The sequence below is a fragment of the Astyanax mexicanus genome, chromosome 10 (genome assembly GCF_023375975.1).
Source record: "Astyanax mexicanus isolate ESR-SI-001 chromosome 10, AstMex3_surface, whole genome shotgun sequence".
NCBI classification, from domain to species: domain Eukaryota; kingdom Metazoa; phylum Chordata; class Actinopteri; order Characiformes; family Acestrorhamphidae; genus Astyanax; species Astyanax mexicanus.
Window position 1 is genome coordinate 39227778 of NC_064417.1, and position 126249 is coordinate 39354026.

General features: G+C 37.5%; 3 protein-coding genes and 1 long non-coding RNA gene across 4 annotated transcripts; 1 reads left to right on the forward strand and 3 right to left on the reverse strand.

Annotated features, from left to right (window-relative positions):
• Nucleotides 1-3292: 3292 nt before the first annotated feature.
• LOC111195790 (uncharacterized) lies at nt 3293-9509 on the reverse strand. Its single transcript, XR_002651813.2, has 3 exons — nt 9046-9509; nt 8265-8382; nt 3293-5845 (listed from the first exon to the last, which is right to left on the reverse strand). It is a non-coding gene; the product is annotated as an uncharacterized LOC111195790 (long non-coding RNA).
• Nucleotides 9510-17832: 8323 nt separating this feature from the next.
• Nucleotides 17833-20897, reverse strand: atox1 (antioxidant 1 copper chaperone). The gene is made up of 4 exons (XM_007246437.4): nt 20750-20897; nt 20477-20549; nt 18300-18459; nt 17833-18150 (listed from the first exon to the last, which is right to left on the reverse strand). Exons 1-3 carry the CDS (start codon nt 20753-20755, stop codon nt 18335-18337), a joined length of 204 nt encoding a protein of 67 aa, XP_007246499.1. The 5' UTR covers nt 20756-20897; the 3' UTR covers nt 17833-18150; nt 18300-18334.
• Nucleotides 20898-21805: 908 nt separating this feature from the next.
• Nucleotides 21806-89414, forward strand: slc36a1 (solute carrier family 36 member 1). The gene is made up of 12 exons (XM_007246438.4): nt 21806-22017; nt 24669-24763; nt 25746-25857; nt 25947-26037; nt 26954-27042; nt 28102-28191; nt 29772-29856; nt 34108-34326; nt 37222-37320; nt 37787-37953; nt 43569-43738; nt 87484-89414. Exons 2-12 carry the CDS (start codon nt 24736-24738, stop codon nt 87750-87752), a joined length of 1419 nt encoding a protein of 472 aa, XP_007246500.3. The 5' UTR covers nt 21806-22017; nt 24669-24735; the 3' UTR covers nt 87753-89414.
• A 12721-nt stretch (nt 89415-102135) lies between these two features.
• Nucleotides 102136-117589, reverse strand: mtnr1al (melatonin receptor type 1A like). The gene is made up of 2 exons (XM_007246439.4): nt 116618-117589; nt 102136-103688 (listed from the first exon to the last, which is right to left on the reverse strand). Exons 1-2 carry the CDS (start codon nt 116886-116888, stop codon nt 102919-102921), a joined length of 1041 nt encoding a protein of 346 aa, XP_007246501.1. The 5' UTR covers nt 116889-117589; the 3' UTR covers nt 102136-102918.
• Nucleotides 117590-126249: the final 8660 nt, after the last annotated feature.

Genomic DNA, 126249 nt, shown 5'->3' on the forward strand with positions numbered 1-126249 from the left:
GCCTTACACACACTGGTTCAGTACCGATTGCCGCTCTGCTATGGATTGCTAATGTCTGTCCTCTCCCAGCCCTGTGGACGAGTAAGGAGAGAAACATCTGGATGAGAAAATGCTGGAAAAAACAGCAGCTATGCAACGTGGCATTTTCCATCCTGGCTGCGGCAGACAGAGTGAGCTGGAGTGGGAGCAGGCCGTGGTGGAGGAGGTGTAATTACTCAGGCTCTCTGGAGCTGCAGACGTGGCGCTGTCTATGAAGCCTAACAAGTCTTCACATGGCTATCTGCTTTCTGGAACCCCCACCATTATATCCCCTCATTCTAATTACAATTAGGTGTAATTATACCAGCTAGCATCTGCAGATCAAGGGCAGCAGCACCTGAACTGTGTCAGGTGATAATTTATGGGACTCCCTGGAAAAGATTAGCTGTGCTGGTACATACTGTAGGTGGTAAAAGGCATGGTATAATACAGTTTTGCCCTTAGTTTGCCCTTTATGAAATGTATGTAGTTTGCTTTCAGTGTAAATATCAGATTATAACTATTTCATTTTCATTCATTACAAGCTATTCATTTTTCAAGGTAAGTGGTTTCCTGGATAGTGGATAGGGGTCTTATGATCATTTTCTTTTCATCGTCTGACTATGTATGCATTTTTCTCAGACGTCCTCTGTGAAAATTACAGGCTAAATTACCTACTATTTTTCTCTGAATTTAAGTCCCGTCCAGTTTCGTCATGTTGTGTTTAATAAAATAGCTATTTGTCCACTGCCACGCACCGTTATTACACTTTGGGTGCACGTTTCCACATAGATTACATTACATTACATTTGGCAGACGCTTTTGTCCAAAGCAACTTACAATAGTCAAGTACAATGTAAAATAAGTTTAAAGGTAAAACATCTTTGGATAGGGATAAAAGGAGGTCAAAGGGGAATAATAGGATAGAGGAGTGAAGGAGGGGAAGAAGGAAATGAGGTTAGAAGTAGTTAGTGTGTTAGAGGTGTTAAGAGAGTAAGTGCTCTTTGAAGAGCTCTGTCTTCATGAGTTTCTTAAAGATAGCGAGAGATTCTCCTGATCTGGTAGTGGAAGGTAGTTTGTTCCACCATTGGGGAACTCTGTATGGGAACAGTCTGGATTGCTTTGTGTGAATGTTTGGCAAAGCGAGGCGACGTTCATTGGAGGAGCGCAGCGGCCGGGAGGTAGCGTAAGCCTTCAGGAGCGAGTGCAGGTAGGAAGGAGCCTGTTCTGTCATCACCTTGTAGGCGATTGTAAGAGCTTTGAATTTGATGCGAGCATCAACTGGTAGCCAATGGAGCTCAATGAGCAGCGGGGTGACATGTGCCCGTTTTGGCTGGTTGAAGACCAGACGTGCTGCTGCGTTCTGGATCATCTGGAGTGGTTTTACTACGCAGGCCGGGAGGCCAGTTAGCAGGGCATTGCAGTAGTCGAGGCGTGAGATGACGACCGCTTGCACCAGGAGTTGGGTGGCCTGTTGCGTCAAGAACGGTCTAATTTTTCGGATGTTATAGAGCGCAAAGCGGCAGGACTGAGCAACTGAGGCCACATGGTGCACATTTGGCCTCAGATCCACGTAAACACAACAGCGAGTGGAAATGGAGGAGCTACTGAAAGCGATGTGATGTGATAGAGAAAGCTAAAAAACTCACTGATGCAAGATTTTTATCACTGAGTAGAAGTGTAATTTTTTTTTCACAGACGTCCCCCTGAGAAACTAATCCTGTCTTATCTAGCCTCAGTCCTAAAGTTTGCTGTCAAGTAACACACTGCCCCAATTGGTGGTGTGATGATGACTTCTAAAACTGTTCTAAAACGTTTGACAGTGTGGATAAATTTTATTGTTGATAAACATGATATTTTTCCGCAGATTTCTGCAGACAAAACTGAAAGCGATGTTTTTCTCCTGAATTAAAATGTTAGATCTGTAAAAAATGTGTAAGACGAACTGACTACACACTGAAATATCTGTTTTTATATTTAGTTGTAAAGGTTTCTCTGTAAATGTAATTATAATGTATGATCATAATGTACAAAACTCCACTTTATTACCCTGCATTCTTTCGAAGACAGAAATAGTATTTATGTTTGGTTTGGAATGCAGTTTCTATTCATTCCACCACCAACATGTTGATGTGATGTATTTTGGACTACTCTCTTTCTCTGGCTAGTTTATGGGAAATGCCTCTATTGGGGCCTTGCCTGAAAATAGAATCTGTATCGTGCAGTGGACGGCACGATCTCTTCTGACCATCATTTCCTCAATAAAGCACCACAGACTCTTAAAAGGATCACAGCCTCGGTGGGGGACACAAGGCCTCTATTCATTCTGCTTCCTGTTTTTGCCTCTGTGTAAACGCAGAGCACATCAAATCCTGCAATGGCAAATAATATTAAACATGGGACTGGAATAAATTACAGCACCTGAGTTTACAGTGGAGATAAACCAGGCGCGCCACACCTCCACACAGTAAACAGTAATATAGCCCCACCTGCGACCTCCGGGAGGTGCTAACAAAAGCAGAGCAAAGGTGCGAATTTAGGTGAGGTGTTAATGGACAGCATTTTCCATACAAAAACATGACAAAAACAGTAGAAACAGCAACAGCATGTGGGATGACATAAGTTGCTCTGCCTGAGTAGAACACACACTGTCTTTCATTACATCACTTCACAGGCAGCCCGCACAAAGCAACACAGAGCAAGAGGCTTTTCCAACACAAGGCTCATCATTGTCTCAGATTATTGGTCTGGGTGTGTAATTTTGAAATGGACAGCTCAGCGCACTGGCAACTCTTTTTGTCATTAACCCTTAGAAATCTTAGACATTAACCCTTGGAAAATATATAATTGTTGTCTTGTAGTATTTAAATGTAGTTCACCAATTATTACCAATTTCATGAACTGTAGTTATTAATTTTGAGATACTGTATATTGTAAGTAGATTAGATTAGAATAGAGACTATTAAAGAGCTTTTGTAATCAGAATGAAGTTACTACAGTTCAGGAAGTTTAGGCTGTGGGCTATGTGGTGACTAAAATAAGGCGTGTTTTGCTAAATGGTCGCTATAGTGGTTGCTATGGTGTTGCTGGGTGTTCACTTTGGTATCCTTGGTAATTGTTAGGTGGAGATGAAGTGCTATACAAAGAGATATTGGTGTTATTGTGCTGTGAAGGCATAATAGATCTGTACACTCATGGCTGTAAACACAGTATAGCAGGAATTAAAGGAACGAATTATTGTAAAATTCTTTAATCATATGCAGAACAAGCAGAATGGAGAAATTTAGCTCAGTCTTTTATTTTAGCAGAAATATTTCCAATATTTATATGGCTTAGTTGTTTTTTAGAACAACTAGTGCTCTTTTAGAAATTTCTGGTGGGTTTGCACTCCCAGATGTATGGTTGATGTCTTCCTCATCCACACACACAGTGAGAAATGGCAGCCAATCACACACACCCTACTCTTAACCGGAAACAACCCCCACTTGGAAAACTGCATCAGGCACTGAGGAATTCCAATCCATATCTGGGCATACAAAGACACATACTTAAACCCACACACCAGAACAATTTAGAGTATCTATTTTTTCTGGGCAATTTAAAGCATCCAATTTACTTGATCTACATGTATGACTGTGAAAGGAAATCAGATTCCTTGAACCCAAGTCTCCAGCGCTGGGAGGAAAATGTGCTAACCACTAAGCCACGTGCCACCCAAGAAAGAAATAAAAAGAAAAAACAGAATGTAAAAATGTGAAAGATACATTTAAAAGTGAGATTTGCAGATTTTCCATAACCCAGTGTTGTCAATTAGTCAGGCACAAGAACAGATTGATGATATACATACGTTTTTGTTAAATTCTGGTTTATATGGTTATAAAAACAATATATCCAGATTATTTCTGCTATTAGGTTGCGATTGCTCTCGCTTTAATTTTTTAATCATGTTTCAAATCAATTGCTTGCGTAGTTAACAATACTAACAATTAACAATACCAGATAAACAATGAAAAGAAGTTGTAATTGAGTCTGTCTTGGAGGAATCCCAGAAACACTTTAGAGACTGAAGGAGAAAGGCTCCTCAGGAGGATGCATGCTCCTGAAACACAATGGCTGCTCATCCTTTCCTTCCTTGACTTACTTCCTTAAGAGATTGACAGGACCAAAATGAAAACGTGGGGGAAAATGTGGGGGATCAGTCCCGGCGGAGGATAATGACTGGGAGACAGATGGAGTGAGGGAATGGGATGGTGAGCATGGAGAGGTCGCATTGTCTGTAACTTTCTCCTGCAGCTGTTAAGTGGGTGTAATGTCAGCATGGCAGGGCTGGAGTGGGTACAGCATGGGCTGTCTGTGGCAGGGCCACTCCCAGTACCAGCTTTCAGCCTCACCGCTGAGGAGGAGGTGACGTGTACAGTGGAGACTAAACCACTGCTGCACATTCTGTTCTGGCCGAGCGGGCTGTCCGCAGGCCGGCTCATGGAACAGCACCAGCAGGAGGAGAGAATTGCGGTGTAGTGCAGATCAGTGGCTAAAGAATATCATGCTTATGCTATTTCAATGCATATGTTACATCTGCAGAGACAGCAGGACAGGTAAAGATTAGATAAAAAAGGAAAATTTGATAAGAGTTAGTTTTAGAGCCCTGAAGGTTTGAATATTTTTAGTTTAAATGACTTCTAAGCATGTATAAGCTTAGAAAGGAATTCTATCTTTTATAGTTTCATCTGTTTCTAATTGAATCCATTTTCACAATATTATAATAAAAGTGTCAGCGTGATGCATTTCTAATATTTAACTCGGCCACAGTCAGCCAGACTATTCTAAAAAAAAAAAAACAAGCTTCAGCAAATGAATTTTAATATTTCACTCTTCCTCATTTATTTCTCAACAGAAAAAGGCATTTTGGCAGATTGAAGGGCTTTAATAGGTTGGTGATTAGAATATAAAGGAGTAAAAAGTGATATCCCATTCATGTCTTCATATTGCCACATCATCACTTTTGCCTCAAAGGCCTAATTTGCATTTAATTACTGACTTATAATGTGGAGGTGCTCTAAAGTATGTGACTTTGGTTGGGGCAAAGATATCCAGATGCAGTTTTACAAGACTATATCGTCTTAGAATAAAACCTGCGGTGGAAAAAAAGAGAAGCTCTGCTCTGACTGGCGTGCATCACCACTACGGCTTACAGGAGCCACAAGTCCTTACAAGCAAGTCTGTTCCATTACCAGCCATATTTTCAGCGTCATCGGGTAGTTATCTTTGCTTATGAAAGACCAGTAATCAATATCTCTTTGAATGGGGAGAGACTTAATTACTGGAAACCGAGGGTCAAATTAGTGTAAAAAAAAAACACATTTTAAATCTAATGAAAATCTGATGAAACGCCATGAACCTCATCAGCATTTGTAGCTCAATACAACACAAAAAAAAAATTTCTTCATGTTTGGCTAATGTGCTTGCACAGATCTAAATATTGACCCTCCCACGCCCTCTCCCTACAGCCTGGAAGCTGAATGGCTGTTGATTGTTATTTATATTTTTGACATCTTTTAAATGTGAACTGTGAGTTGTGGAGATCATGTAAGACATACAAAAAAAATCAAGCTTTGCATGCTGGGGAGTGGAATGTGTACTCTGAGTCTTCTTTTTCATTGGTCCACTTGAATACACTTGCCTCTACCTGCATGGCATGCTAGCATGTGCACACATTCAGTCTTGCATGCTCTGTGCACTTTGAAAGAAAGAAGGAATGTTTCTTTGTGCCCTTGAACCTCGGTTTATCAGCTGGTGCCTTCTCACTCTTCCATGCCAGTGTATATCCCTGAAACAAATCAGAAAAGATCCTGCTCTGTTATTCCATGTGCCATGTTCTCAGTGTAGCTCATGTTAGCTTATGCTAGATTCTTCTGTGTGGATCTCTTGTCTCTTCTCTGCAGTCTTGGCCTGATGCAGAGGTGAGGCCTAATTCTAATCTTGTGACAGCAAGGATGTCTCAGGGTTTCCTTTCAAACAGAGAAAGCCCTGTTGCAGCACGTATGCAAGCGCCAATCTTTTTCAGTTTTTGTAGATAAAGGGCTGATTATAGTGGAGCCGAGGGCAGTCTAAACAAGCGTCTGAGGATACTTTGACTAGCTGTGATACACTATCTGATCACATACACCTGAATGTACACTCAGGGTGTTTGAACGGCAAATTTATGCTCAACGTTAAATAAAAAATTGGGATATGCATACAGTGCATGTCCTCTAAAAGCTTCAGGCTTAATTATACATCTGTGCCATCAGCTGCACAAGTGGCCAACACTGTTGTGAGCATTTATACTACTTGTGCATGTGTTTGTCTGCATCACTCTGCAGTTTACAGAGCAAAAAATGGGAATGGGTAAGGGAAGGCTCAGCAGATCAATCATAGTGGCTGTGGTCTGCGTTGCCATGGCGCATAGCTACATTTAGGTGGAGATGTGCATCAGCCTACTGCAGCATGCATTTGACACAGAACCAAAATTTGCCTTTAAAGATACAGATGAAACATAGCAGCACAACTTAAAGTCTTATAAGTGCAGCCAACAGTTCAAATTAATTATGACCACTATGACCATATTCTTATGACCAAGAATATAAATTATGGTGGAACTTCTTGACTATAATAGACTCACAGACCACCACCATTTAAACCACCACCTCCTTGATTTTGTTTAAAGTAAGTGCATCATCAGACTTCCCAAGTCTCCCAAATGTCGTGGGAGTCTACTGCATATCAATAATGGCTCCCTGATGCTCGCAAATCAGACACAATCTCCCAGAATCTAGAACGAGCCACAAACACAACGCCTGCAACACAGACTTTTCCACCAATCACATGTGTAAATGAGAGGGAGAGGCAGAGAAAGTTCTCCCCTCGAGTGCATATTCATGAAGCGCATGCAAAACAGAGATAATTCTGATTGGCCTGTTCTCTACAAAGACTCAGTCAGCCAATCAGTTTTTAGTGTGAGCGGGAACTGTTTTTTTTCCCTCCTGGACGGGATGCATTCAAGAGCATCATGGCTCTCATCAAAACTCATTTCACCTCTGACTACTGTAAACTATATCCATGTCTGGTAAAAGTAAAAAACTACGAAAGCCTGCAGAACAGTTTGTATTAGGGATTTTAGCATTGCCCACGGGGGACAAAATTATTGCAAAAGGCATGTTGAGGTGAGTTAGCGTGACTATATTTTTTCTCCATTTTTGCAACTTGAAATGTCTGCATTATCATCACAGCCCCCTTCACCATGTTTGCTGTCATTAGATACTTTACTCTAAAGTGCCCTCTAGTGGATGTACTGCTTAATGTCTATGACAACATAAATAATGTGTGACTGACTATTGTATGTGATGGCTCTCCATAACATCACACAAGCTGTATGGTAAGCAGAATTAAAGCTAACTTAACAGTCATCAAATCCCAAACAATCCTGGATTCTTCACTGAGGACAATATGGTTCAACACTACTTAAAACTAAGGCAACAGCACTGATAATGGGCAATTTATTAAAATTACGGAAAAAAGTGTGTTATTGAGAACAACAACAATCTCTCACTAAGAGGTACACTACCCACAAGTAGACTCTGAGACCTTTTATAGGGCAGCAAGTGAAAAGATTTTACACACTCTTGTGTCTTATCAGACCACACTTGAAATCATTTACATAGCTCCCTATCTGAGACTAACGGCATGTTTTTCACCCAGAGGAAAAAAAAACCTATTAAGATTATTATGTATGTAGTATACAGGAAGCCAAGCAAGCCTTACCACTGGTTAGGCATTTATGATCTGATTAGAAGACAGAGATTAATTACCAGCATAGAAATAGACAGCAAATTCATCCAGTCATGTTTTGATTTTTAGTGGGTGGGATCAATATTGTGAGACAGAGCATCACTCTGGGCCTTCAAAAAGCCAGATATGTCAAAGAGTATGATTAAGAGCAGTATCCTTTGGAGACATACATTTTGCAGTTTTAGTACCTGACAGAATGCCAGTTTTGCTCATACACCCAGACATTTAGCTTGTCCTCACTTATTTTCAGTGTGACCACTGTCTCAAGTGTACACAGTTCACTGTTATGATATTATGTTTGTCTTTATGTTTAGAAGGCAAATTTAGCTTTACATGGGGATATATGACACTTAAACAAGAAATACAGTATTTTAGCCATTAAATGTACTTTTGTGGAGAACACTTTATTCATTACTTACTGTGAACAAAATAAATGTTCAAAGGATTTCTTTGAAGTCCCACCTTCTCACTGCTGCATTTATATCAACCTTTGGTTAAACTGATTTCCTCCGCTAAATGGCCACAGCTTTAAAATGTCTAAATGCAAAAGAAAAAAACCCAAAATTAGTTAGATTTAAATTATGTACTTATTCATATTAATATTCAATTCGTTGTAATCTATGTTTTACATTGACATGGAAAAAATCATAATGTTAAAAATGCTAAGTGCTTTTTTTTTGCTCCATTTACTGGGTCAATGTTTTCATTTGGACATGTTTGACAGTCAGTCCTGGTCTCTTGTGTGCATTTATTTAATGCACATGATGAAAGAGAAAGCTAAAATACTTCTGTGCTGCATATTTGTCCTTATCAATGCAGGAACAGAATGTCCTTTGATTAAATGATCTCAGTCTGCCAAGGTGCACAGGATATGAAGGGAACTTTTTCATTCGGCTACATACTGCAGCCTGTTTTTCTAAAGGTGCTACAGAATGCAGAAAGCTGTGTTATAGCTTATATAATGTTCAAATAAATTAGGAAGTATCAGCTCATTAGAGATAGTTTAGATGAGATTACAACCCTGCTATTTTGCCTCAGAATGCTGAGTGTGCTGAATTTCCTTTATGGTGGACCTGTGAAAAAAATTACCAGATTTGTTTTTATAGTCTGGTTTAGCTGAAGCACAGCATATCATAGCTATTTACACTGTACAAGAATATTGAATGAATATTCATTTTTTGTTATATTCCACAGGCTTACCAGATAGTGTTGTACTCTTTCTGTGTCCTCTCAGGATCCTGTCATGGTGTACAGTTAACAGTTACCTAGCTAGCTGAAAACTGTAGCTAGCCTTGTTAGCTTTTAGCCTAGCATTTGCTCCCTTCCTCCAGTTTGGCCTCCTCGCGTGGCATTATTGACTTCCCCATCTGATGTAGTTGGGTCTATTGTGAGGTAATACAGTTTGTTTTTGATGGAGCAGACATTTTGCTTAGTAAAGGTGCCCACTCAGTTCACATTTGGAGTTTGAGCTCCATTCTGCAGACTCTGACACAGAAGAGCTGATTCACATAGCCAGGCAGGGTTGCCATGTCCAACAAAAAAGTAGCCCAAAGTAGCTAGTTTTTAAAGTAGCCCAAAAAACGCAGCCCGCCATCCTTGAATTTTCACCTGCGAATGGATTTTCAAACAAGCCCAATTTGGCAGGAAAACCGCAAACCTGGAAACTCTGTAGGCAGGGTTGCCAGGTCCACCTAAAATATCCAGCCCAAACCCCACCCTTCAAAAGCTTAAACTAACCCAAAATATATGTCTGTCATTTATTATCAGTATTGCTATGTCATTAATAATATTGTAACATTAGTGTTTTATTAGTTATTTTATAACAGTTTAATATTCCAGTCAAGAACATTTAATAGTAATATAATCAGCAAAAAAAAAAAAAGAAACCTGCTCTGCATCTGCCCTTTCTTTGGTTGGGTTTATTTAAAGGGGTTTATGTGAATTTTGGTGGGTTATGTGTTTAAGTGTGCTCATTCTGTGTTTGATTTCGTTTTGGCAGCATTATTCACCCTCCTGGGGTGGAGAGTGGATAAGAGTCTCCACTTGCTACACTGTTATCACTATTTTTGCTATATTATCATCATAAGGTGATCCTAAAATTACAGTAATATCGTCATGTCCTACTGTAATCTAAAACCTGTGTGGATTTGGTCCATTTTTATAGCTCGGTTTTAGTTACGCTGGATATTTTTAATTGATGAGACGTTCATAAAGGTCATGTTCAAAGTTTATGGTGTGTCACTTCATGTTCCAAACACTCATTATTCAACTATGCCAAGATGAATCATGTCCCAATTTTTAAGGTATTGTTCAAAATAAATGTTATTTTTTAATACTGTGGCCTCAGTCATCTTTTTTTAGCTTTTCAGTTTGAATTAGTGAGCAGACTTTAATCAATAAAAAACCTCAATTGATTTTTTTATGGCCTACAAAACTTTATTTGGACAGTCATCTTTAGATGTGGTAAATTTGCTCCAGTTTCAGTTTCTCCAGGATGTAGCACTAAAATTATTATTATTATTATATCAACTATTTATGTCAAATTATTTACAGAATTTGAATGAATCTTATTATATGGCTACAATATTAAACTCTTTTTAACGTATTTTTTTCAATAACAGATTTTAACATACATGCAAATAGAGTAAAGTGTATTTGCGTCGTTTCCTTGGCTGTTTTGAAGTATAATGGAGTGTTTAAAGCATTCTGGCAGATAAGCAAGGCTATTATCCTTACACAGGTAATGGAAAAAGGATACAGAGGACACCACACCTGCTACCTCACACATGTATGTGTGTGTGTGTGTGTAGGTGTGTGTTTTAGTGTACATATCTGATGGGCTCTGTTTGCTAAAAACCTTAAAAGCAAACAGGCTCTGTTTGAGTCAATCTGGCTCCCGTTTTGATTTGAACATCTCGGTGCTGACCATGCCCATTGGATAACAACTTGTCTAGGAAGACGTTCAACTGAATTATCACATTGTGTACAAGGCAGGACAGGATTCCTTCCTCTGCAGCAATGGCTGAAATAGAACTTTTCCTCTTTATTGGGTAATCCATAAAAAAAATCAGCAGCATCTGGATGAGGAGATGGAGACATTGATGCTTATTTTTCATATACCAAGACTCAATCAAGAATTCACATTATAGGCTTGACCTGAAATAAAAAAAAAGAAGAAGAGAAGAAAAAAATAAGGACTGGGATTTGTCATGAAGAATTCAGGAAGAGTGTTGACTGCCCTCGTCGGTGTGGAGTTCCTGTTGTACACCATATGCCTCTGTGCCCCTCAGTGGCTGGTGATGCCGGGGGTTATGTATGAAGGCCTCTTTGCTATCTGTAACTCATACAAAGGCTTGTCCAGTTGCACTGCACTTCCAGCCTGGATTGGTGAGCATTCTTTGCATTTTATCTTTCCCTCCTAAAGCCCAACAGAATGAAAAACATTGAACTTCCAGTGAAAGTCAATGCAAACAAAAATATATTTAATAAAAACATATATTCATCTTAAAGTTTTAACAAAATGTAAAATGTCCAAAAGGTTAAAAATACCAAAAATGGACATAGGTTTTGTCTGACAGCTATGATATTACCTGTGTAAATGAGCCCATGTTTGTAAAAAAAAAGAGTCTTGGCAGAAAGTTTGAGATTTTTAAATGGTTGCAAAATTTAAATCTGATAATTGCCTCACTCATGTCAACACAGATTTGCACTTATCTGAATACCCAAGTGCATGTAATCTCAATGATCAGATTACTAAAAATCTGATTTTCTGCAGTTATCAGATTATTGTACATATGAACTCACTCACTGCTGGGTTTGCTAAATCACTTTCAAAGAAATCAAAGTAGCACAGTATTTGTAGTCATCATTAAATGTAAACCAATATTTTTTTTCCAATAATGTATTTTAAATAATGTACTTTAGTTCCCCCAAATTTGCACAGTAGTGCATATCTATTGGTTCTGCAAGGCGCATTTTCTGTCTTTCGTCATTCGAATCATGCCAAACACATTCAGAAATGCTGAGGTCTGGATGAAACAGCAGTAGCGTCAGTAGTTTGATTTCTGAATGTTCTTTTTTATCTGTTTTCTTAATAAGCTCCACATTTTTAGACATGCAACTTTGAGTAGAAGGAAGGACAGAATCAACTGTAGTATGTTTCTAAAGTGATAGTGGAGCTTGATTATTTTGAAAGTTTTAAGTGCTGTTTATCTGATGGAGACAGGTCATGGTGGTCCACATCTTGCACAGTAACTTAAGCATAATGACTGTTCTGACTGTAAACTAAACAAAATAAGGTCAGTCTCTGACTTTTAATGGTACTTTACTTTTGGAAAATGGTGTCACATTGAATTCTACCAATATCAGCTGTGAATACCAGTATATTCATTGCAGGACTGTATAGGAACGGTCAAAAGATGCTGATTTACTGCTTGATTGACATTGCACAAATAGAGATAACAATTTATGAAAAGGGAAGGTCAAACAACAGTATTTATAACAGTAATAAACATGGACAAATGGTTAAGTATTGCCTCAACTAATAATTAACTAATACTGGTTAAGACATTATTAAACATTACCAAATTTCATTGCTTAAAAAGTTGTGAATAATTAAAACAATAAACATTTCAGAACATTTAGTTTAAAATGTTACTCAAATAAAATATAGGCTCTTTAAACTTTATAAGAGTGATGCCATAGAAGAACCATCTTTGGTTACATCAAGAGGTGCATGCTTTTGAAAAGCATATAAGCTATATTTCTCTTTTGTTCAATTGAATTATGGCACAATAAATGTTGTAATACATTTTTATATAAAGAATCATCCTTTACAATTAAACACACTGTGCTTTAAACACTGATATGTATATTGTATAATTTTTTTCAGAGCTTTAATAGAACTATTTTGTGCTCCTATATGTTAAGCAGATATAATAAATGGACAGTGAGTGTGGAAACAAGGAGGTGGGCACTATTATTTTTAAGAGTGTACTCCTCTCCTGCTTAGGCTCGTACAGTTTGGCCTGGATGTTCCTGGCAGGCTCCTGCACACTTTCTTTGGCCACACTTTTTGCTCTCAGAGCAGCTCTTATCAGACGAAAGCGAGCCATTGCAGCCCTCCTCTTAAACATCATCTCAGGTAAGAACTGTTTGTGCTTTGTGTGTTGCCAGATGTAGGAGGATTAATTGCACTTGCTGTATTCCACACAATTATCTGCACAAGCGTTGGTGGTGCATGGCTAGGCTTCACCAGCATCTGACAACCTGTGATTACTAATAAATCACAATAACCCGCCCAGCTGCTGCTGGTGTGGTCACATGTATAGTGGAGTAGCCTTGTCCTTGGATATGCCCTTTATTACTCAGTGTAAAGTAATGAGGCATGGGATGTAAGTATGAACTGACTGATATTTCTAAATGTTTCTCTTTTAACAGTTGTGTTTTGCGTCAGTGCGCTCATTGCCTTCATGGTGTCCATTGAGGAGCACTTCCCTGACATGCTCAAGTTCCTCGGCTGGGCTTTTTACACCTGCTGCTCTACTCTCCTCTATGCTTCTCTGGTATCTGTGGCTCTTGGACTGTTGGAAGGGTCCTCAAGCGTGGGGCCAGTAAACCCACATAACTGTCAGGGCCTGCCAGTCATATCACCTTAGCCCACAAATATATTAGATATATAAGTCATAAATCCTCATTCTTCTCAGTATCAATTCTGATGCACAAGTGGATCGTTCCATTTAAGACCCAATCCCATCACACATAAAGGAAGGGTCTTGCTGGGTTACTCACTGTTTACTGGAGATGACTGCACAAGCAGCCAAAAAAAAAAAAAACACACATGTAGTATTTTCTTTGAAAAAAAATTACAATATCCATAGCATTATTACAACAAGCAGAAAAATTGCATTCTAACATCTACATAAGGGCTGCTGCATAATTTAAGGTGGAAAAAAAAAAACATTCAAACGAGAATCTAGTGAATAGCTACGTTTGACTCCGTATTACAGCGGAATTGGGGTGGATGCTAATAAATAATTGTCGCATCATATTTTCAAAGAGATACAATGCCGCAAAAGTACTAAAGTCCTGTAGTGAAGAACTGAACTGAACACTCCTCTGCTATCACCACCGACTGAGAGGGTCATCTACACCAGAGCTAATAAAGCAGTGTTCTTTATATTTTTATTTATTTTGACGAAATATCAAGTTTTTTAAGGGTTGTCCCATTTCTAATAGAGACGATTTTAAACATTGTTCCTTATAACTCAAAAACAAGGAGTAGAGGTACAAATTAGAAATGGTATTCAGCCTTAGTAGTACTTGGCTGTTGTCTATTCTTATACACTGCAATGTGTAAGTAATATTTTTCATCGTTCATTTCATCTTGGCAAATACAAGGCAATATGTTACGGCTTATGTTTAGTATGCAGTAGGCTTGTATTTTGCCTCTAATAAAGTGTAATATTGCCCCCCACTGGCAAACTGAGGGCAATTACATTTAGAATTTTCACAAGGATCAGTTCTAGGAACAGCAGTTGCAGACAGCTTCGCTAATACACATTATATAAATATTGAAACATTGTATAAATATTACATTGGAATTTTTTTTCTTTATATTGTTTAAAAAAATGTATGATGGATGTACCAAAAGAATGTACCAAAAGATGCTCCTAAATTCTTGAAATAAAATCTTTTTACATAATCTTCTATTGGAAGTAAACATGGTATATGTGCAACATATATACACAGAAATACATATATATGTATATGTATATATATACACTACCGTTCAAAAGTTTGGGGTCACTCAAACAATTTTGTGTTTTCCATGAAAAGTCACACTTATTCACCACCATACGTTGTGAAATGAATAGAAAATAGAGTCAAGACATTGACAAGGTTAGAAATAATGATTTGTATTTGAAATAACATTGTTTTTACATCAAACTTTGCTTTCATCAAAGAATCCTCCATTTGCAGCAATTACAGCATTGCACACCTTTGGCATTCTAGCTGTTAATTTGTTGAGGTAAGCTGGAGAAATTGCTCCCCACGCTTCTAGAACAGCTCCCACAAGTTGGATTGATTGGATGGGCACTTCTGGCGTACCATACGGTCAAGCTGCTCCCACAACAGCTCAATGGGGTTCAGATCTGGTGACTGCGCTGGCCACTCCATTACCAATAGAAAAGCAGCTGCCTGCTTCGGCTGTAAATAGTTCTTACACAATTTGGAGGTGTGTTTAGGGTCATTGTCCTGTTGTAGGACGGAATTGGCTCCGATCAGGCGCTGTCCACTGGGTATGGCATGGCGTTGCAAAATGGAGTGATAGCCTTCCTTATTCAGAATCCCTTTTACCCTGTACAAATCTCCCACCTTACCAGCACCAAAGCAACCCCAGACCATCACATTACCTCCACCATGCTTAACAGATGGCGTCAGGCATTCTTCCAGCATCTTTTCATTTGTTCTGCGTCTCACAAACGTTCTTCTTTGTGATCCAAACACCTCAAACTTGGATTCATCCGTCCACAACACTTTTTTCCAGTCTTCCTCTGTCCAATGTCTGTGTTCTTTTGCCCATCTTAATCTTTTTCTTTTATTAGCCAGTCTCAGATATGGCTTTTTCTTTGCCACTCTGCCCTGAAGCCCAAAATCCCACAGCCGCCTCTTTACTGTAGATGTTGACACTGGTGTTTTGCGGGTACTATTTAATGAAGATGCCAGTTGGGGGCCTGCGAGGCGTCTGTTTCTCAAACTAGAGACTCTAATGTACTTATCTTCTTGCTTAGTTGTGCAACGCGGCCTCCCACTTCTTTTTCTACTCTGGTTAGAGCCTGTTTGTGCTGTCCTCTGAAGGGAGTAGTACACACCGTTGTAGGAAATCTTCAATTTCTTAGCAGTTTCTCGCATGGAATAGCCTTCATTTCTAAGAACAAGAATAGACTGTCAAGTTTCAGATGAAAGTTCTCTTTTTCTGGCCATTTTGAGCGTTTAATTGACCCCACAAATGTGATGCTCCAGAAACTCAATCTGCTCAAAGGAAGGTCAGTTTTGTAGCTTCTGTAATGAGCTAGACTGTTTTCAGGTGTGTGAACATGATTGCACAAGGGTTTTCTAATCATCAATTAGCCTTCTGAGCCAATGAGCAAACACATTGTACCATTAGAACACTGGAGTGATAGTTGCTGGAAATGGGCCTCTATACACCTATGTAGATATTGCACCAAAACCAGACATTTGCAGCTAGAATAGTCATTTACCACATTAGCAATGTACAGAGTGTATTTGTTTAGGAGTGTATTTGTTAGGACTAGTTTAAAGTTATCTTCATTGAAAAGTACAGTGCTTTTCCTTCAAAAATAAGGACGTTTCAATGTGACCCCAAACTTTTGAACGGTAGTGTTTCCATGATTTTACCAAATTGAAAACCTCTGGAATATAATCAAGAGGAAAATAGATGATTGCAAGCCATCAAACCAAGCTGAACCGCTTGAAATTTTGTACCAGCAGTGGCATATATTTATTCAAAAGCAGTGTGTTAGATTGGTTGAGGAGAACATACCAAGATGCATGAAACTGTGATTAACCAGGGTTATTTCACCAAATATTGATTTCTGAACTTTTAAAACTTTGAATATAAACTTGTTTTCTGTGTATTATTTGAGGTCTGAAAGCTCTGCAGCTTTTTGTTATTTCTCATTTTCTGCAAATAAATGCTCTAACTGACAATGTTTTTATTTGGAATTTGGGAGAAATGTTTTTCGTACTTTATAAAATTCAACAGCAGTTTATTTCACTCAAACATATACCTATAAAAAGCAAAATCAGAGAAACTGATTCAGAAACTGAAGAAACAGAAACTGAAGTGTGTTTATATATATATATATATGCAACCCCATATGTAAAGATATTAAAGATTATTTGTTAATATTGCATTCCTGCATTTTTACCTGAGACTTTGGAACATGGGCCATTTAGGGTTAATAATGGGGTAAAAAAAAATAAATCAATAAAAAATTATTTAATTTCAAATAGATGTATCCCCTTAAGTCTGAAGAGCAAAAGTTGGAAGAGGATCTCCTGGTCATAACAAATTGAAACAAAACAGTCAAAAACAAATGGAAGGAATTTGCATATTTTGTACTATTATTAAACCATTTAAGGAACTGGTAATTAGCAGTGGATATATGCCAAAGGCTCTTATGATCTCCAATCTCTCAGGCGGCACTATATCAAGAACTGTCATTCAGCAATAGCTAATAGACCCACATGTTTAATTGATTACTTTTGTAGACATTTGTCAAACATTACAATATAAAGTTTCATTCACAAATACAACCATAAACATTGTCTAGAAGTGTTGAATTCTCTGGGCTTGGGGGCATGTGGAATGGACCATCACCCAGGGGAAATGTGAATTGTGGTCAGACTAATCAATATATAAGGTATAACAGGATGCCCTTTGCTCCACAGCAGAGATATAAAAGACCATCCAGACTGTTATCAGCAACAAGTCCAAAATCCAGGGTCATAGTATGGGGATTTTTCAACAAGACAATGCAAACACACATGCTGGCGTGGTGACAACAAATGACAACACTAGTGGTAAATGCTTGACTCTTCAAATTTGTTTCTACCTTTGTTGCAGGGCCGCAATGCAGGAATAGTTGTACATTAAAAAAAAAAAAAAAGTGAAATAATTACTAAATTAGTTACATTAAATGTATGCCATAATGCATTTTTACTTGCATTTTCTATTCTGTCTCTACTTTTTTGATTTAAGGTTGTAAATGAAATTCTATATGGTTTTATATCTATTTTGTATCAAATGCACTATTTGTTGTGTTTCAGGTTAAAAATAACCAAATGTCTATTTAAAAAAAAAGTAAAAAAATTTAGCCGGTTTGCTGTGATCCTGAAGCTTATATGCTAATCACAAAACATGTTACATAAACTTTAATTTAATTTTCCATTAAAACAGTGTTTAATACTTAAATGTATTCATTTTATTAATTTCAAATTCCAAACAGGCAAGAAAACAGGCTTTTTTTCATGATCAGACAATACAGTAGCAGACTATGTCTATACTTAGTTGTTATATTGCAGCCACAAAAGGAGCCATTGTACTAAAACTATGTTGCATTAGATACTAATATTTCATTAATTAGCATTTGAATTGATTATCATGGTGCACATCAGGACAGGTTTTAGAAGCTTGTTCCACTGGTCCCCACAGTCACACACCTCATTCTTGAAGAGCGTGATCACACAGCCATCCATAATCTTGTCAGGAATTACAACCTGTCACATGGAGAATCACAAATGAAGGAGACTGAAACCCAAACCCAAAATGCATATAAATATAAACTAATACAATTTAATAATACTCATAATGTCAGTAAATAAACAACCAGTGGTTATTAATTAGGAAAGAGAAGCAGCAGGCTTACATGGTGTAGAAAAGCTGTTAAATGCTGAGCATCCTCTATTTTGTGCCGATGTAAGTGACAGTTTTTCCAGTCTTCTTCAGCGTCTCTAGAAGAACATCACTGTCTTTGTCTGACTCGATGAAGACCTTCTTGTTAGGAAGGTCAATGTCAAACTTGACATCTGTTGAATTAAGAATAGGCTGTAAACATTTTAAACATTCAAAATTGTGTAAACTGTAAGCTTTCAGCTGTCACCCTACCATGGCACTTCATTATATGTCAAAATGTCTCATAAAAACCTTGTATATCCAGTTTCTTATTCTTTAATTTTCCTTACACAATTGAAATGTGCATTTTATTATTCACATTTAGGGTAAATAAATCAGTAAAATAAATGAAATAAATTATTTACATTGACTTCTCCTGAAAATTAGGAAGATTTTTGCTTTTCCTGTAAATTTGTTTATTTGGCAATCAGAAAAAGAGTTCAGACAGCAGTGATGCACACTGTGCACACTCATTTGACCTAAAACAGTCCGTTACGAAACTGACTACGCAGTACAATATGAAACCAAAGAAGTGTGTACACATGATAAAAAAGCAATGGAAAAAAAAACAAAAAAAAACAAAAGCAAAAACAAAACAATAAACAGGTCAACTATATCACTGCTCTGAAATATCATTACATGCTTTTAAAGAGTTTACAAGAGTTTTAATTTGGGTCTTTGCTTCAAAAGAGCCTGTGGTAATATATGTCACAGACCCTTAATGATATGTAAAAAAGTTCCTTGATTTAGGGTGTAGTAAAACATAATATCGAGTACAAACTTTTGTCGACTAACCCACCTCTATTTACCCCCAGCATTACCAAATACAGTGTTTTTTAGCTGATGCTTCCAACAGGCCTCCAATGCTAGTGATAGGGGCATTGCATTTCCCCTGGCCAGAAATCTTTTTTTTTTTTCACCATTACCAAGCTCAAAGAAGCTCCACACTGCATTCGTAAGATTCTAAAGGCCCTGACATTAAAAACAAGGCACTGAAAACTTTGATAGTGCACCTTCAGGTAATTTTTCAGGCTTAAAATTAAGTCACGCTAAGTCAACTGACGAGTGACTGAGTAGTTCAAAAGATTAGTAGTTCTGAGTAGTTCAGTAAAGATTATGCCCTTTGTTTTATGGTGCTCTTCAGTCTGATGTAGACAATCACCAGATACTTTCAGCAACAACTTGAAGTTATGCATTTCCACTAATACATTTTGCCTAACCTGTTCCCCTATCCTACCTATTCGTTCATGCACGTCAGTCGACTTATTGATTCTCAGCGCCTCATTTTATATGTCAGGGCCCTTGGAATTCTGTCAATAATAAGTTTCTCAGTTGGTCATGGGGTGATTTTCTCTTTTATGGGGGGTCCTCTGTGATTTTATTTACGTCCGGAATGACCATGTACGTGTTTTTCTCAGATGTCCTATGAGAAAATTGCAGCCTGAATAACCTATTGTTTTTCACTGAACTCGTCCGGTAATTTAAGTCTCATCCATAATGCACATCTCTGCATTTTGTCACCTTGCATTTAAAAAAAATATATAAAATAGCTATTTGTCCACTGCCATGCACCGTAATTACACTTTGGGGACGCACTTATCCAAGGAAATACACATGAACACAACAGCAAGGGGAAATGGAGGAGTTACTGAATGCAATGTCATGTGACCGAGAAAGCCTAAAAAATCACTGGTCCTCCTGTTTTTTCAATTGCAGTCCCCCTAAGAAATTATTCCCGCCCGGATAGGGCTAAAGGTTCATCCTCATGATCATGTTTTATTACATTTTATGTCCATTTTACATCATTTCACACACTTTAAAATACAGGTTATTAAAATGTTGTGGTGTCATTTGGGTTGCATCAGGATTTTAGCCATAATATTTATATTTCATATAATATGTGCCCACAATACAAAAAAAACCCAAATGAGCTGCCCACTGAATTTATCAGATTTGATTTAGAAATTAGAATCAATATTCAAAAGTGGGTTTAGGCTCTTAGGGTAACTTGCCAGCTAACCCAGATAGCTAGTTAGCTAATAGTTAGATTACTCTAGGTTAGTTCAGCTAGCTGAGAAAAGTTGAATTAACTCCTAAACTACACACAAACATCAGCACATACAAACATCAACATACACACTGTAGACCTACCTATTTTTTTAAGAACCCGGGTGACTGCTCCAGAACATCCCTCACAGGTCATATCAACAAAGAATTCGTGGGTCTGTGGACAAAAACAGCGTTATCTCAGACTGTTTAAATTCCGAGTCCCTGCACCAGCCAAGCTATCCCTAACTTACTAAATCCAACAGGCTAAATTAGCAACTTAGCTAAACACGACCAGAAAATGAGCCCTTGGCCTTTAGACAGCAAAAGCCCTGAACTATCGGCTAAAGTCGGGAATCAAAGATAAAAGACACTTACTGCCATGATCCGATAAGATCTTGAGAGCGTCAAAAGAATTAAGTAAACGAAACCTCCTGTTAAATGAACACCAAGAGCTATCTGAACTCTGCTACTCTGCTGCTCGGTGCTGAGCGAAGACGTGTGACTTAGGGATGATCACTAAATTACCGCCCACTTTCTGAAGCGTGTATTACCATATTACAACACTGCGGAATCGGAGCATAATGGGAAAAGTTCTGAGGTTTTCTTTAAATAAATTTTCTCTATATCTTTATAGGTCTCTCTTAAAATTAGTTTTGTATTTGTCTATTATTAAGTACTAAAAGCAATTTAAAAATACTATCAAACAACGAGGATAACTAAACTAATGTTTATATGTCTTTATTTTTTTTAACTGAATTGAATCGTTAAATCGTTTTCTTATTTAATCTTACATGTGATTTGTTTATCAGTTAGGGCTGGTTCACGGCATGCTCTATATATATACATACACACAGGCCAATAGAGCTTTAGTGTAGTGTAAATAGTGTATGTACATATGGAACAAAAATATATGTAAAATATAAATTTGTAAACTTGCAAGTGACATTAAAATAAATAAATGAACAACAACAACAAAATACATTTAAAATGCAATTAAAAAGGAAATATATTCACACATTTCTTCTTTTCTGTGTGTGGTGTCTTTTCTGTGTTTTATGGTGAGGACTAAAACGTTCTTTTACTACATGTAAGAATTGAATTGCAATCTAATTTAAATGCATTTTTCATTTGCAACAAACCAAATCAAATCTTAATAATTCGATTTTTTACATATACAATACGAATTGTACGAATTAAAACTGAATCAGAAAATTTCATTGTATTACAAATAAGCTTCAAACTTTAGTTTGTACATGCTGGAATTTTCTGTTGTATTGCATTTTTCATTTTTACTAATGATGTATTAATTTCCTGAACTACTGTTATATCAAAATCCTATTAGATTAAAGTCTAAACGTGCCAGTTTGGTCAGGCTTTTCACAGAAGCTCCCTCAAGCTGCGTCAGCTGATCAGAGGATCATGTGACCGGCGCGCTCTGAACACCAGAAGAAACAACAAGCCTCGCAGCAGCAGTGAGACAGCGGGTCAGCGGCGGGGTTCACACCGCGCTGGAGATTTAAAACCGGACCGTGCTTTAAATACTGTTATCTGTTTAAGTTGTTAAAGGAAAATGTGGCTGTTCATTCGTCTTTGCTAGTGAAATAAGGCTTCTGCGCGGCCGCAGCGGCTCTCTGGAGCTCCCGGTGAGTAGCTAACCAGCCTAACTGTCAGTTCACTGAGTAATAAGCCCTTTTACTACAGGAGCCACGACTCAGCTGCAGCGGCAGGGAGTGAATGAGTGACAGACAGCTGGGCTGCTTTATAACATTAAATACACTGAAATATTAGATATATATATGGGAAATTTAACGACTTACGGTTACATGCAGCTACTTAAGTGACCAGCTATAAGATTATTAGCCAATTACAGGCTAGTAAACATGTCCTTGTACATTGTGCTTGTGTTTTTGTGCTTGTGTTTTAAGTGAATAGTTTAGTAAATAAACTTAAATTAGTTTAGAACAGTTTAACTCATTCCCAGATGGTCAAGATATGATTGTTGTCTGAGGTAAGTTTTCCATTGGACAAAGCAATATTAGAGCCAATAAATTAGGTCCAGTGTAACCCAAATAAATGCTAGTTAAAGAACTACACTTTATATTCAGCTCTGGGAAAAAATAAGACATGCGTTTAGATGATGAGTTTCTTTGATTTTACCAAATTGAAAACCTCTGGAATATAATCAGTAGGATCACAAGCTATCAAACCAAGCTGAACTGCTTGGAAAGCTCTGCATCTTTTTTTTTGTTATTTCAGCCATTTCTCATTTTCTGCAAATAAATGCTTTAAATGACAATATTTTTATTTGGAGTTTGGGAGAAATGTTGTCCGGTGTTTATAGAATAAAACAACAATGTTAATTTTACATATACCTATAAATAGCTAAATAAGAAAAACAGATTCAGAAACTGAAGTGGTCTCTTAATTTTTTCCAGAGCTGTAACTAGTTGTAGTAGTTGTTGATCAGCACTATTCAAGGAGACTTTGTTTAAATATGCTTTTCAATAAAACCAGCCCTTTAAGGCTATGAGGGAATACTGTTAATAGTTTACTTTTTGTAGTTAATACTCATTTCAGTGAATACTGCAGTTCAGACAGTCTTGTTCATATGCTAAACTGAAACTATGAAAATAGTTGTTATTACACAATGTCACATGCCTTTCAACCTCAATGCATAAAATCTATAGCAATGCACGTCACGACAACAATGTTTTGCGAATGATATGATGTCGCAGAAATGATTGCGATGAACAATATTATTGTCATTTTAAAGGAGAAATTTGGTGTAAAATGGACTTGAGGTGTAGTGAAACATGATTCATTGTAAGTGTATTGGGAGCATTGGCTATAAGCGCTGTATTTTGGAATGCTGGGGTTGGACGGAGGTGCAATATTAAGAAAATGTTTGTATTTATTATCATGTTTTACCACACCCCAAGTCTGTTTCATACAGAATTTATCATTTAAGCCCAGTAAATGCCACTAAAATAATGACAACATGATATCATATCAAACAAATTATTTAATTTTAAAGACAATAAACATTTACTTAATAGTAGTTTGGAAGACTGTACTTTTTTTGTCTGCAGCAGTACACTCTTATACCGCTTCCACCAATGTGGATTGAGCTTGAACTGTTCGCAGCATTTCCACCAACAAAAATAGGTTTGCTCATAAACACAATGAATGATATCACAATTATTACAATTATTAAGGTTATATCCATTTATTGTTTGATAAGTCGATAATGTAATTATCGTGACAGGCTGTATTTTAAAAGGACAACAGAACTTTTTGATATTTTATACTCTATATACTAAACAACACCAGCTGACTGAATTAATCAGTGGCTGTAATCATTGCAATGAATGTAGATACTGAGCGCCTATTCTAGCTTTTCATGCTATGTCCTTATCAACAAAACAGAAGATTTATAAAAAGAAAGATTGCTCATTTTAGTTTAAACTCCTTTACAACAAAGTAAAAACAGTGAAATCACATGTTTGGCATTTGCAGTGGTCAGCAGTTAATAGCTTCTCCGTGTGCAGAGTGCTGATGTAGAGGATTTGACTTCAGAGAAGTGTGAAAGAAATTACTCAGCTAAATTTAACCTTACATAACTAACAGAGTCATTTGGAATTTGTAGCATAATGTGACCTACTAGCACTGTGATTCATATACTAGCACTCTGTTTCATATATACAAGCACTGTGTTTTATGGACTAGTACTAGGAGTGGGCGATATGGCACAACCAAACAAAACAAATGTAACAGTTTAATACATTCACTTGAAACAAAATAATTTATAAACATTTGTCTATTTTGTAAACAGTAACTTTCCAAGACCCAGATTTTGAATATTAAATGAAAAATGTAACAAAAATAATGCAATTGAACAACAAATAATCTAAAAACGAAACATAAAATGCAGCATGTTTAGTACATGTATATAAACTGCAATAAAACATAGTTAAAAGTAAATACAGTAAATAGCAAAACAAATAATATTGCTTTTGTATAATAATATGTACTGCTTTCAAGAATATTGCTATTATCACAATATAGTGTCAGACATTTTTGTGATATTCTTGTGTACAAATGTGTATAATATGGCACACTACTACACAACTAATACTGTTTCATATATACTAGTACACACAGGAACTATTGTTTTTGTGATAATTTGAGCAAATATTGAAACTCAATAAATATAGGTCAATAAAATGAGTTTGCTTTGAACCAGCAGCGTAATAATGATGATAATAATGTTTTGCTTGCCTTTGATGGTTTACAGTGGCTGGATGAATTGTCTCCACAATAAAAGCAGGGACCAGTGAAACTTCCAGCTGAGCGGAACAGCCATGAATTCAGACATCAACTATCAGGATGGTAACCAAATTTAATATGCATTAGAAGAACATTTGTGGTGCAGCCTGTTTTGCTTTATTAAGTTAGACTCTGTATCAGTGCTTCTTTTTAGTACTGCAGTGAGGAAGATTTTTATTCCATATGTTTGTAGTTATACCTTGTAAGTATCAGTAGACTATATTCTTAGGGTACTTTTTTGCCAAGCAATAAAAATATGGTCATGTAGAAAAGGAACACCCCATGCAAATGTTTGTCTTTATGAAGAGATGTAATAAAAAGACACGTAGGCTGCATTTGAACAGTATTCTAAGATGAAGCTTATACAGCAAATCAAAGAAAACTTTTAAACGTAAGAAAACCTTTAATGTTGGAAAAAGCTGACAATTACCTCAATACCTCAGTTTTTTCGTAAATCTGTCCACCAGTCTCAGACATGGACTGGGAAAATGTCTTAGCTGTGTATGTATGGAATATTTCAAAATGTCCTTGAGTACTCTCTGAGACAATGGATAATTCATAGTGGATATTTAATGGAGCTTTGAGAGCATTGTTTTTTTTTTTTAATTATGCTTAAAACTAAAAAAACTAATACTCAATACTGTTTTAATAAAGCTCAAATATTCATGTGAATAAATATGCTTAAAAATCTAAGGTTTTTATGATGGTCCTATATTTTCAGCTGACTGTATTTCTATTGTATGCTTTGTTTTGAACCCTTTCAAAACACTAACGTCCCTTTCCGTTCTATGCACATTTTACTACGTACGGTCCAATAAAATCGCTTACATAAATACATTAAATCCACTTACTAAGAATGATTTTTCCTTCTCCCATATTGGTTTCATTATAAAGAGCATTGGGGATTTCTTTTTCTTTTTTCTTTATTTTACATTTGCACCAATATAAATATTAATACTAATTAAGAGTTTGTCAATTATTAAAGTTATTAAAGTTAATACATAGAAAAATGATGAATAAAAATGTCTTTTAAACTTTTTTTCAGGGCCTGCATTCTCCTGTACAGAGGAGAGTCCAACAGAGGACGAAGAGCCCGTCCATTCCCCGTCCCGCATGCAGAGACAGTACGAGCGAATTGGAGGCAGAACCGGATCCTCGTAAGACCAGTCACAGTAACTTAGTGTGAATGGACTGAAGTTGTTCTGATTAGACTGCTGGTCTCAGGCTCTGCTTCTTGTGTTTACAGGTTTTTTCAGACCTTAATTCATTTACTGAAAGGAAACATCGGCACTGGTCTGCTAGGCTTGCCTCTTGCTGTGAAGAATGCAGGGCTTGTGGTAGGTCTCTATTATCAGTTTAAAGTTATTACATTAAAAAATACATTATACACATTTTGTGTGCTTGGCTTTAATGGCCTGTATCATATAAAACTCACTTAAAAAAAAGACTGATACTATGGAAACAATAAAGGGCAGGCAGTCAGAACAAAAGTCAATAATGTGCAACCAAAAGGTATGCTAAATTACGCTGGCATGCCACATATCATGAGACAGAAACTAGTCTCATGTCCTACGACTTTTGGAATGGAATCTAGAAAATGAATTGAGACCTGCATTGAATGTGGATGTGATTTCTGCCAGTCGTTTGTTTTTCATCTGATGCACTTTCCATTTTGGGTGGTTATGCCCTTTATAAAGTATTCCCAATCCATCTCCCCTCACCCACTATCAGACCTCGCTCAAACTATGCCACCTATCACCTGCCAAACTATCACCTTGCCATGAGCACACTGACCAGTATTTAACCCCACTAACAATTAATACCATCTCCTGTGGTAACACTTAATGATCAAGTTACATACTGGTATCACATGAATTATGGCATGTCAGTATATAAAGGATTAAGAAAGGCTTTTTATATATAGGATATGAGTTTTCTTTTTAATCTAGAGAAAAACAGATTTTCTTTTTGATCCAGCTCTAATGATGCTGTTTTATTACATTACTTTAGTGTTTTAAAACTCTGTCGTCACAAAAAATAACATTATTGTTGTTGCCAGATCCAAATAATCTAAAAAAAAATTTAAAAACAGCAAAAATGAAAAAAAAAAAAAAAAAAAAACTATGAACGCTCTTGCAGGACAGTAACCATATATATACTGATTGTTGAATTCACTTCATTGAAACTTGTATATTAGGTATATTATAAATATGTTCAGTTCATTAACAACTGACTTTGTGAAACTGTCTGCAGGTGGGTCCTCTGAGTCTCTTCGTGATGGGCATTGTGGCTGTGCATTGCATGCAGATTCTGGTGAAATGTTCCCACCATCTAAGTGCTAAGTAAGTGTCTTGGTTAAACAGCTGTTAAACCTCATTTGTTTGTCCAGAGCTTGCTTACTCAGTTCAGTCATTTGAGGAAGTAAGTCACGCCTGTATCCGTGTACATCACGTTATTACTCTAGGACATCACTGTTTACTTTTTCTTAGATACTACTCTCAGACATTCAGGGATTTTAACTTTATAAAATCTACTCCTACATGTAGCACATAATACACAACATCGCTTTGTTACAAAGTTAAAACCTTTATAGGATATATGAGAGGGCTGTGTATCAGCGCAACCAAAACCACTGTAGACAAGCCACATAAACAGTTTGCGTCACTAGCCTGATGCGGTCTGCTCATGTGAGAGGAGAGAAAAATAAAAGGTTAAAAAAGGTTATTAAATGGGCTGTGTATAGGCATTACCCTGGCTATATGATGCACATCATGATACAGGGGTTACAATTCAATGTATTGCAGTATATTGCAAAAAAAAAATTAAGCAAAGCAGTGTATTGTTTATTTTTTGTTTTTGTTTTTGTTTTTTTTCCTTCCCATTACTAGCTGAGGTATTCAGATGTGTTTCCCTTTCGTTTCTAAAAAACAATGGTGTCTTGTGACTTTTGACTCAACCTGTAATTTGCCATTCAAATTTTTAATGCATGACTTTATTATACTGTAAACTGTATATATATATATTTTTTTTCTCTCATACTTAACAGTAGTCTGATTACTGATTATAATGCAAATGAATTGTTAACAGAAGCTCTTGGACTTGACTTTTATATACACAGTGTCAGATTGGCAGCACATGCAAACTGTTATGTGAGCAAATATTTTCAAATATTGTTTAGTTTATAGTTTCCCTGTGTAAAGCAGTGGTGTTACTTTTAGTGGTAATGTTGCCTTTTCACTAAAACAGAAAAGAGACTTTGATAGTATGAGTAATGCTTTAGATGATCATGTAGAAAAAATGTGTTTCTGCTCATCTGTCTCGTGGATATGAAACCTGTTTGGGCACATGCATGTCCATACATTTTTTTTTTTGGATGGTTTGACTTTTACTTTCTTTTCTAGGCTTGGGAAACCGTTCCTGACGTACGGGGATGCAGTAGAGTATGGAATGGAGAATGTGTCTTGGCTGAGGAATCATTCTCGTTGGGGAAGGTGAATTACTTAATGCTGGTTTAATGATTTGTTTATTTTTCATACACATCACATGGTGAAACCTGACTTTTCATTCAACACTGAATTCAAATTTAATTTAATTGATTTTCTTTAATATTTATGCATAACAAAACATGCAAACGTAATGAGTTTAATGTTTTGCTGTATTGTATATCTGCTTCAAATGTCTCCTTTAGACTTTTTTCATATTTTGTTGATCAGTAGGTTACGTTACTGCCTTTTAAAATGCAATATATGGACGTAAATATTGGGGTTCACTCCTTAATAATTGCGTTTTTGTGTCTCATTCAGTCCCATTATCACGTTTGTATTCCTTAATCACCAAACATATAAGAATAAATTATTCTAAAGAGCTCACTGAATTAATTGCATCTTACTGTAATAGAATGGCACCACTGGAAATCACCTTTCTATCAATATCTTTGATAGATATTCCAAAATATTTCACTATCAGCTGAGTGTGGTACTATTAAAAATCAGAAGCATTTAGAAACCACAGCAACTCCTCCGCGAATTGTCCAGACACAAAGTTTGGGAAGCATACTGCAGTAAATACTGCCACTCCTGCTGTTAGAGCTGTTATAGCAAAGTCATTTATTAATTATTAATTATTAATTTATTAATTAAACTTATATTAAAATATAAGTTTAGACTGGGAAAACCCAAAAGCTCCTGCAGGTGTCCTAATATCCTAATACTTTTGTGTCCTTATAGAGCAGGGGTGTCCAAACTTTTTTTGTTGGGGGCCAGAAGGAGAAATATATTTGAAGTCACGGGCCACAAAATGTAATAAAACTATAAAATAAAAAATAATGAAATATACCACTTTAAATAATACTTTTTTCCTGATTATTTCATCTACACAACATTTTACTTGACTAACTATCTTTATCTTTGACAGTGTTGTGTAAACTAAGATTTTTCAAACTGATGTTTAATTTCATGATGTCTTAATATTAAACTCCTTAATTACGGCAACTTTTAGACTCTTTTGTCCCGTTTTTCTGCGCTAGAAATGCGCACCCTCTCCGCTTTTGGACTCTTTTACCTGGTTTTTCTGCGCTAGAAATGCGCACCCTCTCCGCTTTTAGACTCTTTTGCCCTGTTTTTCTGCGCTAGAAATGCGCACCCTCTCCGCTTTTAGACTCTTTTGCCCCGTTTTTCTGCGCTAGAAATGCGCACCCTCTCCGCTTTTAGACTCTTTTACCCGGTTTTTCTGCGCTAGAAATGTGCACCCTCTCTGCTTTTAGACTCTTTTGCCCCGTTTTTCTGCGCTAGAAATGCGCTCTCTCCGCTTTACGACTCTTTGGCCCGTTTCTGACACCTAGCGTTCAAACTTTGAATCTCACATTATAAAAACCTGCTTAACAGCGGGCCAACTTTCATTCTATTTCTAAAATACCTTGCGGGCTGCTCCAAAAAAGGAAACGGGCCGCAAATGGCCCGCGGGCCGTAGTTTGGACACCCCTGTTATAGAGGAAAGTAAATTACTTATTCTATCTGGTTATGAAATGCACAAAACTCTCTTTTCTTTTTTATTCTTTCTGTTTTAATTTTAGACGATTGGTGAATATGTTCCTGATCATCACTCAGCTGGGCTTCTGCTGTGTATACTTTGTGTTCCTCAGTGACAACATCAAACAGGTGAGGAGATTTTCACACTCACAATTTAAGCCGTTTTGACACGATAAGTTTTACATGGGTTGTAGAGTAATTATTACCAGAGTATCTCAGTGATTTTAGTCCAAATGTCCAAATGCAGTGTGTCTGTTATATTTATGGACTGAGAGTCTGTAAAGTTCCTTTTAGTTCAGTTCAGTCATGTTCTGTAGAAAATAAGTATTTTGTGGATTTTTTGAGGTATAGAGGCACACACAGAGGCCTTTAGTTTCAGTTTTGCATGGCATACATATCTCAAATTCTCATGTTTGCAGCAAACCACAGGTAAATCTAGATGCAGCTTAATATGCAAGTCATATCTTAACCGCACACTTTAGCACTCCTAAGTTCAATTTCTGTAGCCATATCCAGGGCTTGATTATTGCCAGACCTGTTCTCAAACAAGAAATCGCTTAAATAGATTATAAAACCTGCCTGACACAGTGAATTAGACCAATAGATGCTTAAAAACTAGACATCATGCTGAAAAACTCTGTTAAATGTTTTAAAGCCATTTCTAAAATTATGCGACTCAAGCAAACTACAGTAAGAGCCATAATCCACTAATCGCGAAAACATGGATGGTGAACCACCCCAGGAGTGGCTGGCCGACCATAATTACCCTAAGAGCGCAGGGATGACTTATCCAAGAGGTCACAAAAGACCTCACAACAACATCCAAAGAACTGCAGGCCTCAGTTGCCTCAGAGTTCCAAGACAAAAAACACTGCTGAGCAAAAAGAACATTTAAGGCTTGTCTCAGTTTTGCTATAAAACATCTTTATGATCCCCAAAACATTTGGAAATATATTCTGTGAACTGACAAGAGAAAAACTTTTTGAAAGGTGTGTGTCCAAACACTGCTCTTTACCTCAGAATTAGCTCAAAATGGGTTTTAATTTACCAAATACAGCCATATATTAAAAAATGTCAACCAAATAAAACCACAGGATAAATTGAATCAAACAGGATAAATGTAAAATAACTTAGTAAGATCAAACAATGTGAAAGCAAAAGCATAGATAGATATCACAGATAGTTTCAGTGGTTATGCTACTATTTTTTTTGCGTCTGTGATGTTTCTCACAATGGTGACTCCAAATAGGACAGAACATGCTTTTATATATATATACATGGGTTAATTACTTTAGCATGTGCTTTGAGGTTAAAGTTCTTGCCTTATTAATTTTCTGGTCTGTACTGAGTCCATGTCTTGTTACATTATGTAGTTTTATATTCTTTTATTCACATCCAGACAGTGCTTGCTGAATGTAAGATAAAACTTGTTAAAAGAAAAAAACTTTGGGAAAGGCCTTTGAGTGTTAATATTCCAAAATACTCAGCAAACTTTTGTAGACATTTTCACATTGATTAACATATGTTCCTAAATGCAATGTTTAGTTTAAGATGTAGTGCAATAGTAATATTTTTTATTTTGTTCAAAAGGCTGTTGCACAGGTTGCATATTTCTAGCCAGGATGTTCTGCTATGAGTGAAGGTGCTTTAAATGAACAATTATTTGTGGTATTTGTGGTATCTTGTCTATACAATACATTGACCCTACAATATTCTAGTGTGAGTTTTTGCACAGTGTTTATGATGTCAATATTACACAAGGTGTCTGTCTTAATATGTCATTCTAATTTCTCTCCACGAGAGGGCAGCATTTGCCTTTTACTGGCTTCTAGCTGAACAGTTAAAGTGAGGAACCTGTATGGTTAGTGCAGTTTGTATTTTACAACGTACCATTTTCTTTTGGTTGTACCCTGATAACAGTTGTTAAGTGATGCTACACATCATTACACATTTCATTGTCTGTGCCACATCTGCTTTGTGTAAATGTATTAAGCAAAAAATATTCTGATTAACATATTTGTATTTTAAATAGGTTTAAACAATGTTGCAGTATTTAATTAAAGTTTGACAACATGTGATATATCATTTTATGTAGCTTTTTTATTAAGTTTAAAAAGTTTGGAATACAAAATTAATATCCATTAGTTCCACAGTATATACACAAAATGCATTTTGATTTTTGGTATATTTTTCATACTGTGCTGTGCTCAATCCAAAATTGGCTCAAATTCTTTAAGGAGCAGTGTTCCAGAGAGTCTTGTCTTGTCTAGTCTTGAAATATATAGCATTTGTTTGGAGGTTCTCCATTGTAAGAAAAATCTAGTGTCCATGAAATTTAAATACATATTTAAATAACCCTGTATTTGTGATTACTTTGGTGTGTTGCTTTATGAGTGAAGGCATAAAATAGTTATTTTAGTGAAAAAAATATTTTCTAATAATGAAGAAATGATCTCTTACACGTGTGTGACTGATCAGAAACACTCTCAAGGATGTGGGTGTGAGTTTATCAGTGAATAAGGCAGTTTATGTATTAGTGTAGCTAATAGTAATTAAAATGATTATTAAATCATATAAATATAACAACTGAAAGGGTTGGTTAAAATGGTTATAAACAGGACTGTTGTAAACATATGAATTTGGTCTGCATTTTGAAAACAGCAATAATGGGATGTAATGTTATGTTTCACTGTTACAGTAACTACCATATTATCCAACTCTAATTTAAAGACAAGACGACCATATATACCATACTTGTGCTCAATTATTTTAATTTTGGCAAATCTTAGGATGCAACAAGTTACTTATTTGTTTATTTATTCTATTTTCTGTACTTCACTTTGTAAACCGTGTGTAAAAAAAAACAAAAAAAAGTGCTGTATAAACTGTTGCCTGACAGCATGACTAAAACTTAGCTACTCTGTGTAATTAACAGAAATGCCCTTGTAATGGTCTGTTCCAGCCAAGGCGGTCAATCACCACATTCCTAAGTGTAACCCCGCCTTCTTACAATAGCAGAAAAGCACTTTAACCCTTGTAGACCCTGCTTCAATTACAATGGACATCATCATGTATTTTTTCAAATGCTTTGTTGCACAGAACACTAATTTAGACCTGTTGTCCATTTAAAAAAGATCGTAAACCAGCCAATGAGACAGTAGTTTATCCCTGCCCACTGCACTGGACAAAAAAAAAAGAATCAGCAATTCAGACATTAGGGCACGTCAGCTCTACAGAACAAATGAGGTAAAATAATACAAGCTAATTTTGTAAATTCTGTGATTCAGAACACTTTTTATTATGTTTAGGAATAAAAAAAAATATTAATTGGATTTATTTCATATAGATTTTATATTAGGATAGTAATGTCTTATTTTGTGTGCATTATACAGAGAAAACAGCATTATATTTTTTCATTACTGGAACAAAATTCAGGTCTGAAAGGGTTAAAAACTGTGGGAAAATAAAAAGTAAGAAAATAATAGCACAGGCCAAACAAACATTTCTGGCTAAGACCCAAGAAAGACAAGCTTGGAAAAGTGAGAAGGTTGAGACTGAAAGCTAATTGGCTACAATCTCTTCATCTTGCTACCATCACTAGCATCACATTGGAAGTCCAGTAAGAATTGGGTACATTATTGCTGGTGCTGTAAACCAGCGAATAAAATTTGAGCTTATCTTTTTTTTCTGTTTTAAGGAAATATAGCATGTTTTATTCTAAGGCATGTACCATTTGCATTGTAGCAAAGGCTTGCTGTTTGTTAGGGGTGGAAATCACAGGGCATTAAAAACTATACAAAACTATGATTCTACGATACTTGAAATACCACATGACAATTCTCAACGATATTTCTGGGCATCTGTGTTACTGAAGAGGGTTAAATACTCCTAAATTAGCAAATACCAGGAATTATGGATTTATTGGTGTCAGTTTCACAGAATTTGACAACCAATATTCTTCACAGCACGTTTACCCTTATCATTTGATTAGTGCCACCATGTGGAGTAATGTTTAGGAAAAAGTTTAGTAAGTCAGATTAGGGGGCAAGTCTAAGGAAATTTAGCATGTCTATATTTCAATACAATCTTGATATTTGACACCATGTATTAAAACAGTATTGCAAATGAAAGCGATGCAATATATCACAATCTTTACATTTTTACTCTTACTGTTTCTACATCAGAGAAAAAAATAAAATACTCAGTATATGCATTCCTTGATGCCTTTTAGATTTCTAACTGATAAGATTACTAGCCTTATAAGCATGACTAGCACCGGTGAGTTATTTCTGAACAGAGTTTTTGATTTCTTTTAAAGTCACTTTTTCAGTCCTTTTTTTAAATCCCAGATTCCCATGTTCAACCATGTTCAATGTTCAGGTGGTCGAGGCTGCAAACGGGACCACGGTGAACTGCGACACCAACCAGACTGCAGTGATTGTTCCCAGCTACGACTCCCGACTCTACATGCTCTTCATCCTCCCCTTCATCATTCTGCTGGTGTTCACCCGCAACCTCAAATTTCTGGCCCCTTTCTCTTTTGTGGCCAACATAGTCATGTGTGCCAGCCTGGTTCTCATCTACTACTTCTGCCTAACGGTATGCACGAACACACGCGCACACACGCACATGCACACTCACAGACGTGAAGATTAAATCCTAACTAATCTCCTGATGTGTGATCATATTAAAATAAAGTCCTGATAATACGTATGTAAGTCATACATACTGTGGATGCTTCATTGCTTCATTTTGTTTGCAGTGAACTTCTGAAATATATAAGCGTTCAAGCACATGAGCTATGAAATAATTACATTTGTGGGCACGCGCAGACTAATCCCCCCCAGACACACACCCCTCTTTCTCGTTCTTGATTGAACCCTGGTGGTTATGGATGAAGAGGCAACTGCGAGCGACAGCCTCGGGACATCTCCCAGGATGTGTTTTATTCCGCCCAGTTCTTACTGGAAGCATTTAGTGGCTGGTTGGATGTCTGTGATATGTAGATAGCTGCTGCATGCTGTAAGAAGTGAGGAGTGGACGTAGCTGTTTTCCTGTGTATAAAGTGATTGCCAGGTTTGTGTTTTTTGTAGAATATCTGAGAAACTTCAGAATTTCAGAAGTTCTTTTTTTATACTGTTTTTTGTGGGGGGCTTGCTTCTAAGGAAATTCTTTAAAATTTAGTGTTTATTTAGTGTTAATAATTAAACTCAACCCTATTCTTAGTCCTAATCCTAACCATAGACTTGGTCTTAACCCAAAACCTAAACATAATTCCTCCTCTGGTCCTAAACCTAACACCTAATCCTCGGACAAAAATAAACATCTTTAGATGTGCCATACAAATTAATTGAGGTTAAAACATGCTTCATGCTCTTACACATCCAAAATGGAATCTCTGAAGAACAATGTTTTGAAAGATTGTTTATAGAAACCTGGAGTGGTCCTTCTGTTGCTTGGCACAAAGAAACTAACTTGCCAGCTTTTAATTATAAGCTTTAATTAAGAGTGTGATATGTTCAGGAATTTGAGAGGCAAATGCAGTACACAGACACACAGACACACACACACATCGTCCACCACATGTGCAGCACCACACCACTGACCTTTCCACAGACTGTGCTTCAAGCAGTGCTTTAAGCTGCTTGAAGGAGAAGGACTGGCTTTGGACATGTGACCAGACCCCTATTTACATGTACTTATGGAGGAGAGAGCAAACACATTTGTCCTTCATTCCTAAAGAGCATTTCCAAGGATTCCAGCCCCAGATTGAACATGACACAGCTGTGATTTGAACACTGATGCCTGCAGCGTGGCTTATCTCTGCAGTGGAAGATGCGCCGGTAGCAGATAAGTTCCACGCTGGGGAGATGAGTCTCAGAGATGTGTACAGAAGTCCTAACTGACTGGAAAGATGAATTCATCGCCATGTTTGAGGGTTTTCCAATTATGGGCCTGTTTTAATTTGTGTTTCAAATGTTGTACCGGGGATTCGTTTGGTTGTTTTTCCCCCTCGCTTTCTCTCGCTTCCCTAATCTTGCAAATCTTCTCCGGGGAACCCTGCTGCACTGCTATTTAATGTGCCTCTCGCACTCGAGGTCTTCTTTTATCCAAAGCCACCTGCCTGAAGCTTTAAACTAGTGACGGGCTGATGCACAATTTTTCAGTTCCAATCCGATTCTGATACACAACTAACGATACTGATACGCATTATGACACAAGACTCTAATATTATTGCTGTTTTATTATTGCTATTACAGCTCTGGAAAAAAATAAAGAGACCTCTTCAATTTCTGAATCAGTTTCTCTGATTTTGCTTTTTATAGGTATATGTTTGCGTAAAATTTTCAACTTTATTGTTTTAGTCTAAACTGTGGGCAACATTTTCCAAATTCCAAATAAAAATATTGTCATTAAGAGCATTTATTTACAGAAAAGCCTTAAGAGTTCAGAAATCAATACAATATAATAATCCTGGTTTTTAAACACATGCATCACATGTTTTCATGCATCTTGGCATGTTCTCCTCCACCAGTCTTACACACTGCTTTTGGACAACTTTATGCCACTCCTGGTGCAAAAATTAAATTCCAGAGGTTTTCAATTTGGTAAAATCATTTTAGGTGGTCTCTTATTTTTTCCAAAGCTGTATACACAGATACATTAATTTTACTTTTTGGAATGTATGTCACTTAAAAAGGCAAGAAAATGTACCTAAAATATACAAATTTCTACAGAAAATGGGATGTTTGGCAGTAAAGACGCTAACATTACTGCTGCTGTTTGCTGACTGGTTAGTGAGCTGATGCTATACATACAGCCAGAGCATGTTTAAAAGGCTTATAATGAAAGTTTAAACGCTTTACAAATTTAGCACTTCTTTGTTGAAGAAATGAGTACATTTTTCCAGTATAAAAATTATGAAATATTTCTAAACTGTTTTTGTTATTTGCTAGTACCAACTTCTGGTACTCTCATGTGCAACCTTGAGAGGTGCATGATTAAACTCGTTAGATTGTATGACTTTATTTCCCCCTCAACAAGTAACTCTTATCTTTTACAGTTTACAGACTAAAATATCTCCAAACAAACAATTTAGCCAAACCAACAGCTAATGCTGATTCACACAGATTGAGGCTGCTACAGGTTCATAATACGATGTATAATGCAATCTGGATCTGTGATGCATCTTATGTTATGGTCCGGCTGATTTATGATCCAGCACGAGCTATTGACAATGTTTGTCCTGTATCTGATGCATTAATGATGATATTATATTATATGATATATATTATTATTTGACCTGATACTAAAATAGGGTTGGATCAGTTCCATTTCTGCTTGGAACATCTGCATTTACTTGTCTAACATTTGTGTTTAGCAACTGCCTCTGCTTGTAAGCCACTGTCTTTTTTTTCTTGAAAAGCTATGATTTTTTTTGCATGCCTGTGTCTAAGCTTTGTCTAAGTCAATGTCTTTCTTTTATATCCTCAGCATATTCCAAATCCTATTGACCTCCCGAAGGTTGGAAGGCCCATTGACTACCCACTGTTCTTCGGGACCGCTATATTTGCCTTTGAAGGCATTGGTGTGGTGAGTTTTTTTTTTTTTTTTATTATTTCTGTACTTTAAACAGTGTCTCTTTAATCAGTGTGTTAATCAATACACTATCAACCACTTGAGACATCAAAAATGATATCATGTTCCTTAATACTTAATGATTAAAGTGTTGTGATAAAGGATTGTAAGAAAGAAAGCAGCTAAATGTGTTTAGATCCTCATATGAATTGTGATGCACAAGGCTTTCAATTAATCATTTATTACTTTTGCTGAAAGCAAACCTCTCACAACACCAGTATCGTCCTCTTGTTTGAAGAATTTCTGTAAGTCAGCTGTATTGAAGTGCATTCTAACATGAAATGCCCATTTAGGATCTTACCACAGCAATTCAAACTAAGTAGAGATGGAAAATATAGATATTTTAGAAAATAGAAAATGCCCCTGATCAGAAATGTCCTGTATTTATTTGAACATTTGCTCTTTTTCTTCTTACATGTAGGTTCTACCACTTGAGAACAAAATGCAAAAACCTCAGAGATTCAGTGCAGTCCTGTACCTTGGAATGGGCATCGTCACTTTTCTGTACATTTCCTTGGGCACCATTGGTTACATCTGCTTTGGAAGTCACATTGGGGGCAGCATTACCCTCAACTTACCAGACTGCTGGTGAGTTTCTTTCACACAAACAAACACACACATAGGCACATTGCTTTTTTTCCCTCAACTGTTCTTCCACTCAGTGAAAGTGACTCATCCCGGTAGCGTTATTCTATTGATCTGTTTTTTTCCCATGCTACTTAGGAAAATGCTCACGAGCCATACAGGCAGGGCATAAAAAAGGCCATGCGTTAATACGCCATCACAAAGAAGGTTGAATTTTCTAAGAGAGTTGTTGTATTCACGCGCAGAACTGTCGGCCGGCCCGCCCCCTGCCTGCCGTTGCTTCTCGGCTTTAATATCGTCAAGGCTCCTCCGTGCATTCTAATACGCTTTATGGGCGGACACCACACGCACCATCAGTCGAGCGAATTTTCAGGTGTTGAAGGCGAGCGCATTTAGACTGTTTGATCATGGAGGAATTCAATTTACAGGAGTGAGCCTACCGCTGCTCCCCGTAATCGAGTTGGGCAGCAGAGGCAGTAGGTTGCTCTTAGGCTCTTTCTCCGGCTCGGGAAGTGGTGGCGGGAGTGCCGAGGATGCAGCCTGAACAGGTCACTGAGTGCAAGGAAGAAAAAAGAGCTGACCAGAAAAGATATCAAAAAAAACTGAAAAAAAAAAGTGGGCACCGGGCCTGAAAAGGCGTCTGCTGAGTCTGAGGCTGTCAGCGTGAGGAAGTCTGCTGGGAATGCTGAAGAGACAGGCTGTATGTAAATTCCAATTGCCGGGCAGAGGCGTCAGTCACCCCCCAGCCAGGAGCAATTAGGGACACGCAGTGATTCAAGTGTCTCGTATGAGACAAATGAGTCATCTGTGGGAAAAGCTGCTGATTATGTAAAGCATCAGCGACAATTGCATGTCTGTATCTACGTTAACTTATCTGTTTATCAGACAGATTTCGTTTTAAGGCTTTAAGACGTCCATCAATGCGAAACCAAAGAAAGCTGGAGTCCAAACGAAACTGAGTCATATGATCCTACTTTTGTTAACGTCTTCAAATCAGTTGTGTAATCGCTATTGTGTAAAGAGTTGGGGCTTAGCAAGTGAGTGAGTAAAGGAGAGTCTTCTAATCTGCAATCTGTCATTGTTTTACTTCAGTTTATTTTATCTTATTTCAATGATCCCCTATTGGATATTTATTTAATTCTCAAATTCCCTGCCAACATTATAGAGGAACTAGGCTGATCAGCTGTGTTAAAGTCAGCCAAAGTCAGGATGAATGTTACTGTGGTGTTCCCATGAAGACAAGCATGATGAAATCGCTGGCAATACATGTTCTCAAATGGATTACCGCTTTTGATTAATCAGTCTAAACTTAATACCTAACATAATGACAATGTGTGCTCTCATAAATGGGCATATCAGGATTTTTATAATACCTTCAGTTGTGTCTAAGCCTCATTTTAATTTCCCAAATTATCCACTATGTAATTACAGATCCTAAAATCATAAAGAGAGCAAAAATACAGTATCAGAAACTAGAAACCTTTGCAAACATTTAGGTATTTGCATTAAACCTGTAAAACAACTTAAAAAACTATAATAATAATAATATAATAAGTGTTTTATTTAAGGTCAACACAATATGTCAGTTTTAATGATTTCTGCTGCCTCAATTATTCAACCCAAATGAATAGGATCCCTCAGAAGAGCACACATTTGCAATCAAGTGGCAAATCAAGTACTTCATTAGTTGCATCTGATGTGCTTGAGATAAAACAGATCAAATACCTGGAACCCCAAGGGGTTTGTTGACTGTGGCTTTTGATCGGATGTTAGAAGTCAAAAGAGCTCACTGAAAAAAAATCTGACAAGAGTTCAGGCTAGCTATAGTAGTGGCAGCTTGATGGTTAGCATGTTAACCTCTTTGTACAGGGGTCTTGAGTTCAAGTCTTTATCTGAGTGGAGAACATGGAGATGAGGTGAATTGAAATTATTGAAAAAACAATTTACCTTATTTTGCCCTGGTATGATTGTGTATTTATGAGTGTGAATGCGAGAATCCTAGATATGGTTTGGCATTTAGTCCTGGGTCAGATCCCCTAGGTTGGCACTTTGTCCTGGTCAGTCTTAATAGTGCTCAATGCAGTACTCAAGGTGGACGACTCTTTCCAGGGAAAAAACTCAGTTTGATTGCTTCTTTTATGTTGGTGCTGAGTGTAAAATATTGTAAGGATTATTCACAGTAAAGTGTCCTTGGGTACTCTAGAAAGATGCTATTCAAGTTTAACTTGCATTCATTTATTAATCACAGAAAAAGATGCAATAAATGAGGCTACCGAAGACTATCTTAATGTTCCTATAGATTGAGTTGTAAGCATATTTCTTAAGTCCAAAGTTTGCAAACTGAGAACACTGTCTACACTACTTGGTCGTGTCTGAAAGGTGAGCTGCCAGATTCCTGAAAAGGCAGGTAGTCCAAAACTCACATGTGACTTCAAGCACAAAATCGAAGACCTTCAGCAACATTTAATGGCAGCAGGGACATACTAAAGGTAACACTGGAGGTCTTCATGGTTGTACACCTCTACTGACTCAAAACTCAAGGAAATATGTCTTGTATGCTCAAAACCATATGAATCAGCCACATACATTTTTGAATTCTGTTCTGTGCAGCAATGAAACAGCCGGTTGACTGGAGGAGAGAAAAAAAAAGCATACCCTGAAAAAACACCCTGACAGCATTAAATGGAATGGTGATGCTCTGGGGCTGCTTTGCTTCCTCTGGCAGTGGAAACCTGCAGCATGTGGAGAGCACAGTAGGTTAAATCAAGTGTCAGGATTCCTAGCAGAACAGAACATCATGCTATCAAGCTTAGTCATCACTGGGCAGCCAAATTGCTCAGAGGAAAGTGCAGCAACCCAGCCCTGAAAAATCAGCCAACAGATGCCTGTGCCGGCCATTATCACACTATGATTAAGGTGGAGAGGACCATAAAGTGCTCTCTCAGAAATAAAAATTCAAACTGGCTATCTCCAGATCACAGTAACTAGATCTAACCAGATCTAAAATCATGTAATGTTAACCAGGTCTTAGTCCACTGGACCTCTCAAAACACATCACTAAAGCAACCCAAGAGTGCTCTGTCAGGAATGATCTATAGAAATCGCTTCATTCTACACTGCTGTTCATACACCTCCAAAACTGGTTGGATTATTTTCTTTCTCCACACATTCCAAACCCACTGGGTTTAAGTGGATCTCTGTGGATGACCACATACAACGTGTTGATGAGCTGCAATACAATTTAAGATGACAAACTGTTCACAAAGTGATGGAGTGGAAGAAGGTCAGGCGATGTCACAAACCACACGAGAACCAGATTTAAACACAATAGAGAGCTTCACAAGCTGTCTGTTTGTGTTTAAATCTGTTTATTCTGCAGTCCATGACATCACTGACCTTCCTCACTCTTCCACCCACTCCATCACTTCATGAGCAGCGTGTCATCTTGAATTGTATTGTCAGCTTATCAACACATTCTGTGTGGTTATCTATTACAAAGACGAGATAGATTCTTTAAAACCCATTCCAAACAGCTGCTGAACATCAGTGTATGACATTTGTGCAGTTCTTTTTGATGGGTAGTGCATCTATATTTATAATTTGGTTCTTAGATGGTGTAGCCACTTGCGATTTCAATCTGGAAATCTGGAAATGACGGAAGTGAACCTTGTAGAGCTGTTCAGTGAACACAAGCCAGAGAGTGGCAGTAAATCCAGTTGGCTTGCTTGTTAGCATTCATCCTCTGAAGGCTGGTAATGTAGAAAACCACTTTTGCTTCAGGCAATTCTTAACGGTAGAACTTATATATTTGGTCTGTATTGCATTTTTAACCTAATCAAATGTTAAAACAATTAACCAGAAGCCTGCTGGTCACACTTTTGGAAAGTCTAACAAGGCTTTGTGGTAATGTCACCAGCAGTTTTTTTTTTTCCCATTTTCTCCCCAATTTAGCACAGCCAATTACCCAACCCACTCACTAGGACTCCCCTTATCACTAGTAATGCTCCAACACACCAGGAGGGTGAAGCGGTCAGCCACCGCTTATTTTCGAGCTGCTGCTGCTGATGCAGCATTGCAGAGCAGCCAGCTCGCTTGGAGTAAAGCGCAGCAACTATTTTTAGAGAAGTAAAATAAAACAAAAATAGGACCTTCTGCAACTATGTCTGATGCAGTTCCCAACATTGAGCTATGGAGCAGTGTAACTATGTTTTCTGTGGTGCTCCAAGAGTCCAAAAGTCAGTACTTTTTGTGATGAGTTGGGGAGTTGGTGATAAACTTAGGTGGTGAGCCAAACATAGATAGACAAAGACATTCACCATTTTTGTTGGACACGGATGGAATTTGGCCTCCACTTTAACCCACTTTAACCCATTAATGTAGAAAACCACTTTTGCTTCAGGCAATTCTTAACGGTAGAACTTATATATTTGGTCTGTATTGCAATTTTAACCTAATCAAATGTTAAAACAATTAACCAGAAGCCTGCTGGTCACACTTTTGGAAAGTCTAACAAGGCTTTGTGGTAATGTCACCAGCAGTTTTTTTTTTTCCCATTTTCTCCCCAATTTAGCACAGCCAATTACCCAACCCACTCACTAGGACTGCCCTTATCACTAGTAATGCTCCAACACACCAGGAGGGTGAAGCGGTCAGCCACCGCTTATTTTCGAGCTGCTGCTGCTGATGCAGCATTGCAGAGCAGCCAGCTCGCTTGGAGTAAAGCGCAGCGACTCGGTTCCGATACATCAGCTCACAGACGCCCTGTGCTGTGGACATCACCCTAGGAGTGATGTGGGGAGAGAGCGCCATCTCCCCTCAATAAATTATTGTTAATTATAAAAAAAAAATTAAATGATCTTTGATGGGCTGTCACATTAAAATTACCTGCCTATTGTTTTTTTATGAAGACTCCTTCTTGGTATCCTGTTGGTCACACCTTTGGAACAGTCTAACAAGGCTTTGTGGTGATGTCACCAAAAAGGTCCCACCTCTTGCTGTTGCTCTTGCTGTGGTAAAATGTGTGCTTTCTAATTTCTTCACAAAAATAATGTAGAATTAAAAATAAACTTTGTGCTATGTGGGCTTTGTTTTAACCACTTTTAATGGTACTGTTTTTTCCTTTTGCATTATACATGTGAATTTACTTCATGAAGGATACATCAGTTGGGTCATCAAAAACATTTTGAATGAATGCTGTATTTCTCTGTTGTATGTGAAGAGCCCTTCACTTTGCAGCGTCGACTTGCAAATAGGTCATAATGGCAGAGAAATGCAGCCTACTTTAACTGCAACCTTGACTTTGGGACACAGCTATAGTGTAGGTCCACCTTGTGACACCTAAACAGCTCATTGACTCCACTAGACTTCTGATGGTGTTAGCTGCTACTTTAAGAGGTGAGGCCTCTATGGGTCTCTTTAATGAGCCTTAGGCAATCATGACAATCTCAACGTATCACCTGTTGTCCTTTCTTGGACTGCTTTTGTAATGTTCTAACCACTGCACACTGGAAACACCCCACATTTCCTATCTGACGGGTTGGAGATGCTCTGATCCAGTCATCTAGCCATCAGAATTTGGTCCTTCTCACTCTGATATGTGTGTGTTTTTCTTTATGCAGGATGTACCAGTCAGTTAAGCTGCTCTACTCATTCGGGATCTACATCACGTACGCCCTGCAGTTTTACGTCCCAGCCGAGATCCTGATTCCTCAAGCTGTGGCACGGGTGGACCCCCGGTGGGAGCTGCTGGTGGACCTCAGCATCCGTGTGGGCCTCGTTATCTTAACATGTAAGTCTGAACACGGGCGTCTTCTGCATATTAATCATTTTTGTTTTATTCAGTACATTCAGTACATTGCACAATACAGATGCAATGTTTCTTCTAAAATAGACAGTTTGTCCCCTGTTTGCTGCTATAACAGCTGGAATATTTACTTTACATAAGCTTTACACTAGCTATTACAATACTTTTTTTTTTTTTGAAGATATGATTGAGTTCAACCAATAGAACTAAGAATTAAGATGTCAGGTGCTGATGATGGATGATAAGTGTAGCTTCACAAATTTCAGTTCAGTTTATCCTTAAAATATTTGATTGTCTAATAATGCAGATCCACAGATCCATTTTTCTATGATGGAGCCCCTTATGCCCCTCTAGCTCATATGTTTCATTGGGAGTGGTGACTGTAGGCTTACGTAAATGCTTGTGTAATGCACGTTACAATTTATGGACATGACCTTAATTCTTTTTTGATGACCTTAGTGTAGTCCATAATGTTTTCTAATTAAAAATAACCCATTAACATGAATTATATGCTTTGCTTCAACATAGTGGATTTCTTGAGTTTTTGTTTTATTTATGATATTTTAAAAAGTTTTATATTTAAACTTATTCTTAATGATTAAATGTACATTGCTTTTTTTTTAAAGGGAGTAATTGGTTAATCATGCTATATTATCATTATATCATTAGCATTAAATAATCCTATTATGAAGATAATATAGTTCAAACAAAAACAGTTGTCGTGACAGGGCTAGTCATGCAGTTAGTTGTGTTTACTAAGTAAAACGCACCTCTAAATACTTTGGATATTTGTTATCTAAAATTTTAGGCTAAAAAGCTTTCAAAGTTTCAAAATATTAAATCATCCACAGATTTATTCAACATTCTAGACATCCACTAATATGCAATTCAGTTTGCGGAAACTGTAAAAACTAATTTTTGAGTTCAGTGTTCCGGCCGCACCTATTTCTGACTAATTTATAATATCAAGTGTATAACCACAAAACCTCCATAGACAAACACTGGCAGTAGATTAGATCACACTAAAGAGCCCAGTGACTTTAAACTGGATAAACAGGATGCCATGTTTGCCATCAGTCAGTTTGTGAAATTATCAGTCTGTCTATAAATTATAGCCCTGATTAACAGTACATTTTCTCACTGTGAAATCACAAAGCACGCTGACTTATAGTGCACATCGTCGCTGTCCAATGAAAAACAAGCATCTCCATTTTTGTCCACTTTTAGTTTACTACATAATTTGAACACACAAACTCTCCCTTAATCTGTGTAAAAAAAATCTTGATGGACCAGTAGATATTATCAAAAATGACCTAAAGTAAACTACTTTTACATTGACTTCCATTAAAAGAAAAAAAAAACAAATCTCTCCTGTAAAGTTGTTGTTTTGGATAAACAGGTTTTTTGTTAATGAATCAATTCAGCTACTCCAACTTTCACATATTGCTGACACAGATGTTCAAATGTAAACACTGATATCTTGTCTAATCCTTTTAGAGAAGTAAAATAAAACAAAAATAGGACCTTCTGCAACTATGTCTGATGCAGTTCCCAACATTGAGCTATGGAGCAGTGTAACTATGTTTTCTGTGGTGCTCCAAGAGTCCAAAAGTCAGTACTTTTTGGGATGAGTTGGGGAGTTGGTGATAAACTTAGGTGGTGAGCCAAACATAGATAGACAAAGACATTCACCATTTTTGTTGGACACGGATGTTTTAGTTGTCACAGTCCAAGCTGCTTGAGGTCTAGTGTGAAACTTCCAAAATCAGGGATGGTTTGGAGAGACATGTCATCTGCTGGTGTTGGTCCATTGTGTTATATCTAGTCCAAAGTCAGTGCAGTGTTTTTCCGGAAAATCTTACACCACTTCATGCTTCCCTCTGCTGACAACTTTAATGAAGATGCGGATTAAATTTTTTTTCAGCAGGACTTGGCACACTGCCCACTTCCAAAAGCACCAATTGGTCTTATATAATATTCAGATTTTCTGAGACACTGATTTTTGGGTTTTCATTGGCTGTAAGCCATAATCAACATAATCAACAATAAAAGAAGTAAATGCTTAAAATAGATTACTCTGTATGTAATACATCTGTATAATATATGAGTTTCACATTTCAATGATACAGTATTTTCTTTTTTTCAGATGCAATAGTATTAAGTACCAAGATAATTTTGAAGCCAATTGAGCTTCTTATATTGAAAACAGCTATTCCAAACTTTGTATTAATAGAAGCCAATAAGGAAACTTGCAAACGCCAGTGCTTTTTCCACACGAGCATGCAGTGTCCGGATGCTGGAGGTATGTTCTCTTCTGGGGTCACTGGCGTTCTTTTTCTGCAGCTCATTTGCTCGGACATGCACTATGGTCAGTGTGTTCCTGTTTCAGCGCAATTCAAGGTTATGCCTTTGAATCTGTCATCTGTCACGGAAAGAGAGAGTCAAAGAGAGAGTCAAAGACAGGGGTGTGCTTTCTTTTTCTGTTTCTTTTTTTTTTTTTTACTTCACAATCCATTTTGCTAAAATGGACTTTACATTTTTATTGTGTCCAAAGCTTTAGATTCAGATTGAATGCTAGTAAAATGATATGTCCTCAGCATTTTGTGTGATGGTGTGTGTGATGGTGTCTGGTGCATGTGGTGTGTCTGCTCGCTGCAGGGTGCCGTCAGGTACAGTGATCAGAGTGGGCCTGCGTGTTCAGTTGCTGCAGGTGAAATGAAGTCACGTTTAATGTTTACAAAACGTGAAAAATCACTTCTTTTAGTGGTGCTGATCAGCCCGGCTCGTGCGGCGCTTTGCTCGCGTGGCGCTTTGCTGGGCTGCACGAGCCCCTTTTCCCCTTTATAGACAGGCTATTTTTAGCACCTGAGGATGACTTTTCCCTTTTTTGCGTAATATTGATCTCCTTTGCAGCCGAGATTCTTAATTCTCCTCTGTCTCTGATCGCCTCACGTGAGCAGCGGTCAGAGCTCTCTCCTGCCACAGCAGCTCACGTGTCCCGTGCCATCACTAGGAGGCAGAAAAACACACCCCGAGCAGCCAGAACAGACGGGTCCACACAGTCACGCTCACAGCAGAACATCAGAACAACAGTGTTTACTAAATGCTTTACAAAGTGGTACGTCAATGACTCGATACTTCTGTCTTTCTCTCTCTCTCTCTCAAGCCTCACTCTGTCCTTTTCTGTCTCTTTCCTTTCTCATTTCTTCACCTCCTCTTTCAGTGTGCCCCCCTCTCTCTCTAACCTCTATCAAATTTCATACTTTCTTCTTCAGTATCCCTTTCTTTTCTTTTCTTATCTGTAGTCTCTTTTTTTTGGTCTTAATTCTCTTTCACTGTACCTCTCCCCTCTTTCCTGTATCAATTCTCTCCATTTACTATCTGTCTCTCTTTCTCTTTCTTTTTTTTCTCTTACACCTTTATCAACCCCTGTCTCCCTTTCCCTATTCACCTCTATCAATTTACTTCCCTCTATATCTCCCTCTCTTGCTCTCTCTTTCTCTCCCTGTCTCTCTTCGCTCTTTTCTCATCTCTCTCACATTTTTTTAACTTCCCTTACCTCTCTGTCTCTTTCTCTTCTTCTCTCATCCCTCTCACCTCTATTATCTTATGCATCTCTCTATCTGTTTTTCTTCTCCTTTCTCTTTCTTCTTGCCTCTCTTGGTTTTCTTCTCCCTCTCCCTCTGTCACTATATTTTTGCTCTTTCTCTTTAATTTTCTTTTCTCTCTTCCTCTACTCTTTCTCATGTAAGTCTCCTCTTTCCCACCTATCACTCCTCTTCACTCTCTTTCTCTCTCCTTTTCTCTCTCCCCACTTACTTCTGCCCCCCTGTACTTGAGTATCTCACACTCTCTTTCGAGTGTCTCCTCTTCTCACCCCTTCAGTCTCTCTTTCCTTCTCTTTCAGTGTCTCTTTTCCACTCTTGCATCTGTCACCTTTCCTTTCTCCTCCCCCTCTCCTTCTATCTCCCTCTCTCTCTTTTTGATTTAAATTTCAGCCTCTGAACTGTGTTAGATTTAATGCATTCTCTCAGTTGGTTTAAAACACAGACGTTAAAGGAGAGCCGGCTCTGGCCATTACAGCAGACACACGTCAAGCTGTTCTCCTGAGTGCGCTTGTGGAGAAAATGCTCAGTGTTATGAGATGAGCGTGCGCTGTGATGTGCAGCTGGTGGATTGTGTGTAGTTATTAGTTAAATTGAGCATTGTAAATGTTGTTTTGCTGCGAGCTCGGTATGTTAAATACATGGCCCAGTTGCTCAGTCATCTGCTCTCCAGGCAGCAGAGTTTATAACATATGCAGTTTAAATAGCCAGAGACATATTCCTTTACCATTGGCGAAAGGTTCTTCATCAGTTTCTTTCTGTAAACAAAGCAAATAGGGTCGTGTCACTGCAGAAGGATTATTGATTTTTTAGGAGAATAGTATTAACTGAATGCAGGTATTTTGGCCTTGTGTAGAGATTTGTTTGTGTTACTGAGCTTTAAGGATGAGCATGTTCTTTCAGGGGGTTTAAATTATGTATGTATGTATGTGTCCTCTGGGCATCTAGTGTTTGCAGCTTAACACACATGGTGGTCCAAACTTTTAATGGCAAGAATACACAAGATTGTGTTTGTACAGAGAATGGAAATCACAACCTTCTGCAAAAACTCATGATACTATTATCTATCTGTAAAGAACATGAAATAAATCAAATCAAATATTTAGTCAAACTTTAGTCAACATGAATTAAATTTAGCATTTTTGTGTTACTACTCGTATTGCAAAGTTTACTGTCTTTTTCACATCCAAACTTTCATTTCTTGGAAGACAGTCAGAGTAATAATGTGTATACATATATACAGCGCTGGAAAAAATAAGAGACCACTTAAAAATGATAAGTTTCTTTGATTCGACCACATTGAAAACCTCTGGAATATAATCAAGAGGAATATGGATGATCACAAGCCATCAAACCAAGCTGAACTGCTTGAATTTTTGCATCAGGAGTGGCATAAAGTTATCCAAAAGCAGTGTGTAAGTGTGGAGGAGAACATGGCAAGATGCATGAAAACCAGGGTTATTCCACTAAATATTGATTTCTGAACTTTTAAGACGTTTAATAAACTTTTTATTATCATCACAGTGTGAGTTGTCTTGATAACCTCATTAAAAGAACTGTGATTACAGCTAGTCAACAACAAAACCAAACTGCATTACCAGCATACAGCAACAGATGGAGCTCTTCACACTGCAGACTGACTGTGCTCAAGTGACATACTAAAACTGGAGGCAGAGTGAGGTAGAGCGAGGCAGTGAACAGACACACACCAAATGACTGTACTTCTTAGTTCGGGAAAGATGAGTTTAGCAGGGCCAAGTGCCAAGAAACCTTTGAGATGCTTAAACTAATGTAGGATATTGATTTAGCATATTTCTCATTGATATCAGGATGTTGCACATCACAGTTTTGGTAACTTTTCATAATAACGTCTGCTAAATGTCATAACTGTATATTACTTTGGCTTTAGGACATCAGTAACACGTCCTGGATACTGTATGAATCATCCAAACAATGCAGCAATGGTTTGGAAATATAATTGCCATTTTTTGTATTCTGAGTAATCACTAACAAAGGAGTGTGGACCGGCATACACATCCCAATAAAAACATGGAGATTGTGTGGGAGTCAGCGACTGAAATTGTTATGACTTCTGAACAGAAGAATGGCAGTAAAAATCACTTGGAAATTATTTCCACCTGAACATCTTGTTACATTGCCTGCCCGCCCCAGCCGTTAAATGTGCGAAACATTGAAATTTTCGCTTAAACAAGCCGAAGTTGAAGCTGAGTTGTGCAGTCGGACGGGTTACCTCAGCACACGGCTGAGTCTTTTGATTCAGCAGATCGATTGCAGGTTGTGAAAACTCTGATTGTAGGTCAGCACACTGAATCTTAATCATATGGAATGTGAATTGGTTTAGAGTGAAAAACACCATCAAGCCACCTTCACAGTCCGCCCCTCTTTGTGTTGGGGAGTTTCAAATGGCTGTCTACAGGAGTACCTAATCAAAGCCTGCGCCGGCTGCAATCTGTTGTCATTTCCTCAGAATGATACTTTAACAGAGTGCTCGATGCTCCAGTAGCCATTTGGTTCAGGCAATCTTTAGCTGCCACAGGTTTTCTACCATTTATCACCATTTAGATCATGAAGGACCCGTTCCATCCAAGCCATTCCCTGTTCTCACAGCTGCCGAGTGGAAGGAGGCTCAGAAGCTTGAAGACCAGAACCAGCCGGTTCCGAGACAGCTTCTTCCCCCAAGCAACCAGGCTGTGGAATAGCCAGTAGAACGGTGTTCTGCCCAACCCACCCCACTGACACCCATACAAACTCTGCACCCTGCACTTTACTTTACACTGCATCTATCAGACTTTTCCATATTATACAGCATTCTGCCCCCTGCACTCCCCACTCAACTCATTCCTTACCTGCACTTACTCATAGCTATACTGTGACATACTGACTACTTCCACACTATCCATATCTACATCTGTGCATATCTGTTCTGTGCAATATTTGTCTATAGTGTAAGTTATCATGTTTATTGTAATTAAGTGTATTGTAAATAGTGTTTATACTGTAAGTTATCTGTATGTCCTATTTTTATATATTTTATATTATTTTATTACTCTCTTGTAAATATTATTCTTTACGCATTGGTGGGAATCTGCACCCAAGTTTTTCACTCACATGTACACCTGTACTCTGTGACGTGACAATAAAAAAATCTTGAATCTTGAATCTTGGATGGGAATGCTACAGCGAGCACGCTAGAGGCCAGAGCAGCCTAAAAAAAATCTGTGGGTTTGGAAATCTGGTTGAGCAATACCAGATACAAGTAACATATTTAGCACTGATTCCTTAAGGATGGAGTGGACACCGCACAGTCCTGCTGAAAATTGCTTTATTGTTGTCTGCTTGGATCTATAGTATCCTCATTGCATATTCTTTTAGTCTGTCCTTAAAATTATTGGTCTAAATTCTTGGTTTTGGTCTGTGGACTGCAATTAATTAGCCAGAATATTATTATTATATATATATTTCAAACATAATGATACTTAACACTTTTTATTGCTGAAAGTATCTGTTCGGATGCCTTGTGTTTTGTGATGTAAGGTTTGGATAGAGCTGCTCAGCTATGGAAATCCATTCTTTGAAACTCTCTATGCTCTACTGTTCTTGAGCAAATTTGAAGGTCACATATAGTTTGGAGGTCTGAAGTGATTGACTCACTATGCTCCTCAGCATCTCCTGACCCCTCTAGATCATTTTACATTGACTAAGCGAGTTGTTGTTCTACTGAAAGCTGCGCAACCTTTTAGGAAATTGGTCATAGTAGAGAATCCTACTATTATATGGAAAAAAATACAGTTTACAATGTTGCTGCAATGCTTGTGTATTGCCAGTTTTGGTTGATAACTATATTTCCAGACTTGATGAAAGAAGTTGCACCAGTTGTCTCACTACTTTTACAGCTAATGTATGGCTTTAAGGCCCATTATGCATTATTCACCATTATTCACATTTATCAGTATCAGAAATTTAAACTTTACTTTAAAGTCCAGCAAATCAAATGTTATGTTTTTTTAATGCGCTTTTGAACGTTGTGTTGTTTCCTGCTGTGCTGTATAAACTGATTCCTGCTCCATTTTCTTTGGGTTTGAAACAGGAAATGAATCACGTTTCTGCAGTTAAACCCCCTACTTATGTTTACTCAATCCCTCGACACGGCGAGGGCACATATCAACTGGAATGGCCCTTGAGATGGCTTCAGGGTTTCCCCCAAGGCCAAGTGGACGAGGGACAGGGCTATTCAGATGGGGGAAGGGGAGGATAACATTACCTATAGCTTAAGGCAGTTCTGTTGCATTTCACAAGCCTGTTAAAATACAATCAATGTTTTACGGTGGTTCAAACACCTGTTTAGAAATCCAAATCAGTCTGTACTAAATCCTTTAAAAAATTGAGAGAGAATGGGTGTTTTTGAGCGAGTTTTTTCCTCCCAATTTGGCTATGCAATTGTCCCACCCCTTTGTGCGTCCCCATCACCAGTGGTGCCTGCCACCCTAGAAGGGTGCGGATGTTTTAATTGCCATGGTAGCATTGGCTAGTTTGCTTGCATGTTGTTTGATTCTTTGTCTAATTACTAGGTTTCCGTAAAGCTTCTTTGTGACAAAATCAGCTATATACTGACATATTTGATTTGATTAAAAGGCTTTGGGTGGGTGGGGAAAGGTCATTTTTCCTTCCTTTATCAGTCACTTGAGGCTATTAATTTATTGCCTGAGGAAGAAATTTGGCATCAACACTGATGAAGCAGAGGTGGGGTCTGTAGCTATATGTAGTTGCAGACAGATAAATAAATAAATAAATAAATAAAGAGGCAAATATCCCTAATCTGCTTTAGTTTACCGCAGTTTATCGCCTTCATTATATAAGATTTTGAACAAAGGATTCCTACTCCCTCTTTAGTATTGATTTATAATGTGCTGTTGTTTAGAGACATAAGACTCAAATTAATGAACTAGGTGGGGATTTATGTGAAATGTACGGCATTCATTGGTTGCCAGATTGGTCTGTTTAAGATCAAATTCAGCTGTGTTTAAAATAGCTGGGTGGAAAAAAAAAGTGTCAAGACATCTCCAAGTTCTCCCAATTTATTGTGAAAATTTGACTCATACTCTATATAACTCGCTCATATAGAAAGCGTATAGCATGTTCTGCTGTTGAAAACTAGAACGAGCAGTGATGCTTGCAAGATATTTTTAATTATTAACTTTTCTTATTGCATAGGGTCTTGTGTTTTATCATGCAAAATCCTTTAAATACATACAAAAACACATGCTGATAAGATCATTTAAATTCCCTTTTTTTGCAGTTATTAATCTGTATATATTTCAGCAGCAAGATAACAGCAGTTGTTAACTGTTAAGGCCATGTTGGATGAAGTCCTGTAATAGTGATTATACGCTGAACATCGGCTGTTTTTGAGCAGTTTTCCATGCATTTTGGTGTGTTTTGAAACACATTTAGGCTGGAAACCAATGTAACTGGTAGGAGTTTAACGGGCCATATTTTATCATACATGATATATATTGTGATTCAATGATTAATTAAATCTATTATTTACTGTGAAGCTTTAGGGTATTTTTGTATAATTGATTGTGTGCATTTCATATGAATACACTAAATATTCTGCACTTTAGTTGCATTAATTAATAATTATATTATTTTGTATAATTGTTTTTTTAAACCACAGTTTTGGTATATTACTGATTTCTATTGCTCCTACTAAATGTTCAAATGATTATGCATTGTAAAATATCAACATTAATTTTGTTGCAGTAGTATTTTCTTGACAAATAATCTTTTGAATGTTTTGCTGTTTTGTAATTTTGCAAAAATATGGTTATTGCAAAAATACCTTGGAATATTGTGATATTGCCTGCCCTCACAATCTGGCAACCCTGGTGGCTCATAACTGTCACTAGCTTATATTTATTACAATCATTACACTGTCTGCTGATTAGTAATGAGATTTTTTGGTCTACATTCAGCTCATGTAGTGAGTTTACTATAAATTACAGGTGCACTGTTGAAGTTTAAAGTGCTTGAATTTCACTGTACTATTAGGACACTTTAAGAAAAATGGCCAACGTACTCAATTGTTTCCTAATATGTAAATAAGGGTTCATTTTAGACACAGCCCAAGATGAAAACGTGTGAAAGAATGTTGGGGGTGAGGAACTGCTTCTGATCCAAACTTCTCATCTCCTACTTCATCTGTGGTAAATACATATGTATGACCTGGATCACATGTTTTTTGTGTTTATTGATGATGTGACTTCAGATGGCAGCGGTAGAATAAATTATAAAGTGAACAGTATCCCAGGAATGCTGCAAGTTTTACCGGGGCCAGAAAGTAATCTTTATTTTTCTTTATGGTTTCTGTTTAATGACTCTGCACACGGAATTATACATACGCTCCCTCCTGTTATCCTTTAGCCATTGTGTGAACGTTCCATGTGTAATATTCTATTCACTGTGTAACATTATATTTAGCAGACTCAAATCGCTCTGAATTCACACACCAAAGGCTCTCCTCTGGATTATTCAGTGGAGAGCACTGGCTGGTGCAGGCCTCTGTCTGAGAGATGAGAGAGGTGGGGAAGTGTGCTGGCGTGTGCTGCAGGATCCTCAGATCTCCTGAGAAAACCCAGGGGGCTTCATCTAGCATGCTGAGCTGAAGTTCTGTTCACACCTCGGATGATCACAAAGTGTACATTGGATCCACTGAAAGGAAAAACAGCAGCTGGGTCGAGCTGATAGTGCTCAGTGCAGGGAGAAGAAGAAGAAGACTCTGAATAGAAAGACTTCAGAATAGTTAGCTGGAGGACTGGCGTCTGTTTTGGAAGCAGTAGGGTTCCACTTGACTTAGCCTGCGAACGTAACCGCCAGTTGAAGCTAGATGGTTTTCCTGGTTTATCTTCTGACTTTAAGTTCTGAGAGCATGTATGAAAACTTGAAGGTAGATTTGAGAATGAGTGTAGGTGCAATATTCACTTGCAGTGCTATTCTGTTTTCACATAATTTTCTTTCCAATTTGGAAGGCTTATTACAACCCCAATGACTGTTCCTATGAATCCCCCGTATCACTAGTAAGTAAGGCCCTTAACACTATGAGGGGCAAAACTAGGTCATGCCTTATCTGATACAATAAATGCTCCGAAAATTGTGCAGAGAAATTCACGGCCCCCCAGCTCCAATACAACAGCTTATTAGATGCCTTTACTCACCAACATCACGCTAGGAGTGATGTGGGAGGGAAATGCCATCTACCCACTCAGAGAAAGCATGGCCAATTGTGCTTTCTCTGACTCTGGCTGCTGATGCAATACTCAACAATCCTAAAACAGAAAAGGAAGGGCCATTATATTAAGAAAGGCAAATAAAACAAACAAAAACATAACATTTACTTTGACTTGTATTTCATTGCAATATGAACCCATTATTTGTGTTTTGTCTGGGCATCTTCATTTAATTTTTTGATTATATTGAGTTGTTGACAACTCAGTCAAATATCAGTAGCGTCTTCAAAAGTTATGCTTTTGTAATATATGTAGCATTGTCTCATTTAAAAAAAAACTTGTACGACTCTTGAAATTATGTTGTCTTGACACTACATTGGCCCACCTTGTTGTGGTAACCCGTAGTAATTCGCCCTGGATAAGGGCAACAGCTTAATGGCATAAATGTACATATAATATGGCTGGTCTTCCACTGCGATCCACCAAACCACTACAATTAATTCCGAATGCGGCAACACGACTAGTCTTCAATCTTCCGAAGTTCAGTCATGTGACTCGTTCCCTCCACTGGCTTCCTGTTGCTGCCCGCATCCGATTCAAAACCCTAACTCTGGTCTACAAGGCAAAAAACGGTCCAGCTCCTTCATACTTGATGGCAATGGTCAAAGCCAGATCTGCACCAAGAGCTCTTAGATCTTCCAGTACGGCTCGACTTGAACCTCCATCACTCAAAATGCACAGAAAACAAACATCCAGACTCTTCTCTGTGCTAGCACCAAGGTGGTGGAATGAACTTCCACTGGTTGTCAGAACAGCAGAGTCACTCACGGTCTTCAAACGTCGACTAAAGACACATCTTTTCAAAGAGTTCCTAAACTAATAAAAAAAAAAAATGGTTCCTAGGGTTCTAAACATGATCAAGCTCTGGATATCTCTTGATCCTAGTCTACAAACTAGCTTTGGATATTTGAAGTAACATCAAAGCACTGTTGTAAGTCGCTCTGGATTACGGCGTCTGCTAAATACCTTAAATGTAAATGTAAGTGTAAATAAATATATATACATTTCTGCGTAAATGCTGCCAACACAGAAGTTTAATGATGCATATAACAGTATATAACAGTGTAGATGGCCGTTGTTGTCTTTGGTCCAGAGCAAACTGTGTGCATTTCTTCAAAAAGATAAAAAGATCAGAATTTTGATTTGTCTGCCCACAACAGTCCTTTCAACTGAATGTTGGTCCATCACAGATGCCTCCAAACCAAAGCAAAGTCAATGCCACTTCTAGACATAGTTAATAAAAGGCTTCCATTTTGCACAGTCAATTATTAAGGGGTATTTGTAAATTTGACTCCATATTTTAGTGCTTGACACTAGGTTTGCCAGCTTAACTCCTTGGCCATGTGGTTTTAGCAGCTATTGCAATTAAATGACGATTCTTGGCGGTGTGTGGTCTGAAAGATCAGGTCTCATTGTCTCATGGGTATTCAGCTTAGGCATGCAACCTTGGCCTTTATGCACTAAAATTCCTCCTGATTCCTTGAATGATTTAATTATATTGTGCAATGTGGATTGTGCAAAGTATTTCTTTGAGGAAAATATTTCAGCTATTTTCTTATGCATTTGTTTACTGCCCATATACAACTAATCCCATCCAAATAGAGCTTAAGACCGGAAAAATAGTGTTTAATGTTATTTTACAACCAAATTTCTACAAGGCTGAGGTTGGCTTTTTATTTAGCAGCATCTTATTGAGCAACTTCTTTTTTTCTGATCAACAATTACAGACTGGTGCTTGAACAGAATTTAGTACTCTTGACGTTATTGTTACCAGCTGGTCTTTGACCTGTTCCTCTCCAGGCCCTGAAACCTGAGTGGTAGCTCCTGAGGTGGTGAAAGAGGAAAATGAATTGTACCAAGAGCTCTCTGGTATCCATGCTAAATTTATAGCTAATCCAAAGAGATCATCAAAAACAAATGATCTGACTACTTCACACTGCAACTGACTGCATAGCCAGAGGCACTCTCATTAGCACTCCAAACAACTACTTGAAACTGAAATGGCCCTGAATCAGCCATTGAGCTCTGTAGAGCTAAGTAGGGCCCAGTAGACGTTTGCATGGTTTGCATGTATGTTTGTATGAAGCATTAGCTGTGCTTACTACTGACATATTGGTTTAACGATCATGAAAAATCCCTGTACGGTACCAAACAAATCTTTATACCTTACACACAAAGATGAAGGTGCCACACAGGAGTCTTTGAGTGATGCCATAGAAGAAATACTTCTGGTTTTATTAAGCATTTGCATTCAGTCAGCAAGTTCACAAATCACTCAACAATTTTATCTCATACATTTGAGAACATGTTTTTTTTTGTTATTTGTGGAAGCAAAAATCATTTGCTCAAGAAATCTTCTGTTGCGCCTTTTCAGCCATTATACCAGATAAACCACTGACAGCTAGTTTTGTGATGAAGAGATAATGATAGATGTAACCTTTTCCCATCAATCATTTGGAATTTGTTACAACAAAATAACACTTTGAGTGCATACTGTGGTCATGGAAAGACAATTTGTTCTACACCTTCTTACACTACTGTATTTTTTTTTTCATTTTGAGAACTGTAGTGATTCTCTTGATTTTTCATGAAATGAAAAATGCCACAGTGAATGTGTGCCATAATCCAATCTATGTGTAACTAGCATATATTAACATGATGATTGCATGATGATATATTCTCTTCCTCCATTACTTTAAAGTTGGCCAGTTTAAAGATCCACATTCTTATTAATACATTTCTATTAATATTCCTATCAAGTGGTGTTTTTTCCCACAACAGTAATTCTTAGTTTAATTAATCTCCACTGTAACTCATTTGTGAGTTGTCTGTATAGGAGAACATCTGATTATGTGCATCCATTGTCAAGGATTTGTTTGTTCGTCAATCTTTAATCCCCTTGTCATTTGTATTGAGAGGGGGAAAGAGCAGGGAATTCAGTATTCACTCTTTGTCTTTTGTTTTTTTTATCAGTCTGTATTCAACCCAGCCCCTGAGGAGCATGTGGTCAGCTTTTCTAGATCTTTACAAATGGAGTTTCAGTCTGTCTACACTTCTGTCCTGTCACATTTTTATCCTTTATAAAGCATTTTACTGGAAAAATGCAGATCAGGGTGTGTAAATATCGGTCTACTTTGCATTTTGTTAAGATTATATGCTGTCAAATCAGACAGATTTTTAAAATGGATTTGATTAATAGGAAAAGAGGCCAGATACTTTATCTCTAGCTCCACAAACAAATTAAGAGCTAGACCATTTGGTAGGGCATGCTTAGGAACACATTTTGTTTGTTTTCTTTGTTGTGGACGATTTCTCTTTTTGGTATTGTTCTTGTACCTGGTTGCTGCTAAACTGTGTTTCAAATAAACAGTGAGATTTTTATTTATTTATTTATTTATTTATTGATTGACCCATTGCCTGTACTCGAGTGCTATACTTCATATACTCTTCCCTGTATTTTTGATACACCAAAAATGTTGGATTGGCGTTATAGTACTACATATACTGTATATTGAGACTCAATATATTGAAACCCACTTTTAACACATTGTGCTTGATGTATAGTGTTTGACTTGCTTTGTTTGAAGGTTGAGGTTGTTGAGGATGCTCAAGGCGTATGATAAAACATTTAGTAATTGGCCAGAGGCTTATTTGCACTTTGTAGCCCTCTGTAATATCAGTATTTTAAGTGGAACTAGCTGTAAGTTTAGCGAACTAGTTGAGTCATTCCAGTTTTAAAAAAGAGAGTTTCCATAAATGTTGCATGATATTAATAATTAAATGTGTATTGCTCTTTAAAGCAATGAAATTGCATAAGTATGGTATTACATTACATATTATATTTATTATATTATATAAATAGAACATTATTTTAAAGTCAATAATTTATTCTATAAAAAACAATTTTGTGCCTGAAACAACTTTTTTGTATGTGAACAAATGTGACAAAATCAAGACAAAATAAAAATCTTATGTACTGAAAGAGTGTTTGATTTTGGCGGGAAGATTTGGCAACATACAACTGGTGAGGGCAAATCACCAAATTGACAATATGACTATTTCTATTGCATGGCCTTCTAACAATGTCAATTATTGTAAAATGCAACAGAAATGACAACAGGATGTAGCAAAGTCACTAAACTACAGTGTAAAACAAGAGAATGAAAGTTCTTCAGATAACTGAAACATGGTCTGTACTGTAGCGTTTGGCCTGCTAACTAATCAACAGAAGTTCTATCTAGCAACTGCTCCATAAATTACATCACCGGTTTCAGTTGTTTTGTCACTTTAACTTCAATTGCTATTTATCTTCATTGCTTTTGTCAGAACCTTAACAGTTTGTTAAAATTGCAGTTCTACTGTGCTATGTAGACATGTTAGTTTGAGAAATGGGCCACTATCACTATCAAAAATGTTTGCATTCAGTGTCTGTTGTTCCAGTATGTTCAGGTTTAGAGTCATTATTACAAGCTTTTATAGTTTCACTTTTCCAGAATCAGAGTTAGTCAATGGTCAGTCTGACTTGTTGAGACCTTTTGCTGTTCCCAATAAAGTCCAAACAATTCATGCTATTTAGAAAAAAAAAGATTAAAACATTATCCAATTATTACAATATTTATAAATTAAGAAGATGATAAGGGTTATCATTCCCCCTCTTATGAAGATGATAACAGTTCTATTGGTGTCCTTGTACACTGCATCCATGATGCTCTAATACATGTTCTGACTGGCAGCCTTTTTAGAGCAAGAACTCACAAGAAAGATTCAGAAATTCAATTTAGACTTAAATTTTAGCAAGTGAAGACTATAAATTGTATTGATTTTTATGTAAAAGGTGGATAGATTTCATAACAAATTGCTGTAGACAAATAGCTGGAGGTGCCAAAATATTTCTCACTAGTCTGGCAGAGGCCTGAGGCAACAAAGCCGCCTAGTGCTTGAATTCCTTACACTTCAGAAAAAATAGGGCTTGAAACGTCCCCTCAGGTTGGTTATGATAATCAAGAGTAAGTAAATATTTCTTTTAGAAATTATAAACTGCCTAAAGCACTTCATTAGTCTTTCTTCCCCTGTATTAACTTTAGAACAGGCTGTTTGAAACTTCAAAAGGAAGTTTTTGAAGCAGAAGAGATCAATAACTTTGCATACTTTGCAAAGTTAAACTTCCAGTGTGAGCAGGGTGTAACTTAATTTTGACGTGCTGGTCCGCGTGCATATACACTAGTTGTATCTCTCCCCATCATAGCATATTTTAACCTATTACAATGTTTTTTTTACTTCTGTTGTTCTGTATGCGTGAAGTCTTTATAACTAGCTCCTAATTACTGTTTTACACTTTTAATTAGCGTCCATACTTTACAGATGGTCCCATGTCGTCTTTGTGAAGTCGGAAGGTGGGAAGTTATACAATGTTTGTAGTTTATTTTTTGTTCCTACATCTTTTAGAGAATGTAATTTCATAGAGTTTGGTAGGTTATTTAAATATCAATCTAACTTGTTGTACATTTACTTGTTGTAGAGTAAATGCCTTTGCAGAGTTTTGTAACTGCAATTTCATGATATTTCCTAATGTTTAATGTAGTGACAGACCTTCCTTAATAAATACATGTAATAAAAAACAGTGTATAATTTGATGTACTGTATATTTAGACTGACTTTTTTAAATAATATCCGTTTTCTATAGATTTTAACAAACTCAAGTTTTGAAAAAGCCTTTTCCCCCTTAAAAAAAACTGTTGTGGTTGATTCAAAGTCAATGCTGCACTTTCTTAAACTGAACATCTACAACTTTATCTGTGGGTTTGTTTGATCAGCTTCTGTTCTGGTAGCTCTTACAGTTTCGACTGCATGTTGAGCAGACAAATTAACATTCCTTGGTCTGCCCCTCGCTCCTCCTGCGGCTTTTGCTGGAGACCTGAGCTTGTCAGTCAACTTGTTTGCTCCCATAACTAATGGAAGTTTCTCAAGGTTCTTTGCTGTTTTTTGAGTCTTCTGCAGCAAGCCTCTGAGCTGTAATTGGTGTGTCAGCAGGGAATGTGGAGCTTTTATCACCCCAGATGAATGAACAAATAGATATCCACATTCCCTCATTCACCTCCCCCCATACGCACATACAGTGAAGCCCGGTGCTCTGGGAAATGCACAGCAAGAGATGGGCAAAAGGCTGAGTTTACCATTCACCGTGTTGCTTCTGCGCTGTCTGACGCTGATCCAGTTTAAGGCTTATGGATTAGCAGGCGGCTGCAGCAACGGAGAGCTCCTCCAGCAGCTGCCGATGTCCTCACTGAAGAAGACTTGAAGTGACTGATGAATGATAGATAAAGTAGTTCTGTGTCGAAGTAGGTTATGTGCAGGATAGACCCAAAAGCCCTCTCCATTTTCATTTAGCTAACCTTTTCATGGTCACAATAAAGGTTATCTTAAACATTTCCATAGAAGAACCACCTTGAGTTCCTTAGAGAATATATTAATGAATAGTAGAAGAACCAGCTTAAGTTCCTTAAGGATAGTTTAATGGATGGTAGAAGAACCACCTTAAGTTCCTAAAATAATCTTTTAATGGATAGTAGAAGAACCACCATGAGTTCCTTAAAGAATCTTTTAATGGATAGTAGAAGAACCACCTTGAGTTCCTTAAAGATGCTTTTAATAAATAGTAGAAGAACCACCTTGAATTCCTCTAAGAATAGTTTAATGGACAGTAGAAGAACCACCTTGAGTTCCTTAAAGAATGTTTTAATGGATAGTAGAAGAACCACCTTGCTTTCCTTAAAGAATAGTTTAATGGATAGTAGAAGAATCACCTTGAGTTTACTCAAAGAATAGTTTAATGGACAGTAGAAGAACCACCTTGAGTTCATTAAATAATGTTTTAATGGATAGTAGAAGAACCACCTTGCTTTCCTTAAAGAATAGTTTAATGGATAGTAGAAGAACCACCTTGAGTACCTCAAAGAATAGTTTAATGGATAGTAGAAGAACCACCTTGAGTTCCTCAAAGAATAGTTTAATGGACAGTAGAAGAACCACCTTGCTTTCCTTAAAGAATAGTTTAATGGATAGTAGAAGAACCACCTTGAGTTCCTTAAAAATGTTTTAATGGATAGCAGAGGAACCACATTGAGTTCCTTAAATAATATTTGAATGGATAGTAGAAGACCCACCTTGAGTTCCTTAAACAAATATTTTAAAAGATAGTAGAAGGACCACCTTGAGTTCCTTAACGATGCTTTTAATGGATAGTAGAAGAACCACCTTGAGTACCTTAAATAATTATTTAAAGGAAAGTAGAAGAACCTTAAATAATAGTTTAATGCATAGTATGATGGATAGTAGAGGAACCACCTTGAGTTCCTTAATGAATCTTTCAATGGATAGTTCTAAGAGGAGTGTGAATAACCTTTAAAACTATGAAGAACCTTTGCAGATTCTAAAGCAAAGATAGAATGTATATCCGAGGTGAGAATCAAGCTGAGAAATGGAGATGGGGGGGGGGGCTAAAATATGTTCACAGTGATTGAGAATTACAGCATCTTCTTGGTCACAAGATGCTACAGTTCCTTGTTCAGCACTGACGTGGTCCTCTGGCGCTTGTACACGACTGCAGATGCTCATTAAAGACAAAATTGAACTGTGAAATCTGGTGGTTTTTTTTTGTAGGATCTGACTCAAACTCACATGTGTGTAGAATGTGTAAAATGAACAAACCTTGTGGTGAAAACAAAGTAAAGCCTGATTTCTCAGAACATAGTGGCAACACAGCAGAGCTAACAAACTCCATAACAAACCATTGAAATCAGCGAACACTGCAGGCTAAAAAGAATTGCAGACCAAAAAGTATTGCATTTAGAACAATAGTGTTTCGTGCAGGAATTAATTGCTAAATCAGCCATTAAATCAGCTTGTGCTCATGTTCCACAAAGTTTTCACTGGTTGATTTAAAAAAGGCATCATTACAGTCTTGTCCTGCGTCTGATTATCATCAGTTACATTTACGTTTTAAAGAAATGAAAACAGGAGGTTTGTTTTTGTTTAATAAAACAAAACTAGTTAAGTTAAAACAGACTACTTAAGTGTGTCCCAGACTACTTAAGTCCTGTGCAGCTGAGCTGGGGGCTCCCCTGCAGCACATCTTCAACCTGAGTCTGCATTTGGGGAGGGTCCCCACACTGTGGAAGACAACATGCCTGGTTCCAGTACCCAAAAAGACGCATCCCAGTGAGCTCAATGACTTCAGGCCGGTCGCTCTTACATCACATATCATGAAGACCCTGGAACGTCTGCTTCTACACCACCTCAGACCCCAGGTTCAACATGCAATGGACCCCTTGCAATTCGCCTACAGAGAGAAAGTGGGAGTGGATGATGCCATACTGTACTTTCTCCACCGGACCCACTCTCATCTGGACAGAGGAGGCAGCACTGTGAGAGTCATGTTCTTTGATTTTTCCAGTGCTTTCAACACCATTCAGCCTCTCCTACTGAAAGACAAGCTGGTGGGGATGCAGGTGGATCCATATTTGGTCTCCTGGATCACAGACTACCTCACTGACAGACCTCAGTATGTCAGGTTGAAGGACTGTACATCAGAGACTGTGGTCTGCAGCACAGGAGCACCACAGGGGACTGTGTTCTCCCCGTTCCTTTTTACACTCTACACCTCAGACTTCCAGTACAACTCTGAGACATGCCACATGCAGAAGTTTTCGGACGACACTGCCATTGTGGCATGTATACGGGGAGGAAAGGAGGAGGAGTACAGACACCTTGTGGAAGACTTTGTGGCGTGGTGCAATAGGAACAACCTGCTGTTGAACACCTCCGAGACCAAGGAGATGGTGGTGGACTTCCGCAGAGCCAGGCCACCCACACAGCCAGTATCTATTGTGGGAGTTGATGTGGAGATGGTGAAGACCTACAGGTATCTCGGACTGCATCTGGATGATAGGCTGGATTGGTCAGCCAACACAGACATCCTGTACAGGAAGGGGCAGAGCCGGCTCTACTTCCTGAGGAGGCTGGGGTCTTTTAACATCTGTCGGAAGCTCCTGCTGATGTTTTATCAGACTGTGGTGTCCAGCTGTCTTTTCTATGCTATGGTGTGCTGGGGAGGAAGCATGAAGAAGAGGGACAAGATGCGTCTGAACAAGTTGGTCAGGCGTGCGGGGTCCGTGGTTGGCGTGGAGCTGGTAACGGTGGCAGAGAGGAGGACACTGCACAAACTACTCTCCATCATGAATGATGATGGTCAGCCATTACATTCCATCATCATGGATCATAGGAGCAGTTTCAGTGGCAGGTTCTTGTCACAGAGCTGCTCTACGGACAGACTGAGAAGATCGTTCGTCCCAAGAGCCATCAGACTCTTCAACTCCTCCCAGTGGAGCCGTAAGAGAGAAGACAGATGAGAAACAAGGCTCATATGTGCTTTCTTAATCACAGCCTTTTTTTTATTTTTTTTATCTGTACTGGAAAAACACCATACACATCTACACCCTGAGACTCTTTTGCCTCTTTACTGTATATACTGTTTATTTGCACTCCTGGACACTTGTCACTTTACTGTACATCCTGTACACTTGCACTCCTGGACACTCTACTGTACATCCTGTACACTTGCACTCCTGGACACTTTACTGACACTTTACTGTACATCCTGTACATTTGCACTCCGGGACACTTTACTGTACATCCTGTACTTTTGCACCCCTGGACACTACACTACGCACCTAACTTAAATATAATACTTGCACATGTTTATGTTTATGTTTAATAGTCATATCTACTAATACCTCCTATACTTTAGTTTATTATTTTACTGCACTACCTCATATCTACTGTTTACTGACTGTTTACTTCCACACTTTCTATAGTTTTTTTGTATTTATATATATATATATATATGTATATATTTTTTTAAGTCTCAATTTAGAATTTTATCCCTCAATAAGTGTATTGTACTACACTTATTGTTTGTTTCTACTGTGTATTGTTTTTGTTTCTACTGTGTTGTGTAATTGCTACTGGCTGCTAAATTTCCTTCGGGATCAATAAAGTGTCTGTCTTTCTGTCTGTCTGTCTGTCTGTCTGTCTGTCTGTCTGTCTGTCTATCTATCTATCTAATACGCACTTTACTATAGTTAAAACCTCTATAAGATTTAAATGGAAGTGTATGTTTCAAAAATCTCCCTTTGAAAATAAAATTTATTTATATAATAAAGTAAATTAATCAAATAATACTCCATGTAAGGTGGAACGTATTTTAACTATTTTCAATGCTTTTAAATTTTCATTATGGATTAATTTGCCTTTTTTTTTATTAATCAAATATTTCTTTGGTTTCAAAGTATTAAAAAGTGGCAGAAGTGGGCAGTTATTGGTGGGATTCTCTTTTTTCCCCCCCTTTTTTTGGCATTTTTTTCTTCAATATTGGTATCAAGCAGCTTTATTCAGTGTAAAGATAAGTCTATTTAATTATCATGGTATGCATAAAAGTGTTTAATCAAACATATATCCACACATACACTCAGTAAGGTTGTTTTGCTTGTAAGAACCCGTGTTCAAACATGATTCTAGAAGCTCTGTTAAGTTTAGATATCAGAGATCTTGGTGTCTTAACAATGATTAGCAGACAGATAGTCAGATGAGGCAAATATTTTTTAGCAGTCTTCCAGAAACAAAGACTTGTTGTTTATTCAGAAGGCCTCAGCTAGTTTGAGTTTGTAGGGAGTAACTGAATATTACCCTCAATAATTATAAGCCACCTACAGCTTTTCATTTACATCTGCCTGCCAGCGTTAACTCAGCCAACAGCCAACACCTGTTTTTATGTTAAGAAAAGACAATAAATTTATCATAATGATACAGGAGACACATATCTGGATGTTGCAGCATTTTTCTTAGCAGTCTGCCAAATGCAAAGGGTTAGGTTGGGTTAGGGTTGGGGAAAACCAAAGAGATGCTACTATTAAAAGATCTTGGACATTTTATCCTAGATATTTACTTGATTATATAGATGATATACCTAACTGTGTGCATGATGGCTGCCACACATATCCTTCTAAGATTTAACGCGGTTTATGCACATGGTGCAAAACTAGCCCTGCAACGATTAGTTGATATAATCGACAATGTCAATTTTAAAAAAAGTGTTGCCTCCGAATGTCACTGTAAACTAATCATTTGTTTGTAACACTACATATGCACTACATATAGTGCTGGGGAAAAATGCAATGGGTTTACACTCAACCAAACACAACAGATTACATTTTCTCACTAAATATCAAAGCATTTCTCATTTAAATGCCTTCTGGCTATTTAAAGGGCATTTAAATCCTGTGTTATGCTGCTTCTAGCATTTTGAAGTGTTGGAGAAAACTAGGAACCGGAGCTGAGATGGAGGGCATGGCAAAAATAAAAATAATTGACTAATAATTGGAAAATAATTGATTGATTAGTCAACTACCATTAACTGCACAAAGACTCTAGGGGCAGTGCAGGCACTCAGCAGAATTAATGTGATTGAATGTGAAGTGTTGAGTAAATGCTGCCTAAATTAGTATCTGCATTCCAAAGTCTAGGCTGCATCCTAGATGGGATGAATTTCTCCATCACAACGTCATAGAAAGCTGGTCCAAAGTAAAGAATGCTTTGTATACAGTAGAGAATTGCAGCCGATATTTGGAATGATTTGAGGGACGCAACTGATGTATCCCTTGCGTTTATCCACAATTCACTGTCTATCTGAAATTCGATAGGAAAACAAAAACACTGTAAAAAAAATTACCGAAATGGTGAAAAACAACAAAGACTTTAGTGAAAAATGAAATGTAAAGAAATCAAGTGTGACAGCTAACACTTCACTAACACGCGTCGCACACACACAAGAATCACTTATACAAGAATGTTAACCGTTACATACAGTACATCAGGAGTACTTAACCTGAATAACTTAAAAAAAGATAATGTGCAGAAATGCCTGATTCCAGAATGATCTTTTGTAAATCTTGATTTTCTGCATTTACATATCTGAACAGCATATACAGAGCACGCCTCACAATACAACATTACAACTAATACAACATTTACTAAGCCCTAATACATCATGTGTGGAACACCCTTGTGCTTCAGCGCAGTTACAACCTTTGCATTAAAGGAGTACGTTTATTAATAATGTCAAATTATATTATGACTATAAATAATAATATAATTATTATTCTCTTATTTCTGTAAAGCGGTACTGACATTCATTAGTTTTTGTGAAGGAAGCAGGTTGTAAAATATTTGTAACCCTAAAAAGGAGTCACAAAGTAAAAAAAAGGATAAGTACCCATGAAATATATGTTGCAGCCAGCTGTCTACAAGAAGACATGAACATGACCAAACAGCAAGTATACAATCTCTCTAGCCTTAGACATACATCAGGTTCAAAAGACTCCTCAGGTTCATTAACATCTCCTAAAGTAGTTTATGTTTATCAAGGGAAACGAAATGTTATACCCTTGATAGTTAATTATAAACTGCCTGAACCTCTTAATTACACTTTATATTAACTTCGAGACTGGCTTGTTTGAATGTCAGTAATGTGCGTGTGTATTTTAAAAGACCACCACAGGGAAAAGGAAATTGGTGAAGCAGCGGAGATCTGCAACTTTGCATGCTTGAAAATAATTAAGAATCCCAAAAGTAGATAATTTAAACCGCAGGGTCTCGCGCATAAACTGAAGTTGTTTATTTAAAGCTTTACACCCTCAGAAAATGCAAGAGGTGTTGTTGGGAGGCAGTTAAGCATGCTGGTGAAATGGACTGTAATGAAATGCAAAGATGCGAACTGAAAAATGGATTATGAACCTGCAATGCAGTTGTTTTGAAGAGGCTGTATTGAATTAGTTCATTTGTATCAGTTGTGATGTGCAAAGCGTGAGAAGCTATTTAACAATTTATCATAATTGAACCCTGTCATATTCAGTAAATTCTCCGAAGGTTATTTCCTGTGTTCATGTGTGTCTGTGTTGACGTGATTGGCCGTGACCCAAACACATGTGACTCACCATCAACACTAGAGTGCTTTTATGTTGATGTGGTTGATGTTGGTTTCTGTTTGAAGCTTTATGTAGATTGGTACACATGTGACTTCTGTTTTGCATGTTTGCGAATACAGTACAGTGCGTGCATATTGTATTAGATTCTGATTAGATTAAATAATAATGAATGCAGAGCTGTCCAAAGTGTGTGAATATGTGTATGCTGTATTACCTGTGGTTGTACTTCCATATAAGCCATTTTTTTGTCTCTGTATCTTCCTGATTTGCCTTTCCTGCTGTTTTAGTGTGCATCTAACTAACACAAATGTGATGTCATGTACACTTAGTGTTTGTATGTAGTACGAGGCGGCTGTTCCGACAGTGAAGTACCGTCTGCTGCAAGGGGCCAAAGATTAGCATAGAGCACTCTTCCAGCAGCTGCTTCATCTAGTGTGAAGTGAACGAGAGTGAATGAGAGGCGTGCAGCATTCTAATGTAATGCTATACTATCCTCACAAGTGCCGATGACAGCTTTTCAATGACTGCTCATAAATCGCTCCGATAAAACATGACTTCAAAGCCAACATGCGTGCGTGTGTAGTGTTTGTGTGTAGTGTTTGATATCAGCTCAGCAGGCCCCAGTATGATGGGATGCATGGCACTACTACATTAACACTACTAACATTAACTATCTTACATTAGGTTTTCTTTTTTTCTTTTTTTCTTTTTAATTAACAGCTTCCATTTGCATTGAAAAGTGATAAGTGTAATCCTAAATGTAAATTCTGATGTGTATGGAAATGTCTTTGCTTATGTCTTTGCATGCTGTTAATTAAAGCTTTAGTGATAATGTAAATTTAGATAAATGATTAAGGTCTGCAGAATTAACATACTGTAATCATGGTCCAAACTGTTTACTTAAAAAATAGCACACTATCATTACAGAACCTTGCATCCTCCCTGATGGTAAAATAATTACTATATAGTGCTGTGTTCCATTTACCTTGGAAGTTGAATGTCGAAGGTGGGAATGATGTCCCAGCTAAGCTGACAGTGTTTAAGTATAACGTATTTGAATGATAATTATAAACAATAAAAAAATATTTCCATAAATAACAAGTAAAGGCTTTAGAGTTTATCAGCATTGGTTTGACAGTCCAAGTTCAATTTGAAAGTTGTGTTTGTATGGATAACTGACACATAATATTGGCCATGTGTTCTTCCAGGTGATGTGAAATATATTTATTTAATTCTAATGTGCATGCAGTCATATGCGAAAGTGTTTCATATGACCTTGGCTGTACTACACACTTTTTAAATTATTATAAACATATAAAAAGTAAGGAAATTTGTTTGTTGTGGTAAGAATGCTTATTGGCAATACATCTAATACCATTAGAAAACCTGTTAATTTACCTTTTAAATGCTGTCACATTTATAAGGAACATGCATTTGTGGGATGAGTAGCAGAGATGATTATATGGGTGGCACCCATGAAAGATTTTGACGATCTTCTTGGGGTGTCGACTTATTGACACGCCCACTTCACGGTCTGTCTCTGACATCCCCCTGGCCTTCAGTTTAGAGATGATACTAGGTCCCACTGCAATTAATAGTTTTGCAGAACACCCTCTTTAAGATGACCTGTTGCACAGGCCCTACCTAGATCAGTCAAAAGTGACAGGACCAATGCTCACAGGTTCTGTCAATCAGGTGCTGTGTTTGATCTTATCTGGGTAGTTCAGGGGAAATGTGGAGGTCAAGTGAGATCTGGAAAACCTATAAACTCTTTAGAACTGCTTGTATTCTAGTAAGAGAGCACTGCTTTCACAAACCTTTACCTTATAAAACAAAATATGCAGTGCTGTCAGACCTCAAATAATGTAAAGAAAGCAAGTTCATATTCATTTAAAAACAGTCTTACTAATGTTTTAACTTAGTAAGAGTGCAGAAATCAATATTTGGTGGAATAATCATTGACTTTAATGACCGCTTTCATGCGTCTTGGCATGCTTTCCACTAGTCTTTCATACTGCTTTTGGGTGACCTTATGCCACTCCTGGCACAAAAATTCAAGCAGTTCAGCTTTGGTTGGTGGCTTCTGATCAGACACTTTCTCTGGGCTTACATGCTAAGGCCAAAAACAAAAGTAGAGAGGCGTGGTTAAGGGGAGGGTGTGGCAGAATACGTATGCTATGGTCTGAGATGCTTGTGCTCTAGTGTGACATCTGGTGGCACAAAGGATTATATACAACCTTCATATGTTGTGATGATATGTGTCTGTTTAGTGGACACTCCTGACCACATGGTTAGTAGGCTTGGCTGGTAATCCATCCTCGATTTGTGCTGATCTTTAGATGTGTGTTGCAGAGCGTCCAGGAAAGTTTTACTTTTTGCAATTTCACTAATTGCAAGCTAGGTTCTTTTTGTTTGTTCAGGACTGAGGAGGATTTGAAAAATATGATTAAATGGTGTCTGGCCTAATCCTCACTTATTTAGAAAGAGATGTGCTCGCCCTCGTTGTCTGTGTCTTTTTCAGAGCTTCAAAAGAGGCGGCAGCGGTGAATTGACCATGAAAAGGTGGCGGAGGAATCGCGGTGGGTGTGAAACTGCACTTCTTTCATTAGGCCACTTTCTGTTTGTGTGCCAGAGGCTCGTTCACGTGGGAGTTATCATGAAAGAGTGTGTTCTGAGAGTAGGGGAGGGAGGAGGTATCTGCTGGGCTCACAAAGACATGTGCGTGCGCCTGTGTATGTGAGTATGTGAGTGTGTGTGTGTGTGTGTCTGTGTATATGTGTGTGAGCTGTTGATGGAAAGTGGAGAGGACAGTGCGTGTGCCCCCTCGGGTCCTGTACTTTGTCTGCGAGTGCACTGTCACCATTGGTAGAACAGTGACAGGTGAGCGCCAGGGATTGTGGTGTGTGCCGGACCCTCGGGCAGTGCCCTGAAGCTGCTGAAACTGACCTCCTGCAGACCACCAAACCCCCAACCCCTCCTCATCTCATCACAAACCAGAGCCATCCAGCCCCGTGTGTGAAACTAAAACAGACACCCGAAGCAGGAGGTTTGCAGGGTCTCCAAGAATGCTAGCTGATAAAGGGTGAATGGCTTCAGGATGGGATTTATACAGCGCTCATGATCTGGTCACCTTTAGACTACATGTGTTTGAATGTGTGCGCACGCAGCGGTGGGGGGCTTTTACTCTTCCTGGAATTAAACCAGGATATTCTACTCATCATAATAAAAAAAAGAAATAGTAAGGACGTATTAGATCTATTTGGAAGGAAGATTAAGGTTGCCAGGAATAATAAATGATTAAAAATGTGAGTGATATGCTTATTTTAATTTAGCTACACCTACAAAAATAGTATGGAATGAATGTTGCTAGATGCCAGATGTCGCTACAAGGAATTGTAGAGGTTCCTAATGGTCCATCACGTCAGTACCATGAATATTCTCACATAGGTCCTGCAGATTCTGCAGTAGGGGTGCTGATAGTGCTGATAGTCCATCCATTAGCATCCCACACATTATTTTCTATCAGGTGTATTATCTGTGTATTTAAAGTAAGCTCTTGTGATCACAGCAGTATGTGGAAGAGCATTGTATTGTTGGAATAGCCCACAGAGTATGCATTCCGAAAAAAAAAAGATGGATCACTGGATTTAGCACCTTATAATTGCAACATTAGGCTGTCAAAATAATGGAAACCCCAGACCATGACACTAGAACCTTCTGGACATGTGACTTTTTTTTTTTTTTTTTTTTTGTCCTGCCACCACCCATCTCTCTTTGCAGGACTATTTAAGATCTTGTTTTTTATTGGTTATTCATTGAGGAGTGACAGGGACATAAGCAAACATGAAACTTACAAAACAAAAAGAGAACAAACAAGGTGCAAGAAAAAAATAAAGAGGAAGGGAAAGGGAAAAAACAACAAAATCAAACATAAATAGGTAAGGACAGACAAGAAGACTAAATGTAGGTAGAGAGTGATTTAGTAATAAATAGGAAAGAACGAAAAAAAATAAAAATAAATAATTAGTGGACAAAAAATCCTAAATAATGCCAAGTGTTGCTTTGATATGTATTTTGTAGGTGTTAGTGTGTGTTAGTGTGTGCACAAAAAGAGGAAGATTTGTATAATTTTATGACAAATATGTTGACCACAGTGTCTCCACACATGGACTTAATGGTTGTCTTCACCAAGAAAAAAGCATGACTTATCACTCAAGATGACCTACTGCCATTCTGGCAGAACCTTTTGGTTAATTTCTTCTAGGTACAACTTTTTTTACATTTATGAGTCAATATTAGACCTTAAAAACAACAACAAAAAACTATTAATGTGTGAAATGTTCATAGCAACACAAAACAGATAGTTTATGTTTCTGTCAAGCTTTGATTTAGAGTCCCGGTGTTCCAGGATTCTTCAGGTATATAAGCAATTTCACATTTCATCACCTCCGGTCCATTTCTCCAGAGATGTATAAGCAGTCCTCAGAGCCACTTCTTATTTCTTAACGTTTGGGTTTATGCGTTTTATTTCTGTCACGTTCCGAAATTGATGAAACATACGCTCGATTAAACCATATCAAAAGAGCAAGTTCTCTCCTTCACCTCCTACAGCTATGAACACACTGTGAAATATTGTGCTTCTCTGTAATGAACACGGTTCTGAGAAGCCATAACTAGAATCTTCACTCGACGAATACCCCAAAGACACATTTCAGTTTCCATTTCATTTAATTAGATTTTTTTATATATATTTCAGCTCGGTTTCTTAGCCTGATTGCAATGAGATGTTAAATGGCATTGAGGAGCCCGATGTTGGATTCAAACATGCTGGTTTCAAATATTCTCGGATGGCCCGTACCTGGTCCTGTGATTATTAATAAGCTGTTTGACTCGCACGGCATAAATTTCTCCTCTTATACTGTCTCACACTGGAATACTTTTAGAAGTAGCAGCTGACTCTGGCAATTCTCTAGCAAATCAACTCCTAGCCTGCACTTTTCCAGAAGAAAAAGTTAGAACCACCAAAGTATTTTCACAGAAGTTCTGTGGTCAAAATGTTGACAATAGTTTAAATAAAGCCTTTTGGCGTCTTTTATACTGCTGCATATGTTTTGTAGATGGAGAATAAAGCTGAAGTATAAAGATGGAGTATATTGTTGTGGAGTGTCATCGAGAGAGAAAGGAATTCAAAGGAAAGTTTGTGGTAGTTGGTCGGACAGAGGTGTACCTTCCAGCTTTTGGCACTGATCTGGATTCATTTGCATATGGTTGCCATATTGTTTACAAATATCCAAAAGTTTTAATAACTAAGAGTTACAGGCTGTTGTGAGTATTTTGATACCTAGTGTGAGGATTGACATGTCAAGAATTCCAGGACTAGTTTGCAAAAGTAACTTCTCATGTGTTTGTGTAACAAAGCATGTTTTGGAGAGCCAAAGGCTCATTGTGATTTCTTCGTTCGCTATTCAGTGTTTCTGGGAGGGGTCACCTAATAAAGATAGTCACTAAAGATGACTAAGATATCTTGAGGTCTGAAGAGTTCTCATAATTCATGTTTTTTTTTTGTAAAATAATTGCAATACCTCACCTGTCCTCTTTACTTTCTTAATTGTGTATGTTTGGGGTGTTTAGCTATTTCTGCTTAGTCAGCATAATGTGTAGTTCCCTGTTTCTAAATTGAATATACTGTTTGATTGAGACAACCTAACAAAAGGCAAACTGGCAAATTGGGGGCTCCATATACAACCATATCTGATTCAATCATTCTGCTGAAGAGCAGGGAAGCCTTATTTTTCAGGCTTGTTTTTCTGTCTTGCTAGCCAGACCACTGGTTCTAAAGGGTTAAACAAATTATTACAAATTGATAAGATACCAACCCCAGCCTGCCCTGAACAGATCATTCCTTAAATGTGGAGCATCCACCACCGAGGAGGCTAATCAGAGGCTGCGAGGAGGTAAACAACAATTTTGGAGGGACCCAAAGGCTTTTTGGCTGTGGATGATGGTGAGCAATGGGCAGCATCTAAAGTAACAACATCTAAAGATCTGTGTCATTTAGTTAGGAGGGATGACGGACTCACTTAAAGTAGACATAAATGCATCATGTCCCTCATCCACCATAATTAAGTGAATCAAGGTGCTACAGGTCTTCTGAGGACATTACCATTTTAAACCTTGGGTCTAAGGTGTTTGTCAATTTGAGAGAAAATGAATTCCATTTGTGAAAATGATCTCATCATGCATTTCAGTTTACAAGTGAGCAGAGAATGCACAAATTCAATAACATGAATTGGAATCAGACCTAGATCTGCAATAAATGCTGGATTGGATGTCAGAAGAAAATAGAATGAACACATTATGATCCTTCAAAGGCACAATAGCTGTTGCTGTGTGGTTGATAAGGTACATTATTATAGGTGGTTTTCATAGCATTACTATTTAGATCTTACAGGGTTTGTAAGCGGTAGGGCTGTGAATCTTTGGGAATCCCACAATTCGATTCAGAATCAATTCTTGGGGTCACGATGAAATTTTTTTCAGATTCTTTCAAATCACTTGGATTTCTTTTTCTTCATCCTCCATACTTTAGCGGCACAACAAAAAACACAATAACACGACACTACATGCCTCTCTATAGCCTAATAGGCAGTAAGAGCAAAAAACTTTCCCTGTCCTGTTGCTACTGTCTTGCGACACTCACCTACTGTCCCGCGTAGCTCATCTACTGTCGCGCGGAGCTTTTTAACTGTCGCGCGGAGCTTTTTAACTGTCGCGCGGAGCTTTTTAACTGTCTCGCGAAGCTCAGCTACGGTCACGCGGAGCTTTTTAACTGTCTCGCGGACTTCATCTACTGTTTTGTGGAGCTCAGCTACTGTCCTGCGGAGGTCTTTAACAGTTAAAGAGCTCCGCGCGACAGTTAAAGAGCTCCGCGCGACAGTTAAAGAGCTCCGCGCGACAGTTAAAGAGCTCCGTGCGACAGTAGCTGCACCCGCAAAAAAAATCTATTTTTTTTTAATGAGAATCGATTCTGAATCGTTCAATGTTAGAAACGCGATTCAAGCTCGAAACGATTTTTTTCCTGCACCCCTAGTAAGTGGTTGCTAGGGGGCTGATGTGATATCAGAGTTGGTTTCTAAGCTGTTGCCAAGTTGTTGCTATTGTATGACAGGTGGTTTCTATGGTGTCACTAAGTCACTTGATAGGTGATTGCTATGGTTGTTGTGCAGCAAGGTAGTTGCTATAGTATCTCAGATGGTTGCTATAGTGCTGCTAAGTGGTGTCTAGCTGAGCAATCATCCCAGGTGGTATCCCTGGTGATGCTTTGGTGTTGCTTAGTGGAGAGTAGATTGCCATTATGTTGCATTATGTGGTTGCTGGGGTGTTGCTAGGTGGTTGCTAAGTAGTTGCTCTTGTAACCCAGGTGGTTGCTGTTAGAACTGGGCAATATGATGATAATTTATTGTATTGTGATAATTTTTCTTTTCGTGTTGACAATATACTTTTTGTGAGCATATTGAGAATACCATAAGTGCTGAACACTAACATAACTGTAAATTTCATTACAGAGTCCAGATGATTGGTTGAATTGCAGTAAATAGGATTAGTGTAGGAGAATATTATAATATATATCATGTCTTCAAATATCTGGATATATAATTTTTACCATATCTTCCAGCCCTAGTTGCTGTGGTGCCCTATATTGATGCTTGGGGCGTTGCACATGTATTTACATCATCATTTTGTTTATTCCTATGGGTTTGTAGCACTATTAGCCTATTAGCAATGTCAGCAACTACCTTAAACATGGGTATTCACATAATCTGGTGACTTTCATGCAGAAAAACAGATTCAGGACAGATATATATATATATATTTTTACATTTTTGTTTACCACACTGTATAATAGGGGTCATTTTCCAAAACGGCATTTGTTTTTTTCCCACAGAGAAAAATGTCTCAGACTCTGAGTTTCTTATTTCTACATGACATTGACTACAAAGTGGTGCAGTTTCAGAAGACTGTGACACATAAAAGTACTGAACGAACATTACTTGGTGAAAGCCCTGCATCCCCTGTCTCTCCAGCCACCCCCATCTAGAAGAAGAGTGCAAGCAGACAATAGATACTCCTTTCATCTTCACAGTCTGCCGTAAAACCCTTTTATTCAACAGAAAGTCAAGAAAGCTGGAAATTTTATCGTTTTTTTATAGGTGCCATTTTCTGATCGGTGCCACAGGCTTTCTTACAGTACTGTGTAATGCATCTTATATGCAGAGTATTACTTAATCTTCTAAATGATTTCTAATGAATGGACTCTGCATTAACTTTAATTATGGTAATTAAGAAGAGATCTGATTTACTCCTGACAGTTTGTGATCTGCACTGCACTATCAAGGCTGCCCCACTAGCTAATTAGAATAATAGGATTGATTATCCCATAATAAATAGCAAGGATTTTTAATTACTCTCTATTTAACACTAGAAATCCCAGGATTTCCTCTCTGCTGGAATGGCATATAAGGCTTTTCTTACAGAACAGTGGATCATAATAGTAAATGTCAGGAAGACAGGCATAAAATGCTGTTATTTTTAGACTCCTCTTTGTCAGCACGTGTAAATTTGACCTTCAGTGTACATCGTCCATGTACTGCTATGTGTCATCTGTCAAAAATAGCCTGAGTTTTGTTTTTGCTTGCAGTATTAGTTCACTTTCTGCACCTTTCTCTGGTTCGTGATTAGCTGCTCTGCTAGCTGGGGACAATAACATGTCAGTCTACTCACCCACTATCAGATTGAGTTTGCTTTGCTTTCAGGTGATTTGCACGAAATTCCTTTGCTAACTTTAGAATAAAGTTTCTTCACGAAATCGTGAATCGTGATTGGCCTAATACTTTTTTACCTCACCAAGGCTCTGAAACATCAGTTGAAAAAAAGATTTTTTTTTCTTTTTTGCGATATTATTTCTGTTCTTTTCTGTCTGATCTTATGTAATTTATATCCAATCATAAGGTTTACTCATATGGTTTACTGCTGTTGCTGGTATTGACAGTTTGGCAAGGTAAAAGCAGACATGCTGGAATAACAGGGTAAATGCTACCATTAAAATAATGTCAGGATAAAATGTCAGGATTTTTTTTTTTTGTTAGTTATTAGCTATTACGTTATTAAGTTATGCTTTTATGCTATGCTGCTGACCGTACATACGCTCCAGAATGCTTGCACTATGTGCTCATGCTCATTCATAGCAACTATCTACACCACATGGATGGGTTTCAATCCAAAATACTCCAACTTTAAATTTAAAAGGCTAGTTTTTACCAGCCCTAGCATGCTCGCCAGAGAAATCGGTGGCTGCATCCCAAACCACACACTACTGTACTTACTACATTGTTGAACGCACTTCAAATTGTGATGCAATTTTTTTTTCTTTCAGAAAACATGTCTATCTTTGTTTGATGGGTCTGTCCACAGTATGCAGGTATGAAGGTGATGTTTTGAGAAAAAAAACAGCTCTGGAAAAAATTAAGAGAGTTTCAGTTTCTCTGATTTTACTATTTATAGGTAGATGTTTGAGTAAAATGAACATTGTTGATTTTTTCTATAAACTACAGAAAAACTTTCTCCAAAATTCTTAATAAAAATATTGTCATTTAGAGCATTTATTTGCAGAAATGGCATGTTTACCTCCACCAGTCTTACACACTGCTTATGGATAACTTTATGTCACTCCTGGTGCAAGTAGTTCAACTTTCATTTGATGGTTGTGATCATCCATCTTCCTCTTTATTATATTCAAGAATATTTAATTTGGTAAAACTAAAGAAACTTAGATTTTTTATGTGGTCTCTTATTTCTTTTCCAGAGATGTATCATTAAGTTTCAACCTTCTATCTCACAGAACTGGTGAAAATAGGTATTATTTAAATATTATTTTCATCGTCCCACCCACAGTTGTATGGACTGGGTGAAATCTGTATTGTATGTCAAATAAAACTGAACAAGCTCTGTTTTGTTGCCTCTTTGTGTTTACGAGAACTGTGGGTTCTAAGCAGAGGGGCGAGATGGAGAGACGTGAACACACGCCGAGGCTGGAACACGCAGTCGGCTCTATCAGTAAACAAGCCAGCACAAGCGTGACTCATGTTGCTCTTGGGAGAGAAGCCTCGAAGCCTTTTGCTTTCTTAGTTTAGTCTCATTCTGTAAAGTAATTTTAGATATATTCCACTCTTCAGATCTAAGCAACAAAAGAATGCTTGTTTGTTTTACAGCAAATCTTAATAAAGGCAGAGAAGCAGACGGAAGACTTAATGAGCGCCTCTTTATCTCAACAGAAACAAAGCTCTGCAAAACATTTCTAAAAACAATGAGAGAAACAATAGATAGGTTTTAATGTCTGGTGAAGTGCTCATCACATTTCACTGCACGAGTTGATCTTAAATTTGTTTGTGTGTTTAAACTTGTGAAAGTTATTTACAAACCCAATTCAGAAACAGTTGGGACAATAAGAAACATGCAAATAAAATAATGATGCAGGATTTTAATGTTTACTTCGACTTTTACATTATTGCAGACAGTATGAACCTGAATTTTATTTTTTTTATGTCTTGTCTGGTCAACTTAATTAAATTTATTATTAAGCATTATTTGCAGCTTTGGCCGAGAGCAAACAGAGATGTTTGTGTATGGTGTTAATATATGGCTTCTTCTTTTAATGATTTACAGCTCTGGAAAAAAATTGGAGACCATTTCTCAAGCATTTATTTGCAGAAAATGAGAAATGGCTGAAATAACAAAAAGATGCAGAGCTTTCAGACCTCAAATAATGTGAAGAAAAAGTTCATATTCATAAGGTTTCAGAGAGTTCAGAAATCAGTATTTGGTGGAATAACCCTGGTTTTTAATCACAGTTTTAAACATGCATCTTGGCATGTTCTCCTCCACCAGTCTTACACGCTGCTTTTGGATAACTTTATGCCATTCCTGGTGCAAAAATTCAAGCAGTTCAGTTTGGTTCTTCCTCTCGATTATATTCCAGAGGTTTTAATTTGGTCAAATCAAAGAAACACATCATTTCTATGTGAAGTTCTTAATGCAGTGCCACCTGAGGGCCTAAAAAGATCACCAGCATCAAATATATCCAATATGACTGTTGGCCTTGAACCCTGTATGCACTGGGATTTCTCTGGGAGTCTTTGCAGTACTACATTGAGGAACTTTTTTTTAATTGTTTCAGATTTTTTGGTGAAGCTTTTAGCCGAACCTCTGCCATCTTTGCTTCTAAGATACTCTGCCTTTCTAAAATGCTTTTTACTACACAGTTATGTAAGTAACTGGCAAACAATTGCTACGAATTGCTGAAATATAAGTCAACGTAAGTGTTAGAAACAATTAATTTATTCATTATATTTTAATATTGGTTTTATGAATGTGTTTTTGAAGTGTATTTATAAAGTTTATAAGCTTTGGCCATGCAAAAAAAAAAATCAAGTCACAATAATAGAAGTCTTGCTTATTGCTGTTTGGTTTGTGTTGACTATGTTCCATGGTATTTACATAAAACTGCAGCTAGACATTAATAAGATAATTGAGCAGTTCACCCAGTGTTGCAGCTGTGATTACAGCTCTGATGTAGTAAAGGCCTCAAACATTTTCTGAAACTGATCATTTTAGGAAAATGTGGACCCATCCAGCATAGACGTATCATTTCAGATATCCGTTGTCTGTGTAAACAAATTTTGTTATTGTAATTTGTTTTCATAGACCATTTGATGTATATAAAAATATTTTCCTTATTATTCTGTATGACAAAATGAATAGATATTTCGAAATGTCTGCAAATTTGGACATACTGTATTTTTCTTACTATAAAGTGCACTGAAGTATACAGTGCACAATCAATGAATGTCTATTTTCATGCATGCACTGGACGTGCACTGGATGTTAGTCTACACATATTTCTCTCCTGAAAACTGTTTATTTGGGTGAGTAAAGCGCTTTCGTTTATTTACAATTTACAATAGATTTCCAGATTTCCACTAGTGTTGTTCCGGTGTTCCTGAGTGTTCCGGAAACCCAGGGTGATATTAGCTAGCGCTTCATCCCACGTAGCTTTTTTTAACACGATAAACGGGAAGGCTATAGTCTAATATACTCACCTCTGAACAGCGAAAGAGCTAACTACTGCTTAACGTGGTTAGCAGTCAATGCTAATGCTCGAATGGACAAAGCTCTGTGTTATATTTAGACTTTAGAGTCGTGACCTGCATTATACACCTGACTTTTATCTGACTTCACAGAACATTTAAATGGCTGTTTGCTCACTCGCAGCCACACATATTAAGCCATTAGTGCATGATTTTCTGATTGGGCATGCAGTGGTGAGTCATGCTGCTGTATTGATCACTGCCCTCGAGGAGAGAATACAGCAGCCTTCGCACACGTTCACAGGTTAGGTGTGTGCCTGTGTGACCGTCCACAGGATTCTGCACAGTGACCTTAATAACTTATTGATATCCATCAATATCATTTAACTTCAAATGGGAATGGTATGTTCATTATGGCTTGAATAAAAAGATAAAAAAGCATGTTTTAATCTAGTAGCAAGGGTGGGATAAGAATAGGGATGTACAAAAGTATCGATATATTGAAGTATCGTGATATTCTGTTTTGCAATACTGTATCGATTCTCCAAAACACAGTATTGAGTTTTAATAAGTTGTTTACATACAAAGATTTGATGATATATGTTGGTTGATTTAGAACCAATGTTCCTGCTAGATCTGTCTTCAGATCCCACTGGATAAACAGATTGGATAAACAGATTGGATAAACAGATGATAAATTTTACTTTACCCAGATTGTTTTAATAGTGATAGTTTTTTTTCCAAATTTGATTTAAATAAATGCAACGTATTGCAAAATTTAGCTGAATATTAAATCGTAACCCCTGTATCATCATACATATTGTATCGCCAAGTCCTTGGCAATACAGATCCTAGATAATAGCTGCAGTTTGGATAGATTTGAGTGCTAGACTTTTTAAGTGGAGCAAAACTTCCAAAGAGAGGTGCATAGTTCCGTATCCAACCTTTTGATATAAGCAATTTGATCAAATGAAAGCATTTCTATCAGCATGTCTGAGAGGTTTTAAAGATTCAATGTACTTAATCCATATTCTGACAGTGATGAGCTTCTTATCTAAGGCTCACTCTGGCTCTCATTGAGGCAGTGATTTAGCCGAGTGTAATAGGTTAGTTGGCTCATCCTCGTCGGGGCTTTTGTCCCCGGTCTGCCCTGAGAAGAGCTCAGCTGAGTGCGCCTTTCAGTCGCCTTGTTATTAAATTATCTCACGGCTGTGGCCCTGCGACTCGAGAGCTTTCAAAGTGTCAGAGACTCAAATTAGACTGGCCTTTCTCCAACTCCAATTTGCTGTGTGTCAGATCTAACAGCCCTTTAAAGGGAGAGATTGGTATGGAAAGGAGTCTCAACACGGACACCCCAGTTTTGACCCAGAAGAGCTGCTTCAGCGCATCCGCGCTGACTGCAGATGAATCAAGAGGATGGAGCACGTCCTCATTTGCACCTACTGCGGCTTTTGATTGACAATACACATAGTGGTGCTTGAAAGTTTGTGAACCCTTTAAAAAAAGGCAAACCAATTCAAACAAATGACCCACACATATTAATTGAGTAATAACTGAGTAAAAGGGCAAGTTATGAAATAATGACCAGGGTCACAAGGGGATACCAGGGTAACTTCTAAGCAACTGAAGGCCACTAAAAACTTAACAAAAAAACTGTACAAAACAGCAAGTTGAATGTGTTGACTTCTCCAATGCGTTAGGGATGGACTATCACACAGTGAAATGTGTACTTTGGTCAGAAGAATCAGTAGCCCAGATCTTGTTTGGGAAAAATGGATGCTGAGAGCTGTGGATCAAAAATGAAAAAGAGCATTGAGACTGTGATGCAAAAAAAGTACTTTGAGACATTAGAGAAACACAAGTTGCCTTCAAGAAGCATCTTTTGCAATGATGTCCACAATGCAAGATAATGCAAAACTTCATGCTAAACACAATAAAAAGTACTAGACTGGCCTGCCTTCAGTCCTGCTCTTACTCCATACCGTTTTACAACTTAAGTTGGGTTTGCAAAAAGAATGGGACAAAATAAAACCTCTTTGCACCAAAACATCTAAAGTTTTGGATCTTTTTTGGAGGAACAGCAACATCACAAAATTGGAAATGCTTTACTGTCCCAACTTTTTGGAATGTGTTTTAGGCCTGTAATGCTTTAATGATTATATAACAACAAATTAAATGAATATTTATTTGCGTTTTTTAAATGCCCCAACTTTTTTTGATTAACATAATACCAGTAAAAATAACTAACATCAAAAAGAACATCATCCTTTGTTCACCAGTTTTGTTGTCACTCACCAACAGAGGTTTACAATTTGCAGAATGAACTCATCAAGTGCTTGTTCTGCTGGGAAAGCAGATAGAAAAATAGCTTGAATGGACTTCATTAATCTAGAAGCACCAAAATTGGCAGAAGTCTCTCTTCCTCTCTCTTTCTCTCCCACTGTCAGAACAGAAAGATGTGCTGACATCTCACAGGGCAACAGTGACACAACAAGGTTAGCCAAAGTTGTGAAATGGATGAGATGAATTTGGTGAGATCCAGAGCCACAAGTGATGCCCCACTAATAAGTAGGTGGTCCTGGTTCATCCAATCTATGGCTGTCTATTTTGGCTGTTTTGTGTTTTTAATGAATTCCCATCAAGAGGTGCGATGAAGGAGCCAGAATTAAACTGCTGACTCTGGCACACCACAGAGTGCGATTGGTACATCTGCAGCCGCGATCTGAACTGGCTGTGGAATCGCAGAACGGAGCAAGAGAAAAGAGATAAAGCAGATAAAGCAACGAAAGCCCCAGCTGCTGTCTGCGTCCCATGAACCGAGAAGCCGAAAGCAGGCTGAAGGTCCTTTGAATGTGAAGTGTTCGTCAGATCACAGAACGCTGATAAATGCAGATAGACAGCTATGGATTAAAAGAAGCTCCATCTCACGGTCCTGTTAAACCTGCCATTGTGAGCAGTTTGCAAGCTGATTACGGAGGCAATAGACACCAATGATGTTTAAGAGTGTTCTTCTTCTCCAGGGGAATTCGGGCCCTTGTAGATTAGACATGAAAGTGGATAAAGCTCTGTTCTTCATGTTACTGCAATGATATTTGAGGGGGAAAGCATGTGATTCATTTGCTGCCTTGTGCAAAAGGTTATGCACCCTCGGTCAGTTTATGTGTATTACGTATTTTTAGGCACATATAAAATCAACTCGTCACATTTTGCTTGTTATAAAGCATAGGCACTATTTACTGTTTTCTTAGTTAACATACAGTATTACAAAAACAGTATGTTTTTAGCTAGTGTGGTACCACAGCAGGTAGCATGTGTGCTACATAGGTTAAGGGGTCTGTGGTTGTGGGTTCAATCCTTGCACTGATATTTGAGGATTGAGGATTGTTGGAAGTATGGATGGATGTGTCCAGTGATAAAAGATAGGCTCTGGACCTATCACGATTCCAAGCAAAAAGAAAAGGATTAGAAAATGGTTGGAAGGGGATTTGTTACAGCCATGTGCTGGCACCCTCTCCTGGGAGTACTCCTGCCTTGCTACTAATGATTCATGATGGGCTCTGGGTCCATAATGACCTTGACCAGGAAGAAGCAAATAAGAAAATAGATGGATGGACAGAAGTTTGGTTCTTGTAGAGAACCGAGATGCACTGATACCATCTCCAGGGGGGTATTCCTGTCTAGAACCCAATATTTTCAGGTAGGCTCTGAACCTACAGCAACCCTTACCAATCAGAAAGCTATACATAGACCAATGGATGGATGAATGGAGGTTGGTCCCAGGATTTGTTTACAATGCTGGATTGGCACCCTATCAAAGCAGTATTTCAGCCTTGCACCCGATAATTCTGCATTGACCCCACATCCCCTGGGAGACCTACCGTAAAGAAACCAATAAGAGCATGGAAGAATGGATGGAAGTATTTTTTTTGTAGAGGATTTGATCACAGTGCTGAATTGACACCCTTACATCCAATGATTTTGAATAGGCTCCAGATTCCGTGTGATTCTGACCAGGAAGAAAAGGATTAGAAAATGGATCAATGAATGGAAGCTGGTTTCTTGTAGAGGATTTGTTCACAGTGATTGTCTGACACCCTATTCAAAGAATATTCCTGACTTGCGTCCAGTGATTCCGGATAGGCTCTGGACCCATCACAATCCTGATCGGAAAGAAAGGAGATAGAAGATAAAGGGAAGGATCGAGGTTTGTTTCTGTGGAGAATTTGTTCATAGTGCTGGACTGGCACCCTGGTATTTTTCTCAAATAGCCAAATGATAGGCTCTGGGCTCATCATGATCTTGACGCGTTAGAAAAGGATTAGAAAATGGACTGATGGAAGTTATTTTTCTGTAGATGATGTTCATTGATTGGATGGACTGGTATCCTCTTTGGGGTCCAGTGGTTTTGGATAGACTCTGTTTCATCCAGTGGTTCTGAATGGACTCTAGACCTACAACATCCCTGGCCAGGAAGAATCAGGTATAAAGATAAAAGGAATAGATGGATGTTGGTTTCTTACAAAGGATTTGTTCACCTTGATGAACTAGTACCTTTCTTCAGGGGAATTCCTGCCTTGCATCTAATGGTTCAAGATTTCAGGTTCTGGACCCACCCTGAGCAAACCCTTGCAGTTGTCTCGCCACATTCTTTAAACTCTGATTATTCTTTTTTTTCTTTCACCCTCTAAGAGACTTGGACACCTGGGTCTGCTTTGTAGTGCACCTTGCTGTGCTGTGGACAAATCTTCAAAGTATCTAACACCTTGGTCTGGGGCACCATTTGTCTTGTCTGAGCCCATGAGCATAAAAACTGGCCTCAAGACCTGCCTTACACAACAGAAAAACGACTGCTTGAAGCCGGCTGATGTATTAGCTCTCGGTGCCTTAAGAGTGGTTGGCAGCATGTCACATAAAAGATTGACCTTCCTTTCCCCTTCTCGGTTAATTTGACAGATTCTCTGAAATCGAACACAGGCGATAGAGTAACGGTTCAAAGCGTCTTTTATCAGCCGCTCTTAATGTGTGTCAGCCTCGCTCTGCGAGTCTTTTGCAGTTCCTGCAGTCTTAAGTGACAGCATACGTGTAAGTGGGAGCAATATGTTCACGCATGTTGAGGGAGAAATTTTACAAAGTGAGCGTTTGAAGATTCGGTTCTCTGCTGTTCTTCCCGCTGTGCACAGTGTGAACAGCGGGAATAATCTACTGGAGAGGAGCAGTGCTACAACGGAGGCAACTTATTTGGTTTCATGTTTTTTCTGATCACCTTAGCAACAGATGCAGATGGCCCATCCCCGGCACCCTGCCCCAAGCAGACATTAGCTTTGTACCTATGACTGGCCTTAGCTGACATTTACTTATGCCACAACAGCTGTCCCCACTATCCTATCATCACTTGTACTCTAATGAGCCATCAGCAGCTCACCAGCTCATTTTGCGCAGCCAGGTAGCTTAGTGATTAGCATATCCACCTACCAGTGCTGAGTTCCTGGGTTCAAGTCCCTATTTGGGTGGAATTTCCATGTTTCCTTCAAGTTTTGTCCCACAATCTAAAAACATGGAGATCAGGTAAATCAGATACTCTAAGTTGTCCTTGTGTGTGTGTGTGTGTGTGTGTGTGGATATGAGTGCTGATTGTAAATGACTGTGTGTAGAACATGAATGTAAAACATGAGTGTCCTTGAGTGTCTACAAAGCCACCGCAGAATCACTTCAGACTTCAGGTCCTTACTGTAGCATGAATACACAACTTACATATTGATTTTAGAGTAGTTACAAAGTCGGATAAGAGGCCAAAGAAAGCAAAATTGATAAACACTTGCTATAGGTTAATGTAAGCACACAATATGCATGTGCAAAGTATGTCCTTAACATTGTCTCTATGTACTTTGACAGAATTCCTCTTCTGTTTATATAAATTGAACAGTGCTAGTCTAACGTCACAAAGCTAAATTCTATTCCCCTTAGCTTTTAATAAAAACATCCAAGTTGATTCCAATGTATTACTTCTGTCCACATTGAGCTGGTGTGGCTGCAGGTTTTTATTCCAGCCATGCAGAAGCACATGTCATCAATGACCATTTGATTAAACAAGTGGAATCAGGTGTGCTGCTGGTGGTTTAGAATGATAACCTGCAGCCACACTGGCCCACTGTGGACAGGTTTGACACTCCTGGTCTAGAATCATCGTGCTCTAGTGCCGTGATCCCCATACTTATATTCTGAAGTGCCCCCCTCTTGTAGATAAGAATGTTTTCAAGCCCCCACTCCCACTCTAACACATACACATCTTTTGCTTCACAAGCTGTAGTAAAGTGATTCTGTTGTGCACAGCAGTTTGCGTTTTTTTTCTTTTCTGAATAAATCAACTGGCTTGCCTTTGAGCTTCGGATGTGTTGTCTCCAATTGTCGTCTGAACTGGTTCAGTTTTAAACTGTCACGATACGAGTCCACTAACACTCCGTGCTGCTGTGCCGGATCTCTCGCTTCACCATGTGTGGGCATGTCTGTGATGTTTCTGAATGCAAATGAAGCAACAAAACATTCTTTATTCTAATCTGTAGTTCCACAAAGGACCATTTTTAGCTTTTCTACCTTGTGTCTTCCTCTCTTGCCATTTATTGCTTGTGTGCTTGTGTATAATTTCCTGGCATCAGGGAGCAACTATTAAAAAGCACTGAACTTCCGTGACCGGTGTGATATCTGCACAACAGAATATGGTTCTCCTTGATACCCACTGTTGTTCTAGTGAAGCCGAGAACTATATATTTCTTGCCCTTAGCTGGAACCCCCAGCGAGGGCCAATTTTGGCAATTACTGCTCTAGGAAATAAAAGCTAAACTAGCAAGTCTAACATATTCAGATCGTTCCAGCATCACTTGTGCTACCTGGTTGTGAATCTTATTTTAAGGCCTTTATGCTCAACTGATGTCATTCATTAATGTGAATACATGTATAGCTAATTATACACTGAAATATACTGTATGTATAAAAGTACTGGGACACCTACTGATTCATTGTTTGTTCCATAAATCAAGAGTTTATCAAAAAGAGTTTATCTTCCTTTTGTTGGAGCAACTGTCTCTACTATCCAGTGAATTATTAGTCTATATATTTTGTATTATTGCCTCGTTGATGTGGGGATTTGATTGTATTAAGCTACAAGAAAGTTGACCATCATTCCATCTCATCTCTTACCATCCATTATCATTCCAGAGAACAGATGATGATGTACAAATACTCATCAAGCTTCTTTAACCTATTCCCAGCATTTCCCATATTCCCTTTTTTAACTGCAGCAAGAACAACTTGACCAAAAAATGATGTCCATTATGTAACATTTTCATGCTGTTTTCACATAATAAGTAGGTTTAAACATGTAGGTCTGAAAACTGCTTATTATCCTGCTCAAACATGTACAGTTTTAGCTTTACCTGAGTGGAGCAGCAGTATAATGGACGGATGTCAATCAAACATTACTTATTAGAACTCGAATGAACTCATATCCATTGAATTTAGCTGGTTCTGAGCCTCATTTTTTCAGGTTTCTATCTTTTTATATATTTTTTTATACAAACTTTGCTGGATGTTTAATACAGCTCTCAAATTCATACTATGGATATTTTACTGTTTCTACAGGTCTACTGGCCATACTGATTCCAGAGCTGGACCTGGTGATTTCCTTGGTGGGTTCAGTCAGCAGCAGCGCCCTCGCCCTCATCTTGCCACCACTTCTGCAAATCATCACCTTCCATAACGAGGGGCTGTCAAAATGGGGGGTGCTCAAGAACATCATCATCAGCCTTTTTGGCCTGGTGGGCTTCGTGGCTGGGACCTATATTTCCATTGTGGAGATCATCTCACGCAGCAAGTCCAAGCAGATTGACGGGTTCTTTCAGGTCATGTGACGACAGCCCTATTAAACAAAGGGTTTATAGACATCTAAAGCCATTCATTCACTCAAAAAAAGGCCATCAATTTAAATTTAATTATACTATGAGATTATTTCAGTCTAGAAAAATGACCTTGGCTGTTTTATAGTGGAACTACCGACCTCATGTGGCTCAGATTTGTCTATTTATTCCTCAGAGCTGGGTTATGGACTTATCACAGTTAGGACCTGAATTAAAAAAAGAGAAAAACTAGTCATTAAATGCTCTTAAAAAATGTTTTATGTCTTTGATTTTATATGTTTTTAATTTAAATGTTTGTTAATTTCTTTTAGTTTACTGGTTTTAATATGCTAACTGGTTTTAACATGTTAAAATGGTCAGAGCACAGTGTTACATAAACTCTTAATCAAATTCATTTTGCATTGATAAAAGCTCTTTTATTCCCTTGAGAACAGAAATACAGGTAATAATTAAAGTTCAGCTAGTTTTATTTAGTAATATGTATAGGGATTATCTGTATAATCTCACTACGGTTAAAGATGGTTTTATGTTTCTTTTTTCAATTTATGAATCGGTACAGATTTTTTACACAATATTCTTTTTTTCTCTTTGTTTTTACAAAGTGGCCTTTTTATTTACTAAAGGATTATTTGTCAATGCACAACAAAGTAAAATGTATGAAGTACTGTTTTTTTTTCTTGGTAGTACACCTAGACACGTTACTTTTAGAATTAAAAAATGTTTACACTTAAAAAAAACTTTTAATAGTTTAAAAACTTAATAGGTTATTCAGGTTTTCTGGAACTAACTGGGTCCTTCACACATTAAATGTGATACAAGGCTGTGTTTTTAAGATGAATCACCGATCATAGTCATTTTTTCAGATTTGCCAAGCCTGATATATGGAGCAAATGATTTCACACCTCAGTTGGCAAAGAAATTCAGATGTGATTTGTCAGACTTATAGGCAAGATGTTTTAAAATGCAAAAAAAACAAACAAACCATATATACCAAAACATTATTTTAGGTTATTTTGTGGGAGATGAAACAGTTGTATATATTTTGAACATCTCTCATAATGTATATTATGCTCACTAAAGAACAGTTGCGATTCATTATAAGGTTTCTTTTTTAGATAATGTTTTTTTTTTTAAGTTTTTGTTTTTGGAGTTTTTTTTTTTTTATCATGCATCACATTAGTAGATAGTGTGATAAGTTATTTTATTGAATTTATTATGGGTGCCAAACAGAAGAGACCTTGATGTAAAAATTCTTGACATGTTCTGCTGTACTTCATGTTCATGCACTGCACTCATACTACACTTTGTTTTGCAGCTGTAGAAATATTTTTTTTGGTGAGCCTTAACATACAGCATGTCCATCGATTGTAAATTTAAGTACAATTACACTGTAAATGTAAAATGTAAAATGTTTTTTCTCATGACGGGGGCTCGATAGTGTATCATCAGTGTCAACAAGAGTGTAACACCATGAACAGTTGTGTATATTATTTTGATTCAGTGTGTGTTCACATGCTATTTAAAGCCAGAACGGTTTTTTTTTTTTACTGCATCTGTATGTGTTCACATGCTGTCACCTACTGTAGGCTACGGTCTCCGAGTGATAAAAGTGTTCTGTGGAAATGCAAAGTGAAATAAAAAGTGCTTTGAGATCTCTCCATGTCTGTGCAGTCTGGTCTCTGCAGAACCCGGTGTGAAACATGCTGCTTCTGGATTTAGGGTTCACTGGGAGGCTGTGAAGTTGGATGTTGAGACTACAATAATGTCAGCAGCACTGAAAAAGTACTATAAAGGGCTGTTAGCAGGCGCCTGCTATATATACACTTATTATTTAATCCCTGCCTCTCATAAAGCAAGTTAGTAGTTTTAGAACTAGATCTTGGGGGAGGGGGGGGGGGGGGTGATATTTGTAGTGACGACACTGCTGATACTTCTCCTGAGGCTGCTAATAAAAGAAGCATATTACTGCCAAGTATAGTATATAAAAAATCTGCACCCTGTTATTATTACCAGATCCTATGTTGTAATAATGAATTAAAATCTTGTAATTGAGATACTACACAACTCTGGGGAAAAAAAAGAGACTACTTAAAATATTGTGTTTCTTTGATTTTACCAAATTAAAAACCTCTGGAATATAATCAAGAGAAAGATGATCACAACGGTTGATGGTTGATTGATTTTTTGCATCAGGAATGGCATAAAGTTATCCAAAAGCAGTGTGTAAGACTGATGGAGAAAAAAAAAGACGTGCCAAAATGCATGAAAACTGTGATGAAAAAACAGGGTTATTCCACCAAATATTGATTTCTGGACTCTTAAAACTTTATGAATATGAACTTGTTTCCTTTGCATTATTTGAGGTCTGAAAGATCTGCATGTTTTTTATTTTGGCCATTTCTCATTTTCTGCAAATAAATGCTCTAAATGACAATATTTTTATTTGGAATTTGGGAGAAATGTTGTCTGTAGTTTCTAGAATAATAAGTTGTCTCTTATTTTTTTTCAGAGCTGTATCTTAAAATGATGTGTTGTAATTTTGCCATACATCTTGTAATTATGAGAAATAATCTTGTAATAATGAAATGCCATAAAAACAACTTATTTATGTAATTGTTATAAAATCTCATAATAACAAGATACTGTCTTATAATTCTGATGTGTTGAATGTCATAATTACAACACAAAATTTTAGTATGACATCATTTCTCATAAGAGGATTTATTTAAAAATTATGAAATTAGATATTGTAATAATGTCATGCTATTTGATTATTTATTGAAAATTGTATTTTACTCATTCATTATGAGACAATTATGTGACTTTGGCTGGAGTTTAATTGTGTTATAGTCCATTAATATGTTTAAATGTTTTGCCTTGTAGATTTTCTTTTAAATGGTGGACATTTATTTTTATTCTATTTCTATACCTGTATTGTTTTCTCCAAACAGTTCTTATAGTTTTGCTTTACTGCAGGACTTTCACTGAAAGGTCTCAATAAGATAAGGTTAGCTTTTAACCTAGCAACCGATAGCTTCTTTAGATTTAGGTATGAACTATTCTTCTGTAAACAGTGGCACAAGCAAAGCCACAGTTACACCCAGTGTTGTTAGTGATTTTCTCACCATATATTTAGTGATTTTAGCATGTTATTTTCAAAAACGCTACTGGTGGCAAATAGTGACTTTTTGTACAGTCTAAATACCTGAATGGGCTGCACAGTCTTCCCAAAGACCACTAATCTGTTATCTGTCTAATCTTCTTTATGTTTAGTTAATTTCTGTTTCTGAACTTCTGAACGGAACATTATTGCGGCGCCGTGTCTGATAAATTATTAACTGCACATGACTCATTAAATCCTTTCTGTTAAAATATATTGTTCACAAGGTAGGTGAGCTGCTCTCATGAACTGCAGTGAGCTGTAATACAGTGTATCATTAGCTTTAACTCCATTATGTGGGTTTCACAGGTGAATGTCAATACATTAATAAATATGTACATACTGTTCTTTTAAAATATGCACATAATTGGTTTGGTACAAAACGTAAGAGACAATAAAGGACTGATATGTGACACTGGGCAGTATATAACAATGTGATGATGACAAACATAGTCGAAGTGGCACATTTTGTCATCTAGCAGCATTAAGCAATTTTACAGACAGGCTTAAGCAACTATCCTCTAAAAAATGTTTTTGGTCACAAAAACTAGAAAAATCTTGTGGTGATGTGCATCCTGAAGGGATACAATGATTGTATTTTTTTATTAATTTTCTTTTAGTTGGCTGGGTGTAGATAGCCCAAATTTTGTGGGCGTAAAATAAATGAGTCAAGACTTGTTATGATATTGGCCCAAGTTTCAGCTCTGTTTTGGTTATGTCAGAATTGTTATTCAACACGAGACAAAGTTCTAATTAAAATCAAAACAGGTAGATTAACTTACAGATAGGCTTTTGATATACATATATATATATATATATATATATATATATATATATATATATATATGTATATCAAATGCCTATCTGTGAGTTAATCTCATACATAGTTATTTGTTTAAAAAGAGGAAAATTAAAATAAATAATAAATAATGCATTCCGAATGTTTTTTTTAGCTCAATTATTTCCAAATATCTACTATAGGAATCCCAGTTTTTACAGCTACCATTTAATTAATATCTTGTTTATCTAATCAGAATTGTATTCTTCTATCTGACATATCAGTAATTTTACTGAAAACAACACATTATTCCTACTGTGTACTAAAACCCTTTTTTTTGTCTTATGCTGATGTAATTTCAGGCCTAATACTCTGAGATGTTGAATCCCGATCATGCTGAAATAGGATAATATAAAAATTTTGAATGATTGCTAGGCCTATGTTTAAATTTCAGAATTTTTTGTTTTTAGATCGTGACGGTTCACATTCACAAATGTAAGTAATCTGTATCTGTGTGTAATGTGAACAAATCTGTCCCTGAAACTCCTCACATGCACACATTGATACCTGTATAAACATTGCTTTCTTCACCAACAACAAAAAGCGTCATATTTGAGAGACGAGAGACTCGTAGCTTTATAAAGAGAAATTAATGAGTTAGCAGCTCATATGTGGAGCATCTTTTGCTCGGGTGGAGAAACAGTAAACAGCTGGTCTGAAGTACATGTTCAGGTCAAGGAGGTGAGAAAAGGACAGGCGGTTTGCTTTTGCTGTTTTTTTTTACAGCTATAGCTGCACAGCTGCACCAAGAGATCTGTGGGTACGAGAGAGAAGTACGTGGTGCATGTGCAGAAGCAAAAAAATGCATGAATTCCAATTTGACCGTTCACATTCATTTCGCATGTCCATGGATCGGATATGTATCCAATTTAGAACCACATATGAATGTGACTCAAATCTGATTTGGAAAAATCGGATTTGGCACGTTCACACAGCCATGAAAAATCCGATCGGAGCCACATTGAGCAAAAAATCAGATTTGAGTCACTTCAACCTGGTAATGTGAACACAGCCTAAGACATGTCCTTGAGCTGAATTTATCTGTTTTAAAAATATAAATGTCCAGAGCACAAAAATCTTGCACTTTATCTGCTCTTTTCCTCATCTTTCTTTATGTGCCAAACAAAGATCAGGGTTAAACCCACAATAGCAGTAAAAGAAAATAGACCTGAGCGATCTGTTTTTAGTCAGGCAGTCTACACTCCTCACCTACTCTCAGTGAGCTCTGCGCTGAGATCAGAGTCAGAAGTGAGCAGGAGTACAGGTATCTGCTGACACAGGCAGGGAACACAGCTGGTAGAGAAAGTAAGGTCTGGTATCTTCGGGAGCTGAGAACAGTGAGAGCCGTGGAAATGACAAGTGTCCCCTGCAGGGTCGTCACAGACATCTCGTGGTTCGACTTGGCAACTGCCTGCCCAAAAAGCCAGACTGGCTCATGCCGTCGGATCATCCTGTTCACTGGAAACATGTACGATTAAAAAATGCCCCTCTCAGCTGACCTCCCAACAAGGACACAACCTTGCCTTCCTTACAGGGCTAAAGAGAGCAGAGCAGGGATCTAAACATCTCAGCTGCCTCCTCTGTGCTGTAAGTAGGATCTGATTATGCAACTGATTTTCTTTTCAATCTGATATTATGTAAAATAGTTGCTATCATCCCGTTTTTGTTTTTTTTTTTTGTTTGTAAAATCAGAATTTAAACATGTTGTGGCATAATACACTGCCTGGCCAAAAAAAAGTCGCCACCAAAAAAAAAATATTTGTTGGACCATCTTTAGCTTTGACTGCAGCACACATTCACTGTGGCATTATTTTAATAAGCTTCTGCAATCTCATAAGATTTATTTCAGTTCAATGTTGCATTAAATTTTCACCAAGATCTTGCTGATTGATGATGGTAGAGTCTAACCACTGCACAAAGTCTTCTCCAGCACATCCCAAAGATTCTCAATGATGTTAAGGTCTAGACTTTGTGGTGAACAATCCATGTATGAAAATGATGATCTCATGCTCCCTGAATCACTCTTTCACAATTCCAGCCCCATGAATTCTGGCATTGCCATCTTGGAATATGCCTGTGCCATCAGAGAAGAAAAAAATCCCTTGATGGAATAACCTGGTCATTCAGATACCCAAATCATTTGCTTAGTTAAATCCAGGTTTTGGCCAGGCTGTGTATATTCATATTGTGATTTAATGAGAGCTATAATTACAAAGAACAGTATTTACAAACTACCATTCAAGAAATAGTTTATTTCATTAGTACTATCTACTTCTCTTAATAGTGATTCAATCCTATCGCTCATAAAATATTCTTTTCTTTCTTAAAAGAAAACAACTGGTAGTTGGCATGTTGTAGATAGTGATATGGCCTCATTTTGCTCTCAATAAAGCTTCAGTTCTTTAAAGATTTCACAAAACTCTGGTCTTTGTGTTTGGGCTAACTTCTATCGTACTGTACAATGGCTATAAATGAAAATCATAATATTATAAACACAAGAGATTTGAGCAAGTGTCTACTACAGCCTAATCTTTCAGTTCATGAGTGACAATGAGTGGAATCCAACATGGCGTTCTGCTGTTGTAGCTCAATTACCTCAACATTTGAGAGGTTGTGCATTCATTGTATACTTTTTCCTTCACCCCAACTGTAAATAGTGGTCACCTGTTTCTATCCATTTCAATCAGTCTTTATTAATTGACCTCTCTTATCAACAAGGTATTATCATCTTGCAACTTATTAGATGATTTATTTTTACTTCAACACATTTAATGCAAACTAAAAATATAGATTGTTGTAATAAAAATCCCAGGAGATCAGCAACCTTTCTGGCACCAACAATCAAGCCATACTCAAGATTACATTTTTTCATCTTTATCTGCAAATATTAGACTGATTATGACTCTTTTAAACCATTATCTGGATCTGTTTCTGGATATGTTTAGAGCTAAAAATATCATATCTGTTCATTTTTTTAAGGACGTTACATGAAAGCAAAAAGTCATACAAACATGCAAAAAAGGTCAACTTTTTTAACCAAAGTTTTCTTTGAGTTAAAGCCTCAAATACTGTAAGTAAAAGTATCAAACGTGTTACTCTCTAATTACTTATAAACCTAACTGTGTCTATGGACACCTGACATTCTAACTGTTGTGTTTGTTGATAAACTGCATCGAATGTCCCTGGATGACTGCCATCAACATGTCATGACAAAGCTTTCTAACCGCAGCCAAAGAACAATTTGACAGCAACCATTTGGTCGGTCACCAGTGAGCCAGTCTTGGCTGCATTCCCCAACAGCTCCACAGTTGTGACAACCAATTATTCACTTATACAAAAAATCTTCAAAGCATGTGCTAAGACATTCATGCTACGGTGCTTCAGGGAAATTTTCTTTTTCAGCCAGGGCATGTTTTGAGCTTCAACAGTTCTGTGGATATTAGAGGCTGGTGTAACAAATTAGCATTAGCACTTTGTGCCATAATAATAAGCTTAGTGTGAGTTCCACACCTGAGCTCATATTTACCTTTAATTCTCATGTATTCTCAAAAAGTTATTGATAGTTATTTGATACAATTGTTGGTAAGTACAGAGAAAGGTAACAAAAAATGTAGGCTTCAAGATTTAGGCTTCAAGATGGCTATTAGCATAGCTAAATTAAAAAGGGAGAAGGTCACAGAAAAAAGTAATTGTCTGCTCAATACTGAAATAACTTTTTAATAATAAAAACATACTATTAATTAATATTAAAAAATAAAAAATACAGATACAGAATACAGATGATTTAAGTGTCTATTTCTACCATATTGTTTCTAAAATGCAAAAAAAAAAATCTTGAATGTACAAACAAGCAGGTAACTAGGTCTATTTTTGCAGATTTAGCATTAGTAATCCCATTATCCACTGAAGTTTTATTTATTTTTTATTTTTTTTAGAAGAATGATACATGCTGATACACTGGAAACAATTAAGAGACCACTTCAGTTTTTGAATCAGTTTCTCTGATTTTGCTATTTATATTAAATGTTTGAGTAAAATGAGTATTGTTTTTTTACTCTATAAACTACAGACAACATTTATCCCAAATTCCTTATAACTATATCGTCATTTAGAGCATCTATTTGCAGAAAATAAGAAATGGATAAAATAACAAAGAAGATGCAGAGCTTTCAGACCTCAAATAATGCAAAGAAAACAAGTTCATATTTATAAAGTTTAAGAGTTCAAAAATCAATATTTGTTGGAATAACCCTGATTTTAATCACAGTTTTCATCCATCTTGGCATGTTCTCCTCCACCAGTCTTACACACTGCTTTTGGATAACTTTATGCCTCTCCTGGTGTAAAAACTCAAGCAGTTTAGCTTGTGATTATCCATCTTCCTCTTGATTATATTCCAGAGTTTTTTTTTATTTGGTAAAATCAAAGAAACTCATACTTTTTAAATGATCTTTTTCAGAGCTGTATAATTTTATGTTGCCCAATAGATAGTAGTAGTAGTAGTTGGTATTTTACACATTTAAAAATATGTTTTATTATAGGATAGGCTTATTTACAAGAAATACACAAATTTAATGCTTTAGTGTCTGTCTCTTGTATTGTTAAAAAAAAAAAACATGGAAACTGCATTACCAGCAGAAATGACAATATGGCAATGGTAATATTAGGGGCAGCCATGCTAGCTAATGTTTTTAGCTATGCAACATAAAAGCATAAAAACATATTTAAGTGAGCTATTCTGCAATTTATGCTTGTGTTTGATGATAATTAGCTAATATAAGATGTGCGTAAAAACTACTGAAATAAACTTTTAGGTGCTTCAGCCAATAAACGTCTTTTAAAATAAGACAGTTGAGTTAATTGAGATTTTGTGGTTGATGGCTGGTTATTCTGAAACACATACATGCATATAAATATATACCTGTTTGGTCAGTGAGGTTGTATATGTTAACTGCTTTAGCTTAGCTGTGACTTGCTGTGTGTGTGTGATCTGCAGCATTACCAGCCCCCTGCAATAACCCCAGCATCTGGAAGAAGTGTCTGCACCTTTCCTGAGGCACAAATCTGCCACCTAAGCCTTTCTCCACTGACCTGAAAAGTTTCATGTCAAAGATTTGCTTTTTTCCATGTGCTTCACCTGCTCTGAAAGGATAACGATGGCCAGGGGCAATGTTACGAGAGAAAAGCCTCAGGCGAGCTTCGAAATTCTTTTGCAATTGTTTCTGTCAAAACAGAGGCAGAAGTTTGTTGAGTGATCACTAGCGTTTTTGTTTTTTTTCTTAAATAGTCATTTGTTTTGAGATTGCAGAGATATAAAGAACAGCTGATATGTGTGACCCTAAGTTTGGCCATATATATTTAACAGTAAATTAGACATGCAGTTATGTCAAGTTGTGAGCTAAAAATCATATTCATGTACATATATATATAAATATATATGTATATATATATATACATATATATATACATATACATATATATATATATATATATATATATATATATATATATATATATGTATATATATATATATATATAAATAAAAGAGTACAGGCAGAGCACACAGTGAGCGATCTTTATTAAGACTGATTTTCAAACATTTTTACTGAGTTTATGGACATAACACTCAAGTTTGACTTCCAGTCATGGTGTTATTTATCTACATTTAGAAAAAATATATGATTGTTCATAAACACTTACTATTTTGAAATGTGCAAAGACTGGAGAGTGACATAGCACACCCTTATCTCTCTCTCGCACGCACACACACTCACACGCACACACACACACACACACACACACAGTTCTTTTAATGCATGTTAGGATTTAGGCACACAAGCAAACACACAAAATAACTTAAAACATTCCTTTTGCCTTTCCACAACCCGAGCATTCATTTCAGATTACGCTTCATATGAATCTACCTTCTTCTCTTGGTTTTGTGGGAACATTAAAAAAGCAGGCATTTTGCTTGTGGGCTTTGATATTAATTCATATAACTGTTTATTTAAAAACAAGTCACAATTATGTTTTTATATATATACATATATATAGGAAAGGTTTTCGTTAATAAATACTTTAATCAAAGTTTTTGCAACAAAATATGTTCTTAAAGGTAATATATTATACCTGTCCTATCATTTTTATTTATTTACATTAAATATTATATTTTTAATGCTTAATTAAAAATAGTGCAAAGTGAAAAATGTTTTAACACGGATCGTCACTGTCATGCAAAAACCTTGAATCTCCTGAATTTATTTTCAGGTTTTTTTTTAACAGTTTTACATAATTTGGTATAGTCAGTTAGTTGTTATTTACTTTGTGCCAAAATATCCTGATCAATGGGCCAATAGAAATACTCCAAAATGACAAAACCATTTTAAATAGGCTTCTATTGAAAGTTAACTGGCTAACTCGAAGATACAAGCTTTTTGCGTGATATTGGAGATCATTATATTATATTGTACACTTGCACAGTAAATTTCCCAGCGTAAATTTAACACGGAAAGAGCTGGCAAATTTACTGTGTGTGTAATGGTGTAAACATGTGATTTAAATACAGCTCTGGAAAAAAAAAAAGATTTTTTTTTTTTTTACCAAATTGAAAACCTCTGGAATATAATCAAGAGGAAGGCGGATGATCACAAGCCATCAAACCAAGCTGAACTGCTTGAATTTTTGTACCAGTAGTGGCATAAAGTTATCCAAAAGCAGTGTGTAAGACTGGTGGAGGAGAACATGCCAAGATCCGTGAAAACTGTGATTAAAAACAGGGTTATTCCACCAAATATTGATTTTTGAACTCTTAAAATTGAATATGAACTTGTTTTCTTTGCAATATTTGAGGTCTGAAAGCTCTGCATCTTTTTTTGTTATTTTTAGCCTTTTCTCATTTTCTGCAAATAAATGCTACAAATGACAATATTTTTAATTGGGATTTGGGAGAAATGTTTTCCGTAGTTTATAGAATAAAACAACAATGTTCATTTTACTGAAACATAAACCTATAAATAGCAAAATCAGAGAAACTGATTCAGAAACTGGAGTGGTCTCTTAATTTTTTCCAGAGCTGAATGTAATTTTAATAACATATGCATGAAATTATAATGTGTGCGTAGAGAATTTCAAACCAATCAGAGATTAAAAAAGATGATCATTACAGAACTTCTCAGACGATCCTCTTCAAATAGGATGAAACGATTTATGAGTAAGCGTATCATCTCAGGAGTCATTTGGGAAATTGCAGATCAATAATTTGTTTCAAGCCACTCTCAGTTTGGAAAATTGCTTCTGTGCCCTGCTCTGACTCCACTGATGAAATCCGCGCTGTTAGAGCTGTCTTAGAGCTGTGTTTTTAAAGCCCAGATGAACTGAGTTAAATATCACACTCATAGAAACAGGCAGGGATAAGGCCAGGCCCTGCTTTTATCTTGGGCTGGATGTCAAAATCCAGTACTTCATACATGAAGTACTGACCTAGTAATCCCAGGTACAGGTACAGAGAGTTAGGTATTCAGTTTATCAGCACTGGTGAGCTGATTAGAATTCTTGTTTCAAAATTTGTGATGCACATCTCTGTTACTTTAAAACTCCTTTCACTATATAAACTCTTACTTCCAGCACCATGCTGGCTTAAAATACACTAACTTTGTGATTTAAAGGAGATACTATTAAACAGCAGTCATTCAGAAATCAGAATTGGTCTTGTCAAGGTATTGGTACAGTTGTATGCTAAAATTTGTTCAAATTATATGTTTTGTTGATGTTCTAAGTGAAGATAAATTCAACAAAAAAGAAAGTTAATTTTGCAATGATATACCAAATGTCATGAGACAGGAACTAGTGTTGTGTCCCATGACTTTTGCCAAATCTCATGAGATCTAAATAATTTTGCACTGTCATTCAGCATGTCATCCAATAGTCCAATAAAAGTCCAATAAAAAACAAGTATCTCCAAAACAGCCACTTACAGGAGAGAAAAAAAAATGTTCTAAACATTCAATGGAAGTCAATGTAAAAAGAGTTTGTTTCAGGTAATTTTTAAGTATTTCTATTGGTCTGTTCATCAAGAAATTGTGGCACAGTGTAAAGCACGGTTTGTCTGTTCAAATTATGTAGTAAACTTAAAATCGACAAAAATGGAGATACTTGTTTTTATTTGGACAGCGACGATATGAATGTGGAGACTCCTGCATTGAAGGTGGATGTGATTTCTGCCACAATTTTGCACAGACAATTCTACAATTAAGACGCTGCTGTTCATGATAATTACCACGCACTGCACTGTCCACTGTAGGTGGTAATAATACCTTCTATGCCATAGAATGTCCCATCCATTTGGAACCCACTATCAGACCTCACTTTACCACACTAGCCAGTGATCAACCTTCCTCACAAGTTAACACACCTTACACACTGCAAAAAACGTAATCTTAGGAAGCAAAATTATTAACTTTCAAGGCAATAAATCTTATTTTTGTCTCTGATAAGGGTTTTTGTCTTTCTAAGCATTTACTTGTGTAAATGTAAGATTATTTTACCTACATTTACTTAATGAGACTAATTTTTTTCACCTTATTTTTTTAAGTAGCTTAAACTTAAAATAACCACAAAAAGTCACCAGTCAAGTTATTCTGTTTCTTGTGTCCAAACGTAAGCCGAAAAACAGTGATATTTGCTTGATTTAGGTCTTACTTCATTCATTTTGAGACTTTGCGATTGCTTGTAATAATAAATCTTACTAAGAAAAAATAGCTTACCCCATTGGCATTTTTATTTGCTTTACATAAGCATAAACATCTTAATTTACATATATTCTGTCTAGTTTTTGCCAATGGATTTTTTTTGCAGTGCAATGTATACAAGTATAAGTAACACTTCATGATCAATCTACATATCAATTTACTGCATCCCATGAATTTTGGCAGGTGAGTGTCATTTTTACGATTTAGAGTTTTGTTTCTATTTTTTTAGTAAATTCAGCATATTTTGAAAAAGTCATTATTTTGCTTTATCAATTTCCAATGTTACATTAGAAAATAAACTATAAGTGTCCATTAAAAGGTTCAAACCTATGAGCTCTGTAAAGCATTTGTACATAAATTGATTTTAGAAATTGGAACTGTGCCGTCAGTTTGTGCTCATGGCATGGGAGCAGAATGTACAATTGTACAAGTAAAGGAACTTTGAGAACTTGGCTGAAGTTCAGGTGGCTTCTGCTTTCAGCTGGAAGGCAAGATCCCATCTAGATAAATAGAGTAAAGACATGATATGACTTGAGATCTGACTGAGTGAAATATATGGCTTCAAAATAAACTCTGCTCATTTCGTAACTGCATTTTCAAAATCAACAAAACATATAGTTTAATTAATTACAGGTGGCCCCAACTTTTGCATACAACTGGATTCAAGGGTGTAAAAAGTCAAAAATATACTTGAGTAAAAGTAAAAAAGCATCGACATTTAAACACACTGAAAAATGTCAAATTTAAAGAAAGGATTTTTTTTTTTTACAAATAATGTTTTTCTTTATTTTGTAACTTAGACTAATTAGCATAGTAGTGGGTTGTTTCATTTTACAATTATATAGTTGAATTATAATTGAATATTTCAATAATAACAAAACATATGAATGCACAGCCACTCAACTGACTGATAAGAACAATCTGAAGTCTTTTAAAGAGTTGTCATTCAATAAATTCCAAACCTTTTGGAAGATCTAATAGAGAAAAAAAGGGTGTTAGAAAGTTTAAATTTTGAAGAAAACTATGTAAATAACCCTGTCAATTACCAGGATTTCTGCGTTGATTACAAATAAAATATGGTTTGATACATTTGAATTAATTGTAACACTGAAGCTTCCTCCACCATGCTTCAAAGTTTGCATACAGTGTATTTTTCATCCAAACATACCACTCTGTAATTGAGCTAAAATGTTCCATTTTTGTATTATCTGTTTACTGAACTTTTTCTTGGGAACATTGTGGAATATTCCGGTGGTCAAACTTGAGATGAGCCAACATGTTTTTTTTTTTTTCACAGCAGTGGCTTTCTTCATTGGGTCTTTCTATTATATATATATTATTTTAAGTGTACTTATGTTTTAAAAGTTTGCAGTTAGTCTTTTTTACGTTTTTGATGGGTTGCTTTTCACCTCTTTTAGTCCTGCTGGTTGTGCTTAGAGTGAGGTTATTTTAATAGTGCTTATGTACTCCTTTGTCTTTAGCAATGCTTTCATAGCCAGCTTGTTTTCCAGCTTCATGCATTTTATAAATGCATTTAATATAGCACATAATTCGAGGTCTTCCTGATGTTGTTTGCATTGAGGCATATAAATACCAGATTTTTCAGTAACCAGGCTTTGTGTAAACCCACACTTCCAATCCAACCTTTTTACTCTTTACCACCTTTTATCAATTATCTTTTAGAGAGAACTATACATTGATACAGAGATTCACTTTCTTTTTCTATCCTGCAATGTGGATGTTTACTCAATCATTTCAATAAAACAAATGAACAGCATTTTTTGTGTGGTAGTGGTTTAGTCGTATGTACATGTTGTTGTCTATCATTGTGAATTTGATAATAATCAGACCATATTTTATTAGTAATCAATGCAGAAATCCAAAGCTTCACTCACTTTTTCTTGCATGTTCTCTTGTAAATGTAATTGAGTAAAAGTGCAAATACCCAGTTTTCCAACTACAAATTTTTAAAACATACTTTAGTATAGTATTGCAGTATTTCCCTCCTTGTTGGTTTCAAATCCTTACATTTTTAAGGATACCAGCCCTATTTCTGTCCACCTTCTCTTCATTTAGGTGGGATCTCTTGCACATTTAGATGGTTGTCTTAACAAACTGCAACAGATGTGTTTGAATCGTACATTAATCACTCAGTGCAAACAGAAGCATATACAAACGACACACTCAAACACACGACTGTATGTGTCCATTTCATCCGTAACAAAAAGCGAACAGCAAAATGGGTTATTTGACATGGGCAAACCCAGCACAAACACTGCTGTCAATAGTTGCACCATTTTTTTTCTTTCTTTTTTTCAGTCATTGCCTGTCTGTTTGAACAGCAGTTTTTGTGTGCTAGTTAAGTCACAGTGCTCGTCTCCTCTTTGAAAAAAAAAAACGAAACAAAAAAAATCCTTAACAATGGAACTTGAAAACAGCAAGCACAATCCTTTTGTACTCCTTTCGAAAATTGTGGTTGAGTACGCCATAGATAACTGCATTCAGGCAGCTGTTAAAATAAGCCATAAAGTAGCTGGCTGTGAAGAGCCATTCTGGTATGGCCTGGCCCAGTCTGGGGTGGACGGCCACGGCAAGGCCGATGAAGTTCAGCGGTGCCCAGCACACGGCGAACAGCACGAACACCACAAACATGGTCAAAAAGTTGCGGAAGTCGTGTGGCTTGATCTTGGGCCTGGTGTCGGGCTTGACCCGCCTGCGCACCTGAATCACAAGGATCCAGATGCGCAGGTAGCAGTACGTGACGATGCTGATGGGCAGGATGAAGTGCACCACCACCACCAAGATGGTGTAAAGTGAGCTGACCGACTGGGCGAAGGTGCACGAGTAGACCCGAGGGTCATACTGCAGAGACTCCACGAACCAGTTGGGCACGATGGCCAGGATGGTCAGCGACCAGACCAGGACCACGTAGCACGCAGTGTTCTTGCTGGAGAAGAGCTTGTCATACTTAAGGCTGTGGCAGATGTAACAGTAGCGGTTGATGGCGATGCCCGTGATGTTGAAAATGGAGCCGATGACGCTGAGACCCATCAGGAAGCCGCTGATTTGGCAGTGGATGTTCCCTGCGATCCAGCCGTCGTGGAAGATAGCGGTCAAGACCAGCGGATAAGGGTAGATGGCCACAACTAGATCTGCTACAGCCAAACTCACCACAAAGGCATTTCCTGTAAAAGAAAGAGAGCAATTAAAAAAACAAGACAGGCTTAATGTGTAAACGCTGAATGAATTCTTACGTTTGGTTAGTGCATTTAATAAAGCATCAGTCACAAAACAAAATGACCTATGAGACTAAATCATGAAGGGTAGATTTAGTTGATAAAGTAAAAATTGAGATGCAAGATTTTTGTTTGGTACAGGACAGAAATTAAATACAAAAGTAGGGTTAATCAGAGTTTTCAGGAGTTTCTGAGAAACGTTAGCCCCATCAGAAAGCACTGTGTCAGTCATTTTTATAGATTGTGCACTTCAGTATCACATCAGTACAGATTCTTAGGTACATAAATCACATTTAAATCAATGTGTGTAAATATATTGTCATTTCTGTAGACTCTGGAGAAGGCATTTAGTACTACATAATAAGGTTGCTAGTTTTTTATTTATATGGCTGGTTATATTGCTGGTTATCATCTCATTTTTTGGCCGATAATTTGGCGCCAAAGCCAAATAGCCAAAACAATTTTTACAGACATACCGTTTAAAAAAAAATAGCTTTTATTGTGAATTTAAAGAGGTTTTATTTCAATGTATTTTTAGCTCTTTTTCATTCCTTTATCATGTCATTTTCACAATGTAAAAATTGTCTGGAGCGTTTAAAAGTATATGAAAAATCAACACAAGCTGAGACACAGGCTGATTGTATATTCCTCATTTCAAACAGATAAATACCCTTGTTAGTGGATCGTTTAGTCACAGCAATCTGTCATAAAACAATAGGCTAGTATACAATTATATGCTGTCAACAAGTCAGACTGAATTGTATACAGGCCTGCAGCTGTATGACCAATAGCTAAAATACTAGATTAGATATGAAAAACAAAACAAAGAATGATTGTGATCCAGTTTTGTGAAAGATCTAGCCTGCAAATAGAACACATACTCAAACTGATTTTGTAATGTACTGCTGTGAGATTTAATACACTACCAGCTGAGATACAGAACAATAACTATAAGTCCAAGAACTTACACTGTGCACACTGTAATCTTTTTGTGTATTCATACATATAATTCAGACTAACAGTATTAATTCAATACTGTCAAATTAGCTGTGACTGTTCTGCACTAACTCCCATTCTCATTCTCTCTACATATCCCATGACTCACTCTCACATTAGTCATATTTCTTCATTATTTTTCTTTTAGTCATCATTCTGCTTTCTTATATTTTTGTTGGGCTATCTGGTATCGACCTGAAAAGGATGAGTTCTCTTTCTGAGTCTTGATTCCTCTCAAGGTTTCTTCAAATCAAATAATTCCAAAAGGAAATAAAAATCAAAAAGGAGATCTTCATAATATCTCAGCATTGTCTCCTAGACAACAATGATATCAGATGGAAAAACAAAAGAGACTTTAGTATAAATCTCCTTCTGCTTCTCACGTCTCTACTGAGATAAAGAGCTCATGTGTCTTCTCTTGATGGTTTAGTGTAGTTATCAATGAAGTCTCACATTGTGCTCAAATATGTTGCAATAAAAACACACAACAACATCATTCACTAAATACAATAGTCTCAATACAATATGAACTACTCTTGGAATTTTTCTTTTTAATCAGGTGTGATTTAAGTACATTGATGTTTTAGTATTTGAACTTGTAGCAAAACTTTTTACTATGCAAAATGATATTTGTTCAAAAAAGGTTTATGAATAAATAGTTTAGATTGATTGAATTGAATGTGTTTAATTAAGGGTACAAAGCTTTAGTTCTAAACTTCTGAATGATTTTGTTTGAGCACTGAACCATCAGTGACAAAGCTGTGGATTTGATACCCAATCTGATCTCATATGTGTCTAAAACCAAATATGCATTTTTAACTGCTTTAACCTCAAAAGTATATCATGCCTCATTAGTATCTAATGCTATTTTTCCTTAGCAATTTTAGGAGAAACATATGTGACGAAACTGATCTCTAAATGAAACCTAAGTGGGTATCCCAAATAAGTCTCCCGAGACAATAAAGATTTTAATTTAACATTTGAGCAGTAAAAATTTCCTCTGGGTTATTTTTTTTTCACATTGCCAGAAACAGAATCTTAGCGCGAAATACATATAAACATAGGGGTTTGGGGAGTTCTAAATCAATCAGATTTCCTGGAAAAGGATCAAAGAAAGTCTATAGTTATTAATAAGTCTGTGTTTTGTTAAACACTGAGTGGGTAGTGAAGTGAAATGGTGTTTTTAGGAAGCAGTTCAGGTATACACTCCACCACAGTGCTCATCACACACGGAGTAGGACCAATCCGTAGCCACCTGTTCAGCCAGAAGGGATTTGGCTGCCTCATGAGCAATTGACATGCATGTAAAATTGCTGGAGAATCACCTCAATTTCAGAAATTAAAAAATCTTTCCTGTTGCTGAGCCCACTCACGCAGATTAAATAAAATGTCAGCGTGTTAAAATAAGTGTTCCGTTCACAGTGTTTCTTCCATTTCAAAGAGATTCTCTTACTCCGTCTCGTATTAGTATTTCTTCTGCTGCCTGCTGAAAAACAAAGTGTTGCCGTGGCTCAGGTGCCCAACTGTGTGACCGGAGGCGATGCTTTGAATTTCCAGAATTATTGAGCTCACATTTCACACCCAGCCATGCAGCAGCTAATCCTTCAGTATGAGCCTGCTGGACTGCTACGTGGACTACATTTCTAACATGATAGCCCCAGTACTCCAAGGGGGGTCTTAGCGCCCGCGCACGGAAAAAGATACTGCAAGATAATCGTACAGCAGTTGCTTTTTGTGTTTGTACAAAGTGGAGATGACAAAGCCTCCCGTGAGGGATACTGAGAAACCAACGTGTTTGTCTACTCAATTAGCTAGCACACTGAATGCTAGCTAGCTGCCATATTGAACTGAATAGCTTTACAAATACTTCTCACATGGGAACAATAGCGGATGTATTAAATTATATATATTGTTTTCTCACTCAGGTCCAGGATTTCTTCAGCTGAGCTGATTTTAAATTAGCAGATTAGGGATTTAGGGAACAGCAGCAGGATACCGCTAATGATACTCGTCGATACAGTGCTGGGTGTAAAATAGCAGGCAGGGTAGCTGGGGGAAGTGCAGTAGGTTTCAAATGGAACATATGAAGAGGCTCCTTCGGAAAAACCTGCGAGCGCTGGTGTAAATTTTTCATAGAATTAATCCATGGCCTGGGGTCAACTGAATGGGTAAATGTTCAGGAATGTGAGTGAAATGCTGTACAGTCGAGATAGTCTAGCTGAGAACGGACTCCTCAGTCTCTGGTGTCAACGGCAAGGCACTCAATATGCCAGCCTGCACTTATCTTTAAGGAGCCAGGCACACAAATCTCTTTTGCGAGTGCTGTAAATTAGGCCTGGCGTACGCTCTGAGGGAACTCAACTTCTACCAGGATGAAAGCACGGAGTTCTGGTCTGACGACTGCATCGACCAGTGCTCTGTAACAGTACACACTTCTTTTACATACTTTATTCACTCATTGTTTGGGCAAGTATAATAGTTGAGACACTTTCTCTATTGTGCATAGTTATACGCATTTATCTACTTGTGCTGAATGTACAATTTGGGCACCCTGGCTATATTTAATGATTTATTAATTAATTATTTTTTTATTAACTGTTACTGTTACTTTTACATTGACATGCCGAAGGTCATGGGATAGTATAGTAGTAAACTGATCATCAAGTGTTAGGCCAGGGGATATCTAGGGAATGCCGATACATGTATAAGCTGTGAGGTGTTATCTTATTAGTGATGTTCAGAGGTGGGTAGAGTAGCCAAAAACAGAAGAGAATGTAGAAGTACTGTTACTTAAAAATAATACTGAAGTATATGTTAAAGTGGTCATTTGAATTATTATATTAAGGAAAAGTATTCATTAAAAAACACTACTCAAATAGGGAGTAAATTTCTCAATCTCATTTAACAACTTGCCAGCTTAGGAAATTATTGGCAAACACAGCTCAAGAAGTGAACATCACTACCCTCTAACATACATGATAAAATCATGCACAACTTTACTAACCTATCACAGCTAAAGCAAAATTATTTTAACCACAGAGTCATGCCTGTCACACTTTTCTCAGTATTACATTACCTGCCACTGTTTACCTGTTAACTTCACCAATCCATTAGCCACCCTGTTTTCTCAGTTCTTGCCATTGAAAGGTCCATGATTTTAGGCTGGTAGAGAAGACAGTGCATGATATAACTGCGGGTTTTGGTAGCCTGTAGTGAAAACATTGATTTGATATAAGGCCAGGGTTGCCTATATATGAGGCCTACAATAAGCAGTCCTGTCAATAAAAACTGTCATCTTTCATATGTAATACTAACATTAAAAGAGGCACTAAAACCCTAAATCATATTTTTAAATTAGTAGCTAAAATGTGTTCCTTTAAAGTTGTGAAACATACCAGTCCTGCTTAAATAAATAAAGCATTAAATAAATTATAAACATTTCCTAAACTTAAAAAGCGCTTTTTTTGTGATCATTTTCGCCTCTGCATTAGGTGTGGATGATGTGTCCTTGTACTTTGGTACATGGACACTCACAATATGCAAATCAGTCAATCAATAACACCACCTCCCTGGCGATGTACAACCATCTGCATCTCACTGCTATCAGAGGCGCACTGCACAGCCCAATCAGCTCTCTTCCCTGCCCCGCCCTTAAACCCATACATCACCCATGCCCCTCCCAAACTATCCATTCCTCCCATTAATTTGAGCTGAGGGTGGGTTCAGCTAAAATCAGGGTGTGTAGTTACCCTTTAATAACTCACATCATTATGAAGCTTTTCTTGCGACACTAACTGTCATTTTTACTATGTTCAAAGTAATTAAAATGTAGCTGTGCATTAACATTGTCACTTTGTTCAAATTTGTCACTTTGCATAAAACCACAAAAATCTTTAACTGTAACCCTGACAAGAAAATTTGCATAATATTGCACAATAGTAAAACTGAAGTTCTTCTTCAGTTGTTCACCAACGTGTGTTTCAGAACTTTCGAATCGGACAGTTCTTCGCGCCTGACACTCTGGCTGAAACTCCACCCTCTTTGACTAGGTCTGCCTAACAACAGAGCGATCTATATTCTGATTGGCTCAACGAGAGTACATTATAATATGCAGCCGATGGATTGGCAAGCGTGAGAAATACCATGTGTGGCGTGTGAGCGCGTGAACTCGCTGAGGTGCGTGTGTCACACGCTCAAAGCGTGAGACTTGAGAACACTGGGGGTGGGAGATTTCTTTATCTCTTTGCATCTCACTTATGATCAAAGACCCTTTTTACACCTGGTCTTGTATCTTGATAAGGGTTTTAGGATAAAATTTTAGCCACATGCATTTACACTTGGTTGTCAAGTCTCAAATCTGAATCTTAAATGTGATTTGGTGCATTTACACTTGCGTTTATCCAGATTTAATCCTGATACTCAATACACGAAAAGTGTCTTTTTACCAAGTATCAAGTATGGAAAATTGTCTGACCAATGTGAAAAAATGTCTTCTCATAGAAAAATATAGCATATTTCATTTATTCCAATGTAAACCAATACACTTTTGTTGTCCTAATGTACACCAAATTTGGACATTTGGCTCTTTTTTTTTTAATCAATAGATTTTAAAGGGTTTGTCCTACTTGTTGGTATCCAGAAAAGGATTTTTACTAGATTTTGGAGAATCACTGTGAAGATCTGATTGCAACAGGAGTCTTAAAGAAGTCAGGATGTTGGTTAATCACCATTCAGCATCATTTATACCAACTCCCCATCTTATCTCAAAAGTACTGGATAAAGCCTGATCATTCCAGTGAACACAGTTCCACTCTCTGCTTTACAACTCAAGCATTAGACCTGCTGCCAGTAGCTCCATGTTTATCTGCTGCAAAAAGCTCTGATAACTGTTTATAGGCATTTGCACATCTGTGTCAGCAATGGTCGCAATTTTATTTAACCAAGTCCACATATATGTGGACATAGCATCCAGTGTATCATAGCATCACCTCCTAACTACGGTGGCCGAGAAAGCCCAACGCAGTGCAAATTGAAAAGCGCTGCAAAAGCACAAAACACATCCATCAAAATTACAACACAGGCGCAGCAACTAGAAAAACGCGCTGCAAAAAGAAAAACGCGCTGCAAATAGAACCACAACACAACGGAAGTGAGTCACAACACAACGGAATTTTCCCGGGGGACCTTAAAAGATACTGTACCAGCTAAGCTGCGTCTTCAGTAACGTCTCGGACTTCACTATGTGTACAAAGGACAATAAGTGGCAAACAAGGCGTTTTGTGAAGCAGAACTTTTAATAATATGCACACAACCGTGGCAATCACAGGAAATAAACATAACTTACTTTTCAGAAGCTTGTTTGCCACTTATTGTCCTTTGTATACAGCTGGTACAGCATCTTTTAAGGTCCCCCGGGAAAATTCCGTTGTGTTGTGACTCACTTCCGTTATGTTGTGGTTCTGTTTGCAGCGCGTTTTTCTATTTGCAGCGCGTTTTTCTATTTGCTGCGCCTGTGTTGTAATTTTGATGGATGTGTTTTGTGCTTTTGCAGCGCTTTTCAATTTGCACTGCGCTGGGCTTTCTCGGCCACCGTACCTAACCACACAGGGCTTACCTGCACCGTATGACTGAATAAATACCAACTGATGCTGTACAGAGACAGCAGACGCAGGAACCTCCTTCTAGTACAAAAATAAATCCTTAAAAAAAGATGTTCAGCCACAGACAGCACATGGACACGTGAACAGCTTATAGGTCAACCAGTTATAGGTCATGCAGTGCTTTTCCTCACATGATTTTGTGACACGAGTCATACTCTTCATCCTCAAATAGCTACTACCAGCAGTTATGGATGTTGGTACATGTGCATGTCTAATATGTTAATATGTGTGAACAGGAATAGAATATTCAGATAGACACAGCAGATAAGTGAAATTGTTTTATTAGAATAGATTCATACTGTGTTGATTGGATATGTTGCTGTTTTTTTAACTAAGAGAGTTGGAAAAGCCACCAATCTAGGTGTTTGTGAAGTGCTGAGCATGTTTTCTCATTTTCATGAGTTTTGTTTTTGAGAGATGCTCCTCATTCTTGAAGAGGCAATTTCCTATAAGAGGCATTTCATTCATTCATACTGACTTGGTAAGTGCCTGATGAACTGTTTTTAAACGCTCATACCGAAGAACTGGCTTTTTCCACTATAGGGTCAGTAAGAAGAGCTATTAGTATTAGTATTAGTAAGTAGTATTAGTAAGTAGTATTTTTTTCTTTTTTTTTTGTATCTTGATAAGGGTTTTAGTATAAGATATTAGCCATATGCATTTACACTTGGTTGTCCAACGCACCTTCAGTGAAATGGCTTAAGTGATTGTTTCATTGTTTTATATATCATTTGAACAAACAGACAAAAACAAGTTTAAGAAATAAAACCTAATCTCCTTTTATTTGTGTTTTGGTACATTCACATTTGCATCTTTATTCGGTTTGGCTTTACCCAGATATAATCCTGATACTCAACACACAAAGTGCCCTTTTGCCAAGTATCAAGTATGGAAAACTAGTAAGTAAGTTTAAGTAAGTTAAGTTTAAGTAGTATTTTTTTCCTTCACAACTGTTACTATTACATTGGCATGCCAAAAGTCATGGGATAGTATGTAAATTAATCATAAAGTGCTAGCTTGGGGGTTCACTTGGGAACACCAGACATGTATAAGTTGTGAGGTGTTATCTTGTGAGTCAGGTTAAACACTTACCAGTGTTTAGAGAAGCAGTGTGAAGATATAGTTGTTAGAGAGGTACAAAATGAATGTGTTTAGTAAACTCTGCTGTTTTTATATACAGCCTTGGTCAAAATAACTACCGTACCATTAGCATTGCTGTTAGCATCACCTCTTTGCCCTAAACATCACCTTGCTACAGTTAACATCACCTCTCTGTTGTTAGCATTGCCTCTGCACTGTTAGCATTGCCTCTGCACTGTTAGCATTGCCTCTGCACTGTTAGCATTGCCTCTGCACTGTTAGCGTTACCTCTGCACTGTTAGCATTGCCTCTGCACTGTTAGCATTGCCTCTGCACTGTTAGCATTGCCTCTGCACTGTTAGCATTGCCTCTGCACTGTTAGCATTGCCTCTGCACTGTTAGCGTTACCTCTGCACTGTTAGCATTGCCTCTGCACTGTTAGCATTGCCTCTGCACTGTTAGCGTTACCTCTGCACTGTTAGCATTGCCTCTACACTATTAGCGTTACCTCTGCACTGTTAGCATTGCCTCTGCTCTGTTAGCATTTCCACTGCACTATTAGCATTTCCTCTGCACTGTTAGCATTTCCACTGCACTGTTAGTATTGCCTCTGTTCTGTTAGCATTGCTTCCGCACTGTAAGCATTGCCTCTGCACTGTTGGCATTGCCTTTGTTCTGTTAGCATTGCCTCTGTTCTTTTAGCATTGCTTCCGCACTGTTAGCATTGCCTCTGTTCTGTTAGCATTGCCTCTGCACTGTTAGCATTGCCTCTGCACTGTTAGCATTGCCTCTGTTCTTTTAGCATTGCTTCTGCACTGTTGGCACTGCCTCTGTTCTTTTAGCATTGCTTCCACACTGTTAGCATTGCCTCTGTTCTGTTAGCATTGCCTCTGTTCTGTTAGCATTGCATCTGCACTGTTAGCATTGCCTCTGTTCTGTTAGCATTGCCTCTTCACTCTTAGCATTGCCTCTGCACCTTTAGTATTGCCTCTGTTCTGTTAGCATTGCCTCTGCACTGTTAGCATTGCCTCTGCACTGTTAGCATTGCCTCTGTTCTGTTAGCATTGCCTCTGCACTGTTAGCATTGCCTCTGCACTGTTGGCACTGCCTCTGTTCTTTTAGCATTGCTTCCACACTGTTAGCATTGCCTCTGTTCTGTTAGCATTGCATCTGCACTGTTAGCATTGCCTCTGTTCTGTTAGCATTGCCTCTTCACTCTTAGCATTGCCTCTGCACCTTTAGTATTGCCTCTGTTCTGTTAGCATTGCCTCTGCACTGTTAGCATTGCCTCTGCACTGTTAGCATTGCCTCTGTTCTGTTAGCATTGAATTGCATAGCATTATCAAAGTTATTGTTTGCAAAAAATGTGTAAAATGTAATGCAAATGTGAAAAAAGTATATAACTTTTTTTTCATTAGTGTAAGGTTGCTTTTTAAATTGGTGTCAAGGAGGTCAGCATAGTGCCATATGAATGATTATAATTATATGTTGGGTAAAAGTAAAGTATTTTTTTATTACATACTATAACAATACAGCAACTGTCCACAATCAAAGCCTATTGTTAACCAGCTAAAATGAAATGTGTTTTTTTCTTTTTCTCTTTCTAGAACTGTTTTAGTAAGATCAATATGTTTATCATATGAAATGAGCATTAACCAACAAAATACAGGAAAAAAACACCTCAATTTAGAGCAAGCCAAGCAAATAATTAACTTTGGATTTTAGCTGAAATATGTGGATGTAAGAGCTATCTCATTCCAAAGACAATCAATCACTTTGTCTGAGGAGAATGATTACTGCACGCATCCACCATGACTTTCTGCTGTACATCCACACAGCTTTAAAGGTCAGTCTGAATTAAAAAACGGAGCTGGGCCATGGCATTGATTGTGGGACTGAACTTGAGCGCGCTGAAGAACAAACAGCGCTGACTGCAGTGCCTTTAGTATGAGCTGGACTCCTGACAGGAGCAGGTCTGATCAGTCTGTTTAGCAGGAGTGCACACTTCACAGTATCAGTCCTTAAAACAGTGATTTTTTTAAGAGCAAGATATAAAACTGGGAGAGTTGCTGATTTATAGCAGTGACTTTGGAATCTAATTTAGTTCTAAACCAAGGATGGACCATTCTGACCCTCAAGGGCTTGTTTTTTGCAGTTTTGTGCATTTTATGCTCAACACATCTCATTAAACTCATCTGTTATGTACAAGGTTTAGTAGGTCTGTTAGAGCAGAAAAAACAGCAAATTGTGCTGGACTCCAGCCATTATTGGCCACACCTGTCACCCCCCTAAACCGAAATGAAATGTGTATAAATTTTTTTATATTTTGCAATACAAAAAGAAAGAATATTTAACCTTGGGTAACAGTTTACTTGGATGGTCCTTTTGTTGGCCTCAATTAATGCTCAACTGACATTCAAATAACATTCAACTGCATATCTATTAAATGCAATTAAACTGAAAGCTGATGATTAAATTTAAATGATTCTTTATTGAATGTTACTCTACATCCAACTCTAACCCAAACTCTAATTTTTACAAGGTTTAGATTTAAAGTTTAGTTTAAGGTTATGGTTAGGGTTATGTGTAGGTTTAGGTCTTTTTTTGCGGTTGATTAATGGCTAAGGTTAAGGTTAGGGTTTATTTTGAATGTCCTGGAGGATATGTGTGTGGGGTCTCCTTCAATAAATGTGTATGTAATTTCTGCCAGACTCACTTTTCAATTTACACTAACAATTCACTGCACTGTCCACTGTGGGTGGTAATGCCCTCTATGATGTATTCCCTTCAGAAATGGAACATTCCATGCATCTGGCACCCACCATCAAGCTGCACTCCAACTACAATAATTCACATTATTTTGCCATAAGCCCCATTTTTCAGCCTCACTCACAAGACAACTCCTCACAGATTTCTCCAGTTTTCCTAAAGTATCACTTCATGATTAATTACATACTGCTATCTCATTACTTTTGACATACCAGTGTATTTTGGCACACCAGCAACAAACAAACAAAGAAACAGTTTAATGGTCACAAACGAATTTACTTTAAAATAAAAAGTGTTTTTTAGTAAATAGTTCTGTATAGCATATAGCATTTTCTTAAAAATTAACATATCATATTTGTATCTATTGTAATAGTGTCTTGGACTTATTTACACTTGCATATAATTCTAATACTCAAGCCCCATAAAGACATTTAAACTTGTTTACACCTGGTTCCTTCATAAGTCTTGAGTATCAGGTTTATATCTGGATAAAAATAAAATTATATGCAAGTATAAACACACCCAAAACTAATTCAAAACAGGTGCACATTCTTTGATCACTGAAACCAGTTTAGGAGGTGGTCTGAGATGCATTAAAGCCACGTGGTACAGCAGTGTAAATGGTTCAGTTTCTTCCAGAAAAAAATCAACAGCCTAGACTTCTTCCAGTAGATCTGCAATTAGCAATCAGATTTCAGTCTGACTAAAAGCAGAGATACTTCAGATAATCGAGTGTAAATGCATGTCATTAAAATCTTATCAGGATCCAATTTAGATTCTTATCACATAAAGTGACCAGGTGTAAACGAGTTCAGAGGTATAGATCTGTAGCCTTTGTAAAATAACCCTTTTTATCCTCCTAAACTTCTCAGAACCACATATTTTCTGGCTTTTTTTTTACCTTACTTTTATAACTACATATGGCTTACTTTAATAATATATATAGCTCAGCCAGTCCACATTGCTTTGCATGTAGTTACTAATTAGTAATCATTAGAGTGTAATAACAGTCTTGGAGGATTATATATAGTTCTATATTATAGTGCAACACAACAAACAGAGGGCTCTTCACATGTTCATTATACTGTATAAGCCTGAATATTTCTGGTTAAACGGTTCTTTTGATGGAAAGTATATTTAGTATGCACTAGGTTCTCCATCCTATAGAGAAGACATTTTTAACTAAGCAAAGAACCACTTAAGCATTCAAAGGGTTCTTGAGGGGTTCATGTTTCTATACAGATTTGTGCTTGATACAGTATGTGCTTAAAAGGGTTCTATAGTATCAAAAAGATTTGTAACAATATTGAATTCTAATTGTGTGAATATATTTAGAACCAGTATTGCTAATAATAATGATATATATAGAACAATATAAATAACAATACACAACACTTTCTCCATCCATTAGAGAATGCAAAGAGCAACTTAAGCAAATGTATTGAGGGATTCACTTTTTACTCATGTACCACGTTCAAGCGTTATGTAGTATCAAACAAAAAAGGTTATTGGACTTGTAAAAGTTTTGCTTTTTCAAAGTTCTTAAAGACTAAATTAATACATATAAACCACTTTTTATGGTCTTTAAATAACTCATTATCTTTTGAGCATGATCTTCACAGAATATTTTGGTACTCTATACAACCCTTTTTGCTAAGACTGCATATTGTTGTTGTCCAATGAAAAACAAATATTTCCAAAACAGCACCTTTACAGGTGACATATCAACATTTCTATATTTTTAAAGAAAGTCAATGGAAAACAACTACTTTCAGATCATTTTGCAGAATTTCTATTGGTCCATTTATCAAGATATTTTGACAAGAGTGTAAGGGACAGTTTGTGTGTTTAAACTGTATAGTAAACTAAAAATCAACAAAAATGTTTTTTTTATTGCACAACGAAATTATATAACTTCCTAAAAGGTTATTTCTATAAAGAATAACCATTTAAACATTCAGAATGTTCCATTTGTATTTGCCATTGTCATATATGATAGAGTTGTCATTTCAGCTATATACTAATGAACCACTGAAGAACCTTTTTATTAAGGGTGTCATCAACATTTTGGATGTTTGGATGTAGTTATCGCAAATATAGGACAGATTATATTTACAGATAATCCTTTCTAACTTTACACTGAAGTGTAATTAAGTGTTGTCTGTTTAACTCTATAGATGCATCTTCCAAATGTCATCACCTGTCACATCTGTATGGTAAAGGGTGGACCAGCTGCTGCGCTCACAGATAAGCCCTATATGAGATGTGCAGCAGGTGACAGACAGTGAACACACACACATACATGCCGGTGCACGTGCTATTCCTCAGGATGGATCTGGACATAGATGGATATATTAGCAACTTGGTTTTTACCTGCTTTCCTGAGTTTCCTGTTTCTGAACACCGACACGATGACCAACAGGTTGCCCAGGACGTCTACGACGATGGTGGTGATGAGCACGCTGGACAGCAGTGTGACCACCCAGGGGAACGGCTGGCTCTGGTTGCGCCCGTCTCCAGCTGATGCGTTCCTCAGAGCTCCGTCGGTCGCCTCCACCATGCTCACTGCGTCCTCCGCGCCATGGGACAGGGGGAAGTGGCACGGCCCCGCGTGCCACCGGCATGCAGTGAGGCGCGCGTGCATTTAGCGCAAGCGTGCAGCCTGGGAGCTCGAGCCTGCGGCGCCGCTCCGCTGTCATCAGAGTCGCCCCGTGTCGCGCGCAGACCAGCAGCAGCAGCACCGAGACGCTGCAGCTGCGCCGCGCGCCACATCTCCCGCTCACAACACGCGCTCGGAGACGTCACCGGCGCTGCACGAGCGCGTCTGCTGCTGTGATGTTTGGATGTTTGGTTTGCAACAAACAACAGTTCGCTTTGCACGAAGCGTGGAAACGCGTGGCGCGTGGTTTTACGCACAGCGAGAATAAGAACGCGTATGCGTTTGTGAAAAAAATGCAAGGCAGAAACGTAAATTAACCTGTGCAAATACTTTATAGATTCCGCAAAAACATAAAAAAGCGTAAAATAAAACTAAAAAAAAACTCCAGAATCGTGTTCTGTATCGTATTCTTTACGGATTCGGATACGACTTTTGATGTTCCCGTATCTGTCTGAGCGCGTGTCTGTTCGCCGACTTCAGCAAGTCTCTGCCTCGTGCACGAATGACCATCCGTCCATCCGCACAGTCCACATTCATAAATTCATAAATCCATCATTATCCATCAATCTTTACAGAAGTACAGCTGTGCGTCATTCTCTGCTGCGCGCGCACGGGGCTCGTTCCTGACAACACAGCTGCTAAACCACTGGAGAGGCAGACAGAGAGAATGAGAGAGAGGGCTATTGAAACTTCTTCACATCTGTTGCACATCCCTGCATTTTTTCCCGCCCGTATTCCGGCAAACCCCGCCCCCTGAAGGCGGATTGGCCAGTATAATATCTGGCTCCCCACTCTACACTGCCACTGGCTAATAGCACTAATGCCCAATTAGTGAGGGACTGCTTCAGAGACTAAAACATCAGCAAATAGTATCACAGCAGGCGGGACTAAATAATCCAAGCCCAGGAGGATGCAAATACCACACCCCTAAAAGAGGGATGGTCAGTTTAGTAACTGTTCCCTATTCTACACTGCCACTGGCTAATAGCTCTCGGGGTCCAAGGTGTGAGGAACTGCTTATGAGTCTAAAACACCAAAAAAACACCAGTATTGCAGCAGGCTGATTGCAGCCATTCTTAGCTCTGGAGGGCGTGGCTTTTAATGAAACCAGGTAAAAAACAATGACAGAATTGTACTACAAAATTTACATAATTTGGTTTTGCTCCTATTCTGATTGACTTATATTATATCGTGCTCAGCTCAGTCTGGGAATGTACTGTTAGGAGTCTTGCCCAAGGACATGTATTGGTGTAGCATGCCTTGCTCATCTGGCCTGGGAGCTGAACTCAACTCCAGCTTGCCATGGGGAGAGCAATGCTGTTATCCACTATGCTGGACCAACCAACAACACGTACCTCATCCTACTCCACTGAGCTCTCTCTGCACCTGAAGTGCCTCCTCCTTTCCTAATGCATGTGTTGTAACCCCAGGTGTGGAAGAGAAAAGCCACCAAGCATCTGGAGGCAAATAATAAAAATATGGCACATCACGAAACTTGAAGGTTCCGGAAAGTCTCCTCAGTCCACTAAGACTGGATTTGGGGATACATATGAAAGGATCATGGCATGGAAACAGTAGGGGAACATACACTATATGGGGAGAAATATTAGGAAACCTACATATTACACCTTGAGGAGCTTTTATGACATCCCATGTGAAATCCATAGGCATTATTATGGAGTCTCCCCTTCCTTTGCAAATCTAACAGCAGGTATGGAACTCTGCAGTTATTGATCAGCAGGGTTGGTTGGAGACTTTTCTGCACTATGCCCCTCAGCGCTGTTTACACAGACATCTATTAAAAATATAGAATGATAGAACCGTCTTAATCTTCGAAGAAAGTCACTGAATATGAATCCATATCTATTTGTGACTGAAGCAACTACAAATTAACATATTGTACTTGAGATTGAGTCTATATTTTAGTCAGCAAAAAGAAAAAAGTTGCTCTACAATTTGTGTTTTTTGTTCTTTTCAATCAGAATTTCCAAAAAAAGATTATTTTAGGAAGGTATTGGTCCAGATTCTATACAAAATGTGTAGTGTAATATGCCCAGTCTGTTATAATCCGCTCTGACTTTAAACATCAGTGTATACAAGGCTTAAGATCTAGTTCATGTTCATTGGATGTTTTGCTAAATTGTTCCTTTAAGATCATTTTTTTGATCTATGGCCAGCGTCCAGCCATTAAATTTTCCAGTCTGATGATCATTTGATGTCTCCAAAGACCTAAACAAGGCTGCATTCATCTCACGGAGCATTCACTAAGCCTCTGAATTTATGATCCAACTATATGCATGTGCACTTGTCTTCCTGCAAGCCCACTTCATCCATCATGGCCTTTTGTTGAGGCTCGACATGCAGCGCTTCCGCTGGCCATATGTTATATTTCACCTTTTTGTTTGTGGTGCCATATTCAATAATATTTGCTCACAGTGATGTGCATGGCTCCACAGATTAGTAAATTACACCAAATGTTCACCTATCAGTCAGGAGGACTGCCATTTTTCAAGATAACAATACTGACATAATCAGTTTCCTCTCCATTCTCATCTGCTAGAGTGTGTCTCCCATAATTATTACAGCCTTGAATTGAGGGCACTGTGGGGAATAATGTAACTAAACACCAGTATGTGTGTGTGTGTTTTTGTATTCATTTTATTATGCATCCTAGGCCTATATATACAGCACTGGACAGAATGAAGAGACCACTTCAGTTTCTGAATCAGTTTCTCTGATTTTGCTGTTTATATGTATATGTTTGAGTAAAATAAACATTGATGTTTTATTCGATAAACTACGAACTTTTTTTTTTTGCAGAAAATGAGAAATGGAAATAACATAAAAGATGCAGAGCTCAAACCTCAAACAATGCGAAGAAAACAAGTTCAAAGAGTTCAAAAATCAATATTTGGTGGAAAAAACCCTGGTTTTAATCACAGTTTTCATGCATCTTGGCATATTCTCCTCCACCAGTCTTACACACTGCTTTTGGATCATTTTATGCCACTCCTGGTGCAAAATTTAAGCAGTTCAGCTTGGTTTGATGGCTTGTGATCATTCGTCTTCCTCTAGATTAAATTGCAGAGGTTTTAGTAAAATCAAAGAAACTCTTTTTCCAGAGATGTATGTATGTAATGTGTAATATATAGAAGAAAACACCTTAGTTAAACTTAGTTAGCCTCAAATAAACCCACAGTAAAGTTATTACGATGTGCTCATGGCAAGGCATTGTGAATCATCAAAGTTGAGGTGAGGCCTGATAGTGGGTACCAAATGGATGGGGCATTCCATTTCCGAGTTCCTTAATTCATTGGAATACATCATAGAGGGCATTACTATCCACATTTGGAGAGCACAGTGGATGGTAATGATTGTGAGTGGTGGCATCGTAAAGCAGCTCTGGCAGAATCCAGTGTCAGTGTCAGTGAAGGCTTGATACTAATTCCTGTCTCTTGACATTTGATTTGTCAAGTGTATTTCATCTCATCATGTTAAACAATTAATATAAGACCTTTAGTTTGAACCCATCTATTTTTCAAGTGAACACAAATATCTGTAAAGATATTTGTGAGACTAACCGGTCTTTCTAATTCCTCAGCTGTGCGTTGTTAGACTTATTGTTGAAACAAGCAACAGCTCTAAATGTCTAGTCTTGGTTCATGCCCTGGGTTTCACCTGTGTAGACAACATTTGCTGTTAAAAAGGTAGAACATCATATTGTTTATTATTGACCAAGTTGTTTCAGGAGAGAAACAAGCCATTATGAAAGTGAGAAAAGAAGAAAAATCAATGTTAGTGCCAAGCATTTGGTTGTAGGCAATACAAAAAAATGGAATTTTCTGTTGAAGAAAAAAACTGCTAAGGCCACACATGAGCAAGGTTGGCCAAGAAACACCAACATTGTGGGAGCTGTGAAGAAAACCCCAAAAACAACAGTCAGTGACATTATCCAGCCTCCACAGGGCAGGGGTGAAGGTGTCACAAACACAATTCGAAGGAGAAATAGACTGACATGCAAAAAATCTTGAAATAACAGTATCAGACTTAAAAAAAGCTGGAGTTATCTTGTGAGTGATGTTGAAAACTGTGGTATATAAAGGTAGCCATACCAAATGATTCATGCCAGTCATCAGCAGAAATAATCATATTCCAATCTGAATTGGAAAGAAATACGTACAGATATGAGTTGTGTAAGACAATTATGGATTGGTACTTAAAGTGTGAATCTTCTCATGATTTGAAACATATTAGCTCATCAGTCAAGCATGTTGGCGGTAGTATCATGGCTTAAGCATGTAGGATGTTACAGAAACATGATCACTATTTTTTATTGATTATGCAACTCATGATGGTATACCATCATGAATGAATTGAGAGGTCTGCAGAATCATTCTGTCTGACAATTTATAGAGAAATGCATCCAATCTAATCAGGAAGAGCTTCATCATGCAGCAAGACAACAATCCAAAACACACTGCCAACACAGCAGTGGACTTCATCACGGGAAATAAATTGAGTTTAGACTGACCAGGTCAATCAATAGACTTTTAACCACTTGAGAACTCACCTCCAGAAGACGAGACTGAAGAGAGAAACCCAACAATACAGACAACAACTAGGAGAAGCCTGGAAAAAAAATATTATAAAAGAGGAACGCAGAGTTAAAATCATCCAAAGGCATATTAAAATCATCCAAACTATGAAACTATGAAAAACATATGGATTTATTTAGTGAAGAAAAAAAATATTAAAACAAATCCAAATGTGTTTAATATTTTAGTTTCTTCAAGGTAGGTGCCTCTTGCTTAAAAGCTGAAAGCTTTGCACATCTTGGCTGGATTTTCTCAGTCAGCTTTATGAGGTAGAGTCCCCTGGAATTCAAGCTTTCAGTTAACAGTTGTGCGGAACTTGCGGAACTAACTCAAGAGTTAATTACTTGAATTTCTTGTCTCTTAATGTGTTTGTGAGAGCATCAGTTGTAAAGTTGTGAAGAGGTAGAGTTGGTATACAGTGAAAAGCCCTATTTGTGTAGTGTTCTAATCTATATTATTGCAAGAACTACTTAACTACGTAAAGAAAAGAAAAACTTTAGGAAATGAGGGTCAGTCAATCTGAAAAACGTAAAGAATTTGAAAGTACAACTGCAGTCGCAAAGACCATACAAAATGTTATGATGAAATTGGCTCTCATCAGAATTAATCCAGGAAATGAAGACCAACAGTTACCCCTGTTGCACAGGATAAGTTCATCATTACCAGCCTCAGAAAAGTTAACAGGACCACCTAAATACTCACAAAGTATTTTGGTTTAACACTTTTACTGTAAGTTACTACATGATTCATTCTTTTCAAGATTTACAAAGATTTACTTTTGTAAAATCTGTAAAATGTCAAAAGGCCAAATTACACTCATCTGCAAATGTTTTGTCAAAAGTGACTGCACCTTGATGAATTGCAATATTATTTAAAAAGAAGATAAAGGTTAGCAGGTTAAAATAGAGATTGTCATGGGCAACTTCTGTTATAATATTTTCCCTGCAGCTTTAATATTTTCAGGCAGTACCTGCTAATTGTGTGGTAGAGATGAGTGTTATTAGAACATTCAGTAGCACAGTAGCAGTCCCACATATTTTCAATCAGGCATCTGTTTAAGGCAAGCTCTTGAGATGACAGCAGTATGTGGATAAGCATTGTCTTTTTGAAATAGCTCAGTTTGTGTTCGCTCAGAAAAGGTTGGGGCACTGGTAGCACTAGGACCTAATTAACATAACTTTGGGCTATCAAAGTGCCAGTAGTGAAGACTAAAAGTGATCTGGCAATGTACAAAATTGCACCCCACATCAAGACACCAGTGATGTAACACGTGACAACAAATCATTGATCTTGGCTCTGCCCACGGTGCCTCCATGTGAGTTTGTTGGTCATTGCTTCCAAGACTTTTTAATGATGAGTGTATATTGATTACAATTCCATTTGTAAAAGCAGTAAACGGAAATAATCCAAAGAGATAAATACTTTTTATAGACACTGTTAGTACTTTATTCTGTACTGCATTCTGTTTAGTCTGTTCCATTCATTTTCCTGACCTATGAATGGGATGATGTGCAAAAAAAATAATGTTTGAAGTTTTTTTTTTTTTACATTATCTTTCTAGATGTAAATATCAAGAAATTAAAGCTTACGTTCTAATCTATTATATTATATTCATCTTACCATCTCCAACTCTAAATCTCAGCTGTAGGGGTCTACAATCACTGCCCCCTCCCCAATATTGACGTAGCTCCACTTAATACATTTACAATGAGATTGAGTGGTGTTCGTGATCCAGAACATCATGCAGTAATCGTAATCATCCAACATCAATACCTGACCCTGACTTATGCTCTTGTGGCTGAATGCAATTCAGTTCTCACAGCAGTGTTCCAAAACTGTAAAGCCTTGACAGAAGCCCTGTGGATGTTAATGCAGACAGGAGGGATAAACTACACATAAAATGGGAATTCTTATGCTGGTTTCATTTGAGTAGGCAAACAGTCTAAGATGCGTATCATATTTAACAGTTTTTTTTTTTTTTGCATTTTAAGGTTTGCTTGTTTTATTGTTCGTTTTTCATGAATAGTCCACCGTAGCTAAAGGCACACAAGATCTGATACACCAATCAAGCATAAAAATATGACCAGCTCCTTGTTTCTACACCCATTATCCTTTTTTAAACTCCACTGATTATATAGTAGCACCTAATAGTTCTATAATTACAGACTTTAGTCTTGTAATAGCTTTCTCTGCATGATTTATTCTTTTTCTCCTTTCATCCTGTTCGTTACTGGTCAGGAACCCCCCACCACAGGCCAACCACAGATTAGGTATTATTTGGGTGGTAGATCATTCTCAGCACAGCAGTGAATAACATTGGCATGGTGGTGGTGTATGAGGTGTTAGTTTATGTTAAAGTCAGAGACAGAGGCTCTGAATCTGTTGTTGAAATGTATTTAATATTTTAAGTGATAGATCAGTACAATGTTGCATGTAATTGGAAAGGAAAATTATACATTGTTTTTTATTTTAATCAAATAAAAATCTAAAAAATATCAATAATGTAGGGCCACCTTTCACTGCAATTACAGTGACTGCAAGTCTTTGGGGTTATGGCTCAACTAGCTTTGCACGTCTAGAGATTGAGATTGTCACCCATTCTTCTTTGCTAAATAGCTCAAGCTCAGTCAGGTTGGATGGAGAGCATCTGTGAACAGCAATTATCATGTCTTGCCACAGATGCTTAATGGGATTTACTGTAGCTCTGGCTATATGTTTAGGGTCATTGTCTTGCTGGAAGATAAAACTCCTTCACAGTCTAAAGTCTTTTACAGATTTCAACAGGTTTTCTTCCAGGATTGCCCTGAATTTAGCCATTAACCCATTAGCCCATGAACTCTGACCAGCTTCCTGACTCCTGTCCCTGCTGAAGAAAAGCATCCGCACAGCATGATCCTGCCACCCACATGTTTCACAGCACCTCCTATGTATTTCTTTCAACAATGTTATTCTTCTTGTCCCTCTACCAAAAATGCCAGATTTGTGAATTTGTGCATAACTTATAGTTGACCTGTGGACAGATTCTCCCACCTTAGCGGTGGATTTCTGCAGCTCCTCCAGAGTGACCAGAGTGATCCTATATGCTCCGAAACCGAAAAAAAAAAAATGGATAATGGGTTTAGAAATTAGACGGTGGTCATAATATTATTGGCTTGATTGGTGTATGCAAAGTCCTGCATTTTCATTTACCCCCTCACAGTATGACCTTCAGAATCCCTTTTATTTCCCGTCTGTAATTACACTCATTGTGAATGAGCAAAAAGCGATGCACAGCATCTAAAATTTATTAGCTACAATTCATTTATTCCTGCCATTCAGAAGCTGCTGTTTGTGCAGGGTGGATGAGTAATCTCCTTCAGCTCTCTTTTAAAGGATCTACAATTCACCCTCTCATCCTCGCCCAGCGCTGGCCTGGTAGATTTAACTCTGTGTAATAGAAGTTAATGAAAACCGTCGTCCTCAGGGCTGGAGCGAGTTTTCCTCCCTGTCTGTACGGGCGAGTTCTGAGACAGCCGGGTTTTACATTCACACTCATCTGTGAATAAGCGCCGCCGGAAAACAAAAGAAGCCGTTCCTTTTTTTTCCCCTTGTTGTTTGTATGTGTCATATTCTTTTTGCATTACAAGCCATAACAAATGGGCTAAGCTGTGTACACGGCTCACGCTGCACTCCATCTGCTGACCCTCTAACAGCTCAGGGTCTCGATAATGACCAGCCTCCCTTGTTTGTGTAGCATGCAAATGAATGGCAAGCTGTGCACATGGCATGCCACTTGCGCTGGGGGTCCAGATGTGGGTGAGCAGCACCACTGTTTTCTCCATTCATGCTGAAATTAAGCATGGAGAGAGAGAGAGAGACAGAGGGAGAGAGAGAGAGAGAGATATGGTTTGTCAGTAATCTATTTTCTACAGAAGCCCCATGGACACAACCGCTCTCAGACACATGCAGTCACACAGTAGCCTGACTGCTAGGGTTTAAAATGTTCAGTGGCAGAGATTATTGTAAATCACTGAGTGGAGGGTCAGGTGCCAGAGAGCACAGTCTGTATTAGGAAGAGTCATCCCATAATACTACTATATGACCTGTACCAGGTACAGTAACTATGCAAAAGTGTGCAATTGTCTCACAGTAGCTGCATTTCAATGCTAAGGCAGCATCCTGGGGAGGCAGAATTGATTTTCAAAATTGAGTTTCTCACCTTTGGCAATGTCTTGTGTATGATCAAGTGGTTACTGTAGACTCTTCTTACAATGCATATTTGCTTAAATTAGACAACTGATTTTTTTGGATCACTTTCTAAACTGCTTCTTGTAAATGTGCTGCTCTTTTGAGGCAGAGAGCTAAGACAGAGAGAGAGAGAGAGAGAGAGAGAGAGAGAGAGAGAGCAGTTTGGGTTATTCTGTTTTTTTTTCCTATTATGCAAATAAATAATGTCAAGGTCCAATATTAAATAATATTCTTTTTACTAAATAGATGTTAGGTAGACATGACCAGTTCAGGTAATACTTACTCAAATTATGAGGTGAACTCTACCCAAACAATGTAAAGGCAAATTGTTGCTTTAAACTGCAACAAAAAAGTGAATAAGTATTATTTATATAGGTAACTCATGCTCCTAAACCCCTTGCAAATAAACTACAAAATACTACAAGTTACTGTCTAATTTAAAGAAATTACCCCTTTTACACATTTCCTCTAACTAATAAAACAAACAAACAAAAAAATACTGACTTGACTGGTGAGCTGATCAT

What these genes read in the sequence shown, in the direction of transcription:
- slc36a1 (XM_007246438.4), top strand. Translation starts at nt 24,736, where the DNA reads ATGAATTCAGACATCAACTATCAGGATG. An exon ending in GGAGGCAGAACCGGATCCTC is followed by an intron (nt 25,858 to 25,946) that starts GTAAGACCAGTC and finishes TTGTGTTTACAG; the next exon opens with GTTTTTTCAGACCTTAATTC. An exon ending in TCTACTACTTCTGCCTAACG is followed by an intron (nt 34,327 to 37,221) that starts GTATGCACGAAC and finishes TTATATCCTCAG; the next exon opens with CATATTCCAAATCCTATTGA.
- mtnr1al (XM_007246439.4), bottom strand. Translation starts at nt 116,888, where the DNA reads ATGCACGCGCGCCTCACTGCATGCCGGTGGCACGCGGGGCCGTGCCAC. An exon ending in CAGGAAACTCAGGAAAGCAG is followed by an intron (nt 103,689 to 116,617) that starts GTAAAAACCAAG and finishes TTTCTTTTACAG; the next exon opens with GAAATGCCTTTGTGGTGAGT.
- atox1 (XM_007246437.4), bottom strand. An exon ending in CCGGGTTCTTAAAAAAATAG is followed by an intron (nt 18,460 to 20,476) that starts GTAGGTCTACAG and finishes TTAATTCAACAG; the next exon opens with ATGTCAAGTTTGACATTGAC.